General features: G+C 56.0%; 3 protein-coding genes across 5 annotated transcripts; 1 reads left to right on the top strand and 2 right to left on the bottom strand.

The window, feature by feature from the left end:
• The first annotated feature begins 33,101 nt into the window (after positions 1 to 33,101).
• KCNAB2 (potassium voltage-gated channel subfamily A regulatory beta subunit 2) lies at positions 33,102 to 71,931 on the top strand. Of its 3 annotated transcripts, XM_016214688.2 has the most exons (15): positions 33,102 to 33,178; positions 34,063 to 34,104; positions 52,101 to 52,144; positions 52,768 to 52,805; positions 54,564 to 54,643; positions 57,176 to 57,220; positions 59,119 to 59,163; positions 59,962 to 60,005; positions 60,879 to 60,965; positions 64,628 to 64,713; positions 66,069 to 66,189; positions 66,327 to 66,421; positions 67,214 to 67,334; positions 68,038 to 68,126; positions 69,220 to 71,931. In XM_016214688.2, exons 1-15 carry the CDS (start codon positions 33,102 to 33,104, stop codon positions 69,307 to 69,309), a joined length of 1,104 nt encoding a protein of 367 aa, XP_016070174.1. In that variant the 3' UTR covers positions 69,310 to 71,931. The 3 variants fall into 3 exon arrangements, with proteins under 3 accessions (XP_016070174.1, XP_016070175.1, XP_016070176.1); XM_016214689.2 differs by lacking the exon at positions 34,063 to 34,104; XM_016214690.2 differs by lacking the exons at positions 33,102 to 33,178; positions 34,063 to 34,104 and adding an exon at positions 41,199 to 42,510.
• A 3,971-nt stretch (positions 71,932 to 75,902) lies between these two features.
• Positions 75,903 to 127,379, bottom strand: CHD5 (chromodomain helicase DNA binding protein 5). The gene is made up of 41 exons (XM_087820796.1): positions 127,301 to 127,379; positions 118,345 to 118,469; positions 112,671 to 112,850; positions 110,151 to 110,269; positions 109,468 to 109,706; positions 107,538 to 107,662; positions 106,107 to 106,230; positions 105,241 to 105,407; positions 104,861 to 105,082; positions 103,629 to 103,835; positions 103,231 to 103,442; positions 101,394 to 101,525; positions 101,200 to 101,308; positions 99,856 to 100,047; positions 99,566 to 99,766; positions 98,498 to 98,635; positions 98,299 to 98,420; positions 97,421 to 97,594; positions 96,858 to 96,999; positions 95,686 to 95,817; positions 93,338 to 93,455; positions 91,977 to 92,101; positions 90,639 to 90,870; positions 90,346 to 90,456; positions 89,864 to 90,036; positions 89,110 to 89,284; positions 88,888 to 88,980; positions 88,590 to 88,678; positions 88,164 to 88,297; positions 87,571 to 87,715; positions 87,007 to 87,166; positions 85,066 to 85,145; positions 84,721 to 84,853; positions 80,471 to 80,560; positions 79,708 to 79,845; positions 79,338 to 79,446; positions 78,611 to 78,743; positions 78,035 to 78,230; positions 77,107 to 77,288; positions 76,753 to 76,787; positions 75,903 to 76,002 (listed from the first exon to the last, which is right to left on the bottom strand). The coding sequence occupies exons 1-41, from the start codon at positions 127,377 to 127,379 to the stop codon at positions 75,903 to 75,905; spliced, it is 5,892 nt and encodes a 1,963-aa protein (XP_087676922.1).
• Positions 127,380 to 130,273: 2,894 nt separating this feature from the next.
• Positions 130,274 to 138,794, bottom strand: RPL22 (ribosomal protein L22). The gene is made up of 4 exons (XM_016214681.2): positions 138,740 to 138,794; positions 136,922 to 137,026; positions 134,698 to 134,822; positions 130,274 to 132,201 (listed from the first exon to the last, which is right to left on the bottom strand). Exons 1-4 carry the CDS (start codon positions 138,749 to 138,751, stop codon positions 132,057 to 132,059), a joined length of 387 nt encoding a protein of 128 aa, XP_016070167.1. The 5' UTR covers positions 138,752 to 138,794; the 3' UTR covers positions 130,274 to 132,056.
• Between the last annotated feature and the right edge of the window lie 696 nt (positions 138,795 to 139,490).

The raw sequence follows: 139,490 nt of genomic DNA, 5'->3' as shown, positions 1-139,490 counted from the left end.
AATTCTCAGAGACTTCTTGGAGGAAATGGGTAGTGCCACAGCGAAAGTGATCTTTTGAAATTGTATGATTAAGCATGTCGATATTTGGAAGAGCTGCATAACTCAGAAGCTGTATTTTCCAAGTGAACAATACATAACGACAGAAACTCCTGCAGGAGGAACAGATCCACCCAACATGCAAGACAGACCAAAGGACTTTAATATAACAGAGAATGAAACATTCAGTGGCAGCTGCCAAACTCAGCCCTGCAATCTGCAAGTGACAGCACTTACAGATGTGGTGGCTGTTAAGGACCTGGGGTGGGCAGATCATCCTGGACTAGCCAGGTGGGCCTCTGTTTACAGTCAGAAGGGTCCTTACAAGAAAGGCCGGAGGGCTCAGAGTAAAGGCCAGGCTACAAGGGAAGCAGGGAGAGATGTGAAGGTGGAGGAAGGGGCCAGGAGCAGAGGAGTGGAGGGGCCTAAGGCAAGGAGACGGATTCTCCCCTAGAGCCTCCAGAAGGAACCAGTCCTGCCCACACCTTCTCTCTAGCCCAGTGAGACAGATTTTAGATTTCTGGCCTCCAGAATCTGTGTTGCTTTAAGCCACCCGCTTTGTGGTAATTTGTTACAGAAGCCACAGGACTCATATAGGTGTCCGCAACCTGTAAGCAGAAGTGGCCTGACCGATACCTGGTGGGAGAGCCACCTGCCCAGGAGGGCTCTGGGAGGCTCCAGGGTCCAGCTCCTAAGCCCACATGGTCCCTGTGGTTCCCCTGGTCACTGTACTTGCCACCTGCCCTGTACTCATCTGCTCACCGGCCAACTGCTTACAGAGGGAGCCTACATGCCTGTGTCCTTGGTACCCGACTCCCCATCAGAACTCAATAAATATTCACAAAAGCAAATGGAAGTTTCCATAAAGTTGACTCCCAAGCATTTTTTTTCTCCACAGAAATGTCTTCCTGTTGTCTTTTCCTATAAAATTGGGACGTTTATTCATACAAAGCAAGTGCCCTAATGAACTGATTTTTTTTTTTTTTTAATATCTTTGATTTCAGAGAGAGGAAAGGAGAGGAAGAGAGACAGAAACATCAATGATGAGAGAGTCATTGATCGAGCCCGCAACCTGGGCATGTGCCCTGACCGAGAATCGAACCCCAATTGCCTGGATCCCAGGTCACCTGGATCCCAGGCCAACATTCAACTGCTGAGCCACGCCTGGCCGGGCCTGACGGGGTTTTGTACAGAGTAAGTCCTTCCTGCCTTAGAGCACTGGCAGAGCACCATGAGAACCCTCTGGAAGGAGTTGTGTACACCTGCCCCACGGTTCCTCAGCTCCAGGACTGTGCCTCCTTTATTGGTGGCTCCAGACTTTGCTCACCTGCCCAATTCCTGACCCAGTAACTCCTTCCCCTTCCAATGCCACACTGGGCCAGTAGGTGTTGCTGGAGTACACTCATATCCTAGTCCACCCTCACAGGGGGAGCATGGCGTGGCCCCTGGCTGTACCAGTAGGACACACACTGGGAAGAAGGCACTCATTCTGAAAGGAACAGCCACTCAAAATCAAAACACTGAGTTGGGCAGGTAGAGGTGGGCAGCAACAGTCTGCGTGGGCAACAGAGGGAGAGATGACACCTGAGACACAGGCTCCTGGGGATGGGAGCCCAGGCAGCCGCAGGGGCTGTGACACCCAAACTCTTTCTTTCCTCCTGATCCCAAAGAACAACTGCCACCTGGCCCTCCCTCCTCTCCACCTCCACTCTGCCCTTGTTTCAGTTCCTCGTGGACATCATGCCCTCTCGACAGACAGACACAAACACAGACACACGCACCTGGGAATTCCTATTTGTCCTTTAGGAGTCAGAGCAAATGCCACCTCCTCAGGGTGAGCACCCCATCCCCCATCAGGGCTGCCCACATGGGATCCCCACAGGAGTCTCCACACGGTGCAATTACTGCTGTCCTGCAAGACTGAGCTCTGTGAGGTCAGGACTAGGTCCTTAGTGAGAATCTTGTTAATGATTAAGCAAATCCTCACGTTATGCGGTGGAGGAATTAGGAATGCTGTGGAGGAAGGGCAGCAGGGCCTTTGGAGCTAGATGAACAACTTCAAGAATCTAAAGATCCAGTAGGAGAGAAAGACAAGGGGCGAGTGAGCAGCACAGAGACGATGAGCCTAATCCAGCCTCCTTTCTGGGGGGCTAAAACTGGGGAGGGGGGAGTGAATCTAGGAACTGAAGAGGTAAGCTGGGTGGAAGTCCAGGGAAAGGAGGGACAGGAGCTGTGAGGTGCTGTCCAGGCCCAGGGAAGCTTCCTTCTCAGAAGTTAACAAGATCTTGAATAACTGAGACCCAAAAGCCTTGGAGAGCTTTTTTGGGGAGTGAAGTGGAGATCTAATTAAGCACCACCTGGAATTCTCTCATTCAAGAAATATTCTTTGAGTACCCACTACGTGCCAGGCCCTGGAGAAACCCTGCTGACCACACAGACAAGCTCCCTGCCTTCACGACATATATCTGGAGGGAGGAAGACACGATACAACTTAGCAGGAACAGAGACAAGGTTGTGACCTATGGAAACAACAGAAAGGAGTGGAGGGTGCCCAGAGCTGGGACGGAGACCTGCATCCACATCATCTTCAGTCCTCCTTTTCTAACTATGCAAGTTGAGGGTGGACTTCCTGCACATACCTCATGCAAAATGAGACGTTGCAACACAGAAAGGAGTGGGCCTGAGAACTCGAGAGTCTGTGGAGACGGGCATTAAAGAGATGTGCATAGGTGGGGCCTTTGAGACTGAAGCAGGAGCAGGCAAGAAAGCGAGCATTCAGGCCACAGAAAGGGGCCTGATGGTGAGCTCGGAGACAGTCAGGTCAGCTGGCTGGACAGCAGAGGGTGAAGGCAAGCTGCTGTTCCAGGGGCACAGGACACAGGCAGCAGGGTGGCCTTCTGCGAGGGCCAGGGAGTCTGGAGATCTCCTTGGGAGGCGGTATCCACAGGGGACAGACACCCACAGGGGTTGGGCACCCACAGGGGACCTATACCCAGCCCCGGCCGGGCACCCAGCAGGGGACAGGCGCCCAACAGTGGTCCCCCACAGTGCTCTGGTAGGGGAAGACCAACGCTGGGGTCTCGGCAAAGCCCAGGCTGTCCGTATCGCGCTCGCCTTAAGCTTGGGGGGGGGCTGCAGAGGGAGTCAGGGTCAAGGGGCAGAGAGGAGGTTGAGCCCTAAGGAACGCTGGAGGCCCAAGGAACTAGCAGCCCGGGCCGAACCAAGTGCCAATGCGGGGGTTGGCATGCAACTGAAGCGGGACAGCCCTGCACCCCGCCAGGCCGCTGCGCCCGACAGCACCGGGTCCGCGCGGAGAGGTGTAAGGAGCAGCCCCAACCCAAGCCCGGGAACGTGGCCCGCTCAGCGGCCCCAGCGTCTCGAGGCTGTCTCCAGCCTCACCCGCAGCGAGAGCCAACATGGTTCCGCCCGCAGCGGGCCGCGTTACCTAGGAGACCTGCCCGCGGCGCCCGCGCCCACCCTGGAGCGACGAGGCCCACGCTGTCGAGGAAGAGATCCACGACAGACCCAGAGCCCCAGCGGAGGGCCGGCGCCCACTGGAGCCGCAAGCCTCGCGGATGGAGGACGGGCCAAAGGACGCCCTGGCTACTGCCACCGCGAGAAAAACCTCGCAAGGCGGCGCGCCCCGCGCTCGGGCAGAGAACCCACCCGCGTCACCATCGCCGGCCAATCAGAGCCCGAGTCGATCCGCTCCTCTCTTTGCCAGCACCAGCCAATCAGCGCGGGGGCTGACCCGTCCTGATTTGCATGCCTGGCAATTCCTCAGCCAATGGAAATGTGACTGGCGTGAATTCCAACCAATGATAAGCTGTCGGAGGCGTGGCCCCGGGTGTCCCACGAGGTGGAGATGCTGCGAGCGGAACCTGGCGGAGAGAGCGGGATTCGGGGGCGCTCAAGTCGCAAGGGCAGGGCGGGAAGGAAGACCCGGAGCGGGGCAAAGGATCCGGAGCTGGAGCCCCCAGGTGAGTGCAGGGGGAGACCCCGGGGGGCCGCGCTGTCCACTGCCGGCAGGGCACGGGGAGAGCGGCGGCGGACACCCGCGAGGCCCGCGGTGATTCTCCATCTCCCCTTTCCCCGCGCGTCCTGCGCCCGCCTCCATCCTCACCCCCTCTCCAGCCGGCTGGCTCACCTCCTTCTCCATCATCTCTCTTCCCCATCATCTCCCTTCCCCCATCTATTCCTTCCTTGCCTGCCCCATTTGCCATGCCGCCCGACCTTTCAGCTCCCGTCCCCGACCCCTGCCCCAAACTTCAAACGTCCCCTCGTTCTGGTGCCGCTGAGCCCTGTCTCAGTCCCCTCCGCTTCCCGCAGCTTCCCTTCCCCGCCCCCCCGCCCCCCCATCCCATCTCTCGGCCTCTGCGCAGCCCCATCGGAGCGCGCCTGGTGCCAGTCCTCCCGATCCCTCCAACCTTTTTGCTCCTGAAAGCTCACCCTGCCGTTCCCTCCTGGTCCCTGTCCCCATCCTCCCACCCATTCTGCTCCCAGTCTCTCCCGTGGGCGCTCTCTCCAGCTTGCCCCACTCCCCAGGACCTTGGCACTTCCTTCCTGCACCCTCCACCTCATCCCAGTGCCCCTACGGCATCTTCAGGTTCCCTTCTCTTCCCATCTCCCTACCTGCTGCTGCCTCGGAAGGACGCAGAGACCCCGCTACTGCACCGCAGGCTGCGTACTGCAGTAGCAGCAGCTGTGTACCTGTCCACCTTTCCACCCTCCCACCCAGGCTCACCCCAGCTCTGCTCCTGGCATCTGTCCTGGAGGCTCCTGTGGGGGCTACACTTTGCCTGGAGCATCCCTGGGGGAGGTGTCTCTAGGTGGGAAGTCCCTTCGCACCCTTTCCTGCCTTCCTCCCTGGCCACCATCTCCCTCCCCACCCCCACTTTCCAGCTCAGCCTCACTTTGTGATTCAGCATTTTTAGGGTTGGTAACTTTCTTTGCTTCCTGGCATGATAGAGACCAGGCTATGGGGCTGAAGGCAGGGGGTCTTGATCCTGCAGTTAGCAGGGCCGCCTTAGGAAACAGACCTGTCTTGCCTGGGTGGAGAGCAAGGACCTGCTAGTGGGGGCTGGCTCTTCCTCTCTTTCATTTGTTGCCCTGTGTTGAACCACATCCTGGGGGAGATGACATAAGTAATAGCTCTTGGGGAAATGGGCTGTTAGCATTTATGGAAATTAATACATCAACATCTGATCAGGAACACCAAGTTCAGATCACAACTGTCCTGCTGTCTGTTGTTTCAGGATTTCTTCTTTCTCTGCAACTTCTCCTCCCCCTCACAAAACGCCAGCCCCCTTCCAGTGCCAAGAGCAAGCTCCAGCTCTGCTAGGGAAGCCGCATTGAGGCCCTATGTTTTTGGGTTTGGGAACCTGCATGTGGAGAGTCCCATCTGCTCTCCTGATTGTTGCCTGGCACATGCATCCATCTGCAGAGCCCAAGCTCATGGAAGTTCCTGGGCTCCTGTTCTTGTGCCCTGGCTGTAGGGGGCATTGACACAGAGGGCATTGGCTCCATAGAGACTATGGACAGTCCAAGTCCACATCCACATCAATGCCACTGATGGTGGATGGACTAGAGCACAATCCTGCTTCAAAAGCAGCTGCTGGAGGCTTCCTATAGGAAACCAAGGTCCAGTTCCTTGTGTCTCTCTCTGCTCTGACAGTCTACAGACACTGTGGGCACTGCTCAGCGCCTGAGGACTGGGCCAGACCTGGAGAGGGTTGGGGCATGAAAAGTGTGGAACCTGGTCTCATGCTCAAAACCCTTTTGAGTTTGGATGTGGAGCCTGGATGGGAAGTAGTTGGCATAAAAGTGATTGAACACTGGAGGGGTGGCAAGATGGAATCCATTTCTTGCCTGGTGGTTACAGTTGTGGTGCTGAGGGTCAGAGGGCAGTGAGCTCTGGGCAGGGCAGCTAGAGAAGCTTCATACCATGGGGCTTTCTCTCTTTCCTTTCCTTTTTCAAGGATCTTCTAAACCCCAAATGGTTCAGGAGGAAGTGAGAGGCATGAGTCTTGATTTGGCATTTCCAGGAGGGACTGGGAGGGAGGGGCCTCCTCTAGACTTGCCTGTTTGTTGGTGCTGCGCCCCTGGCAACTGGGCAGGAGTTGGGTGGTGAAGGAAGGCCTCCCCTGCTGTTAGAGCCCCAGGGGAGGGGTTTGTTTGTGGGTACTCTGACAGGAAGCAGCATGTCTACTGCTTGACTAAATTCTCAGTGACCTTCACATCACCAAACGTCCCGGAGCTAGAGCAGTTTTCTGGGGTCCCTGAATAATGCAGGAGACAGGGTCAGCTGCAGTCATATTCGGGAAAGTGGGCTATTAGCATTTATGGAAATTAATACATCAACATCTGATCAGGAACACCAAGTTCAGATCATAACTGTGGCTCAGAGGACCATCTCTGAAGGTGTCTAGGGACAGAGACCCCACACCTCTCTCCATCCTTCTCAGCAGTTGGGGCTATTGCTTCATAGAACTGCAAGGGTCTTGGCCACCTGCCCCCTCAGGGGAGTCAGCAGAAACCCAGAGGCAGTGACTTCTTCAAGGTCATTCAGAGGCAGGGATGGGGCCAGGTAGACCCTTCCCTTCCTGCCAGTTGCAGCCCAGGTCACTTCTTTGGCTCTTCCTGCCTTTTTCATGAATGGGAACCCCAGCACGCTCAGTCTCCCAGCCCCCGTTGTCGTGCAGACCTTGGCCACCCTTTGGGAAGGCCACTTTGGAGGTGTTGCTGACATGTGTGGAGGAAACCAGCGCCCTGGCGTGTGTCTGAGTCACTGGGGGCTTTTGGGAGCAGGAGGTGCTGCCAACCACAGAGAATTCTGGTGACGCCACCTTGCCTGGCCTGGCAGGCCCCCAGAGCGAGGACAGTGTGGTTCTAAGATGTTAAAAATATGGCAGGGGCCCAGCCACTGGGCGGGATGAAGGGGAAAAGGGACTCTACCCATGTTGGATGCGCGTTTCTGACCTTGCTTCACAGTGGGCCTTATAAATAACCCTGTGAGATAGGCTAATAAGCCAGGATAGGAAAACTGAGGCACTAGAGGCCTTGAGACTGACCTGGCCTCCCGGCTCGTGAAGAAGCCTTGATTCTGTTCCTGCTGTACCCAGACTCTGAGGTAGGCACCCCCTCATCATAAATCTTTAGTACCCCATGGATGTCAGAGTTCAATCCCATCTCCTGAGGATGTGGAAACTTGCCTTTTTCATGAATGGGAACCCCAGCACGCTCAGTCCCCCACTCACTGTGTACTCCCCTTTCTTTGGGGTGACTGAGGAGGTATATTCCTTGACTCAGCCAGTTCAGGGGAGAAGAAGGGAGCAGGGGCTCCCTGAGAGAGAGCAGACCTGGGCCAGGTGGGAATGTCACCCACCTACTCATTCCGTCACTGCGAGGGTAGCTCAAAGCTTTCCATTAGGTCTGGCCGTGGCAGGTACCAGAGTCTCCCTGCCAGGTGGACATGCTCAGGGCTGCATCTTCTTACCCTTTGCCACATCCAGTGGGGCTCAGAGGGCCTGCCTTCCTCTCCGTGAATATCATGGGATGCTCTCGGCCTGAGGATGCCCTGCGCCGCACGCTTAGCTTTTGAACTCATAGCCCTGTGGGATGGGATATCAGGAGGTCCATGCCCTGCTCTGCCCAATGGCCACATGGTTAACCCCAGAGACAGGGACTGTGTGGGCTTGTGTATGTCCCTCATCACAGAGCTAAACCCCCTCCCCCAATACCTGGCACCTGCCTTCCCTGAGCTTCCTTCTTGCAGGCAGCACATCTCTCTCACTCCAGCACTCGGGCACTTGCAGAACTGTCTCAATGCCGTGCAGGATACAGATAAAATAGGACTGAGAAAAGAGGAAAAGCAGAGAGGAGGCGGGATCCTCTCACTCAGCTTCATGTCTGTGTTGCAGACCCTGTTAGAGCATTTTCTCCACCATGATCTTGAGCCCTGGCTGCTGAGCAGTTGAGACCCATCATCCAATTCAAGGCAGAAAGCCAGGCACCAGGTTCAAAGACAAAGCAGCAGACCGTTCATGATTGGACTGCTTTCCCCAGTAAGCAAGTGACATCGTGGGTCCCATAGACACTGGATCTTGTTCTCAGGGCCCGCTGTCACTGTCTTGCCCCCTGGTCCCTGGTGGGGAGTTAGCTCTCTGAGGGTCTGGCTCTCTCCCCTCTCAGCCACTTGGCTCCATTCTTACATCTTCTTTTTTCTGGATTGGTGAAATGAGATGACTTGAGTGGAAGCATAGGGACAGTCCCTGGCACATACAGACACTCAGTAAATGCCCCTTAGTCTGTGACTTATAGTCATAGACTGAACCCAAACCATTGCCCTACGTGGTAGCTCCTGGGACAGCTCGAACAGAGTGACTTGGGTCCCCTTCTGAGTCATTTAATGATCCTACTCCAAGCTCCTCAGAAGGGGAACAGCCTGGGAGAGCCCTGCGACTGTTTTCCCGGAGGGAGGGAGGGGCCCTGCTGCCATTGGTCTGTAGAGAAGAGCCTCCCTGTGAGTGAAGGGACAGACCCTGCCCTGTCCTCCCTTATCTCAGGTCTCCTGGAGGGCCAGGAGAGGTCTGGACGCTGGCCCTACCCCAACCCCCGGGCACTGAGGGGCTGTGGAGCCCCGCTCTGAGCACGACCCCCCCCTTCACCAATAAGTGTTTTCCTGTTCCATCCCTCGGCAGCTCTCTGACCTTTCAGAACAGACTCCAGCCCTGATGTCCACAAGCTGTCCAATGCAGCCCAGGGCAGAGGGATGTAGAATTCCCCTGGGGAGTCTTGCCATCCTGAGCACTCTGTGGTGGCAGGGCCTATGTGGGAACAGTGCCCTTCCTGGCCCTTCTAGGTAGAGGACAGTCAGAAATAACTAAAGGCTGTAGACAAGGAGACTCTGATGAATCCACGCATTAAAAAATAAATTAGGAAGCCCCTTCTGAGAGAGAAGGAGAGAGAGGGTGTCACATTTGACCTGGTGTGACAGTTGACCGGGACCTGGCAAGTAGGCAGGGCTGTGATGGCAGAGCTGGGTAGACCATCTGGGAGGGGACCCTGCATGGGCAGGACCCAGAACGGAGGACCAAGCGGGTTGGACAGTGGCCAAGGTCCAGGGGGAGCACAGTGGGATGTGGATATGACAGTTGTTGGGGGTAGACAGGAATGGGGGCCTGTGAGACCAGATGTTGAACCTCTGGGGGCTTTGGAGCAAGGTAGTGAGGTGTCCATGCAGGGACGGAGAAAGTGGAATATGTCCTTAGCGAGAAACAAGAACTGGCGGGTGATGGAGGAGACCTGGTGCGTGTCCTGAAAGCAGGACCATTGTCCGTTTCACCTGCTGCTGTAGGCCCAGCGTCTCACGTGGAGCGGGGCCCCATGAAAAAAGTCTCGAACGGTGATTGGAAAGGAGGGCATCAGGGCGAAGCCTCTGTGGAGCTGGGCAGCGACAGGATGTGGGGGTGAGAGGAGAGTCCAGGACCCCCAGCCTTTGTGGCTGCTGTACAGAGGCTGCTTGCCCGTGCTGGGCCGCCCTCACTGGGTCCAAGGTCCATGCCCCGGCCAGCCGTGCATGCAGGCGTTGAGAGGGTAGGCCTGGGGTTCAGATGGGAGGTGATTGCCAGCCACCCACTGGTGACAGCCCTGACAACAGACAAGGTCACTGGGATCTGGGGGCCAAGAGTGAAGGGGACAGAAGACAGAGCCAGAGCGGTTGTGAGTGCAGGATTTGAGAGGGAAGGTGAAGGTAAAAACAGGCAGGAGAAAGCCTGGATTACCCCAGAGCCCAAGAGGAGAGGAGATAGAGGATGGGGCAGGTGTCCACTGGACCAGGCGGCCCTGCTGCTAGGGGAGGTAGTCTCTGCTGAGCTGGAAGGGGAAGCAGCCTCCCAGAAACAGGCCCACCTCCCAGGAACAGGCGCATCTACTCTCTCCCCCTCCCAGTAACAGGTGCTCCTGCCCTCTCCCCCTTCCAGTAACATGGGCATGTAGCTGCAATTTTTTTTGTTCCCATTTTACTGGTGCAGAAACAGGCTTTGGAAGGTGAGGTGACTGCCCTAAGGTCACAGAGAACGTACGAGCAGGAGCCAGGATCTTGAACCCAGGCCGTTTGGCACCAAAGCCCCCTCCCTTAGCCTTTGCACTCTGCTGTCTCGATGGCTCTTGGGAAATCCGACAGTGAGAAAGAAAGGAAGCTGAGAGGATTGCTGTGCTCTCAAGGGGTTAGCAGGTCAATGGGAAGAAAAGTCACTTTTCTGGTAAACTGGGTCCATTGGCAGTATCTGCTCAGTCTGTCCTTTTGTAGACATTTTCCACGGAGTGTGATTCTGTTTCCTGCCCTCATAGGGCCTTTCGGGGGCACCTGTGAAGTGTGGGGTCAGGGCTCATCCTTCCAGCTTCACTGATGGCTTGGGATGTGGTGTGACTTCAGAGAGTGTAAGAACAGGGAACACGTCGGGGACGCACGGAGTGGTGCCTGAAAACAGTCCCTAAGGGTCTGGGTGCAGCTCAGCCAGCCCCTTCCTTCACCAGCCACTGCGTGAGGGGTTCCGAGGCCACATTTTGAGAAACACTTCCCAGCTCTTTGAGTTTACGGGGGACCGTTCTTGCTTCCTCTCCTTAAAGTGGAACACACTTAAAGGAAACACACTTGAGCGGTGACAGCCCTGGTGAGGAGGCTGCACTGCCATTCTTCAGTTCTCTGGGACTTGGAAGCCTGCGTTCTACTGGGATGACCTGCTACGCTTTTGTCAGCTTTGAATTCCAAATCACACTTTCCTCCTGGTGTGTGTGGTGAGATGCTATTGTTAGCAGTGCCAGTCCTCTTGGAAGCCTTTTTGGTTGGGGTGCTGACAGCCTGAGCCTTGTCCTGTGTGGTGTGGGGGAAGCAGAGCTCCAGGCCCTGTGGCATCTCCCCCTCCCTCTCGGGGAGCCCCTCCCCCTTCAGCTCTGTGGCCCTCCTGCCCCCCCCAGGAGGTATTGCCTTTCCCTCTCAATGAGGAGAAGGTATTTTTAGTCACCCAGGCCAGGAGGTGTTCAGGTGTCAGGGACAGGAGGCCTGGAGCCATCTCTGTCCCTTTGCTCCTGCAAAGGACACACAGTGCCCAAAATAGGAATTACAAATCCTAACGAACCATTGCCACCTCTCCCAAAGGGACACGGGGCGGGTGTGCTTTGATACCAAGGAGCAGCAGACACCCCCCTGTTTACACTCTCCGGTTGAAAAAACGCACACACAGGCAGCGCGCACACACACACACACACACACACACACACACACACGCACGGGGAGCTGCCTCCAGCTCCAGAGGCGACTTTCTTTTCATCTTGAGACAGGTTTGGGAAAGGCCTCCAGGGCAGCCCCTGTGGCACTTGGACCCACTGTCCTAACAAAAGGACCTGTTTAGATGGGATGAGCCAGTAGCCCTGGGCCTAATATTGCCAGTAGGAAGCATGTGCTCCTGACTCTGCTTTGTGCAGGTGGGGCCTGGGCTTGGGACTCGCTCATTCCTTCACTCACCAAGAAGCGGGGCGTAGGGGAGGCCTCTGCCCGCAGGGCCCCCAGTCAGCGGGGGAGGAGACGTGGTGTCCAGTGCATGAAGGTGCCACTTGGGCCACAACTGAAGAGACTGCAGGAATGAGGGGCAGGACAGGGCGGTGTGTGTCCTTCATGGTCAGAAAAGGAGGAGGCAAGGCTGGAGCCAGGCCTGAAACCCGGTGGGACTGTGCTAGGTGACAGGGAGAAAGGACAGGGTGGCCTTCTGGGTAGGGAGGGCTGCATGCACAAGGTGCAGACACAGTGTGGGGTATTAGGGGAGAGGGTTGCTGGGCTGGGCGAGGAACAGGGGTGGGGCTATCCATCTATAGATTCCTCCTGCCTCCTCTGTGGAGCTGAGCTGGGTCTTCCGTCCCTGTGGGAGGAGAGAAGCTAACCAGGTCCTAAGAGGCCCCAGCCCTGCAATGAGCCGTGGTTCCTTCAGGGACTCCTGAGCTGCTCTAGCTGCCATGGTTGCCACCACCCACTCAAACACGCGCACACACAGAGCCTGTGTGCCCAGCTGGGCCCTCGATCCCTGCTTCACCAGAGCCGGAAGGTATGGCAAAGCCCACTGGGGTATTGCTGGGAGGGATGCAGAAGAAAGAGTTGTTCCCCACCTTCCTGCAGCCTGGTAACCATGGTAACCATGGGGAACTGCTGGAGGTGCCCAGTCACTTGCTGGGCTGTATGGGTGCTGAAGGCCTGGTTGGGCCCCACTGTCTGCCCAGTAGGTCCCTGGGTAGCAGCCTGTGTGGGCAACAGGTGCAGCCCTGGGCACCCACCCAGCAGTCTGCAAGCAAAGGCATCAAAGGCCTGGGGACCTTTCCTGCACGCCCTCAAGGGACAAGAGAGCACCTGTGGGAGACTCAGGCAGAATCCCTGCTCTCTAAAGTAGCCCGGGAGCAGTCGTTGAACCATATGGGGCTTTATTTCATCCGTCATTTCAGGGCTGGGGTCCGTGGCTCCTCCAGCCCTCGGACCTTGGGTAAGTCTCCTCACTCTTTGATGCCATATAGGGTATGTAGTCCAGCCTCCTTGTTTTAGAGAGAGGGAGACTGAGGTTCAGGGAGGAATCCTACTTGTTGGCAGAGCTGGGGTCCTAGTGCAGCCCTGTGTGGTCCTGCTGACTACCAGCACATGGTCACTCCTAGCTTCCTTACCAGTGTCCTGTAGGTCTCTCTGAGCTCGGTCCATGGTGGTCATTGTAGCTGCTGTCCAGTCCCTCCTCAACCATGTGTCCCATGAACAGGGGGCGTGTCTGTCCCATCACCTCTGTACCACAGCTCAGCCCTTGGGCAGGCACACGGCAGGAGTAGGCTCTCAGCAATTGTGAGGAACCTGGACTCTCCCAGAAGGTGGAGCCACATGGGAAATGACACATGTAGGGCTGGTCCAGCCTGGTAGACCAGCCCTACATGTGTCATTTCCCATGTGGCTCTACCCTCTGCAGTGCTAGGAAGGGGTGTGGTACCCCAACCCAGACGGGGTGGCTGCCACCTACCTGGGGACCATCAGACAACAGAACCTCCTGGCGGAAAGCAAACTTTATACCAAATCCTCCCTAGGATCCTGCTCCATGCATCAGACCCTCCTCTGGAGAGGCCCACCACACACTGGGTGCTCCCATGCCCCCCAACTCAGGCCTCCCCCTTCTTAAGTCAGACAGCCTGTGCCCAGTCCGTCAGGAAGATGCTCATTTCCCTGTATGTGTTGGAAAATTTGGTGGGTGCAAGGAGCAGAACCCCCACGAAATGTGAAAGGCATCACCCCTCCTTGGGCTGGAGGTGGGTGCACTCACCTGACCCAGGCTGACCCACAGACTCCAAAGTGTCCATGGTCCTTGAGGCCAGCACACTGCTAGCTTTGGATGGCTAACCTCACCCCTAGCTCTTCTGGGGTATTGATGTCCAGGGCTCAGAGCTGTGGACAGAAGTAAATGCCTCAGTGCTGATTCTCCATGGGGTGTGATATGGGGAATGAGGTCCCACCACTGGTCCTGGCACCACCCTCAGCCAGGACTGCTTTCCCACCTCCCCTTGTGTCTGCTCGTTAGGCCCAGGAACCTTCAGAGGCCCCGCTTGCAAGAGCTGACCTGCAATGCACCTGCCACCTCGTGAGCAGTGGTCCTGAGGCCGAAGCCATGGGAATAAGCCGGGGCTCCTTGGGGGCGGGTAACAGTTGTCCCCATCACGGGCTCCTTGATTGCATCTTCCCCAGGTTGGCTACTCTCCCCCCCATAGGGCATACTCCTGCCACGCCCTGAACAGCAGGCAATGCTCCAGGGAGGGCAGAGCAGCCTCGGCCTCTGGGGCCTGGCACCCAGCCAGAAAGAGCAGCAGGCGGGACACTCCCTGGAGCTGAGACAAAGCCAGATGCGCAGAGGCTGTGCTGAGGCAGCTGCGGTCCTGAGGCTGGCATCGTGGGCTCTTAGCCACAGGCACCCAGCCACCTGGCATCTGGGTGCACGCGCTCTGTCCTGCTGCCCCACAGCCTCAGCGAATAGGCCGCGCACTCGTTATTTTTACAACTGAGCCACTTAATTATTCAAAGATAGTTCCTCCTAACTGCGGAATCTGTCCCAGGGCGTCCAGATTGAGTGGTCCCAGGTGGCAGCCAGAGAAGGCCATGGTTTCATGAGCAGGTTTCCAGGGGAGTGGGGGGAGGGTGGGGCGGCAGGGGAAAGACTAGACAGCTAAACGCCTTTGCCCCCTGCGGGAAGGAACGGGCATTTCATCTGAGGCTGGAAGATGAGGGGGATGATGGGGATGATGATGGTGGGGATGATGGTGTTGGCGGTGATGGTGGAAATGATGGGGATGATGATGGGGATGGTGGGGATGATGGTGATGCTGATGGTGGGGATGATGGTGGGGATGATGGGGATGATGATGGTGGGGATGATGGTGTTGGCAGTGATGGCGAAAATGATGGGGATGATGACGGGGATGATGGCGGGGATGATGGCGGGGATGATGGTGATGCTGATGGTGGGGATGATGGTGGGGATGATGGTGTTGGCGGTGATGGTGAAAATGATGGGTATGATGATGGGGATGGTGGGGATGATGGTGATGCTGATATGATTATGATGGTGATGGTGGGAATCATGGTGATGGTGATGGTGGAAATGATGGGGATGATGGTGGTGGTGGTGATGGTGGGAATCATGGTGATGGTGATGGTGGAAATGATGGGGATGATGGTGGTGACGGTGATGGTGGGAATCATGGTGATGGTGATGGTGGAAATGATGGGGATGATGGTGGTGATGGTGATGGTGGGAATCATGGTGATGGTGGAAATGATGGGGATGATTGTGGTGATGGCGATGGTGGGAATCATGGTGATGGTGGGAATGATGGGGATGATAATGGTGATGGTGGGATGATAGGGATGATGATGGTTATGGTGGGGTTGATGGTAGTGATGATGGGGATGATGATGGTGATGGTGGGGATGATAGGGATGGTGATGGTGATGGTGGGGATGATGGAGATGATAGTAATGGGGATGGGGATGATGATTTGGGTGACGGTAATGGTAATGATAATAACAGCAACAACTATCATTTGTATCAGCAGCTGCCACCTGTCACAGATCTGCTCTTTGTCAGGCCTCTTGCAAACATTTACTCTTAACCCCCAGCCACCCAGGAGCAGGCACTGTGATGGTCTGTGTCTCACGGATGAGAACAGGTGCTATGTCTCACCTTGGGTCACACAGTTGCCAGAGCGTCCAGAGCTAGAATATGACCCCCAGGGACTCTTGACCCTGTGCCCTAGACCACTCATTAACAGAGCAGATGCCCACCCTTGTCCTCAATCCTGGGCTAGCGTCACCAGGGTGCCTAGGAAGGGGAAACCACGTGAGTCAAATTCCGGCCCCGAGCTGGCCGCCCTGCCCCAGCTCCCTGCTGCAGAGCCTCCCGTGGGACTCCCCTGCTACCACAGGGGTCTTCCTTTCCCTGTCCACACTCTCAGGCCTCCCCCCTGAGTCTGAGGCAGGAATCATGTGGTTCAGAGCAGGGACCTCTCCCCACTCACCTGTGTGCCTTCCCTTTCTACCAGGACATGGGTGCTGTCCCCTTTCTCTGCTCGACATTACAGCACAGGCACTTTCCTAAACAGGGAGATGGTCACCGTGACCGACCGAATTATATCCTCTTGCTTTTCCATAATTCATTTAAACAGTGTCTCCTGCCTGACTGGTGTGGCTTAGCTGGGTGAGTGTCATCCCATGCACCAAGAGGTCGCTGGTTCAATTCCTGGTCAGGGCACATGCCCAGGTTTCGGGCTCGATCCCCAGTGGGTGGTGTGCAGGAGGCAGCCAATTGATGTTTCTCTCTCATCAATGTTTCTATCTCTCTCTTCCTTCCTCTCTAAAATAATAAAAAGAAAAAAATTCTTTAAGCAGTGTCTCCTTAGGGGTTTAGCATCTTTTCACTCTTCGCAGTAGGGCTGTAGTGAACATCTGTGTGTGCCCAAGTTCATTTCCTCTCTCACACGGTCACATAAGTAGGATTTCTGAACCCCAGCCTAGGGGCCTTTCTTACCTGAAGGATTGTACCACATGCCCCAGAAGCAGCAAGGTCTCATGGAGTAGCTTCACTGCAGCCTCACCAGCAAGGAGTATTTTCATTCAAAATCCTATTTTTCTGTTCCTTATATGACTGCAAAGGCTCAGTGCCTTGTGGTTTCCTTTTGCATGGTTTTTAATTCAGCAGGGCCTTTAGTGGCTGTGGAGTAAAGCTGGTTTTCAGACCACTAGGGTGGTGCTGCCTGGGCAAGGGATGAATCTTTCATGACTGTCACGTGGTGCTGGACGCAGTCCTCTTTGAAAGCATTTGTTATTTATTCTTACAGTCCAGTCCCCTGGAGATCAGGGGAGCCCCAGGAGCCTGGTCACAGATGCTAATGCAGAGATCTACAGACATTTCCCTGCAGGCTCTCCAGCCCCCCTCCGACCCTTCCCCCAAGATGTGGAACTGAGGCAGGGCTGGGGACACCAGCCCAGGCCCCCAGCAGAGGGTCACTTCCCCTTCGAGAAGGCTGCTTCTCTGCTTTCTTTACAAACTGCTGTGGTTGGAGGGTTTCAAAGGTTAGGTGGGTATTTTAGTCTCCTAGGCTGCCGCCAGAACAAATTACCACGAAAGGGGGGGGTGGGGAGCAAAACAGCCATATCTATTCTCTCACGGGTCTGGAGGCCAGAAGTCCAAAATCAAGGTGTGGGCAGGTCGGTTCCTTCTGGAGGCTGTGAGGGGGGCATTCCTTGCCTTATAGATACTTCACTCCCATCTCTGCCTCCGTAGTCACTTTGCCTTTTTTCAGTGTCTGTGTCCTCACTTCTTCTAAGGATGCGTGTCGTTGGATTTAGGGCCCACCCTAACCCAGGATGACCTTACTGCAGGACCCTCACCTTAGTCACATCAGCAAAGATTCGGTGCCTAAGGTCGTATTCACTGGGATTAGGACTTTGACACATCTCTCGGGGGGGGGGGGGGGGGAGGATACCTCGCCGCCGCAGTGGGTTCCTGCCACTGATGCCTGACGCCCTCCCCAGTGCCAGCGCCCCCGCAGGGCCTTCTGCGGCCTCTCGCTCTTTTCCCCTTGGGGAATGGCACACCAGGTGTTTCTGGTCAAGGGGTGAAGCGTGGACGTGGATTCCAGCTGGCTGTGTTGGGTCACCTCGCCAGAAAGCCAGCAGTCACACCCAGAGCCACAGCTTTGCGCTCACTGTAGAGGAGTGGGAATGGGTAGGGAGGGGGTCTTCTCTGGCCACCCCTGGAGGCAGAGCCCCCTCCTGGCTCAGTGGTGGGCTCAGCAGCCGTGGGAGGCTGCAGTTTGCCACCTCGTACTGGAGCTCGCCTGAGGGCGACAAGGCTAGCAGGTCCCACTGGGGTAGGTGGGAGGCCAAGGTCAACCCCCTTTTCAGGACTCCAGCCTGTGCCACTCCCCCCAGGACTTTAGGGAGCCCCATCAGACATGCTCCCTGGCGAGCACCCTCCTCAGGCTTCTGATTCCTCTGTGCAAGTGGAACCAGGTCTGTCCAGCTTCCTCCAGGGGTCCTAGTGAAGTGCAGGATAAGAGCACTGTCCAGGGCTTCATCACCCATCTTGTCTGGAATCTGTGGGGTCTGGATCAGCCAGGGACAGCCAGCCTTATGTTGTGCCAGGCACTGTGCTAAGCACAGGGGACAGGCCCTGCTGGACAGGGTGGCCAGAGTGTCCCCCTGTGGGGCTGGCCAGGAGTAGATGGCTCCAGTTCCTCTGATGTTTACCCAGAAACTCAGCAAGGCAAATGGGAACACCCATGACTCCCCACCAGGCTGCACCTCCTGGTCACTGCAGACACTCCCACCCCCCACCCCTGGGGTGGATTCATCCAGGGCTCTGGAGAGGGAGAGACTCCAGTCACACCTAAGGGAGGGCTGAGTGTCCAGGGGACATGGAGAGACTGCCTCTGAAATGGCCTGTCTAGAAAACACCAGAATGCTGGCCTCCCTCCTTCCCTCATTCTCTGGTGTAAGCAGTAAAAACCCACCCCTTTGCCCAGGAAGCAAGGGAAGCAGCTTGGAGCCTGCCTGTCTGTCCATCTGTTCATCCATCCATCCACCCACCAAGAGCTGGGGCGGCCTCTGCTTCCCCTGGTGTCAGCTGCTCCTAACTGCTGAGTCAGGCTTTGAAACTCAGCAATCATGGTAATCACAGTAATCGCTGGGCAAGGTTGTTTGCTTTCTTCCCGCCCCTGAACTGTTTTTTTCTGTCTTGGTTCTGTTAAAAAGCTCTCCATCTGGCTGTGAGGCGAGGCAGCATCTTATCCCCTCCTCCTGTGGGTACCTCCAAAGGAGTGGGGTGAGCCGGGCCCTCCCCACAGAAACTGCATCGCTGTCGCTGATAGCCTTGCAAGGAGGGGGGTCGGAGTGTGTCCCCGGACCTCCCCGCTCCCTCTGTCCCTCAGCTGATTGGTTATCCCGCTCAGAGATGGATGTGGAGGTTCAGTTTCTGACCCTCTAGCCAGGTATTCAAGTCCCTGCAGCTGCAGCCTTGGCCTGGGTGGGGCTAGAAATGCAGCAGCCGTGGTAATGGTGGTGGTGGCAGAGGTGGCCGCTGAAGGTGCCCTGGGCTCAGTGTGACCTGCAGATGCTGCCTGGAGTCCTCTGGGATTGCAGGACCGCCCCCCAGGGAGCTAGTGAGTGTGAGCGGCCAGAAGCCACTGCCTCACCGGGATCCCCTCACTGGCACCCGTGGGGAGGGAATCCTGGAGGTGAGCCAAGACCTGCAGGCTGTCTTCTACTTGGTGTGAAGGGCAGGGCTTGGGTTTTACAGGGGAAATGCCCTCCAAGCAGACAATGAGCTTAGCCCCTGTCCTGCAGCAGGAAGCCCCCAGTCCCTTGATGGTGGCCTGTCCGCTCCTGAGGGCCAGCACCAGGGACAGATCACCCTTGTTCCTCTGTTCCTTGTCTTTAAGAGCCTCTCTGAAGGACAAGATCTGTCAGCTGGTTCTGATACCAGAGTGGGAGAGAGATGCTCTTGGTGTCCAAAGACCAACAACAGATTGCAAAAAGAAAGCTGGAGGGGGGAGTGTGTGAGGCCCCACGCACAGCTGCCCGAGAGCTCTGCCACGCGTGCATACACACACACACACATACACTCAGGCGTGCGTGCCTCTGTGATCTCCCACTGTGTGTAACCCTCATCTTCCCCTGAGCCCCCAAGGAGAGGGTGCCCCTTGAAGACTCAGGTCTTGGGCTACCTGGTGGGTAGATGCCTGTTACCCTGATGGTGATCTGGGTCCCCAGAGGGAGGCACCAGGGCAGCCCTGACTGTTCCTCTGGAAGTGGCTGCAGTAAGAGCTGTTGAGGCAGGAAATCTGGCAACACCAGGCCCCAGAGGAAAGCAAAGGTGCCCCTGGGTGCCCTTCATCCTCAGGGACGTGGAAACGGGTCCAACCCCCTTCTCCTTCCTGCCAGAGGTGTGAGACATGCTCTTGGAATCTGTGTTTGAAATGTACCCTGGCTGGACGATCATTTCTGGACACAAGTCCCAGGGCACCTTCAGTGGCCACCTCTGCCACCATCACCATTACCATGGCTGCTGCATTTCTAGCCTCACCCAGGCCAGGGACACAATGCCAGATGGCATTGCACAGTTCTTAAAGTCCTTCTGGCCACCCCACACCCTCTGTGAGGATCCTGGACCCTTGGTCTTCACCTGTCCTGTCAAGCATCTGCTTTTCAGAGCAGCAGGAGGCCTGGGGGACAGTGGTGAGGTTATGGTTCCTTCCCCACACAGGAATGCTGCCTGGCCTGGTCCAGGGTGGAACATCAGCCTGTGTGAGGGGAGGCCCTTCCCTGGCATCAATCTGGGCACATTACTGGGCTGCAGACTGCTTGGCTGATGGGTGGAGGGGGCCTGTGTGTGTGCCCATGCATGCACACACACCTTTAGAAACACAAACCCACGTAGATGCCCCCATCAGAGCTTCTGGCCAGGGCAGGCCCCGAATGCACTGGCCTAGGGGTTTGGTCTCTCCCTAGATTCTCTTGGTAAACTTCCTGCAAGAGAAGGAACTGACACACTCACCAAAGGGGATGTAAATCAGTTTTACAGAAAAGAAAGAACCGCATGCTGACCTGGAATTCACTTTGCCCTGGGATTCTGCAGTGGAGTCTCTGAGGCGCCTTCTCCATGGATTTCTGGGGGTGACATTAGAGGACTTCAGGTTATGCGTGCTCCCCCATCCCCAGGCTCTGACAGGTTTCTCACACTTCAGGGACTGGCCTTTCATCCCAGGACTAGGGTGGGACGTGCACACTACCAGTCCTGCTTCCGAGTTTGCATTTTTCTTTTAGCCAGTTAACTTTTTTCTTAAATAAGCTTCCTTTGAAATGAAACTCAGTGTCCCTGCACTAAAGACAAATCCAGAATTACTTGTCACAGTTCAAATGTAACTGGAAAATAAGCAGGTAGATGTTTGATTCAGGTGTGACCGGGGCGCCCAGTCCTTGAAAGTCCCTGCTTAGCGGATCCTGGATGAGCCCTCAGCTTGCTTCTGGGCATCGGGGAGTGTGTCGCCTGTCACCCCCACCCCCAGGTCACAGGTGGAATGCCTCCTGGGGGGTAATGCGCATGACCAAGGGTGAGCTGAGGAGTCCCTCCTGGACCCGCTCAGGTGAATGTAAGAGATGGGGAAGCCCGAGGGGGGTCGGCGTCAGCCCATCTATCCCCCAGTTGGATTTAGGCCGGGGCTGTGTTATTGGCCATGAGGGTGCTCGGGGTGGACTGGCACTCGACTGTTGATTTAAACCAGAAAGCTGTAGGGAGCGTTCTGCAGAAACCAGCATGGAGTCTGGGACAAATGGATGGGAGTGACATGCCTCCATGCATTCGGCAGAGGGCCTGTCCTGGGCACGAGGGGTCCCAGCCACCGCCCCCTGGGGTGCACCGTCTGGCTGGGAGACAGCCAGGTGAGCAGTGGCCCCAGGCTGAGGTGCATGTGCTGACCTGCTGAACACGACACTTTGGAGAGAGCTCTCCAGGACAGCCTTTCTGGAGAGGTGACATTTGATCAGTGACGAGGAAGAGTGTCCCAGGTAGAGGACCCACACGTGCAGGAGTGGGGAAACTGCCCCAGCCAGGGACTGAGAGGAGCCCGAAGAGGACACCTCAGGCCAGACGCAGCCGCCGCCTGCCTCCAGACTCCCCCAGCCTGCCGCACCAGCCATCCCCTCGTGTCAGGAACTGGCAGCCCCTCTCCAGAAACCTGGGGGTCGCCCTGCACCTGTCTTCCTCTAATACCCCACGTCCACCCGCCAGACGACTCTTTGGTCTCAACCTCCTGCCTCTACCAGCAACCGGTCACCTCCACCCTGGCCCAGGCCACCCCGGCTGCCCCCTGGGCAGTCAGATGGCCTCCTGCTGAGACCCTCCCCATTCCCGCTCCCCGCTCTTGCCTTTGTCCCCCGCCCCATCCTTCCCGGCCACCCAGAGATCTAGAAAAGCGTAGATGAGGTGCCTCGTAGGAGGAGGCTTGGTGGCTCCTTCTCTGCTGGTGGCAGCAGAGGGCTGCGGTTCAGAGGCTGGACTCCTAGGACTGCCACTTACCGGGTGACGTGGGCAGGCCAGCTTAACCACTCTGGGCCTCAGTTTCCTCAGCTGTCACCAGTGGTTACCAATAAATAGTACCACCCTCCCAGGGCCGGGGGCGAGGGTTAAGTGAATGAATGCAACTGGAAACCCTCATCCCAGTGCCTCCCGCAGAGCGCTCAGCTCCCAGCACCTGGACTGGTCCCCACCGAGTGACTGCCCAGGGCTGCTGCTCAGGCGGGCGCCTTGCACCCCCTCCATCCACCGCACTAGGAGGACGCTCTGATGTCCCTGGACCTCCAACCATTCAAACCCAACCTTTTCCCTGGGACTGGATCGTCACCATGTGCAGGACACTGAGATGCAGCATCCCTGAACTGTGTTCCCAGCAGAGGCTGAGAGCCGGACAGAGAGGGCAGGTGGCTCATCTGCCCTGATCATGAGGCGACACATGCAGGGTTTAAAAATACTACCCTTATTTCATCTCATTGCAGGAGCGAAAATGAGAACATACAGTCTGTATGAGCAACTCAAATCAAAATAAATGAGGCAAAAACAGTCACCAAAAATAATCCTGCATCAGAAGCAGCAGCCCCATCCCTCGGCCAGCTGTCCCCTGCAAGCCGCGTCGTAGAGAGCAGCCGGGAGAAGGGCTTTATGTGTTTGCTCCAGAACAGATTAATCAGGCCTGTGATCTGATGGCAAATCAGAGCTACTGGCAGGGTAATGAGGATTCAGAGCACGCTCTGCTCCTTCCCTCCTCCCCTGACACCCCCGAGGAGCAGTGAGGCCAGGGCCTTGGCCAGCAGGCACATGGAGTCATCTTTGATCTGAGGGGTTCCCTTCCTGACTCAGAGTGTCCCCACAAGAGGACAGAGCTCCAGCTCCCTGCACAGCAGAGCTTTGAGCGCTGTGGACATCATGAGGACCGTCACTTCTGTCTTAATTTCATATCTGTGAATGCCACTTTTTTTAATGTTATAGATCAGAGGTCTGCAAACTATGGCCCATCAGCCAAATTCGGTCCCCACCTGTTTTTGTAAATAAAGTTTTATTGACACAGCCACGCCCTTCCTTTCACATATCTCTGCTGCTTTCACACAGGGGAGTTGAAGAGTTGTGACAGAGGCCCCCCTGGCCCATGAGACCTGAAAGATTGACTCTGTGGCCCTTTCCTGCACAAGTTTGCTGTCTCAAGCCATCAATGTTTTTGTCACATGCTCAAGCATCTTGGGAAGGACCCCATTCACCTGAAGATAGCTACTAAGGATGGGGTCTTTTGTTGGGCTCTGTTTTCCTGGGCTGTTGATGACTTGGGGTTTTAGAGATATTGTTTAAAAAAAAAAAGTCTGCAATAATAAGGTTTCTCTTCTGTAGGGGCATCTTTGGACAGGGGCAGTGAGTCATATGATTGGCCTCCCAAAAAAGGAGACATGCGCTTGCACCCTCCTGCCACCTGTGGACAGCTGCAGCCGTCAGAATAAAGGGAGCCTCCCACTGACTCCCTGGAGGGGGATGCCCAGGCCCACATGCTGGCCACTCCCAGCTCTGCTCCCCCAGACAGCTGAGGGGGAGGAGCAGGTGGGACCCCACAGAGCAGGGCAGGGAAGGGAGAGACCTCCCTCTTGGGAGTCCCTTTCCCTGTGATGTCTGAGCTCTCCTTCCTGGCCTCTCTGAGTCATAGTGGAGCCATTTCAAACCTCAGGGTTGTGGCAATGCATCCACCCCGAGATGCCACAGGGCCTTGTGGGGAGGGGATCCTTTTGTGTCTGTTTTTTAAATCCTCACCCGAGGATATTTTTTCCATTGCTTTTCAGAGAGTGGAAGGGAGGGAGAGAGAGAGAGAGAAACATTGATTGATTGCCTCCCTCACACACCTAGACCCGGGGCTGGGGATCGAGCCTGCAACCGAAGTACATGCCCTTGGCCAGAATTGAACCCTTCAGTTCACAGTCCAACCACCGAGCCAAACCAGCTAGGGCAGGGCATCCTTTCAGTATTCCACACAGCCAAGTCCTGAATTCGATTAGGTGTTTTTATGTGGCCTTTTTTGAACTCTTGGAAAATTTGCAGAACATGTCACTGGAGAGGTGTCTCACAGAAAAAAAAAAAAAAATGCAGGGAGCTTTTTAACCACAAAGGTTTGCATTTGTGTGAAGGCTCTGGGAGACCTCACACATGATGATGCTACTGGGGTGGGGACCATAGGTGGTGGCAGTGCTGAGCGCACACCAAAAATACCAGTGGACGATGGTACCTGGCCCCTCCTTCATTTACACCCCTTTCCCCCTGAGTGAGGTTTTGAACAGGGGTGCAGATCACAGCCATCGAGACGGGTCTGCTTTCTGGTGTCAGGTATTAAGGAGGATTAGTGTGTCCAATCCTGGAGAGCAGGCTGTGATCTCAGGAGATGAAAACAGAATCCCAGGGTTGGCTTGAAAATCATTAAACCACCCAACATCTACTGAACGAAAGATAAAAATCCCAGGGACCATCCTGGACGCCCCACCCACCAGGACTCTGCTGATGGCTGTACCCAGGCCACACTGGCTGGAAGATAATTCAGAAGAGGGCTCGTGGGTGACAGCTGGGCCAGTCAGCGACTCTCAGCCACATTTGTTGATCCAGCTGAAACCCACGGCCCAGATGCATCTGATGCAGGAGGTGAGCTGCTTGTTGACCAAGGAGGTATTTCCAACGTTGTCAACCAGCATTTAACAGTTGCCTGCCCTCCTGGTCCAAGGTAACTTTACAAAAGAGTTGGCGGATTGCTGAAGAAACACGATCTATGTTTAGGGGCCAGGAATGGAGCTGCGACTTGAGGGCTGGTTCGCCTGGCTGCAGCTGCAGGCCGCTGGCGAGGTCGCAGGCCTTGGTCTGAAGTGCCTGTTACCTGCTGCTTGGAGATCTGTGATAGCAGGGGTTCAGTCTGCGTTTGGGGACACACAGAGCCATGGCAACGTCCTGTGCTGGTGAGTGGAAGAGAGTACCTGTCCTGAGTCTGCCAAGGTCGCTGTGCAGGTGGAGGGAGAAGCCCCCGTCTGGAGCCAGACCCAGGGGTTCCTTCGGCTCTGCCGCCGATGGGCTGCGTGGCGTGGGGAGTGCTGAGTATTGGTGGGTCTTGATATGCTGTCTGCAGAAGTGCTCTTGCCAGTGAGGGTTAGAGGTAGAGAGGGTGGGGTGAGGCCCAGAGGGGGCCCCCCACTCCCTCGGGGTGTCCCTCTCCCACTTTCCTGTTTGCTCTCCTTCCTCCCCTCCCTTCTCTTTTGTCCCTTCCATGCTCCTCTTGACGCCTCTGCTGTCTTCAGTCAGTTATGATTATTTACTGAGCACCCCGAACTGTTCACATCTCCCTTCTCTTTCCTCTTTCTTCCCTCATGGCTCCTTTGGGGACCCCCAACAGCACCCCCATTGGACTGAGCCTGATTGATGTGCAGGAGCTGAGCTGGCTGACTCCCTGCTGAGGCTTCAGGTGGGGGAGTGGAATGTTCTATCTGAGCCTCTCTTTGCCTTGCTCTCCTCCAGGCAGCCCCTCCCCAGAAAGGAAGGGCAGAGTGGGAGAGGCTACAGATCCACGGAGAGGGGTTCCCCTCACCTGTCCTGCCAGCCACCCCCACCCCCACATCATCTGGTGCACCTGCTGTGTCCTGGCACAGTGTTGGGCCCAGGGACAGGATGTGGGTGAGGCAGAGCCCTACCCAGCTCACTTGGCCTCTGAGCAGTGCCCAACTCAGAGCACAGCTTTGGAGTCAGCCAGTCCCAGGTTCGAATCCCAGCCTGATCTCTGACTCACTGTTGCCATCTGTAGAGTGGGGGGGAGCAGTAGTACTGCTTCCAGGGCTGTGGGCACGGCTCTGGCACAAAGCCAGTACCAGTAATCAGGAGCTTTAATATCACCAGGACTAGCTAGCAGCTGGCCTGTCCCCCTCCCTCCCTGAGGAAGGGGCCTCAGCCTGCCTGGAGGGTCTGCCTCCTGCCCCTTGAGGTTGTTGCAGTGCCGGGAAGGTTGGGTGTGGGCCCTCCTCCAATGTGACACGCTTGGGGCTGAGGCCACACCCCTGTTCCCTGGGGCCCGGGCTTGCCAGGCACCCTCCACTCTGTGGCACCTCCGGCCGCTGACTTCCTGGTTGTCCCCGGGTCCCACGGCCGTTCATCTTCCACCTAAATGGCTTTGTCTCTAGCTCTTCTGATCTAGGAGCAGGTACCAGGGGTGTTTCGGGGACCCTGTTTCCCAAGATGGGTTTTGTGTTTGTGCTGAGTGGGGCTTGAGTGCTCCCCTACCATCCAGGGTAAGTCGGGCCAACAGCCCCCTAGACTCCGCACCCCCAGAGGACTGGCTGCAGCCAGGGTGGGAGTTGCCCCTGTAGATGCCCTGCTGGGCCAAGCAGAGCCTGCGTGGCTGCCTGTCAGCAGAGCTGTGGCCATCCGCCCCATGTGGGGGCACAGCAGGCCCCCCATGACTGCTGCTCAGGCGGGCAGAGTGCAGCAGCCCAGCAGCCGGCGAGGTGTCTGACTATGACATAGTTCTGCCACCGGAGCTGCTGGCTTCTGCTTTCATCCCTGGGCAGCGAGGTGCCTGGAGATCAAGAGCACTGCAGGGCCACTTCTGTCCCCACCGTGGGGTGGGAGGTGGTGCCAGCTGCGAAGCAGTCCCTGCAAGTTCCCAGAGAGATTCCTGCTGTCTCCTGGGAACCCCTGGCCTGGGATTTCCCATCTCTGGGTGGAAAGCAGCTCACAGGCCAGGAAGTGAGGATCCCTGCCTTAAAAACAAAACAAATGGACCCCCCCCCCCCCCCCGCAGGGTTGAGCGCAGGGCAAGGGGAAGGGCAGCTGGAGGACCCTTGAAGCCCTTCCTCACCCTGCAGCTCTGTCCTGGGAGGGTGGCCTGAAGCCCCAGCACCACAGCACAGAGACCCCATAGTCACCATTCTGAGAAGGAGGGCAGGGCTGGGCAGGCAGCTCTCTGGTGCCTAAGGGGCTTCCTTCCTGCTCATAAACGCCAGGTGCTTCTGGAAAGGGCCTCCTCCCTCCCCCTACCTGGCTCCTCACTCCTGGGCCCAGCAGGAGGTCGGTGCAGGGTGTGGTCATGGTGGGAGGCTCGGAGCTCTGACTGCTGAATGAATGACTGAAGTGGGGCCTGTGGTCTGGGCACCGGGATTGGTTATGGGGATGCAGACTGTTTCCCGAGTCTTCCCCTGACTCCCTGCAGCTCACCGAGGTTGGAAAACACTGAAGTGCCCTTTGCCTGGCACCAGGTGAAGGCCCTGCTGGGCACCTTTCCACCTGCATCAGGGTGGAGCTGGGGGAGCCACAGCCTGGAGATGAGGCTCCACCTCGTGGTCCGAGCCTTCGCTCCCTCCCCCAGAGGGAGTGAGAATGTTCTCAAGACTGGGGGCCTCGGCACCGACCCGGCAGACCCCAGCCTGTGCAGGGCCCTGGTGTAGCCAGAGCCCCAGTGAAGCTCCTGCTTCTGTCGGGAGGCGCAGCTCACAGGTGCATGAGAAGGGGGTGGGTCTGGGTGGGCTGTGTAAGGGGATTTCACGTTGGAATTTGGGAAAGTTGGAATTTCTTGGCCTTGACTTTTATCTTCAATTGTGGCATTAATTAGATGTGAACAGGCTCTCCCCTCACAATGGTCTAGACCTGGGCTCTGTGCTGGGTCAAATTGTTTGTAATCAGGGGGCAGGTGTTTGAATGTTGCTCTGAAAAGATTGAAATTTTTAGTCTGTGACCTTTTTAAGAAATTCTTGATGGAGCTCCATGGTTTGCCTACTCCTGCTTTTGTCTGACCACATGAGGCCCATGCTGTTTAGTGGCAGGTTGGTGGGTCACCACGCTCTTCGGCTCCCCTGGCTCAGGCCTCAGGAGCTTGGAGGAGAGACAGGTCTCTTTGTAGCAAAGAGCAGGGCACCTGGCTATGAGCCCCACCCCTAGTAACATTTGCAGTCCCCCCCAACCTGAATCTGAGCAAGATCTGATGATGCCATTTGGGAACTGGGTTGTAACCTCCAGACCCCTCCCAGCAACTGGGCCTCCTGGCTTACTCCCCAAGATGACCCCACGGGCAGAACCGATACCCCACGTGCACTCAGATTCAGCAACCACCTTTGTCAGCAGCTTTCAGTCTTTGCCCCAGCCTCGCTCAGAGGAGAGGCGGCTCCTGAGTCAGGCGCCTGGATCCTGGGGTGAGAGGTTAGGGTGTGTTATGCAAGCGCCTTTCCGGATCTGTGTGGTTTTGAACAGTTACACCTCTTCCTGTCTCTTCGAGGCTCAGTCACTGCTGCGGCTCCTGCTGGCTGTGGCCCCCAAAGGCGGTGGTTTTGTGCTGTGGAATAGTCACAGCCGTACTTCGGGGCTGTGGCAGGAAGGATCCCCAGGGTTCGAGAAGCAACATGAAGAGTAATAGCAGTTTAAGAAGAGGGAGCTGGAGGCCCAGCCCTGAGCCCTGAGGCTTCTAGAAAGATCAGTGATGGCTGGCACGCCTGGGCAGCATGAGCCTGTCCTTTCTCCCTCCCCTCACTCAGTGTTCACTGAGCATCTTCCATGTGGCCGGTGCCTCTTGGGCCCTGGGATACATCTGTGAACAAAAGGAAGGAAGCCCCAGCCCAGTTGGAGCCCACATCCCAGTGGTCTCAGGGCATGTGGGGAAGGAGTAGTTGTGGGAGACAGTCCCCCACTGGTGTCACAGTAGTGACCTCCAGGATAGCCTGGTTCTTACACCCTCCCTCCATGGTCTTTGTAACCACTGAAACGAACTTCTGAGTCTCAGTCATGAAAGACACTGCAGCTTCTCTGTCTCTCGATTCTTTGCTCTGGGGGAGGATCCAGGTGCCTTGGAGTGAGAGATCAGGTGTCGGGAACTGAGGCCCCCTGCCCACAGCCATGTGCGTGAGACGTGTAAGAAGTGGAGCCCCTGGCCCCAGGCCAGCCTTCAGATGAGGCTGCTGCCCCTGCTGACATCTTGACTCAAACTCAGGATAGACCCTGAGCCAGAACCACCAGCCCCGTCAATCCCCGATTCCTGACTCTCCAAAACTGAAAAAAGCTTGTTGTTTTAAGCTGCTAACCCTTGTCATGTGGCAGTATAACTCATGTAACGTTATCATTCTTATGACCTCAGCTATTGAAGGGTAAGCCTTTTGGAAACTTTGAGCTTCCAGAATGATCTAGACTTTGAATGTAGCCACAGAGGGCCTAAGAGGCACAAGTTCCCTTCAAGACATCAAGTCATACCTGCATGTGACAGTCACATCTATGAGAGATTACCCTTTTTCGGGGAAAGTGGGAAAGACAAGCACCTTATGAGAGCAAAGGAGAGAGGCAGCAAGGGAAAATCAAATGGTGTGGCAAGTCTGAGGACCCTAAAAAGTGATTTTCTGGAAGGTAAGAGGACACCTCAGGGACACATCTGTGCAGGAGGGACTTCACATGGTGCAAATATTCGAGAGGTAGCTGTGATCAGTGACTTGGCAAGACGCACCCCCAGGCCTTGGGCCCTCATCTTCCCTCCACTGGGGTCACCCAGCACCACCTGTGGCCCTCACTGTGCCCCCCACACACCTGTTAGCACATCAGATCCTCCCAGACTCCTGTTATCATTTCACAGATGAAGAAACTGACACTTGGGAAGCCTGCAAGGATTGCCCAAGGTCGCATCTAATAGAGCCAGTTAGAACTCGAACCTGGGGCCAGATCTGAACCCCAACTGGGCCTTACCATCCTCCTGACACCTGAATGGGTCTCCTCGGGTTACCCAGAGGATGGAACTGTCATCAGTCCAGCCTGAGAAGAAGACAGAAACATGTGTGGTGAGCTCTGGCAAGATTTCGATTTAGGAACAGTTACCTCCAGCACTCAGTGTGCTAAGAACTTCTTTTCCCATCAAATCTCACTAAATGAAGGTTCTGACCACCCAGTTTTCTTGTGCTCCAGTGTCTACAGTGGAGAGAAACATGGCCCTTTTTTCCAGTAACTGGAAGTAGCTCCCACCATGCACTGGAGTTATAATTTAACGTAATAAGGATGATGCTGAATGTCAGAGCCCCGGTACTCGCTCCCAGGAGTGCCAAAGTTAAAGCTCTGCTCACCTGCAGAGTCTTGGTGGCAGGCGACAGTGAGTGCTCATTTGTCATGCACTCATGGGTCCAGGTGGCTCCATGTCCCAGTCTAGACCAGGTGGCACGTGCGGACTTTGGACCAATGGGGTGGTCTGGGGCATGTTCACCCATGGCAATGGCAGAGGCTCCAGGGCTAGTGTCCAATGGCTGAGGCTGGAGCTGGTGCAATGTGAGTGTGTGTGAACGTGTGTGTGTGTGTGTGCGTGCATGCGAGTATGTCTGTCTGTGTGTTGGGGGGAGGCAGCAAAGTCACACAGCAAAGGACATGGATAGCAGGAGAAGCGAGGAATGGGGCTGACAATTCAATCTATACCCTCCTGCCCTCCTGCCCTGCAAATCAGATGCCAGCCCAGGCAACCAGAGCCTCTGGATGAGCCAGACGGTCCTCAGCCAGGCCCAGTCAGAAAGTGCCTTTGATTACTTTGTGTCTCCATCCTGGACTCTCAGGCTTGGGTCTAACCTTTCTTTGCAGTTTCTTGGTTTAAGCCGAATGTTAATTTTCTTCTCTCTCCTGGAGGCCCTAAGTTCTTTCCATCTTGTGCAGGTGGCTCAGGGAGAGGGCAAGAGGGAGGAAGAGAAGGGAGACAGGAAATACGTGCAAACGAGGCACAAGGCAGACCTTTGGTCACCAGGATGACGACTGTCAGGGCTTGTCGCTGTTCTGGTCTTTTACAACTTTTCTGATGTGTGAAAGTTTGCGAAATGGTATGTTGGGAAGAAAGACTTACCCGCAGATGGAGCCTTCTGACGTTTTCGGTCCCTTGTCTTCACCGTCCGCGCACCCTACAAAAGCTGCAAGCTGGGATTTACTCAGTAGCTTTCCTCTTGGGCTCAGCATTTTCATGTCTGACTTCTCTTTGCCCGTGAGAAAGTAGGGGCAGGCTTCGTGAGCGCTCCCTGCTTGTTTCTCCCTGTATAAATCGGGTATTGCTCAAGGTCACACTCAGACCAGCTGCAAGTGCAGGAGACAGAGGTACCCAGGCTTTGGACCCCAAGCCAGTTGTCTCTCTTAGGCCTGGTGCGCTCTCAAATGGCTTGTGAAGCTTCTCTCCCTGACCAGAGAGGGGGGTCCCCAGCTCTGCCTGCTTCCCCCCCGAGGAGTAGCCCACTAGGACTTCCACTCCCCCAGGATTGGCCGCTAGGAGGATGCAGTTGCTCCGGACTGGACGGTGGCAGCTGCAGAGCCAGGGGGCGGGCTCTGGGCAGGAGCTGGCCACCGGCTCAGGGGGTCCAGGCAGGGTAGGGGGAGGAGTGGGAAAGGTGGCCTCCCTGGGATGCCTTCCTAATAGCCACAGGTGGCGCTGGTTGTCCCTGCACCCGTAGCTGCCCTGAGCACCTCCTCTGGGCAGCGTGGGCATTGCGCCCTCCAGAGAAGACTGCCCTTTCCCTCAAGCCCGCAGCATCCCCTGGTCCTGGGCCACCATGGGTGTTCTGCTTAAGGTTAACACAGACCACCCAGCCGCTCCCCCTGTGCTTTCACCGGGTGAGCCTTCAGCAGGCTGAGCCGCAGAGTCATTCATTCATTCACTCATTCATCCATTCAACAAACAATTTGAGTGTCTACTGTGTGCCAAGCACAGCTGTGAACACAACAGACAAAGAGCTGGCAACTTCGTGGGAGGGAGACAGTTCATAAATGAGATAGTAGGTGAAGTACGAGGTATATTAGAAGGTAATAAGTGCCAGGGAAGAAAATGATGCCAGGAAGGGACTAGGGGTGTGGGGGAGACGGGGTTTGCCATTTAAGATAAGGTGTCCAGAAAAGACTCCATGAGAAGGTGACCTTTGCATAAAAGAGAAAAAGGTCAGGAGGCAGAGGGCCTTCAGGTGGATCTCGGGTCAGAGAGCTCAGGTGAAAAGAAGACCAGGTGCAAGAGCCCTGAGGTTGGAGTGTCTGAAGGCTTGTGGGACCTCAAGAAGCCAGTGTGCTGGGGTGGGGTGAGCAAGGGGGACAGTGGGGGAAGATGTCCAACAGGTCATGGTCACATGGGGCTCACAAGGCCACTGTTGAGATTTGGGCTTTCACTCTGGCTAAAATGAGAAACCATTGGAAGGTTTTGAGCAAAGTAATGACATCATCTGATTTATGGTCTAGAAGGTTCACTCTGGCTCCTGTAAGGTAGACCATAGGGGTAAAGGTGGAAGCCAAGAGACCCGTTAGAAAGCTGTTGTAGGGACCAATGAGAGAGAAGGTGGTAGCCAGGACCAAGGAGGAGTTGGTGGGGATCACCACAAGAAGTGTGGGGCTCTGGATGCTTCTGAAGATGATGGATGATGGGTCTTTACTGAGCTGGGAACAGCTATGGAAGATCAGGGCTGTGGTGCCATCAGTAGCTCAGCATGACCTGTTGCTGCCCCAAATAGTACCACAAACTTTTCTCTCAGTTTCTGTGGGCCAGGAATTGGGACACAGCTTACCTGGGTCCTCTGCTTCAGGGCCTCAAAAGGCAGCAATCAAGGTGTTGGTTGGGCTGGGCTCATATCCAAAGACTTGACTGGCGAGGGACCCCCTCCAAGCTCCCATGGTGATTTGAAGGATTCTGTCTTGTGGGCTGTTGGTCAGAAGCCGCCCTCAGTTCCTTGCCAAGTGGGTCTCTCCAAATGGCAACTTGCCTCATCAGAGCCAGCAACTCAGAAGAGAGAATCCACTAGCAAGACAGAAGGCACGATCTATGTCACCTAGTCGCAGAAGTGATGTCCCATCACCTGTGCCACATTTTGTTGTTAGGAGCAAGTCACTAGGTCTGGCACTCATCTGAGGGGAGGGAATTACACAGGGCATCAGTGCGAGGAGCTGGGGGGGTCATGAGGCATCTGACAGGCTGCTTCCTTAATGCTGAGCTGTCGCACCAGTGGCCTGCAGTGGGCTGGAGTAGGGGTCAGGGGAGGCGAGGCAGCAGGGATGATCCTGGGGGACAGTAGTCCTGGGATGGGGAAGACAGTCCAGAGTTCTGAGTCCACAGAGTCCCCTGGTACTGTTGATTCTGCATTTGGGGCAACAGAAATGTATTCTCAGAGCCTCAGAAAAGGAGCCAGAGAGGGGCAAAGCACCCCCGGGAGTGCTGGGCTGAGAGAATGGAGAGATGGGGTGGAAATCCTTCACAGTCACTGAACCCGATCATCAGCCTCATCCGAGCCTCTGTGGGTCTGTCTGTCTGATAAAGGACATGCAGATGACCCCTGAATTGGGCCTTCACCCTTGCAGAGCCTCTTAGCCAAATCCAACTGATCTTTCCTAACCCTCTGCCTTCCTCTTTTGCTTTTCTTCCAGAATCTTCCCTTGTGAAGAAGAGAGCAGGCTGGGACAAGTGAGGCCGGCTCCATGTATCCAGAATCAACCACGGGCTCCCCGGCTCGGCTCTCCCTGCGGCAGACAGGCTCCCCTGGCATGATCTACAGGTGACTCCTGCCCCCAGACCTCGCCAGGGTCAGTCCTGCCTCTAGGAGGGGTTTCCGAGGCCACTATCCTCCCCTTGACCCAGAGGGAAGGACCCAGTGAGGCCCATAGGGCTGTGAGGTGCAGTGGGCAGGCGTGGTTCCTCCAGTGCGGCCCATGCTCGGGGCAGGACTCAAACGCCAGGAGGGTGGAGGTGGGGAAAAGGCCAGGTGCTCACCAGGCACCTTTGAGAAGCCACGTCCAAAGCCAGCTCTGGATCTTTCTGTTTGGATATATCCCGAGCTGAACCACAGGGAGAGGGCAGAAAGCATTGGGCCCAAGCACCACAGAAACCTGAGGCCTAGGTGGAATCCTGGGGCCCATCAGTCCTTGAGCGACTGGACGTTTCTAGATAATTATCAGGGCCTGAGCCACCGCGAGCATCCATGGAAACCACAGGGAAAAGGGGTGTCCCTCCATCAAGATCCTAAAAAGAACCCACGGTCGTATTGCAGACTTGCTGGCAAGGCGGGCGACAGGCAGTTCTTGGTCTGAGGGTTTCCTACTGCTGCTCTAAAGCATAGTTCGTTAAAACCCAAACAGACTGTCCCCAAGGGTTTACCTCCCGTCTTCATTTCCTCTGCTCTGCGTGGGAGCGAGGCCGGCACAGAAGGACCCCAGTGTCCCAACAGAACGGGCTTGTGCCCTCGTGCGCCACTGGGTGGCGCTGCCGCCGAGCGCTTGGTCCCGGGCGCGCGTCCTCCCGCCAGCCCCGAGCACAGCGGAGCCGGGTGGGGCCGGGCCTGCGGGTGTCGCGAAAGCTCCCGGGCTGGCATCTCCCTGTGGTTAATGCCAACTGTGGACTCTCTCTTCTCTCCCTCCTTCTCTCCCCCATTGCTGTCCGCAGTACTCGGTATGGGAGCCCCAAAAGACAGCTCCAGTTTTACAGGTAACGAGCCCTCCGTTCCCCCAAATCCGCAAGCTGAGCGCAGGGGCGCGGGAGGGAGGGTCGGGCGCGCTCGTGGTTTCTCGGAGACAGAAATCCCCCGACGAGGCGGGGCTCTGTTGTCCCTCGGTGCTCAGTCCCGTGCCGTCTGCTCCATGTCCTGGTGGGAAATGTGAAGTCCGGTTCACTGAGCTGATCTTCTGGAATCCGCTTTGATTTGAGCAAAGGGACTTGTGATAGCTGCTTAGCTCTCGCCGGCTCTGCCTTAACGCCTCCCCCTCAGGCGCCTTCAGGCCCGGAGGAGGCGCCTTCCGGACGCGGTTTGTGCCTCTTGGGTTCTCCGAGCCAAGGACGCTGTGGCGAGCCCAGCCCAGGTCCCCTTTCCCTTCGATGGGCGCTGATTTGCCGCCCCAGGGTAATGAATGGGCAGCGCCCAGTCCCGGGTGCCCCCGACGTGGCCTGGATCAGGGAGAGGCGGGCTCGCTGACGTCTTTCTCGTGCGTTTCCCTGTTGGTGAATCAGCGCACAGCGTTCGCAGGGCAGAGGCTCTGTGCCCAAGGCACGTGGTGCCAAGGAGACCGCAGGTCAGTCAGCAGGGTCCTCTCGCTGGCCTTCCTCCCTCTGGGCCACCTCTTCTTAACCTGTACAGTAGGGAGGGTGCCCCAGCAGGACACATGCTTCCTGCAAAGTCTCTAACTCCAGGTATTTACTTTGATATTTTTCTCCTGTGGGGAAGATGTCAGCATGCAGATCCGCAGGTCAGCTCCGCCAGCCTTGGGACTGTGTGGGGACTTGGTGCTGCTCTTGGGGGGTCAGGGCCCTAGTGTCCCTGGTGGGTTTTGGCATTCAGGCCTGGGAGGCCTCTGGGTCCAGAACCAGCTTCCCAGTGTCGTGCTCGCCGACCTGTGACTGGACCATGGGGCGGTTCCTGTGATGCACCAGGAATCAGGCGGTGGGTGCAGGGTCGTCGGCGCTGGGTTCCCCATATAGCTCTTCCCTTCTGCAGCCCTGGCGCCTCTGACCGTGACCATGGGCCCGGGTCCTCGGGCTAATTTTGCCGCTGCTTCAGTGCCTCCCATGCAGTCTCCCTCCTTACAGAGAGCTTTAAAGAGATGAGCAAGCCTTTGATTCTACTCAGATTTCTACTAGATATGATTTTGCCTGAAATAGTCAGTCTGAATATGGGCTTGCACGTGCGTTTATTGGAGGAAATGTTCATCATGGTGTCTGTATGCAATGGCCCAACCTGTCAGAGCGAATGTGTGACACTCGTCTGGGCAGGTTCTGACCAGTGAATCCAAACGTGCACTTGAACTGCATCCTCAGACATCCAGGGCTGCCTCACTCCCGGAAGGAAAGGAGTGACATGGGACAGACAGGCAGAAAAGTCCCGGGGTCAGACCCACCAGCTGAGAGGGCCTGGCCCGTGGGAGGGGCCCAGGAAGTTGTTGAGTTGAAGTGAGGGAGTGCTCCTTGCCCCTTGGAATACATGGATCCAAGGTCTTTCCACCCCTGTGGGGATCCTCTGGATGAGCAAGCCCTGTTGGAGAACTGAATCCCCACATCCCTGTCCACCTCTCCACTCCATGTCTGATGCCACCAGCTCTGGCCATCCTGCCTTTGAAGATTTCTAGTGTGGTTTCTTCACACAGACACTTGGGTGTCTCTTGTGGGGCCTCTGATGATGACCTCTCAGGGGTGGGATCTTTGCTCAACATACTGGGCGCCTGCCACTCCCAGTGGGGCATCCTTGTCACCCAGGCACTGACATGGCTCTCGATGGTTATTTAAGTCAGTCAGCACTGTGGAGCCACTCCTGGAACAGGACAGAGGTGTTCAGTAAATGCTCTGCCCTCAACCCCGTATCGGTCAGCTGTTACACAGAATGCTGGGTAACGCACAACCCCAAAACTCACTGCTGTACAAGAGGCATTCATTTCTTGCTTATGTGTTGGTGGGTTGAGTATAGTTCAGTCCATCTAGGCTGGACTCAGCTCTGAGCTGCAGGGTGGGTCCAGGTGCCCATCCTCTTGTCCTTCCTAACTAGGGGCTGTCCCAGGCCCATTCTTCTCATGGCAGAAATGCCAGAGGAAAAGCAGAAACCTGTAATGTCTCTGAAGGCCAAGGTTAGAACCCACGCACTGTCACTTCTCATTCTTTTGGCCAAAGTGAGTCTCATGACCCAGCCCAGTCAGAGGGTAGGAAGGAGAGTTACCCCCCCCCCCCCAGCGTGGGAGGAATCAGTCCCGTGATACAGAGAGGGACAGAGGATCGGCAACAGTAATGCGACCTACTCCAGAGCCCAAATACTCCAATAGTATCCATGAGGTGAAACATCTGGGAGAAGTTTAAAAAGCTGCTGGGGTCCAAGGAGGAAAGAGCCACAGCCCACTGAGAGTCAGGGAGGCTTCATGGAGAAGGCAGCACGGGGGCCTTGAGCTGGGCCTTGAGGTCTGGACAGGATTCAACACAGAGACCAGGAATAACGTTCCAGTAGATGTGACAGCCTGAGCCACAACCTGGAGAGACACACAGAGAAGAGGAAATGGTGGTTTCACAGACAGGCCATCAGGGATGGGACAAAGTGTGACGAGAGGCCAGACTGTAGAGGTAAATGGGAGTCTGACGAGGGAGGGCCTTGAATGCCAAGCTAAGCAGCTTGGGCTGCATTCATGGGGCACTGGGGCGCCATCGGTGGTGTCTGAGCAGGGCAGGGATCTGGGCTGTGCTGTAGGAGGGAGGCCTGGTAGCAGGGAGTAAGAGGGGGGACAAGAGTCTGGATGTGGGAGACAGGAGAGATGGAGAAGGGCTGAACTGAAGGAACCACAGGAAGAGGAACGAAGGGGGGCAGGGCATAGGAACAGGGTGTCTGGAGCCATGTCATGGGCTTGTCAACCAACAACATTGTGTTGACAGAAAGGAGCAGTGGCCCAGAGGAGGGAGATGGTCCTCATTCAAAGCATGTCAGGCTGATGACCACCAATCAGCAGTGAGGCCCAGGGCCACCTCCAGCCAAGGGGGACATGTGACGGAGTAGTGGGCTTGGGCCTTTGAGAAAAAAAAACATCTCATTTCCACAACCAAGGCTTTTGCAGACATTAACACTGCCAGTCACCTCCCTTGTGTCCTCTCAGCCATGCATTTGCATTTCATGTACTTTCTACTCAGGGCCTGGGGCTGTGATTTCCCCTCCAACCTGGAGGCTGGTGGCAGCCATGCTGTTTGCAGGTTTTTCATGGGGTAAAGAGCTTAGCCTCTGTCCAAAATCCCACATGCACTGGCCATTTTTTTCTCTGGAAGGTAATGTCATGCTGAGATTTTTTGGCATCCTGGGATGACCCAAAGTGCCTCTGGAACAGGGGCTCAGCATAGCCTCACCCCAGAGCTCAGCCTCAAAGCATTTCCCAAACCCCAGAGCAGGATGTGTGCTGTGAGGAAGGGTCCCTGTGGGGTCCCTGTGGGGACCACCTGGGGGAGTGGCAGAGTGGTGTCCAATAGCAGGCTTCTGGAACCTTCTGGCCATTTATAGATACTCGTTACCAATCTGGGGCACATCCCAGTGGAAGGGAGGAGGGGCATTCATCCGATTGTGCTGAGGGGAGGTCTCCTCAGACCTCAACCCCTTCAGTGTGGGTGGTAGTCACATGCCACGGGGACTCCAGCTCCCCTACTGCACACAGTTAGGAATGCGGTGGGGACTGAGCTGCACGTCTGGGTCCTGTCCTCAATAACAAAAAGCCTGGCCTGTCCCTTTCCACCTGTGGTTCCCAGAGTTCCTGTTCCTGGCCCTTGGAAGCAGTGGGCCCAGGAGAATGGCAGGACCCTAGCTGGTGCCCCCCCAGCCCCAATGCTGGAGTCGGCCTGGCCAGCAGCACCACAGATCTGCACGTCCTGGGCTTTTAGGGGCAGAGGCGCTCCTGAATAATTCAGCCTGTTTCACTGAGATGAAAATGCCCTAATAGGACTAATGGACTTGCTGCCTCCAAGCCCGACCCCTGGGGGACTCTTCTCATTCACTAACTGCCTCTGACGTTCTGCAGTGACACTCCCTAATGAAAAAGCTGCTGCACCAGATCCTTAGAGCATCTGGTGAACCCTAATAAACTAGACTGTCCTTTTTAACGAGCAGACGCCAGAAGGCAGGTGAGTGGCCCTTCGGCTCCTGGGGTCAGTGGCAGAGCCTTTTTGGGGAGAGTGCTGCTTGGGGACAAGTGTCCTGGGGACAGAATAACGGAGGGGTGGTATTCAGGGTGCATTAGGCTGATCGGAAATTAGATTCTCTATATTTTTTCAAAGAGGAAAACCTCCCAAAAAACCAGCCGTGGGTAACCGTGAGATGAGCTCTGGGGGAGGCAGGTTGGGGGCTCTGCCTCTGGCACCTGCTTGCTCCCAGACCTGTGAGTGCAACGGTCTGTCTTCCTATCCAGGGAGACCTGGGTGTCCAGCTCTCACCTTGTTGGGCTCACCACTGAGATTCAGCATTTTCAGTTTTCCCGGGAATGACAGAAGGACATTTGGTGGCTGCCTGGAAACACGCGGGCCTGAGCAGGCTGGGCTGCTTGGCTGGGCCTTGGCTTGCTGACTGTTCTGGAGCAAAAGTAATTTTGTTTCTGCCTGGACTCCATGCTGCTTCCCTCTGCATTCCTGCTTTCAGGAACTTTGCCTGGTTTCTCCGATGTGGAGACGACTGTCGCTCTTTAAAGAGACGGTCGGGATTCCTTCCAAACCTCATGCTTCGGTGGCTTTCGGTAAACAGACCACAGTTCAGAAATTCCATGTGAAGGCTCTTCAGGGCAATCATGATTCCCACTGACTTAATGAGGCTAACGTCTTCCTTTCTCTCCTCTTTCCATGTCACGGGGCTCATTTACGTGAATTCCTCCGGGTTCCCCTGGCCCTCCACAGGAATAGATTTGCAAACGGCAAAAGGCAGGCCCCAGCTCAGGAAGAACCTGTAGGCACTGTAATTAGCAACGGCTCTTGAGTAGGGGGCTGCTTTTCCTTGAGATGGGGTGCAGGTTGTGAGGGAGAAGGGGAAGTCAGCGCTTTTAAGCTCTGAGAATCAAGGGGGCTGGCAGGAGCCCCAAGGATGTCTTCCTGGGTCCACTTTGTCCAAGGACCTAACCGTGCTCCAGTTGCCTTCAGAGGAAGCGGAGGAAGCCCCAGTGTGAGGAAGTGCAGGGAGCCAGGCTCTGTCTTCTCCAAGTCCGCAGCACCGGGGACCAGCAGGATTCCTTCATGGGGTCATGCCTCCTCGAGGACCTTAGAAGGGGGAATGTTTCCAAGCCCCCCCTTCTCCTGCTCTGCATGGTCCTCTGGCCGCAGACCCCCTCATAGGTGCCATGTCCTCACCCCCCCACCTTTGCCCAGGGGCTGCCATGTTCACCCACACCCCACCTCTCCCAGCGAGTTGGCCAGGCACAAGGGGACACTCACAGGAGGAGGCTCTGGGCTCCCTCTGTGCAGGCAGGTCCTAGAGCTGCTATAAGGAAGGATCACGAGCAGGGGAGATCCTCTAACTCCTGGCCACACCCTGCCCTGCACCCATCTCATTAAGAGCATATGTTCTCTGCAAAATGGGGTGATTATTAATGTCTGAATTTTGTCCAGGCAAACATTTTCTAGTGATATTTGGTACCTGCATGGATCTCTCGTGTCATTCAAGCCCATGCTCACGTGTGCTCTCTCGAGGGGCCTGCCCTGTCTGCCAGCCCCTGTACCCTACACCCTGTTTTGTGTATTTTTGTCCCCACACCACTTATCATAGCCTCATATCCCATGTTGCTAGCAGCCGCCTCTCTATACAGGGCACATTCCCACTGCAACACCAGCTCCTGCCCAGCTGCCCGGGCTGGTCCCATGCAGCCCGAGGCAGCCCGTGCAAGAGGCCCTGCTCGTCCTACTTCACTGACATGGAGACTGAGGCTTGGGGCGGTCAGGTGCCTGCCTGGGTCGCACAGAGTGGGTGACAGACAAGGCTGCCCTGTCCAGACCTGGGCATGTAGCCACATGTCATCCCAGCTTTGGGATCTTGGCTAGATTTCTGGAGCCAAACCATACCGGGTGCTTTTTTGTGGGTAATGTCTTGAAAGCTAATGGCTATTGATCTCAGCCCGACTGGGCCCAAGCACCTGACATGGGGCCTGTTTTTTGGAAAGTGCCCCTGCAGCTGCAGCCAGCCTGCTGGGAACATGGGCCCCAGGGAAGCCAGGACTAGCCTGCTCTCGCCCCACACAGGGCTGGCAACAGGCCACACAGCCACCTCTGAAGCAGCTGCCTGATGTTGTCCTGAGTGCACTTGGAGGTGGGGAGGAAGGGATGGAGCTGGTGCTGCTGCTTTTTCTAAGACACCCCACCTGGAACCCCAGGCCCCTCTTCTGGCCCCAGAGTGATTCTTTTGGAAGGTGGGACTTTTCATACCAGGGGCATCCCTGCCTGCTTTAGCATCCGTCAGTGACTTCAGTCCAAGCACTTGGGGGAAATCAGAGGTCATGGGCCCTGCAGGCTCCCCTCCCTATGGATCTGAGCCCCCTCCCAGCCCCCAGGAGCAGGCAGCCTGCAGAGAGCCTGGGCCTGAGTCAGGGAGTCAGCCCAGCCCTGCCAGGTTCTGTGGGGCACTGCCAGGGAAATGCCCAGTCACTGCTGGGACACCGAGCATGCAATGGTGAAAGCAGGCAACAGAGCCCTTGCCCTGCTTACCTTTAGGTGAGCAAATGCAGCAAACAAGATGATTGGAGAAGACTAGCACATTAGATGATGACAGGTGCCCTGGGGAAAAATTGCAGCAGGAAAAGGGTGGGGTGGAGAGCTCACCCAAGGAAGGGGCTGACCAGGCGCTCCACTGACATCTCTGCCCTCAGGGACCAAGCCGCAGCCTCTGAAGCTGCCTCTGCTCTGGGGACAGCCCTTGCAGCTCTTCCCAGGGAAAATCATTTTTTCCCTTGGGGACAACAGAGGTGGGGACAATACCGGTTCCTCCAACTCTCAGGGCTGGGCTCCAGGTTTCCGCTCTGCAGCTGACTCATCTTCTCTCCTTGGTGATGGTGACACTGCTGAGGCCACGGTGCTGGCATGTGGGCTGGGCAGAGGTCTGCGGTCAGGTGTAGGGGGCACTCCTGGATTGTAGACCCTACCCCCTGTGAACATGTCCTTGTTATTACTGGTCAGAGATGCTGCAGGACATGGAGGCAGAGCCATGATGGGCCCTGCACCGATTCACTCACTTTGTCCACGAATTCACACAAAGGGTCACATTCTACACACACGCTTCCCCCTTTGCCCTTAGCCGCCATCTCTTAGGACTCATTGCATGTCCATCACGTAGAGACGCCTCGCCCTTGAAGGCTGCACGAGTTCCCATGTGACAGGTGGACTCTCACGTACCCAGCTTCCCTGCTGATGGACATTTGTGTTGTTCTTAGTTTCTGAGGGCAGCGTCGTCTTCTTTTAGGATGACCATGTAGCAATGGTTCTTAACATTTAAGCTTTGAAATTTCCCTGCTAAACCTATCCCCCATCGCTCTCCCTTACATGCATCCTGCTCGGTCTTCCTATTGCAAGAATCCGTGGGCTGTGACATATTTAGTGGTCACAAGCATGGAGCCTGGAGAATGCTGCTGGTGCAATGGCTCGTTCCACAAGCCCAGAGTGTGTGTGCGGATGGCTTTCCCTTTACAAGGCTTGTGATGGGGCGAGGTGTGCCTGGCATAATCACACCGGAGTTTACCTCAGCGACAGGTGTGCTTCTGCTGCTTCTGAGGCATGTCCCTTTACCTGGTCCTACCTGGCAATCCCTCCTGGGAGCACCGTGCCAGTGTCTTCGGCTTTGGGGCTCGGGCTGGCTGCATGCTCTCCGTGCCCCGTTTTCACCGGAGCACCTTGAGTTCTTCCGCCTGGAATGCAGCGTCACCTGGGCTCGATTCATGGTGCAGGGGGGCGTGCCGGGGGTGTCCCTGGCCACGCAGCCTTGAGGACATGCAATCGAACGCCAAGAGATGTTTCATCCAGGGGCCAGGCCCCATCCCCGGGCACCAGCACCCCTTGGTGGCCGCTCTCGTTGGAGGATGTGTCTCTGCAGCCGCCCTGCCCCAGGGCCAGCGTCCAGCTTGGGCAGTGGGGACAGCGGCATGCCCTCTGACCCGTCGCCACTCGGCCTTTCCCGTCTGGACAGTGGCGGCTCCCAGGCGGTACCATGTTGTCCATGACGTACAGCGAGAGCCTGAGGAGCGTGAGCAGCAGGTGTCACTCTGACTGGGCCCTGCACCCCGTCCGCCAGACCGACACCCTGGAGCTGCAGCGGCTGCGGGAGGTGCGGGCGGCCGCCCAGGCCAGGAACATGGAGAGCTTCCTCCGCATGCACGGCCTCTCCCTGGACGGCTGCACCGCCCGGCGCACGGGCATGAAGTACCGGTAAGGGCACCCGGCAGGGGGCAGGACACCCGGACAACGACTTCATTGTACTTTGGGGTAAACATCTTGTGTTTAAAAATTCAAACCACATAGAAACATACGAAAGAGGAAAACGGAAGTCTGAATAGTCCTGGCCTCCAGAGAAAAGCACTGGTTAACTTTGGTACATTCTGTGTGAAAAGAGAATGTGGTTTCTAGAAAAAACTTTGCAGAAGGGGGTGGAAGTGCTCTTTCACTTGTCTTCTTGCAGCGTCACTGGGACAAAGTAATTGTTAGGGAGTGATGGCACACAGGTTAGTGAAAAAGCTTCATTTACCATCTCGAATGACAAATCCATCTCTGTAGTGGAAATCCAGGGTGGGCCCTTGAGTTGGGCTGACCTCATGGGAAGTGGTCTTCAACAGGTGGCCTCTGGCTTGGTTGCTACAACCACACCTGTATCGTAGCAAAGATGTGGTTTAAATGTTCCTTTGGGTGACAGGCATGTAGGGCTGGCTCTTCAGAGCCTCAGAAGGACATTCCGTTGAGCGCGTTCGGCTTTGAAATCAGCACCTGGGACAGCGCCCGGCCCCCCTGCTCCCTCTTCTGACAGCCTCAGAAAGCGGAGCTGGCGGTTTCGTTTCTCAATTGCATTAGTGCAGCTTTATTCCTGCGCCTCCCACGGACAAGCCCTCGCCCGAGCCAGTCAGCCAGAGGGGAGCCTCCCTGCCTGGTCTGTGTAGCGTTGCCAGGTTTAGCAAATAAAAATACAGGATGCCCAGTTACACTTGAATTTCAAATAAACAACACATTATTATTATTATTATTTTAGTGTAAATATGTCCCATCAGATATTTGGAACATACTTATACTAAAAAGTTATTCGTTGTTCATGTGACTCTCAGATTTCACTGGGTGTCTTATACTTGACCTCTGGTTCCCACCTAACACAGGCCCAGGGGTTACCTGGCTGTTCTCTGGAGAGCAGAGCAGAGACCAGCCCTGGTGCTTTAACATTTTCTCCTATGGACAATGTGTTTGGGCCTTCGGCTCATTGTTTGAACATGTGGTCGTGGTTTAAAGAAACAAAACATCCCATTAGATGGCAGAATTCTGAAGGCTTTGTATTCTGAATCCAGCTGTAAGGGAAGGACAGAGGGTCAACTAGCTAGGCCTCAAGGAGCTCCTAATTCTGATGGAAATTTCTCAAGAGGGAGATGAGACTACATTTTTTTCTATTTTTGGCTAGTCATTGAAACTTTTCGTTAATTCAGCAAATGTTTATTGAGGGTCTACTTGGCTCCACGTAACCAGTCAGTGCCACATGAACATCCTGGTGGGGGGAGGCAGAGGAAAAGCAGGTAACACCTAAGCAGTGAGGGAGGCCAGGGACAGCTGAGACCCGCACCATCTGAACATCTGGAGATGTGGGGAAGAACCTTCCAGGCCAAGGGACAGGGGCACGACCAAAGAGAGGAGAGAAGGCCCAGGACTGGGCTGCAGTGAGGAAGGCGAGAGCAATAGGGACCAGGAAGGGAGGACAGAGCTTGTCCTTCACTCCCTGGGAAGACCTCAGCTCCCTCCCTTGTGCATACTAGCTGCGATCAAGGAGACACTGGAGTGAATTGTGTCCCCCAAAATTACATGTCTACCCAGAACCTCAGAAAGTGATCTTATTTGGGAATAGGGTCATTACAAATGTAATTAGTTAAGACGAGGTCATACTGGAGAAAGGTGGGTTCTAAATCCCAATGATTGGCGTCCTTATAAGAAGGCCATGTGGGGACACACAGGGAAGAAGTCATGTGACAGTGGAGGCAGAGACTGGAGTGATATGGTCCTTATTAAAAGCCAAGGAGCACCTCGGCTTTGAGAAGCTGGAAGAGGCGGGATGGAGCCTTTGTGATCTGCACTGGACCCTGAGAACACTGAGGCAGGGAGAGGAAGTCGCTGCCACAGGCTACCCAGCCCATGAGCAGGGAGCCCAGGACCAAACAAGGTTTTATCCTTAACTTCTGTGTGAAAAGGCAGGGCCAGGGCTGAGAGCAAGTTCAGCCACCATGGTTGCAAACATCTCTGGGTGGGTTCTTCTCTGGGTCCTGTCAGAGCAGAGGGTGGACAGCCAGCAGGTGTGAAAGGCCCCTGCAGGCCTGAGGTGGGAGGGACAGAGTGGCTCCTCAGACCACCCCCCTCACTTTGTCAATGGGAGCCGAGTCCCAGAGAGGGCAGGACACCCACCTGTGATCACACAGTGAATTAGCAGCAGAGCCTGGGCTGGACCCCTGACCACCTGCCTCCTGTCCAGTGCTCTTTCTCAGCCCCTCCCAAAGGGCAAGAAAGGACCCAAAAGTCAGCTTTGACAAGGGCCTATCCTGCAGGACCAAGAGTGTCACTCTGGGGGTCAGAGGGCAAAGCCGTTCTTGCCAATGGGGACATCTCTCTGAGTTTCAGGAAACCCCGTGAGCCATGAGTGTGGAAAAGGACTGAATGGGGAGGGTCTTCATTCATTCATTCACATATTCATTCACTCATTCATTCCAGAAGTATTTATTGAGCGCCTGCTGTGACCTAAGTACTGTGTAAGTGCTAGAACTTCTCCAGTCTCTGGTCTCTGACCCCTGGGTTTCTTTCCTCGGGTCATATGTGTCATTATCATCTAGACAGAGTGGTCTTTTCTCCTCCGGTGGAGGCCCCACTTTCCTGGGCAAGGACCACGAGCAGATAGTGCCAGCCAGAGCCGCTGCCTGCGAGCTCAGCCGTCCACTGGCTGCACAGCCTGTCTCTCCCCATCCTGGCTGAGCAGCCATCAGCCTGGAGCAGCCAGTGCCGCCACCGGGGACCGGCCAGGGCAGAGGCTTGTGCAAACTGCCTCATAAATAATGAATCACCGGATGCCTCCTGAGCCTCTCACCGGTCACCTAATTGACTTGGTGGGAGTCCCAACAGCCCTCCGTGTGCAGCCCCAGGAGCTAGATGCCAAGATCCCTGTGAGAGGCTCAGGAAAGCCTGGAGAAGCAGCTGCTCCCCGAACCCCCAGGAGGCCACCCCAGGAGAGCTCAGCCCCCAGGCCCCTGCCCGCTGCCCCACAGAGGGGCCCCCCCTTCTCCTTCTCCCGTCAGAGGCCACGATGTCGCTCATTGGTCAGGAGTAACTGGCAGCCCAGCCCTGCTGGACACTGCTGGGGGCCGGGCAGCCCGAGCCAGACCAGGGTGATGGCGGAGGAGGGACCCCCAGACACGAGGGAGAGGTGAGAGGGGACAGAAGGTGACGCCCTCGCTGGATTGCCGAGTCCCCTCTGAGGTCTTCTCCAGCACGGTTCTGGAAATTTGACTCTCTTGCCCGGAAGGCTGCACAGGCGTTTTCTCCACCGTCGTCTTCGGAAATCGCTGCTGACGGAAGGCCCCGCAGCTCCTCCGCCTTCTGGGATAAAGTCTTGTCTGGCGGAGAAGGGGCAGATGACTGCGGAGCCCCGAAGGAGGGGGGACGAGCCCCTGAGCTGAGTGCCGGCATCCCTCAGCATGCAGGTGTCCTTCGTGTGCTCGGAGCATGGCCTCAAGGGCAGGGGCCCCGACGAGCGGCTGGGCCGGCCGGCCACCAGCAGCCCCAGCCTGGGCACCCGCGGCCGCTTCCGCGCTGTGGCCATGGTGGCCCGGAGCCTGGGACAGCTGTCAGTACAGAGCCTCCCAAGCGCCAGTGACACCAGCGTGAAACAGCCGGGGATGAAATATAGGTAGGAGGCTTAGATGGCTTTGCGGGGTGGGGGCTGCCTTCCCCCACCTCATCTGGGAGAGCCGGTAAATTCTGCAGATCCCATCAGACTTGGGTGGTTTTTGAGCTGAGAGGCCAGAAGGGGACTTTTCTAGCCTTGGCAGGCAAGGTGAGAAATAAAATCAAGGCTTGGGGTCACCCCCAAGTTTTTTCACGACCGCAGGGAGAGAGAAGGTGCATGGTGGCTTCTCTTCCTCCTGCCCGTCTGTTTCTGTTCGGTGTGGGGAGAGGTTACAATAGCCAAGCCCCTAGCATCGGACTCTGTGGTCTTCCTGTTCCCGGGAACCCCAGGCACTGGTCACAGGCCCCCTGCCCTCCCCCTGGGCACACGGGGCCTCAGAAGCTGCCCCGTGGGTGGTCTGATGTCTTTGCAGCTTGGCCACAATGACAAGCGTTGGTTTGATAGTCAGCAACTACTGGGTGAGCCATAGGATGGAAATAATCTTCCCTCCCTGGCCTGAGCCAGACCCCAGGCCCAGGTTCCTCTACAGGCAGGACAGTGGCTTTGCAGGCCTCGGAGCCACATCTGGAATCTTCTGCTGGTGCTTAGCCACACATGATGATGGCACAGGCTGTCAAGTGTCCCTCTGCTTTGGGCTCAGGCCCCAGGGGCTCCAGGCTCTCCCATCCAGGCCCCTGCCCAGATGCTCAGTGGATTTGCCAGGTGGAAATGGGGGGTCCAGCTTTGTACAAAGGGCCCCTGCGGGGGGTCTGGCCTTTCTTATTCTCCACGAGTCTCTCTGTGCCCAGAGCCCTTATTGCTTCGAGAACAGTGTTCCTGGGAAAGGGGAGTCCTTACAACAAACCACCTGCATAAACTGGAAAAACCAGGTTAGCTCTCTGGCTCCCAGGTGTCGCAGGATAAGTGTTTCCAACTCTTCTTTCTGTGACTCAAACAGACACATAGCCTCAGAAAAACTACAGATGAATCTAGGTGTATTTCAAGAGAATGTCTGGGTTGTTAGCTGGCGTTGGTGGCAACTGTAAAGTGAGAGAATTGATCCTAACAACTGAGATGCCTTCCAAACCACTGCCCCAAGGGTGGACTTCATGTGAAGGAACCAGGTTGCAAGTCCTTCATCTCCTCGAGATGGGTTCTGGAATAACTGGGCCCTTCTGCGTCAGTGTCCTTGCCCCTTCCCTCCCTGGGAGCTCGGGGGAGGCTTGACATTCTGCAGTGGACCTCTGGGGTAAAAGGCCTTTTGTTCCATCCTCTGACCTCAATGAGGAGCATCCAGAATGGAATTCTCGATTCTAGAAGTTCTGGGGGCTCATATCTTGTTAAGTGGGGATGAAAAGCTAGGAGTAAACAATATATATATTTTTTACTTTGATACCTGTTACCTGCTGTGATCTTTAAGTCAATCCTAGTATCCTCAAAGGAGTTCATATAAATGAGACCATTTCTAAAAATATAAAATGCTATGTAAATGAAAAAAGTGACTGTTAACGGGATTTCCCTCCTGAGATCCTAAGATCCACTGAGGAGTAGATCTCAAAGAGACTGAGTGCTGAGGATGACTGTGTGTGCACATGTGTATGCATGTGTTGTGCATCCGTGGGCGTGGGCGCATATGCGTGTGTGACACATGCGGGAGGCAGGAGGGCGAGGCAGGAAAGGGAGATAGATGCTCATTGGGCTGGGGATTTACAGTATGAGGACCTGGATTCAAATCCCAGCTATACTACTTCCTAACTGCAGGACCCCATCTGTCCTTACATGTGGCCGGGGTGGGCGAGCTTCACTTGAGGTGCGGGAGGGGGAGGTGGGTTCATCCCCTGTGGGGTGTTTCATAGCAGCTGAAATGGAAGTCAGAATTCGAACCATGGGGCACCCTGCTGAGCATGGAGGTCCTGTCTCATGGGGAACCTACCCCACAAGGTTCCTGCCTTATGGGTACTTGCCTCAGGGGTACCTGCCTCAAGGGTGTGTACCTGCCCCCAAAAGTTCCTGCCTCACCATCACCTGCCCCATGGGGTTGCTCCCTAATGATTGTCTGAGGGCCACAGCCAGGGTGCAGGTGGGGCTGCAGGGTGCTTCATTCCAATCTGCCCCCACCCTGACCATCTCCTTAGGAAGCTGGCCCTTCCCAATGGCATGATCCAGGGCCAGGCCTCAGCCACACCTGTCGGTGTTAAGAGAACTAAAGGTGTGTGGCCAGCACCAGAGTGCCACTTTCTTGCCAGACGGCCCAAGAGGTGCTCAGTGCAAAGGGAATGGGAACAGGAAGTGAAACCCATGAGAAAGGGGAGGACCCAGTGTTAGGTCCTGAGGTCTGCCCCAGGGCCTGTAATTCTCACTCCCTAGTTCCGCCCTTGGGACCCTGCCCCTGCCAGCTGCAATCTGAAGAAGACCCAGAAACCCAGGCCCAGCCTTAGGGAGCCTGGAATCTGAGAGCAGGTAGACGTGTTAACAGGTAGCCACCCCACATTGACCAGAAAGCACCCTGGTCCCTTCGTCATCAAACCAGCTCATCAAAGTCATGTTGCTTTCCATCACTTGATCGAATTCTGGTCCTCTGCCCAGAGCACTGAAGGGAAAGGCCCTGAACTATTTTTAAAGAATCTGTAATTGCCCAGAGTCTGAGGTGCAGTGTTTAGGGGTGCAGGGCGTCCGGTGGCTACATGACAGGCCTCGGCGCTTTTCTTGGCAAAGGTTAAATCGGTGAGTCCTCATTAGCGGTTTTCTAGACCATAGCAGAGACATGAGCCAAATTAATGAAGACTAACATTGTTTGGGTTTAGGGGTTTAGTGACCTATTTTATCATTGTGTCAGGTTTTAATCAGTAGGAAATGACTTTTGCATCTTAGAAGTTTCAAGTGGTAGCATGTTACCAGCTGTGGTTCAGACGAGGCTGTGATGTGTTGAGAGCCCCACCCCCACTGAGCAGCGGATTTATAAAGCTTTTAGCCGGGAGACACCCTGTCCTTTCTCATTTCTTCTCCCAAGGCCTGGCGGCGGAGGGCAGACCTAATACCATCATTTTCATGGGGAAACAACTTGAGCGGGGCAATCGTGGCATCACGCAGTGTCCTACTTTGGCTCAATTATTCCTGCGGGCAGTGGGTGGAGAAGCAGTTGGGGAGCCTCACACCCCGGCGCTGCCCTGGTGCAGGGGGAAACTCACTCCATCTAGTGGGCCGGAGGCCACCTGGTCTTCAGCCACTGACACAGGTGAGCTCAGCCCAGTGTTCTGTGTCCTCACCTGTCTGTTGCCAAAACCCCTCATCCTCTGATACTGGTACTTGGTCCCACTCCAGCACCTGGATTTATCTAGACCAGGTGCCCAGGCCCTGTGAACATCTGGGCATCTCAAAACAAGGCTCTGAGGGTTTCCATGTACGTGCACGTGTCCAGGGAATGGCTTTCTCAAAACTGTGCCCCCAAAACTGTTAAGAACTGCAGTTCTTTTTGCTTCATTAGCAGACTGCTTATGAGCAAGATTCTAATTTCTCATCACGGGTACTTTCTAGCTGGCGGGGAAGTTACCTCCGCCGCTGGACACACTTGGCCTGACGAGCGCATAGGTGATAAGGTGGAGCCTTGCAGGTTGCTCTAGATCGGAACATACAAACAATGCTGAGGCACCGTTAGGTTATTTCACTGATTTATAGGAAAAGACAAGGGAAAACTTCCATTCCCTTTTTACACTCAATATTTAAAGCCTATTTGATTAGTCTGTTGTTTTCTGTGTAAGGGGAAGCTGCCGTCCCGTGTTCTGTGCTGTCTCTGTTGGAAATGACACATGCAGCGTCAGTGTCCTGTGCTCCTGTGCCCAGGCACATGTGTCATCCTCGTGGCAACCCTGTGAGAGGGGTGGTGTTGGGAGCCCATCCTGCAGATGAGACAGGGAGGCTTCAGGCGGTTACATGACATACCCAGGGGCACTCAGCCAGGAAGGTCAGACCAGGATTTGAGTTCTGGCTTCAGGGCCTCTGCCAAATCTGCTTGCCTCCCAAAAGAGAAACCAGCTGCTAATGCATCCCCATTTAGGGAAAATCCCCGGCACTCCTGTAGGAAAGGTGGGCTGGCAGCCGGGCTGGTTTTAATGGGAAATTTGACAAGAAAGCTGGGCAATTTCCAATTACCTTAAATTTGGTGGCATGTTAAACTGATTTCAAAGTGCTGGCAAGTTTATGGTATCCACTCCCCCAGCACCCACAACGACTGCTTGTGATATGGGTGAGGCCCAGGTCTTGTAACCAGAGAAACAGAGGCTGCGGCCTGGCCAGCGTGGCTCAGTGATTGAGCGCTGACCTAGGATCCAGGAGATCATGGTTCGATTCCCGGTCAGGGCACATGCCCAGGTTGCGTGATTGATCCCCAGCGGGGGGGATGCAGAAGGCAGCCGATCAATGACTCTCTCATCATTGATGTTTCTATCTCTTTCTCTCCCGCTCTTCCTTCCACTCTCTAAAATCAATAAAAACATATGAAAAAAGAAACTGAGGCTGTGGAGGGTCAGCGTGGGCCTGAGTCAGAGAGGAGCAGGTCAGGCTCAGGCCTGGATGGAGAAACTGAGGACACAGCATCCACTGAAGTTAAAAATGGGATAGCCCAGGGAAGCAGCAGGGGGCCTTAGAGAAGGAGGCTGGGGGTCACTGTCCATATCTCACATTTCTCTGATTTCCCAATGCCTAGAAGGGTGTCCCACCCTGAGCTGGTCCCAGGACTAGGGTGCTAGCATCGAGATCTCACCCGGGAAGTGGAGTTCAACACCAGAAGGGTCAGGGCCCAGCTGTGGTTGGGACACCCACCATTGCCACTTATCAACTTCACCATCTGGGCAGATCACATTCTGTGTCCCCTGTAAATGAGGGTGGGGCATGGCTCTGTGGCGGGAGCCTATTCTGGAGCTGGCTGCCTGGGTGGAATACAGCTCCTCCACTGCTGGGCAGGTCCCATGTGCTCTTCCATAAAATGGGAATCGTCGTATCAGGAAAAGGAAGGTGCCTGCCCACAGAGCTGTGGGGGCATCAGTGACAAGATACTTGAGGACCACCTGGCCTGCCGCTGCCCCCCAGGCTCCCAGGCAGCCTGTGTCAGGACAGATAGGCATCCCAGTCCTCAGCAGGGCATTGCCACCCTCCATGACCCTCTCAACCCATTCATGTGAGTCCTGAGAGGTGCCTCATCCAGCGGGCACCTTGGAGGACCCATGATGGAACCCGGGCAGCTCGTACAGCTGTGGTCATGGGGCCTGACCAGGATGTGTGCTGTCAGGGTGTCTGGACCTTGCCCTCCCCAGGGCCCTGGCTGGGGGGGGTGGGGTGACACAGAGGCTGGGGCTCAGCTCAGCACAGGAACTGGAACGCACAATGGAGCCCCCTGCCCTGACTCCCACTGCAGAGGGACAGGTCCCCAGGCCACATGGCCCATGACGCAGGACTAATTTCTGCTCTGCTGCTCAGAGAGCAGGAGAAAAGATACACAAAATTGCAAATGTGACACTAAAGTGGAAGGGGAAATTCCAGCGACACCTGGGGCTGGCACCACAGGCCTGAATCAAGCTCATTTCAGCCAGGAAACAAGATGTATCAGTTCCATTTTCTCTCTGATGTGGTCCTGCCTGATCACCAGCGTGGTCACCAGCATGGCCTGTCCCAGCACCGTGGCTGAGCCCTAGAGTGCGTGTGTGGGGTGGGGGGACAGTTGGCCCTTTACCCCCAGGGGCAGGCCAGCAGCCTGCCTCTCTCTGAAAGTCTCCCTTGCCTTCAGAGCCTCAAAACAGCATTGGCTGGGGTGGGGGCCCAGGGAGCTGGCATTGGGAGCAGGGGGCTCGAGCCTGGCCAGCAGGTCCTGCCCTGGCCGCTGAGGACTCACACGGCGCTTGTTTTTCAGGAACCTGGGCAAGTCAGGCCTGCGGGTCTCCTGCCTGGGGCTGGGTGAGTATGGGGGCCCGTTGGTCCAGAGCCACCCAGGGAAGCAGGGGCTGGGTGAGGGCTGAAGGGGGCCACCCCTGGGGGTGAGGAGGGAGCTGCGCCCAGAGCCAGGATGAGTGTGTGTCTGTTACCATGGTAACAAGGAAGGGGGGCTGCCTAGGAGAGGAAGGGGGATAGAGACATAGCCTTTTCCTCTTTCCCAAGATGTGAGCTCCGTTCTCGGGCCACGCTGTCCTTTCACCTCCACAGTGCTCACACTGAGCCCTCAGCACACGCGCATACACTGTCCAGCAGGAGTGGGGACCTGCCTGTTTTTAGGGAGAAGGCCCTTGCCTGCTCCCTGCAGCCTGTCCCTGGAACAGGAGCCACTTTAGCTTGAGCCCCAGTGAATGTCTCAAAGCCCTACGGCCAGCTGCCCGCTCTGGGCACTTACTGTCCCCTCAGTTTGGTGGCCTTAAGAGAGGGTGTTCACACATGCCGAGGACACACTCATCACAGAGCAGAGTGGCCTGGTGGCCTGTGGCCGTCCCCCTGGGCCCTGCCGTCTGAGTCCCAGCACCCCGGGGAGGGGAGAATTGGGCTCCCTGGGGAAGTTCTCTGACTTGAGCCTGTGCGTCTCCTTCCAGGAACATGGGTAACCTTCGGAGGCCAGATCACCGACGAGGTAAGATGGGCTCCCTCGTTCTGCCTGGCCCCAGCGAGGGCCGCTCCCTCAAGGCGTGTGGTAAAGCCTGTTAAATGCCTAGTGAGCCGGTGCTCCCAGTAGCTGCCACAGCCTCCCTGTTTCTCCAGGGTGCCCTGGCCTGGTGCCACCGGGAAGCCTGGGCTGCAACAGTGGCACCACACTTAGTGGTGGGTCCCTCAGGGCTTCAGCAGGCCTGGTAAAGTCCCAGAAACTTAGGTTCCTCATCTGCAGTGCGCCAAGAGATTTCAGGGGGTGCAGGTTTTCCAAACTATAAAGCCTGATACAATTCTAAGCTGCTCTTACAGAGTGTGTCCGGGTGAATTGGAAACTTCAGTGCATACCTGCTGAGGTCACTGAGAATGCAGATTCCGCTAATTTTGCTGCAAGATGAAGACCCAGCAGGTTTGCTCCACCTGGCTCCTACTCGCAGTTCCCATAGCTGTCGCCATAGCATGTGCCCTGCCCCAGAAGTACTTGCTGGGATGGGTGTGCACTGCCAGCGTCTCTGGTCCGTCCTGCCGGGGCCTGTGTGTTCCCAGGCTGCTGGGCACTTCGGGGCAGTGAGTGGATGTCTGGGAAACAAGAACAGTGGCCTTTGCTCAGAGAGCTCTGGCTCACTCCTCAGGAAGCCATCTTCCCATTTGCCCTACTTACTGTGGGAAAGGTTGAGTTTAAAAATTAATATGTGATTTCATTTGAGGCCTTGTTAGCTGTGATTGCTGGAGTAGTTGTCATAGGAAAAGTTGTGCTTCCATCAAAATCTAGATGCATTTAATTTGTGTTTTTGTTCCTTTTTCTTGCTACGACAGCAGCGGGTTCGAGAACTCTTTGCCGTTGCTCTGAGGGTCTGGGTCTGGGTGGTCTCAGGGTGAAGGGGGGAGTTTTGAAGGCACAGGGAACTGTGTTCTCTGGCCACTAATTTGGTTCTGATCACTTAGACTAGAAGCTAGAGCCCCGGAGGCCATGTGGTTCATGGGAATAAGCCGTGCCTGCCTCGCCTGTTTCCCTTTCCGCGTGGTTCCTAAAGTTGTAGATGTGACTTCATTTCCACATGGCATTAGCTGCACTGCCTGTGATGTCCCTGTGGGAAAGATAAAAGTGGCAGATGGTGACCATCCAACTAGGTGACTTTTTCACCAACAAATCATCTCACCCAAAGAGTACTGATTAATGACCCGATGGCAGCCTCGGCTGCCCCTGCCATGTCTCCATCAGGGACATAGTGACATGTATGAAGATGCTGGAAGTCATTTCCAGATGACGCAAAGCTGGGAGGACAGTGGATACAACAGATGACTGATTCAGGACTCCAAAAGGTCCTGGCAGGTGAAAATGATTGAGCTCAGGAGCAAGCAGCGTTTTCGTGTTAAATCTTACAGTTAGTGTCCAAAAAAATCAATATGTCAAGTATGAGGGGCCCAGCTCGCCCTGTTCAGATGAAGAATGCCTGGGCTTTAGTCGTCAGCTGGCTGCCTGCTGGGTCTGAGCCAGCGGGGTTGGCGCCGCAAGGAAGCAAGGACCCTGGTGGGCTGCAGAGGAGCACGGCCCACCCGGCTTTCCTGACGGATAGCCCCATCTGGAACTTCGTGTTCCTTGCTAAGCCCATGTCGGAAGGAAGGCAATGTACAGGAATCCAGAGGCAGAGCCTTGTTAGCCAGCGTGGGGCCTGGGCCTCTGGGCACCCCCCACCGGGCGACAGGATAGTGCCGCCAGCCAGCTGCTCCTTTCTCCTTTCAGATGGCAGAACAGCTAATGACCTTGGCCTACGACAACGGCATCAACCTCTTCGATACCGCCGAAGTCTACGCAGCTGGCAAGTACGTGCCTTTTCTCGTGGGAAAAAGTGGTGCAGCCACGGCTCCCCTGGGAAGAGCCCGAGCTCTTTTCCCTGTGGCTCTCATCCCACCCTGCCCGCTTTTCTAAACTCTAAATGGCTGGAGGACGTGTTGTTTTCATGGGGCCGGACTCGCAGAACACTTAGACACTCGGTCACTTACTAAACTCCCCATGTGTCCACACACCAAGATGACCTCAGTCCCTTTGGTGCCAAAGATGCTGTGCTGGGCGAGGAGGGCTGAGATTAAGCTGTCAGCCGGGGCTCTCCTGCCGTGCCCATCGTGACCTGCCGCCAGCCCCACACACCTGACATTTTCATGTCTTAATAGTGCAATTAGGGCTGCAGGGAATCGGGGCGTCTGGAGCTGGGGAGAGCAGGATCTGTCGAGCTGAGCACTGTAGGAAGCCTTTCCCTTCTTGGCAGTGAACTTTCCTACTTAATTATGTAAAAGCCCTCCTTAGCCAAGGCTGCTGGCTTCAGTTTTAAGGACTGGCTGTAATCAAATCATCCACTCTCCAGCATCGGGGTTCCAAAAGTCAACTTTTGTTTGTGAAGTCATTTGTTGGCTCTTTCGCCCTCCCTCTGTCCCCTCCTGCCTGGGGAGAGCCACATTCCCATGGGCAGAGCTGGCTGTACTGTGGCCTCGGGGCCAGCACCTGCCTCACAGGGCTCTGGGTTATCGCCTGCAGCCTGTAATGGGGTCCAAAGCAGCTGGGCCTCTACTCGAGCCCTGACTCAAGGTCTGGGGATCTGACAGCTCTGGGGGCCTCCACTGGGACCCTCAAATTTCCCGCAAACCTCATCAGCAGCTCACTGCCCCTCCTGACACCACAGCCGCTCTCAACTCCTCCAAACTGGCAGCCGTTTCCCATCAAAGTGAAATGATTTCCAGACAGATGCGCTACAGTGAAGGGTCAGAGGTGGGGAGGCCCAATGCAGAAGCCATGCCCACAGCCCCTGCCCCATTCCGAGCACCCTAGCCTGATTCCTGCCTTGTACCTGTGGTTTTGCTGCCACGAGGGTATGCGGGGACAGCTCTGTGCAGCCTCCTGCAGCTGCCGATGGCCCAGCTCCTGTGCACACATTTCCCAGCAACCACACTCTGTGTCACTGTTTCCACTTCCCCCAGGGTGGGCATGCTCGGGACAAGCATACTGGATCCTGGGCAGCCGCAGGGCCTCTCGGAAGCCCCTTGGCAGAAGCTGAGGACTCGGGGAGCAGCTTCCTGTGGGTTATTGGTGCCCCTACAGCCCACTGCCCTCAACCTGCCCTTCACTCCGCCGGCCTCTGAACCTGCCCGCTCACCCCCCATCCACCCACACCAGGAAGCTGGGCACTGTGCCAAGGGACAGGCGAGGAGAAGCTGCTCGGGGCAAGCTGCCAGGCAGCTCCAGGGGTGGTAGGCCAGCGCTGTCCCTCCCGCTAACCAGAGTGCCAGTCGCATAGCTTCCTGAGTCCCCCTGCTTCTCATGCTGACGCTAATTTGGGCACTTTCCAGAGAGCTGCAGGACTTCTGTGCTCTCACCAAATCCACGGCCATAAGCAACAGGCTTTGTTTAACTCTGTCTACAGTTCCTATAACCCCAGGACCACAGCTTGCTTCTCTCTCCCTCCTTTCCTGGTCCTTTGTCCCACAAATGAGGTACCAAGGACTAAAGGAAGAGGCCCAGGCTGAGTGGCTTTCTGCATCCTGACCACAGACGAAAGCTTTCAGCGTGTCTGCCAAGCAGCTTGCAAAGGAGAGCCCATTATTTCTGAGTGGATGACTCAGCTTTTATAGCTGGAAGGGAGCACTGGGTATGGATCAGCCTCTCCCAGTTGCTTTTACTCAGAAACATTTTGCTACAAGCAAAAAGTTCTTAAAAGTTAAAAATTAAAAAGTCAAATCCATCACTGCAGTGCCAAGCGGGGCTGGAACAGTGCCCATGATGCCAGCTGGCCCAAGTTTGGTGCAGGGCTCCCAGGGACACCAAACAGAGCGGACAGTGGTCAGCAGGGCATCTGTCTGTCCTATTCAAAAGCAAGAAACCAGAGGACACACCCACACACATACACGCACACCCGCAAGCACTCTGCCTGAAACCCAGCCCCTGCCCTGAGTACATGTCGGCTGTCTCTGAAAACAGATGAATAATTTACCTTTTTAAAACATGCTTGTCTGGAAACTTTGCCCATGTAACGTTGCCAGCACTTTCCCAGGAGAATTTCCAGTGGCCCCGGGGAACAGGATGCTATTGGCCTTACCTAGCGGGACTTTGGCTCCTTCCGGCCCTGCAAGAGCCAGAGCCACCGTGGCTCAGTCAAGGCGCGCAGGGACACGTGCCACAGCCACCTTCTGGGCGAATAACAGCCACTCCGCTCTCTGAGCTGCCCAAGCCAAGGCAGGCCTGGCTTTCTAGTCCTAATGACATTTCCCCCCGCAAGGGGACTAGATGGCCAGTTGTCATGTGGGGCAGGGTTTGATATTTTTGCTTCGCTGTAGTGAAATCTCCATGTCTGGTCTTTTTTGCAGGGCTGAAGTGGTTTTGGGGAACATCATTAAGAAGAAGGGATGGAGGTAATGCCTGCTCTCTATGGTCGGTGTCCAGGGCGCACACACAGGGAAGAGCCTGGAGGAGCCAGTGGGAGGGAAGGGGGCTCCTTGAGAGGCAGCCACACTCCGGGGTCCAGGATTGGGTAGTCAGGCCACCCAGGTGAGCGTTGACTTGGGTCCCCTTGCTCTCCTGTCCTTTTTACCAGGGGAGTGCCCAGGGTTGTGCAGCCAGCCCATCTCTCTAAGACCTGGAAGTCCCAGAACTTTTCTCACTGGGAAGGCAAGGATGTCCCAGAATGTCCCACAATGAGGCAGCCCCGAGCTTCCTCCAAAGGGATGGAGGTTCACACTGGGGGCGGCCACCCCCAAGGAGCCAGGGGCTGTGGTGAGGAGTAGCCAAGTGAGGTGCCAGATTCAGTTCTCTAAGACAGGAAGAGTCTCCGCTTGAGAGGGAAGTCAGGTGGAGGCCCTCACACCCCAACTCTGCCCCTTCCACCTCTGACCCAGCTTGTCCACAGGGATTCAGAGGGCCAGGGTCCTGGATTGCAAAGTGGACTTGGGTTAGGCCAAAAAAGAGCTGGCCATGAGAACGTCCTGATGGCCCTGGGTGCAGCAGGGGTGTTGCCAAAAGGAGAGGGGTGCAGAGTCCCCACCTTGTAAAGGGACCACTGTCCCGTCTCCCTGGTAGGGCTGTCCAGAAGCTCAACCAGCCCTAGTCTGTAAAACACCACTCATCCCAGGGCCAGACAAGTCACACCTGGGAAGTAGCTGCTCTTAAGGCTGATCTTCACCTCCGGACCCACCATGTCCCCCTGAGCTGGCCCCCAGGAAGCAGGTCAGGAGCCTGATGTCCCATCAGGCAGAGTTCCCACTCTCCTGGGACAGGCTAGGCTGAGCAATTGCCTGCCCTTTGCCCCCACCCCCCACCCCCGAGGTCGGCTTTATCTGCAGTGACAGACATACCCTGTGGCCTGGGACTCTTTATTTTCAGGAATGTCAGAAACTGTTACAAAGCTGGGCCTCCCCCTCCCAGCGCCTACATGGGTGACTGGCACTCCTCTTGCCCCAACAAATTGTTTCTTTGTGGCTCTAATTGATCCCAAAATAAATTCCTCCTGGCTCCCTAATGAAAGGAAATGGCGCGTATTAGCAAGTCCCCTGATTATGTCTTAGGTGAATGCACAGGAGAAGCATTAGGTCCTGGTTCTGCCTGGAGGTGAAGCCGGGGCCTATGCCTGTGCATTGTGGGGCTATTTCCTGAGCAGCCCTGGGGGGAGGGCACAGCCACAGGGGTCATTCTCACCCCCTCCCTTGGGAAGACCCGTCACTGTCCCCCACCTGTCCCTCTCAGCCACCCCAATTCAGCATCCTCGAGCCGCCCTCACATCCCCGGTCCTGCGGCCCCAACCTCTCCCTCCCCTGCCGGTGTCCCACACAGATTCTCCGGTACACTGTCAATGGGATGCTTGGCCCCTTGTGTCCTCCCATCCTTGGCTCGCGCTACCCACCTGAGCCTCTCCATGGCCCCAGTCCTACACTTGACCCCCTTAAGCCTGCCCCTGCCCCTCCCTCAGCCTGTTTCCTAGTCCCTGAGCCACGTACCCCATCATTCCCCTGAATGTGCCTCCTCTGGGGCCATCTCCCTCGGGCTGCATACCCGACTTACAGTTCCACGGTTGGGGAGTCGCATCCACGCGGTTGGTTAGTTGTAGCCAGAGGTTGTCTCCTGACGCCATGGGGAGTCCCAGGACCCAGGCTCAACACAAGAACATTGAATGACAGAGAGGTTCCCCATTTCACGCCAGTGCTCCCAGATCAGAAGCGTATGAGGACCCCTGTGTGAGAGCTGAAGATGGTTGGGGTGGGAGGTCTCCCCCAAGAGGCCACGTCTAGTAACACCCTTCCTTCTCCTCTGTCCACAGACGATCCAGCCTGGTCATCACCACCAAGATATTCTGGGGAGGAAAGTAGGTGTAGCCACAGGCTATGCTCCTGGTGGGGGTCAGGTCCAGTGGCCGCAGCCCTGAGCCCAGCCGACACCCCTGATTGAGGAGGCTTCGGGGTGGGGAGAGGGCAGTCGTCATCCTGAACAGGCTGGAGGACAGGAGCCAGGCCCTTGCCGTTTCCTGTCCCCGGGTGCCAGGCGCGGGTGGGCTGGCATTGGTGCAGTCGTCTGCCCTGGCTGGCGCCTGTCCCTAGGAAGGGACATCAAATTCCAGAAAAGCAGCTTCGGCTGAGTTTGTCTTTTATTCAAACCTTGTTTAATTTTTATTTTTACTTTCATGGATTTGTTATTTTTTTCTGATTACAAAGGTAACATTCTAAAATCCTGGAAAACAGAGATGACTCGTGAACTGTCCAAACCACCCTACGTCCCCTGGGCCACAGAACACCCACCCTTCTCAGCCTCCAGGTGTCTAGTCCCATATTCTCTCTGGCGCTGAACAAAATCAGTTTCGTGGGAATTAGAAATACAGTTCATTCTTAATCTTTAAAAAAAAATCCAGGCAAGCAGAAGAGCAAATTGATAAACAGAAGCCTCCCTCCATCCCCACTGCCACCCCTCCTCCCCAGGACAGCTGGGGAGCAGCCCAGGCCTCCCACCTGTGTGACTACACCCCTGTAGCCTCCTGGTTTCATCCCCAAAGTGGACTCAGAGCGCACGTGGCACGGGCTGACCTGCTTTTCTCACCTAACATTTGCATCATAAACATTTTCCCCCAAACCGCTTGCAACATTGCGCACGCTGTCGGCCTGTTTTTCAGAGCGGAGACCGAGAGGGGCCTTTCCAGGAAGCACATAATAGAAGGTGAGGGGCTCGGGCTCCACGGGGGCCTAAACCCACAGGGTCCTCCCTGGATGCAAAAATGGGGATATACACCCCCACCCCCTTCCCATGATAGGCACAGGGCCCCAGGCCTGGGGACACCCAGAGCTCTTGTACCACCCCCTCCTCTGTGTCATGAGGGAGGCGGCAGGGCTGTGGGCAGGGTGGAGCCGGTGTCATCCTGGGATGGACAGTGTTGCCTCCAGGGAGGACACGGCCAAGCCTGGGTTTCCATTCAGTGCTGACCGTGCGTGAGGGACATCACTGCCCAGGGCCTCTGACTCAGCACAGTGAGAGCGCCCGCCTGTGGTCACTGGGGGCAGGGTGCACCCGGGTGAGGGGGGATGTCAGACACACCCCGAGGGGCTCGGCCTGCGGGAGCACAGCGAGAGGCCGGCCCGCACGTCTCTCATGCTGTGTTTTTACTGTCTTCCAACTTCTATCCACGCTCATTTTCCTCCACAATCAGATGACCGGGAGGCCCTGCCGCGGGCCCTGCCCCTGCCCGTCCCCAGCCCAACGCCCCACCCTGCAGCTCTGTCCTGACCCATTGCCAGGCGCTGGTTCAGGGCATGCATTTCAGATGCCATCGGCCTCGGGTGCGGGAGACGCCACATGTCCCTCCCACTCCGTGTTGGATAACCTAGCCCTCCCAGTTACCCCACCGGCCACCAGGAAACCGAGGAGGGTCCCCCTTCATTCTGTCACAGGACATCTGGCTTTCCACGACCCCGGGTGGCAATGGCCCACACGTGTCCCCGGACCACCTCGCCCACCTCGTTCCTTTCGTCTCTGGCTCGGGGAGGGCCCAGGCTAGTCTGTGATGTTGACCATCCCTCCCGACTCCTCCCCCAGGTCTGAAGGCCTCCCTGGAGCGGCTGCAGCTCGAGTATGTGGACGTGGTGTTTGCCAACCGCCCGGACCCCAACACACCCATGGAAGGTAGGTGCTCTGCCCGCTGGCCAGAGGTCTGAACCCGAGGCCCTGAGGGCCGCCCGCGCAGGCCCCGCTGGGCACCCAGGCCGATGGTCAGGAGGCCAGGCCAGGGAGGGGTCGGGGGGGGGGGGAGCCGGCAGGGAGGGCCTGAGCTCCGCCGCAGACCCCGCCTCCCCAGCGCACCCCGGCACACCTGGGTCCCCGCCTGATCCAACCCCATTCCCTGCCCTTCTGGGCTGAGAACTGTATGGAATGTTCTCTCCTCTCAGCTGTTAATATTTTGTAGCTAAATGAAGTCACAATATGATGACTTGTTTCCTTCTTTTCAATTACCTTCTCCGGGAGGCTTCGGGCTCTTTTGCTCTGTCACTTAGAGGAGAAAAAGCTCACAGGGCTTTGCGAAGCGGTTTTGGTTTCTTAGGCGCTTATTTATTCTTTTGATTCCCACGATCTCCGCCCCTCCCGTAACCTCCTGCTTCGGGCCTCTTCTCATTTGTGCTTTCCTGCTTCAGGGACTTGGGAAATTCAGTTGTGTTCAGTTATTTTTTTCTTCATTTGTTGAGATATATATATATATATATTTTATGTGTATATATATATAATATATATATATACCATGCACGCGTGCGTGTGTGTATAGATATGTGCTTGGGTTTTTTATTTTTTAACAAAACGAGTATTTTGCGCAAGTGATTTGTGCCTCCCCCGTGCCCTTTGTCATCCCGCGCCTCCCCATGTTCCCACAGCTATAAACTCTGGTCTCTTTAAATCTTTCTTTTATCACCAGGGGACCCATTTAGTTCCTCCAAGTCCAGGACATTCATCATAGAAGGTACCCAGTACCCTCAGCCCGACTATTGACTTTCGTGTCCAAGCTGCATTTTATGAGACAGTGATTTTATTTACACGACTCTTTCCCCCTGATGACAAACTTCTCCATAAAATGCATAGGGGAAAATAAAGTGCCCTCTGAGAACATCTTGCAAGTGAGGGAAAAGCCCCGCCCAGGCCCCGTCCTGTGCATGCCCCCGCCCCGCCTGACGTTGCTGCGATCCTGGATCCTCGGGGCTGGCTGCCAGGCCTCCTCCTGATTTGGGGATGCTGTGATCAGTGCCTGAAACCCTGACCCTGGATGGGCGGGGGAGGACGGGGGGCAGGTCCCCACTGGAGCAGACACGCCGGAGACCCCAGAATATGTGGCCCCCACAGGTCTTATCTTCGCCATAGTTCATGTCTGCTAAGCTCCTGCCTCAGCCAGCCCGAGCCGCCCCGCACACAGCACGCAGGCTCCTCCGCGAGCATCCCGGCTGGTGCGGCACTCATGTCCCTGGGAGGGCTGGGCCACTTGCCATCCTCACCCCTTGCTGTGTGGCCTGACCTCCCCACTGGAGTGCAGCATTGTCCCCCTTGAAGAATACCTGTGTGAGCCGGGAAACTCGAGCCCTGGAGCAGCCTCTAGCCCTGGGTGGCCTCTTCCCACCCCTAAGCTAAGGGCCCCCAGGACCCCACACCACGGGCAGGCGTGGGTCTCCCTGGGGACTGGGCTGTGTTCCATGATGGCAGGGCTCCTGCCTGCCAACTGGCACTGCCACCTGACCCCTCCCATGTATTATTTGTGACATGGCAGGAGTTGCCAGGGGTCTTGGCAGCAGCTGCATGGACTTGGTCCTGCTTCTGTCAAACGGCATTAAATATTGAGGCGAAGGGCAGTTGTTCCTAATTGTCCCTGTTTCTGAGGCCACCAACATCACCGTTGGGCAGAAGCGCAGGGCGCCATGCCCCTTTGTGTGGGCTTCACGCCCAGCCTGCCACTGCCTGGGACCCTGGGGAACCCAGGAGCCTTTGCCCAGGACCCCTGCCCTCCAGGGCCAGCTGCAGGCTCTTGCAGGCTGCCAGTGTGGCCTTTACTCCCAGGCGCCAGGGGACTCCCCTCTGCATGGAAGGGCACTGCACTGTGCCGTCCCCGTTAGGAGGGAGCTGTGCCCGGGAGACAGGCTGGGAACAGGGGTGTCCTCAGCTTCCCTCTCTCCAGCATGTGGTCTTAAGCCTTGGCTGAAAAGAATTGGGCACTTATGCTGCATGGTTGCAGGTACCCCAAGAGTGTTTCTAAAGAACCCGCAGGCAGTCAGGCCAGGCACCGGGACTTGGGGTTTGGATGTGGGCAGGTATCTTCCTGGGACCCTCAAGCCTCTCCAGCCGACACTATTGGCCTTCACGTCCACCTGTGTCAGCAAAGTGGTGACCCATTGGTGGTCCAAGTGGGGTCCAGACTCCCCTGCCAGCCAGCCCTCCTCCCTGGGATGGGCAAAGAGGAGCCCAGTCCCTGACCTTGGAAGGAAGGGAGGACGGGGCTTGGCCTGCAGGCGTGGAGGCCCGGGTGTGAATTTTTAGGGGTCTTGGGCACACGCCCACTGAGGCCACCACCCCAGAAGCCCCAGCTACCTTAGCCTTCTGCTTAAAAAGGGGACCTTGGCCAGGGGTCAGTGTCATGCTTTGTTTTAGAAACACTTGTTCGTCAACTCTACTTCCCACACTGCCTCGGGCAGTCGGACTTGCAAGCACTGTATGGGGCCTGGGAGAAATCTGGGGAGCAGGTCTCACCCTGCAAGGCTGAGACATTGGAAACTTAAAAATTTGAGGCCAAGTTCTGTTTTAAAAGCTCCAACATCCCCATGAGCTGAAACAGCCTAGGAAGGAACGAAACCTGGCAGGTTTTTATTTCTCAGAACCTTTCTTGAGTCTTAGGAAGAATCCACTGTGCAGGCGGGGGAGGCTCCCTTCTCTCATTTAAAAGGAAGGCCTGGGGTCTCAGTGACTTTGCGATTCTCCGCTGTCCAGTCTTCAGTTCGTTTCCAGAGTATGTAGAGACTGTGACCGTTCTGCTGTAGGCCTTGGGCCTTCACAGGAGGGTCACCCAGATCCCCATCTTGCTAGGAGCAGAAGCCACCGCTGTCCTGTGCTGGGGGACACACTCCCGCCTGGGATGGGGCTGACTTGAGAAGCAGGGGCCTGGCCCACATGGGGCTGTCCATGTCTCTAGCTCTCCTGGACACGAAGGGAGCTCCAGCCTTAGGGCCATCCAGGGCCCCACGCCATGTCCTTTGTCCCTACAGATGCCATCTACACTTCTCCCTTCAATTCTCCAGATCCCACTGAGGATGGGAATAGCCCAAAGTAGCAGACCAGAAACAGGCAAACACTGCGTTTGCTTCCTGTTGTCTTCCCCCAATCTGTCTGTGATCCTGACCTGTTACCTGGTTCTGCTTGAGGATCAGGCTCCCTGGTTCTTCCCTGGACTAGAGAACTCCCCACTTCTAGACTCTGGAACCACATTCTTTGGTCTCATCTGCCCTCATCCCTCTAATCTGCCACAGAAACATCCCAGTCCATCCAGAACGCATTTTTCAAGGATTCTATATGACTTGTAACTATTAGGGGAAGTCATTTTCAAGACCAGGTTTTTGGAATGAGGTTCACTTTTTTCTGTCGCCCTGAAGATCCCCTGCCACACCTGACCTCGGAGCCAGGAAGTACACTGCTTGCAAGACGTCTTTGCAGCACCCTGTCCCTGCTCCCAGCGCCTCGCCTGTATTTGCAGAATGTTCCCAAGCTGGGCCCTGGGCCCCTGGCCATCCCCCAACCTGTGGTTTCCCCTTCTCTCATGACAGAGACCGTGCGTGCCATGACCCACGTCATCAACCAGGGGATGGCCATGTACTGGGGCACGTCGCGCTGGAGCTCCATGGAGATCATGGTAAGGTGACCTCGGGTGTGTGGGGGTCCACAGGCATGGGCTCCTGCCCCGCTCTGTGGATGGAGATCCCGGGGCTCCGGCAGATTCAGGGCTATTGGTCCCAGAGGCACAGATAACTGTGAAGTGTGGCAGTCCTGGCTGCAGGCCTTATAGACAGAGGTCTTGGCTTCAGCACTGGGTGGCATTTATCTGTATTAAGACAGGAGCTTAACCTCTCTAAGCCTTACTTTCTCCACCTGTAGAACAGGACTGCGAGCATGACCTCCCCTTCATGAGGCTGTGCTGAGGATTATCAGAGCAAGTGTGAAGCTCTTAGCAGAGGTCCTGGAGCTCAAGTGACAAGTCTCAGGCCCTGGCACTGAGCTGTCTTGATCTTCCAGGTGCCGTTAGATTTAAGGGCTTTGTGCCCTGGCTGGTGTGGCTCAGTTGGTTGGAGCGTTATCCTGTGCACCAAAAAGGTGGCGGGTTCAATTCCTGGTCAAGGCACATACCTGGGTTGCTGATTCCATCCCAAGTCAGGGCAAATTTGGCAGGCAGCCAATCCATGTTTCTTGCTCACATTGATGTTTCTCTCTCTCTCTCTTTCCCTTCCTCTCCCTAAGATCAATTAAAAAAAAAAAAATTAAGCAGGATTTTCATTTCTAGTGAAACACAACCCTAGCAGCCCCTCGCATCATCAGCTTTGGCTGTGGCATTAATGAGCATTTGGCATACTTCTGAAGCATCTTCTCCCCATTTCACTGAGTCTCTACCTGGAGGGGAAAGGGCCTCCCAGGCTGGCAGACAGGGCTTCCCCAGGGGCCTGTCTGCAGACATCGGCCCTGGCTCTTTGACAATCTGATCTGCGGAATTAAGGCCTTAAGCTCCAAGTTCCAGAAGTGGGCTGATGCCAGCCACTCTCCCTCCTCACTGACCATTTTCTGCCAGTGGCATCATCCCAGGTCCAGGGCCCTGGAGTGACAACCATGACAAAAACAGTAACCATGCAGCAAGCATGCACTGAGTGCTCCCTGCTCGTGCCAGGCACTGTCTTGAGGGCTGCAAACACCACTGGCTCATTTGGCCTTTACAACAGAAGGGGAAGCTGAGGCCCAGAGGGGTGAGGCCCTTGCCCAAGGCTACCTGGCCAGTAATGCCAGAACCCAAGTCTCACTACTGGATTGTACTTACCCCTCAATTCCTTCAGCCACCCCTTTTCCCACCTCATGGTGGGAACCTAACAGGCTCCCTGGAAAGCTGAGAAGTGGGGAGGGGTAGGTGGGCCAGTCCTTCCCTGGGATGCCTTTGTATCTCTTCCCTGCTGCCTGGGCAGCCCCCACACCACAGGGACCACCTCGCCCCCTTTGCATCCTCAGGAAGCCTACTCGGTAGCCCGGCAGTTCAACCTGATCCCGCCCATCTGCGAGCAGGCCGAGTACCACATGTTCCAGCGAGAGAAGGTGGAGGTGCAGCTGCCTGAGCTCTTCCACAAGATTGGTGGGCACCCTGTCCCCCATTACCCCACCCCCTGCACAGCCCTCTCCCCCACCCCCCACCCCCCCGGTCCTGGCCTGTCTCCTGCACCCCCACTCCAGGGGCCCAGGGCGTCACCTGGCCTGGCTTTCCTCTCCCAGGAGTGGGTGCCATGACCTGGTCCCCTCTGGCCTGCGGCATCGTTTCTGGAAAGTATGACAGCGGCATCCCGCCCTACTCCAGGGCCTCCTTGAAGGTAAAGGAGGGATTGGGCTGGGGAGGGGACAGGCAAGGGATGGGCGTTTTGTAGAGGCGATGCCTTTGGGCAGATAACCTTGGTGCTGGGCGCCCTTCCCTGGGCCTCTGCCTGCAAGGGGGTTCAGGTTATGGGAATTTGGAGCCCTGGCTAGAACAGTTACCCACCTTCAGTTCAACATTCACAGCCTGGGCTGGGGCCACATGTGCTTTGGGATGCTCCTCCCTCCATACACACCCATACACACCACACGCACACACGCCTGCTCTGGGCTGCAGAGCTTGTTCAGTTGTCACTCAGAGGTAGCTCTCTAGGACAGCTCCCCCCCCCACAGACGTCTAGAGAGGGGACTCAAGGAGTCTCCAGAATGCAGGGTCTGGGGGCCAAGGATCAGGCAGATCCAGCCCTGGAGCCCCAGGCCCCAGGTTCAAGGGCAGGTGGCCTGGAGCCCTCACGCCTCCCCAGCCCACTGCAAGGTCAGGGAGCCACTGTGAGGCACTGCAACTCCGAGAATGGGGGTAGGGAGACTGCACCCCCTCAGTGCTGGACCAAAGACAGCAGTATCTCTCCTAGGGACACCCCCCCCTCCTGGGAGAAGGTGAGGGAAGGGAAGGTCAACTCCTTGCCCTGGTTCAGCGGCCTCCCCACAGACACAGGGCTTCAGAGTGCAGGTCCCACCCTTCCAACCTCTGGGGGCAGGGCCGGGTACTGCCCTGGCTTCAAGTCATCAGCCATCTGCACCGGGGGTCCCGCCCTCACCTGTGGGCTGTGTTCTTCCCCACCCCCAACCAGGGCTACCAGTGGCTAAAGGACAAGATCCTGAGCGAGGAGGGCCGGCGCCAACAGGCCAAGCTGAAGGAGCTGCAGGCCATTGCCGAGCGCCTGGGCTGCACCCTCCCGCAGCTGGCCATAGGTAACAGGGCTGGGGGGAGGCGCTGGCCATAGGTAACAGGGCTGGGGGGAGGCGCTGGCCATAGGTAACAGGGCTGGGGGGAGGCGCTGGCCATAGGTAACAGGGCTGGGGGGAGGCGCTGGCCACAGGTAACAGGGCTGGGGGGAGGCGCTGGCCATAGGTAACAGGGCTGGGGGGAGGCGCTGGCCATAGGTAACAGGGCTGGGGGGAGGCGCTGGCCATAGGTAACAGGGCTGGGGGGAGGCGCTGGCCATAGGTAACAGGGCTGGGGGGAGGCGCTGGCCATAGGTAACAGAGCTGGGGGGCAGGCGCTGGCCACAGGTAACAGGGCCGGGGGGAGGCACTGGCCACAGGTAACAGGGCTAGGGAACGGGGTAGGGCTGGGAGCTGTCAGGAGCCCTTGATGCCTGGGCCACCCCTTCCCAGCCAGCCACGGGTGATAGGGGTCCCACATTCCTGGGAAGAGGGTGGAGGTTTCTGAGCACTTGGGCCACCTCTCCACATGGGGGAAGCCTGTGCCAGGTCTCCCCCAGCACCCCTCCCCCAGCACTGCTGAGCGCTGGACTAGCCGGGCCCCTCCAAGGCACCCTCAGCCCCAGATCCAGAGGCTGGGTGTCTGTGGCCCACTGAGGGGCAAGGCAGAATCAGAGAGGGCACCTGCAGGGGGGGGTGTCTCCTTCACCTCTGGTCTTGCTGCCCCCAGCATGGTGCCTAAGGAATGAGGGAGTCAGCTCCGTGCTCCTGGGCGCTTCCAGTGCAGACCAGCTGATGGAGAACATTGGAGCAATACAGGTGAGCTGGGTTCCTGCTGGGCCCTTGGGCAGAGCTCAGGGTCCCATCTGTTATCTGTCCAGCAGATATTTGTTGAGCACCTACTATGTGCCAGGCACTGTGCTAGGCACAGGGGCTCCATTAGGAGGCCACCAAAGAGCCTTGCTCTGGAAGAGCTGGTATTCTAGCCGAACAGACAGTAAACACTGACATGGAGAATTAACGGAATTAGAGCGGGTGTCAGATAAGCACTATGGGGAAAAAAAGCTAGAGCAAGAGCAGGGTGTCTGGGAAGGCAGAGCCATGGGCCCAGGGTGAAGGGGCTGTCAGGGTGGGCTTGGAGAGAAAGTGACATGTGAGCAAAGGTTTGGAGGGTGAGGAGTGCGCCGTGCAAATATTTGGGGGAAGAACCGTTGAGGCAGCAGGGACAGCCAATGGAAGGCCCAAGGTGGGCTTGGGCCTGAGCCAAGCATGGGGGCGGGGCAGGAATGAGCCGACCCCTGGGATACTCTGAAGACTTTGGTGATAATTATGGGTGAGGTGGGAGCCCTGCAATTTGGAGCAGAGTAAGGGCCTGGTTTGACTGAGGTCTTAAAAGCGTCCCCCCTTCTCTCTGGCTGCTGAGTGGAGGGAAGACCAAGGAGCAGGGAGATGCGCTGGGAAGTGACAACAGGGGATGGAGGTGACAACAGTGTCAGAGAAGGGAGAGGTGGGTGGACCCAGAATGTTTAGAAGGTGGGCCTGCAGAACTGACAGGTAAACTGGATGAGAGGGGGAGCGAGTCAGTCACCCCTGGGTTATGTCACATGGAAGGGCGAGGTAGGAAAGGCTGAGAAAGCACTTTGGGGTGTGGAATCAGGGGTCTGGCCCAAGAGTCTGCATTTTATGCCTTCCAGAAGGTTCTAGAGCACTCTGGAGTTTGAGAGGCAAAGTATAAGCCAGGGTAGACTTTCTCCCTGCCCGAACCTTCTGGAATAAAAAAGCAGCATGGCGCCCACCTTCTTCAGCTGGAGCTTGATGCCGGGCCTGGGCCAGCGGGGCGGAAGCTCATCACCCACCTCCTCCGCAGGCCGGTCTTGGTGGGATTCTGATTTGCTCTTGTCTTGGCACACAGGTCCTTCCCAAACTGTCATCTTCCATTATCCACGAGATCGATAGTATTTTGGGCAATAAACCCTACAGCAAAAAGGACTACAGGTCCTAAGAAGCCCCCCGCTGGCCCGGACACTTTCCGTTCCCCTCCTAGTCTCTGTTCACCGCCACTCGCTTAAGCTGTTTTGAAGCCAAGTCAAGACTGTGGTTTGCATCAAAAAGAGAACAAGGCGCCCAGAGGCCATGGGGAAAACAGGTCAGAAGTCTCTGCAACACCACCCACTGCTTCGCTGGGCCCACATCTGCTGGGGAGACGGTTCTGATTATTAGGACTGTCGAGTGGTCCCACCCACGCCTGCAGCCTCTGCTCATCCTCGAAGAAACCAGCGCGCTTTCCCCCTCCGGCCCGGCCCTTCTTGGAGACTCTCAAGTCCGGTCCAGGCTGGACCAGTCCGGGCCCGGGATCCGGGGCCCGGGGCAGGCAGGGCTGGACTCTCCACTGAGAACCCCCACCTGGTGTTGGGGGAAGGGAAGAGGAAACCGGGTCTAGTCTTCCCGCGCCCCCTGAAGGGCCCTGGGTGTTGGGCTGGGCCTCCCCACGGGGTCTCCCTCTGACCAAGGGCTCTATGCTCTTTTCCATGGGCCTGACTTCAGATGCGTTTCCCACCCTTCTCCACCATCACCTGCCCCGGGGGGTCTCTGAGGGGCCTCCCGTACTCTCCCTTGACCCCTACCTCCTCCCTGGCTGGCAGGGGTAGGGATCCAGGGAGATTGCCTCTGCAGTTTGGGACCCACAAAAAGTTTGGGGGTCTGATTTCAAGTTCATCACCCCACCATCTTGCTCCCTGCGCAGCCAATGAGCCCCAGGCCAGGGCTGCCAGAGCACTTGGCAGGGGGCCTGTGGAGTGGGCTCCAGCCCAGGTCCCTCCAGGGCTCCACCTGCCCTCCCTGCCAGGTACCTAGTCCGCTGCCCTCTGTCCTTGCCCAGAAGGCCCTGAGGTCGTGCATGCTTAGCTGGACTGTGGCTGCTGACCACTCACAGGAGAGGGTGCCTCTGCTCTGCTGGGGTGGTGGCCTTGGAGTCTGCAGAGAGAACAGACTTAGATCCCTTCAGGGAGGGTCCTTGGGTCTTCTGTGCTATGCCCAGGGCTGTGCACACAGCAGCAGCCCCCACAACATGGGGGCTTCTTTCCAGGAACCTCTCCCTGGAAAGGCGCCCCTGCGAGGCCTCAAATCAGGCAGGGTGGAGGTGTTCTGTCGTGGGATGATAAGTGTGTCTGTGCTCAGAGCTTGTGACCTGGGCAGATGGGCAGCAGTGCCACCCCTGGAATCCCCCACACCCTGTGAAAAGCGAGGATGTCACTTTCATACCACTCCCCAGCCTGGAGCAGATTGGGGACAGGGAGGAAGGGCAGGATGGACGGACCGTCAGCCCCTTTGCAGCCCCAGCTTGGGGCTGGAAGGGACGGGGGAGAAGAGGAGGCCTGCAGCCTGGAGCCCCAGCCCCCATGGTCCTGAGAAGTACCCCAGCCTTTGCCAGCTATGTGGGGGGCACCAGCCAGGCTTTACATATGTGCCAGCCCACTCTATGTGGGCCCTGTGTGCCCCCTTCCCTGGACAGGGAGCATTAACCAGACCCCCGGGACCCCCATGCCCTCACACTCACCCCGGGAGGCAGGCACAGCCTGTTCTGCCTCAGAGAAGCTGCTGTCCCTAGAGGCTCCTCCCTGCCATTCGCAGAGGGCCTACCTTCAGCCCTGGCTGGGCTGAGGCCTGGGCAACAGGGCTTTGAGAAAAGCCCCAAAGGCAAAGGGGGTGGGGAGGGGCAGCTTTCTCCACTCCTGACCTTTATGCTGACCCTGGAGTCTAACACCTTCCCCACCTCGTAGACCAGGCCTTTGGGGGTCTTCCCCATAGTCTACAAGCTTCACTGTGGATGGAGTAGGCAACGCCTGTCCCAGCCGAGGTACCCAGCCTGCGGCCACCCCATCACCCAGTGTGCCGATTGCCCACCCCTCACTAACAGGGACCAGACTTGCAGCAGGCCCTTGGTGGGGACAGCTGCCCCCATGAGCCACACCTGGGGAGGCCGAGCTCCTATTGGCCACACGTTGGTAAAACAGAGGGAGCCCAGGGTTGAGCTCAGCAGAGGCTGAAATAGCCAGGACCCAGCAGCCTCAGTCCGGGCCCCACTGCCCTCCACCTGGTTTTTAGGTGCCCTATGCTTCTGCACTCACTGCAGGGGGGACAGGGCTCTGCTTCCTGGGGGACAGACCCCCAACTTAGGAAGGAGCTAGAGTGGGGGAGAAGTTGGGCAGAACCTAAGGGCAGTCAGAGTCTGGAAAGGGAAGAGCTGGGCAAGGGTGGCCCCAAAGGGGTGGCCTGGGCCCCTGCCAGCCCCTCCCCCTCCCCTGAAGCAGAGTTGGCCCCTCTGGAGTGCGGACACGGGAACTAGGCCCAGGGACAGGGCTGGGGTCATTCTTCCTTGTTGATGCCACACAGAGCCCCCCGCCGTCTGCCCCCCATCTGTGGTCAGCGCGAGGCCCGGAGCGGCAGAGGGGGGCTCGCTCATCTTGTAAATTACGCGTTTCTCTCCCGTTTTTTTTACGACGGTTCCCCAGCTAATGCGCTCCCTCCACAGGCGAGACTGCCACGCGCCTCGCGCTTCCCAACACTCAGCCGGGACACGGCACCGTATTTATGGAATGACGAAATAAAACCCAAGCCCATGGGGTCTGCGGCTTTCTGCTCGCCTCATTTCCAGGCTCAGGCGCTGGGGTCAGGGCTGGGCAGTCGGCGGGGGTGGGAGAGCTGCCACCATTCAGCAGATGGGGGCCCCTGAAGCCAGGGCAAAGGGTGGATTGGGAGAAATGGGCCTGGGGAAGAGACAGAGACTGCGAACCAAGACCCCCCATCTCTCCCAAGTGATTCAGGAATGGAGGTGCCCCAGCCACCCCAACACACTCTGTCTGGTTGCTGGGAGGCCGCTGTGCAGAGGTTGGGGTCAGAGGGGGGTCAGTGTTTCTCTGATGCGGGGGGGGGGGGGGGGTGTTTGGGAGTACAGGTGGGAGGGGCAGGCACCACGCATGCACACCCCTTTTGGGGGTGCCCCTCCTTCCCAGCAAGCCCCTCAGCCCTGTCAGGTTGGATCTTCTCAGGTGGGATGTGGCTTCAGGCAGTATCCCCTTTCCCTACCTCTCTCCCCCGCCCCAGCCCTCACCCCCTTCTTAGATCAGTGAGATTCCTGGGAAAATACTTTGATTCAGTCCTTTCCCAAAGGATTTATTAAAACACAGAAAATGGAGACATACACACAGAGTACAAAGTGAAGGGGATCATGTCGGTGACAGTCTTAAGTATCCCACATGTCCTCCCAAGGGTGGGGCAGGTCACCATTACAGGGGCTCAGCTTCCAAAGCTCCAGCCCCCACCCCCAGCTGGGACCCTCCCTGCTGGGACCCTCCAACTCATCCAAAGTGTCCCCAGCCCCTTGGCTGGCCTGGGGCTGTCTCGGGGCAAGGGACCTGGCCCCTCAGCTGGGCTAGATACCGCCTGGGTGGGAGTCCCTTCCCTCATCTCCAGGCTTGGGGGCTCAGGCTCCCACCTCCATGTCAGGGGTTCAGGACACACACACACACACACCTGACGGGCCTTTTCTGGGTTATCGCACCTAAAAAAATACTTTGTTTAAAAAAAAATCTGAAAACTAAGAAAAAAATCCAAAACAGAACACCAATGACTTTGGGCTGATATACCACAACCTGTAAACTTCCAGAATATAAAATGGGGCTGGAGTCAACTCCCTCAATGGAGACAGTGGTGGGCACGGGACAGCCACAGGTACATGGGGAGACCCTAGGCCATGGCCAAGCCAAAACCTCAGCCCTTGCATCCTGCCCAAGTCCCTTCCCCTGCCACTTAGCTCCATGGGCTGCCTGCTCCCAGGTCCCCAAACCCACCCTCTACATGAGCCCCACCAGGCCTACAAGAGCCCTGGTACCTGAAAATCTGGGAACAAGGGCACCAGATGTCACCAGGGCAAGATTTAGCCAGCCTTCACCCTGGGCAGGGGAGCCCCCAGAGGACTCTGAAAAGGGATCCCTGGTGACAGTGGCACCTGTACCAGCTGTGGGTATCAGCAGGACCTTGGTCCCAATTTGCAGAAAACAAAGGAGCTTCTGAAGGTGGCTGGCAGGGCGGGTCTCCTGACACAGAGTCTCGGGATGTGCTTCCGTGGCAGGCATGTGCTAGTGGGGGGCCCTCTAGACACGGTCAGCCCAACCCAAACTCCACTCGTCACCTGGGAGCCCAGCAGGTGATGCTTTTGGAGACTGTGGCCCAAAGGTGGTTCAAGAGAAAGCCTACTCGGCACTGGCTTAAATAATAAGGTGGCTGGAAACAAAACCGCAGGCTGGCACTTTGGGGTTCTGCTTGTCCACAACGACCCTCATTCTGCCAGAAGCAAAAACCAAACCCAGCCTGAAGATGCCAACGACATTGGACACCCCCCCGCCCCCCCACCCCACTGCTTCGGGCAGGAGATAACTGATAAACCAAGAAGAAAACATCCTTAAGATCCTTTTTCTCTCCCAAAGCAGTTAACAGAAACTCACTCCCACTGTCCACAGCCCCCTCCTGGGCCTCCGGGGTGCCAGTCATGGAGAGCAGCGCCTCTCCTGGGACTAGCAGTGCCAGGGGCCATGCCATCTATGGGTGCCTGGCTCTGGCCTGGTGAGAAGGGCCCAGGGGACACTGGCAAGGCCTAGGAAGGGCATGAAGACAGAGGGGACAGAGGGAGGTTCCCTGGGGAGGAAGGGCTGGAAGGGAGGGACCATGGGGCCTTGGGCTGGAGTGATGGATGCAGACCCCTCTCCCGCCGCCATGTGCCTTCCAGCCTGACACTCGGGACTGTCCACGTGGCCAGGGAAGGTTGGCACTGTTCCTAACTAGGCCGACCACAGGAAGGGGAACATCTCAGGGCCCTGGGTGGAGGGGGAGTCATGGCAGTCACCTCGTATGTGGCCCGAGCCAGGAGCCTTTGCAGGGAGGCACTGACGGGGGGACACACATGCAGGTGAACCACAGTAAACGGGAATGACCTCACCATTCCCGGGAGGCGGGTCAGCCGCTGCTGCATGTGTGTCCTGGAAACCTGCAGGCCACTTCCAGGACCCTCCCCACTCTGCCCACCTGTGATGCCAGGGCTGGGTCTGCCTTGGAGGTTTGATTAGGATGAAGTATGGGGCTGCCAAGATGGAAGGAGCCTTGGGGGTCCAGCCCTCCAGGGTTCAGAGAGAGCCATTTATAGATAAGGAGTCTGGGGCTCTGTGTGGGCCAGCTAATCACCCAATTGTCCCCAAGGTAAGCCACCAAATCCTGGCCCCAGACCTGGCCCAGGGAGCTAAACCCAAGCCCCTCAGGGCACCCCACCCCCAAGTGCAGACTGCCTGTCGCCCAAACAGGATTCTTACCCAGGGTATCGCCCCAGGAAATCCCTTCCAGGCTGAGCATCAGATATAGAGAGGCCTGGGCTTGGCCCACCCTCAGCTACTACCTGGGACCATTACAGGGTACCATCAGCCAGGTGGAGGAGGGCCAGGACTTGGGTTCCTGGCAGGACACAAGGCCAGAAGCCTGGGATGCTCTGGCAGGAGAGCTGGAGAGGCCATCAGGTCCAGTTCGCCTCCTGCAAGCTGAGCTCTCCCAGGCTGTCTGAGAACACGTCTAGGGCATCTAGGGTTCTGCCCTGGGTGACAAGTGCCTGGACCGAGGCCTCTCCATGGACAAAAACAGGGACAAGTCCATGCTCCGAGGGGTGGCCTGGTTTCTCCTTTTCTGCAGACCAGGAGACTGCACGGGGAGTGTGTACCTAGAGGTGGTGTGACGGCCTCCCAGGGCACAAGGCAGGGCCAAGGGCTCCTGGGCCACCTTCAGTGCTGCTGTGACCTCTGCTAAAATGCTAACAACCACCTACCCATAACCACACCTGGCAGATGGCAGAGATGAAGGCTCCACAGCTGCATAGACCTCCCCCCGCACCCAGTACCACACACTGGGCCTGCCCTGCGAGGTAGCGGCCAAGGCCCTCCACAGATGCTAACAGAGTCCAGGGACAAACACCTACTGACAGCCCCCTCCCCCAAGGACACCGCACATACCTGGTGGTCTCCAGCCCTGGCAGGAAGTGGGTAGAATAAAAGCCCTGTCCTAACCCGGGGCATCAGCCAGGTCTCTAGCATCAGGCCAGGCAGCTGCCCCCCAATCCTGACCCGCCTGGCACTGGGGAGCCCCACGTGGGCAGGGGGCAGAGCAGAGGGCATTCAGGCAGTGCAGACGTGACAGGTGGGTGGGGCACAATGAGAGCTCCGGGGCAGATGCTGCTGGGCCGCGTCCAGGGCAGTGGCAGGGCTTCCTGCAGCTTCCGTCCGGTCTGGAGCCCGTTGATAGACAAGAGACGTGTGCTGGTTAGACTCCTCCCTACGCCACTCAACTTTTATCAAGACAAACTTGTTCAAGTCTTCAATAGGAAAGTGCAAAAGATGTACAAATAAATGAAATCTCCTCTAAGAAGTCGTTCTGACAAAGGTGGCCCAGGGGCATATCCCGTGTGGTGTGGGTGTAACACTGGAACACTTGGGTTATGATGAGGTGGCACTTCTGGGCTCTGGCCCAGCTGGGCTGGGCCCTGTCCTCCACGTGATGGCATTACTCGCGTTCCCTTTCTGTCCCACGGTGGCAACGGCTCCTATAAAGGCAGTAGCTTTTCTCTCCTGTGGGGATCGGGCAGGTGGCCCAGCAGGCGTGGCTGCAAGAGGCAGATCTCGGGTCACACAGGTGGGTGGTCACGTCTCCACTGGGGGGACCACTCCACACCCTGTTGCCATCCCACCCATTGCCTGTCACGGGCAAGTGCAATCAGAGGGAGCTCCCTGGCCAAGGCCTCCCAGAGTGCCAGAGAGAGCCTTAGGAATCGCAGCCCACTGGGGCAGCCAGCCTGGAAACCCCCTCCCCCCTGTACCTCCACCTGGAAGCAAAGTTTTTACAGGACAGACAGGCCTTGGTGGGGGCCAAGGTGAACTGGAATAAGCTCCCCTCTCCTGGCCCCACCCCAACCCTGAGCCACCCTCCTAGTCCTGGGCAAGGAATGGGGGTGAGACAGGAAGTGATGGCCTGGGGTGCCCACTACTCAGCAGGGCAGTGGAGACAGGAGAGTGGAGGCAGGGTTCGGACTGGGGACGATGGTCCCTGATCACTGCCATGGACACACATGTACACACAGGAGCACGCCCCTTTGTGTCCTGCCTTCCCAGCCTCCCAGGGAAGTGTCTGGAAGCCTGTACAGACACACTGGCTGAGATGGTCCCCAGGACAGAAGGGGCTGGGGCAGGGGTCTCTAGGCACATGGGCAAGGCCCTTGGAGCCCCAGAAGGCAGTGAGGACCCTATGGCTCAGAGGCGTGAATCAAGCACATGGACCAGGGCTGATTCCGGCCAGGCCTGACCTGTGAGGCTGGGGAGGGGAGGGGGGACACTGGAGCATCCAGGAGTAGCCTTACCTCAGCTGGGAATGAGCATTGCAAGAGAGGGAAGTCTCGGGGACGGTTAGATATCTGTTAGAAAGAGAGAAAACCTCGGCTTGTCTGGGGCGGTGGTGGGCAGGTGGGGCCCCATGGGTGCCCCTGTGCATGCTGCCCGGAAGCAGACGGGCACCTACCGGTCACATAGGGCCCCAGGGGCATCTGGTTGTAGTTGACAATCCCTCCCGGTCCAGGGCCCCGAAAGTTGGGCCCAAAGTTGTTGTTGTACATCTGGGAGGAGCCGAAAGCGCCCTGGAGGCAAGGACTCAGGTTTAAAGATCATAGTCCATCACCACGAACCCAAGCCCCACGTGGGGCACTTAGGACATGCACTAGGCTCAGGGCACTGACCTGCTGAATGGTGGGGTCGCCTGCTCGGTTGGTCAGGCGACTCAGGATGCTGCGCTCTGACATCTGGAGGCGGGCGGCCACTGGGGGGATGCGAGACAGCATGGAGGGTAGGCGTGTCACATCTGCCTTCATGTCACTCAGCAGCTCCTCCAGCTGGTTCAAGACTGCAGGAGGGTGGAGAGAAGGAGCTAGATGCAGACACCCAGGCTGGTACTTATTTACAAGGGCATGTCACTGCACTCCAGGGGCTGTGGACACCAGGGGTGCTCCTTGCCCGGCCCTCCCAGGCCCGCAAAGCAGAGACATGTCACCAGGGAGAAAGGGGTTCCCCAAAAAGCATCTCCCAGAGGCCCTGGGGTTGTAGAGAGGAGGTCCAGAAACTCTGAGCCAACCAACACTGGGCTTCCCTCCCGGGCCTCAGCCAGCCTCCTGGCTCCCAGGAAGGCCTGCAGCCCCCACCCACGCTGGGGACAGGGCGGAGGCCCATAGGCAGAGCGGCCACAGGAAATATCTCCCTGACAGAGCAGGGGCCAGTGAGGCCAGGGAGTCCCTCCCACTGAGCAGCCTGGAGTTTCCTGAGAAGTTGGAAGACGACAGTCAAAGGTCCAAATCCAGGAACTCTTGGGCAATGACTTCACCTCCCTGAGTGTCAATGTCCCCATCTTTAAAATGGGGTAATAAACCTCACCACTTAAGGATATTACGAGGATTACAGAGATAATGTATTTAAAGTATATCATCAGGGCTTGAGGGACTAGACGATGGACTGTCCCATCCTGGCCAGGACGCTCCGCTCTCGGGGCTGACGTTCTGTCCCCAGCCCCAGGCCCCCATCAGCGCCCTCATCATGACCAACGATCCACTGGGCAGGAGGGGGGGGACACAGCCTTCAGGGAGCTGGCTCACTCACCCTTGTGCAGGACAGCATTGGCAGGCTTATTCCCGGCGAGGGACTCCTTGGACAGGTGCTGGTGGCTCTCAGCAAGGCACTCCACCTCGGCCAGGCGGGCGTTTAGGGCCATGGCTGGGTGGTTGGGGTCCTGGGTCATGTTGAGGTACGCGGCCCTCCGGAGCTGCTCCTCGATGACCAGTGCCTGCTCCAGCAGCTGGAGGGTGGGAAGTAGGGGGCGGGGGGCGCCTGAGCGTTGGCCTGGCCCCTTCTCCACCAGCGCCACCCCAGACCAAGGTTCTGGGCAGAAAGGAGGGACGAAGGACACACTGCCACCCAACAGGCCATCCTCATCTGATCCTCATCACCCCTTGGAGCCCTCACCAAGACGGGTTCTCTGCACCCATCACCCAGGTCAGGGACACTCACCCAAGGGGCCTGGCCCAAGGCAAGGACCCAGCACCCTCTTAGCTAACTGACTAAATGACTCCCTTCTGTGGACAGCCTGGTGCACACCCAGATATATGGGGAAGGGGTTGCCGCTCCCTAACTCCTTAACCTGCCCCTCCTGCAGCCCCCTCCCCCATAGCCTCTGACCTTGAACCTGCGGGCCAGGAACTTGTTCTTCATCTCCAGGTAGTTGCCCTTGTGGATCTCGGACTTGAAGGGTTCGTTGAGGATCATGTATCTCGGGTCATTCTGGATGTCCTGCCAGCGGGCGTAGCCGTGCCTGGGTGGGCACCGTTAAGGACAAGCCAAGCCACGGAGCGGGGGGGTGGGGGGGCGGCCAGCGCGGATTCAGAGTCCTGACTGTGTGGGCTCAGGCAAGTCGTTAATCTTGGCTGCAGGATGAGCATGTTGATGACGATGATGTGACAATCAGCAGACACTGACGGGTACCCGCGGGGGCACAGACACGGCACTGAGCTTTGCAGGGCTAACTCCTGCATCCCCGACAACCCGAGAAGGGGGAAGGGTGAGACGCGTTCAAGTTCTAACCTCAGTACCTGTGACTGGCCTCGCTTGGAAATAGGGTCTTTGCCGATGTACTCAAGTCAAGAAGGGGTGATACTGAGTTTCCTTCACGTTTCCTCCTCTGTATAGTGGGGGATCATGTAGCTCCCCCTTGAGGAAAGTTGCTCTGAGGGTAAAGGGAGGAGCTGTTGCTATGGTCACCATCATCATCATCATCACCAGGAAAGGGGCCTTGGACTTGGTCAGGAACACAGGCTCCTGGTTCCCCACCCCACATGCCTTGCGTCCCTCCCTGAGCTCCACAGAGGAACAGGCCAGAGTCGGGCCCAGCCCGGCTTGGAAAGGATACGTCACGATGCCTGCCAGCAGCCAGTAGTCGTGGCGCCGGTGCCAGATGTCGTAGATTTTCCCCGAGGACACGGCGGCTCGTTCTTCATTCTGCCACAGTGTGTGCAGCTCTAGGAAGCCAGTCAAGGGGAATAGCATGATGTTCCCTCTGTCCCTCACAGAGGTGGGCCTGGGAAAGCCTCTCCTCGCTCTACCATTTCCCACCCCTAGAGGCTCAGTGTTACTCGAAGATGTTATATACAATGGACTCTTGTCAACCACTCACACTTTAGTGTAAAATGGCCATCTTCCCAGGTTCCTGGGACCCACACAGCCAGGAAGGCCGTGTCACCAGCCACCCCAGCCCTCTGCCCACCGTCACACCCCAATACCTGTGAAACCGCCATCTGCAATGTTGAACATGAATCTGCACTTCCCGTTCCTGTCTTCCTTCCTCCCCACTTCATCTTCCTCTTTGTCACCATTTTGCTGTGTTTCAATGGGCTCCTTCTCATCAACTTTGGTGTCATCTACAGGAGGACAGACCCCCATTCATTCATCCACCCAAAAGGCACCACCCAAAGGCCTCTTTCCGCCAAGTGCTGGGGACCGAAGAGCAAGTGGGAAACATAGCTCATGTCCTCCAGGGGCTCACTGCAGAGGGATTTTAAACCACAAACCAGCAGCCCCATCGCTCTGTCTAAGCAGGCAGGGCTGGCTCCCGGCCCAGATGCCCCTTCCCCACCAAGTCAGGGCCGCCTAGGAACAGGGGGAGGGCACTGGGAGAAGTGCAGCTTATGTTCAAGAAGAGCAGCACCGACTTAGAGGTCTGATCAGAGGACAACTGTTCTAGAACATTCCAGTACCTAAAGGTACACAAGGCTTCCACTTGAGCCCCAAATGCTCCAGGCCAACCTCTATGGCCAGTGTTCCTTCCTCCTGGTGGTGGCTGGGGCCACAGGAGGGATCAGGAAAGAGCAGGGGGGATTCGTCCCCTGCAGAGCTGGTGAGTCCAGTTTCCCACCCACCAGCTCCAGTCAGGGCCTAAAACCCGGGGGGCAGTGCCCAGGAGACAGCAGAAGTCCCAATAGGGTCGAGACGGTGCCCTCAAAAAACCACGGGACACAGGACAGAGCACACACAAGAGCCCCAAACCTGGCCTGTAATCACTGTTATCCCCTCTGCTGTGAATCAAGCTTAGCTCCAGCTTGTCCAGAATTTTCTCCTTCTCAGGAAGCATTTCTTCTGCAAGACAAAGGGTGTTCATGGGGTGGGGAGGGATCCAGGAAGGGAAGAGGGGACTCTGGCTTGGTGGCTTTCCAACTCTGCTTTAGCCATGCACAGAACACTCTCCATCATTTTACTCAAGAGTCTACAGGTGCCATCAAGGAGAACTCCTCTAGGGAGGCAGAGCAGGGGGCACGCCCCCCCCCATCATCAGCAAACCTCTTCCCTCTCACCCCCATCCCAGCAGCACCCACCCCCTCCCTGAACTCCTCAAGACACAGTCTCAAAATCCTCCCTACTGCAACTATAACCACAGCACGCAAAGCTTTGACAACATGGCAGACCTTCAATAACACAAAACCCTTCTTACAAACACCTGGAAACGTCAGGCAAACTCTAACACGCTAAAGAAGCACACACGTCCACTCCAAAGAAGAAAATGAAACTATCAGGTATCATAAATGAAAGGAAACCACAAGCTAAGAAGCATAAGCTGGATACCAGGAGGAGGCCTGGAGACCTCAGGCTGTCTCACCACCCAGACAGAAGAACAAGGCCTCAGTCCTCCAACCTCGAGGAGCTGAAATCAGCCAACAACAAGAATGGGCTTGGAAGTGGCTTTTCCCTGAGCTTCCAGACGAGAACTTGATTTCAGTCTTGCAAGACACTTAGCAGAGAACCCAGCCACACCATGCCAGACTTCTGACCCACAAAACTATGAACTAATAAATGGGTGTTCTTTTACACCCCTAAATTTGTAATAATTTGTTTCACAGCATTGTGTTTAAAAAGTAGAAACTGAAGCTAGATTTCAGGATGACTCAAAAAGTCTTGCAGAGAGATAGGGAGAGATAGGAAACAAACAAAAAAGGAAAAGACACATAAGACACATCAGCCTGTCTTTTGCTAACTTTGTACCTGCTTTCCTTTCTTTATTGTATTTGGAGTCTGTTCTTAAAAAAAAGACATTTTCTGTATATTGCTGATTGCCTGTCCCTCCACTATAACACAAATTCCATGTGAAGGCTTTGCTCTTTTGGTTAATTTTGTGACCTCACTACCTAGGATAGCACCCAACACACAGCAAGCCTTCAATATACAGGGGTGGGCAAAAGTAGGTTTACAGTTGCTCGTATGAAAAAAAACACGCAGGTTATGCTTATTACAACAGCTTTATTAACTCTGTATTTCACATACTCACAACCTACTTTTGGCACCTCTGTACACTTGTTGAATGAGTGAATGAATCAATGAGCAATAGGAATGCCAGGAAAAAATAAACATAATGGGGACAAAGAGAGAATGACTGGAATTTACCTATAATCAATGAAAAATATAATATTCAGCTTTAAGAATCACAGTTATCGAAAGCAAGGTAAATAAAAATTTCATTGTAGTGAAAGTGCACATCACCAAAGACAAACAATATCTTAAAAGTGGTCTTTTGACGTTAGAAAAGATACAAAAGGCAGATTTCCTATGAAAGCAACAATTACCCTAAGAACAGTCTTTCTCAGATGCACAATGGAAGCCAGAATACAAAAGGAATAATATTTTCAAAGTGGTGAGAGAAAACCCCTATCCCACCTTCAATTTTGCTATTATTCAAGAGTAAAGGAGAAAAAAACACAGAATAACAAAATCTGCCATTCACAGAAACTTGCAGAAAGCACCATTAAAGTGTATACTTTAGGAGGAAGGACATCGAATGAAGCGACAGTGAACAAATAAGCAAACACAAAACTGCTAAGAATGTGGGAAGACCTAAGCAAGGATTAAAGATTTAGAAATAAGCATAATAACAAATTTTGGGAATTAAAACAAGTTGAAATTAAAACACTTGGCAATAGTACATGGAAGATAGAAAGAGAGTGGGTTAGAGCTAAAGCTATCTACAGTCCTCATAGTATTCAGGAGGGGTACATATAAAAAATTTAGAAGTACAAAACAGAATTGCCTATAGGCTTTCCAAAGGAATTGAGGGGCAGGGAGGTAAATAAAAAAGAAAAACTGATCAATCAAAGAGATGTCAGAGGAGGAAAAAGAAGAAAATGCAATGGTAATATAAAACACAAAATAACAGTAGAAATCCAAATATCTAGCTATTACAATAAATGTAAATAAATTAAACTTGCCAGCTAAAAGGTAGAGATTCTATTATTAGATTTAAAATAACAAATCCTGCTATATACTGTTTATAAGAGATATACCTAAAACATTATTACATAGATAGGTTAAAAGTACAGGAATGGAAGAAAATACTTGTAAATTATATCTCTGATAAGGTACATGTATCTATAAAGAACTCTTACAACTCAATAATAAAAAGACAGATAGTCCAACTTTAAAATGGGCAAAGGATCTGAAAATACATTTTTCCAACAAAGATATACAAAGGCCAATAAGCATATGAAAAGATACTCAACATCTTCATGCATACAGGAAGTACAAATCAAAACCACTTGAGATACCACTTCTCACCCACTAGGATGGCTATAATCAAAAGGGCAGATAATAACAAATATTGGCAAGGATGTGAAGGTTGCACCCTCACACATTGTTGGTGGGAACGTAAAACAGTACAGCTGCTATCAAAAACAATCTGACAGTTCTTCAAAACGTTAAACAGAATTGCCACACACTCCAACAATTCCACTCCTAGGTATATATCCACAAGAACTGAAACCTATGTCCACACAAAGATATATATGCAAATGTTCACAGTAGTATTATTCACAAAAGCTAAAAATTAGAAACAACCCAAATGTCCATCAACTGACGAATGGATAAACAAAATGTGGTATATCCACGTAACAGAATGTGATTCTGCCATAAAAAGAAATGAAGTACTGATACATGCTACAACATGGATGAACCCTGATAACATTATGCTAAGTGAAAGGAGCCAGATACAAAAGGGCATATATTTTATGATTCCATTTACATGAAATGTCCAGAATAGGCAAATCCATAGAGACAGAAACTAGATTAGTGGTTGCCAGAGGCTGGGGGAGGAAGAAATGGAGAGTAACAGCTAATAAGTGTGAGGTTTCTTTTTGGAGTGATGAAAATGTTCTAAAATTGATTGTGCTGCCCAGCCAGGCATGGCTCAGCAGTTGAGCATCGACCTAGGATCCAGGAGATCACAGTTTGGTTCCCGGTCAGGGCACATGCCCGGGTTGTGAGCACGATCCCCAGTCCAAGACATGCAGGAGGCAGCTGATCATGACTCTCTCATCATTGATGTTTCAATCTCTCTCTCTCCCTCTCCCTTCCTCTTGCTGAAATCAATAAAGATACTTTTTTAAAAAAAAATTTTGATTGTGCTGATGGCTGCAAAACTCTGTGAATATACTAAAAAGAATGGTATATTTTAAATGGGTGAACTGTATGGTATGTGAATTATATCACAGTAAAGCTGTTATTTACATATTTTTTAACTAAAGGGGTAGAAACCTGTACACTGATTATATACCAAACAAAAGATTAATCTAAATCAGTCTAAATAAACCTTAAAGCAAAAAGTATCAGGAGGGATAAGAAGGTCATTACATAAGAATTAGAGGCACAGTTCATCAGAAAAATATAAAAAACTAGAACCAATGTGCACCTAACCACCTAATCTCAAACAATATGAAGCCAAGTCTGGCCTTGCAAGGAGAAGGACTAACCTACAGTCATAGAGATTTTAACACAAGTCTCTCAGACTTGACTGATCAAAGCAAACCAAAAATGAGTAAAGATATAGAAAATTCAAACAGCATAACAAGCATTGTTGAACTAGAACCTCACACCCACTAATTGTAGAAGAGATGATTTTTCAAGCACATGCGAACATTTACAAAATCTGACCATATTAAGCCAGAAAGCAGGTTTCAACAATATCATACAGAAACAATAAAACAGAGACTCATGTTTTTAGACCACAATGCAAACTGAGTTAGAAATCACTAATGAAAAGAAAACCCGTGAACCCCCAAACTCTGAAAAGTGAAACCCTGAGGAGAGACCCGAGTCCTGCCTCTCCCCTGGGGTCTAATGCACTAGGATGGAGCAAGCACAGTCCCCCTCATGGCCAGGGACAGATGGAATGAAGCACAGCACAGCCGCCCTTCTCTAACCTGGAGCTGATGAGGCCAGAGACTGCGCTGGGGTGGGTGACTGAGGGAGGCCCGCACCTTTCGGCAGCTGCTCCGGGGAGGCCTGGGCCTTCTCCACCTCCTCCAGTCGTTCCTCTCGGGCCCTCTCCTTGCCATCTGAGTTCTCATGCTTGTCCTCACCCTCCACTCTGTCCAGGGTAGTTGGCAGGGCCTAGGGAGGACAGGCTAGGGCCTCAACAGCAGTAGAGGGCAAGGAACAGGTACTGGGCTTGGAACGCACTGTCCTGGCTCCCAACCTGCTCCTCCAAACCCAGAGGCCCAAACTTGGAGCCAGGAGAAGTTCTGGGCAAGGCCTGAGAAGGCCCTCAGACCCAACACCCACCTCACATCTACCAGGGGCCCAGACACCAACATCGTCCATACCTGGATTTCTGGAGGCTTCTTTGGCTTCTGCACCACCAGCTCCTTCTCATCCATGTAGCCCAGAGGGGCTTCCATTTTGTCTGAAAGATCAAGGGAAAGAGGTGAGACAGGTGGGTTTGGGCAGGGAGCAGGGATGCCAGAGAAAAGAGGCAGGATCTGGCTGTTAGGAGGCTCCGCCTGGACCAGGTACCTCCAGGAGGACAGGACACCCAGGTGACCCAGAGGGCCCAAGCCATGCCTGTGATGCAGGGATCCTTAGAGGACCTTGGGCCCAGTAAGGCCAAAGCCAGGGGCTGACAGGCAGGGCTGCACTCCAAGGGGGCCTCTCACTTGGAAGCAGGGGAGTAAAGTGGGTGGAGGCCTGGCCTGAGAACCAGCATCTGAGGTGGGTCCGACTTTCTAGCTGGCCCACTGGCGATGTGCCTCCTCCATGCCAAGTCAGTTCCCAAGACACTGTTGAGTGACAGTGACTCATACGCTCTAAGTAGACCTGGGAAGTGGGTACTGTCCCATCCCATATCGTAGATGAGAAAATGGGCTCACAGGGTAAGTGATTTGCCTAAGGTCACACAGGGTCGGGAAGCAAACCCAGGAGTGTCCACCTCCAAGGGGCACACTGTGCCCTGAAGCAGGATGTCCTCAGAGGTGCCAAACTTCTTAAGGCCTCACCTGTCACCTGGGGAGATACCTGAGGTCTGCCCCAGGCCTGAGAGGTCCAAGGGAGAGAAGATGTTTTGCCCAAATAAATACACAGATCACCAAAAAAACACTTGGAAAGAAATGACCCATTTAAAGGTGGGCAAAGGATCTGAGAAGATCTTTCTCCAAAGAAGCTGCACAAATGGCCCATAAGCACATAAGATGCTGTTTTCTCCTTCAGGGAAATGCAAATCCAAACTACAGTGAGAACCACTCCCACCCACTAGGATGGCCTTAAGCAAAACATCAGATAACAAATTCTGGCATGGATGTGGAGAAACTGGAGCCCTCAAACACTGCTGGCAAGACAGCAGAATGGTGGGGTCGCTGGAAACAGCGTGGCAGTTCCTCAAAGCGTTATGCCCTAGGACCCAGAGATTCCAGTCTTAGCTATGCACTCAAGAGAAATGGAGACAAACATCCACATACAATCTGGAACACAAACGTTCACAGATGAATGAATAAACAGAATGTGGTCTAGCCACACAATGGGACGTTATTCAGCCATAAAAAGGAATTCAGTCCTGCTCGGCTGGTGTGGCTCAGTGGTTGAGCATTAACCTAGGATCCAGGAGATGGTGGTTCGATTCCTGGTCAGGGCACATGCCCGGGTTGCCGGCTCGATGCCCAGCAGGGGGTGAGCAGGAGGCAGCTGATCAATGACTCATCATTGGTGTTCCTATCTCTCTCTCTCCCTCTCCCCTCCTCTCTCTGAAATCAATAAAAATTTTTTTTTTTAAAAAGGAATTCAGTACGACACATGCCACAAGAAGGATGGACCTTGAAAACATTATGCTGAGTAAAGAAAGTGAAGCATAAAGGCCACATACTGTATGATTTCATTTACAAGAAATGTCTAGAACAGCCAAATCCACAGGCACAGAAAGTAAATTAGTGGTTGCCAGGCGCTGTGGATATTGGGGAGAAATGCTAATGGATATGTTTGTTTTGAGGGTGATAAAACGTTCTGGAATTAGATAGAGGTGATGGCGCACATCCTTGAGAATATACTAGAAATTACCAAATAGTACACTTTTAAAGAATGAATGTTGTGATATGTGAATTACACCTCAAAGCTGTCATTAAAAAGAGAAACCCTCAGGAGACCAACAATTCTACAGGCAGAAGCTTTGGAGGGAAAGGAGGCCATTCTTTTGTGGGGTGTGCAGAAGACTCCGGGTCTCCTGGGGCCTTGCCACCTCCCATGACCCAGAGGCCTCCCCCGCTTGTCCAAGCTCAAACCTGGCAGGCCCAGAGGGGTGGGCAGGAGGTGAGCAGGGCTGGCGGGCACTGGCGTGTTGGGATCTGAGGAGATGACCTCGCCTGGCTTCTTGCCCTCGGACCCCTCAGGGATCAAGTCCGGGGTGCTGTACTTCCCATTGACGTGCTCAAACTCCTGAACCTGGGGCCGGTGGGAGGGTAGGAGGAAGGAAGTTGGTCACAGTTTAGATGTAAGGGCCTCGGAGCTGCCAGTGAGACTGGGGTGTGTCCCAGGCTTAGAGTAGATGCCACCTCTGCCTAAGGTTGGCCAAGCAAGATGCACTCCTGACTGCAAACTCCCATGCCAAGCCCCACCCCAACCCGACTCCCTGTGTCCTCTGCCCTGTGACCTGTCATCCTGGCTTCCAGCACCCCCAAACCACCTCCCAGAGAGGCATTCTGGGCCAGTCCCTCTGGCCTGGCTCAGACCCTGGGCAGGTGCGTGACCCTGAGCCAGGCATATGCTTTCTGTCCACTGTCCCCCCAGAAGCATGCCAGGGCCATGGGCAGCCACCAGGAACGGCCACTAAAGGCCAACTCACCCACCTTCTTCCTAACTAGCGACATGACGCCGATGCGCGTGAGCACGTGCTGCCTCGAGAGGCCCTCCCGGGGCACGCCGTCCGCGAAGGTCTCCGCGCCGTCAGCCCCCGGCTCACACAGGTGCCGCATGAAGAGGGACACATAGGCTCTGGGGTGGGGGGGACTGGGGCTCAGGGAGTGGGGGGCCGGCAAGGACCCTCTGCGAAGGCTGGCAGGACCCCGGGGAGACCTGCTGGCTGGAATCATCCATCACCTGCCTCCCATCCAGGCCTCCTGGCTCCGGCCCCCAGGGGAAGGGCAGAGGGGCCTCCCCTGGCAGGGGAACCTCTTAGGACAGCCCTCACCCTGGATAACCCAGATCCTTCTCGCTGCTGTTAACACAGCTGCTCTGGAGAGGTGGCTGGTCAGCATTTTCTGCAAATCAGCCCTGCCCAGGCCTGGACCCCAGCCATCCAAAGACCAGATGGCAGTGAATTCTCCAGGCGCCCTGAGCCTGGTGGGAGCAGAAACGCTGCCCGATGTGCTGGCTTGCCCAGCTGGAGCATGACCACTGCGGGGTGGACAGCTACAGCCTGGGCCCCCCTCAGCCCCTTTACCTAAACTCCTTCTCGCTTTTTCCTCGAAGGTCCCGCACGAGCCAGTGGGAGTTGAAGGCATCCTGGGGGGGCATGCCCCAGCGCATAATGGCGTTCAGAAAGGCCTTCCTCTGTCGGGCATTGAAGCCCAGCACCTGGGAGGGGACACGAGGGCGTGGGGAGCAGAGAACTCAGGGGTAGGGAGGAAAGGCAAGGGGGGGAGGCCGGGAGAGGTCAGAGAGAGGCAGGAGCCTCCAGCTAGGGCAGGACACAGAGGGTGGAACCCAGACCCAGGGTCTGTCCCCGCCCACCTCTCCTTGCGGTAGCCCTGAGCAGACCCCCAGCCCTCCCACCTCCCACTTGCCCTCCATACCCGATGTTCTGAGAGGGGGTAAGAAAAATCCGGGGAAGGGGAGCTGGGAATGTGGAGGTGCAGTCGGGCCCCACCTCAATGTTGCCTCCAACACGGGCGAGAAGAGGTGGCAGGGGCTTGTCCCTGTCACTCTTCAGCTGCCTCCTGGATTGTCGCCGACCACCTGGGGAGCAGTCCCACCACAACCTTGCAACAGGGCCCAGAGCATCCTGACTCCATTCTATCCGCCAGCTCGCCCAGGACTGGGGCCCTTCAGGACGACCTCCAAAGCTGCCCTCGAGCTTGTCCTGATGTCCCCAGAGTAGCCCAGGCTGCCCATCAGCTCCCGACACGCAGCCTCGGCCCCAGCCCGGGTCACCAGCACTGACTCACTCTGCCCTTCCGGCCTTTCCTCAAAGTCTTCATCTTCATCCTCGGAGCCGATGGAATACTCAGACTGGTTGTCTGAGAGCTCGTCCTGCCACTCTGGGGGGCCCAGCAGAGGGGCACAGCGTGAGCCGGGGGAGCAGCAGCCCGCAGAGGCCCTCAGCCCCTGGGGCACACAGCGTGCTCCCGAGCCCAAGCCTGAGCCCAAGCCCGAGCCCGGACACGCACCCTGGTCCTCCTGGGATGTGTCATTGTAGTTGACCTGCTTGCGGATGCGCTTGCCCTTGCCCAGGTTGCGGGCCAGGTCCTCCTGCTGCTGCTCATAGTGGTGCCGGAGCAGCTTCTCCCAGTAGTCAGGGTCCACGTTCTCCTCTTGCTTGATGATCTCCCGCTCCACCTCCTCCTGCAGGACAGGCGGGGAGCCAGCTGGTGGCCCCTCTGCCCCAGGGGGCCTCACGTGCCTCTGCCACATCTCACGCTTAGGGGCTCAAGGAGGAATTAAAAAGCCCGCCTACTCCAGGAAGCCTTCCCTGATCCATCCAGCTCCCTGGCCCCATCACAGTCACCATCATTCATTCATTCATTCATTCATTCATTCATTCATTCATTCCCTCCCCAAGCATTTCCTGGCTTTGTGCAGAGTGGAACAAGCCCCAACCCTGTCCTCAGGGGGCTCTCGGTGTCAAAAGGAAAACTGGCATGTGGAAGGGCAATCAGTATCCACAGTCTGTGTGGGGGGTGCTGGGAACTGAGGAGGAAGGGCCCAGGAGTTGGCCTTTGGGGATAACAGGGGTTTGCTGGGTGGGTAGGTGTGTGGGTGCGTCCTGGGAGAGGGAGCGGTCCATGGAGGCCTGATACTGGCCCTGAGGCACAGAATGGGAGAGGCACGGGGCAGGGCCCCAACTCCCCCCCCAGGACTGTATGATGTGGGAGGATTGCAGGCCGCAGCTGGGGCGGGGCTGCGGAGGGGTCTCAGACTTACCACGCCGTCCTCCTCGCGCACCACGTACTGCGCCACCTTGAAGGAGCTCAGGTACTCGTTCATGTTCTGCAGCTCCGTGTCGTCCGTGGCATCCTGGTTGCGGTCCAGCAGCTTGGAGATGGCCGCGTCGTCATAGTGGATCACACTGCTGTCCTCCACATCCTTGTTGTCACCTGGGGGCAGACAGGGGGCAGAGTCAGAGTACAGATGGGGGTGCCGAGGTCCAGCTGCAGGTCTCCCTGAGTCCTGACCGTGGTTCTTCGCAGTCCCCACAGAGGCTGCAGCAGGGAAGCAGGGGAACCAGGGAGCAAGCCCACACTGCAACAGCCCCACTGCCGCCCCTGGCAGCCCGAGGGCGTGTATGGGGGGCAGGGAAACACGGCAAAATGCCAAAGAGGTGAAGCATGGTTGGGGAGCCCCTTCTCCTCCAGGAGCAGCCACCCACGGCACAGGAGTTGGGGGCTGGGTGGGCTGGCCCCTACCTGGTGGAGTGCTGCCATGCTTTTTCTTGGCGCTGGCAGCCAGGGCACCCCCTCTGGAGGACTGGACATCAGGTATGGGAGTGATGGGCCTCTGGCCCTGGGACATCATGCCTGCAGGGCAGAAGCAGAGGGGCTGCAGGCCTGGGGGATGATACCCAGGGATACTGCCCTGGCCCCGCCCACCCTGGTCAGGAGACAGGGACTGGGGGAGCTGAGGAGAGAGAGGCGGGGGCGGGGAGGCCCATGGGGGGGGATCCCCAAGCGGCCCCACCCCCATCGCCCGGGACCCCCACCTTCCACGTCGTCCTTGAAGAGCTCCTCTGTGCCGAACTTGAGGATGTCATCCAGCTCCTGCTTGGTCATGGAGCCCGACTTGGATCCCAGGCCGGGCCGCACCACCAGGTGCGTGAGCATCATCTTGCGCTTGGCCACCTGCGTGATGCGCTCCTCCACCGAGGCCCGCGTCACGAAGCGGTAGATCATCACTTTCTTATTCTGCCCAATGCGGTGGGCGCGGCTGAAGGCCTGGGGGCGACCTGAAGCTCAACACCCGGGGCTCAACCGAGGGCTGGGGGCACGTGGGCACCACGTGGGGCGGGGGCGCCTGCAAGGGTGCTCATGAGCATGTTCTGCGTGGGAAGGGATGGGGGAATTTGCGTGGAGACGCACGTGCACTAGGGTTGCCAGCCTTACTTCCTGTGTGTAGTAGCCTCATGTGGGCCCGGGGCCTGTGCAGGTGGAACCAAGCGTGACTGCAGGTGTGCAGAGGTGTGTGTGAGGGGCAGTGTGGCCAGTATACTGGACGTAAAGAAGCCACATGGGGCTCTGATGGCAGTCACCGGGAGATGGGGGCTGCACCTCCCTGGGAGTGAGCCAATAACGGGACTGCTGGAGACCCATGACCACCCTGTGAGGGCAGCAAGGCCTGGAAGCTGCCCAGTGTGATATGAGCTGAGGCTCTGCATCGGGTCCCTGCATGATGTGACCTAGTGTAATTACATCTTTGTGGGTGACGGTGCACAGGTGCACACACCTGTGCATGAGATACAAGTTTGTGTGTGTGTGCCTCTAAGAGCATAGTGTTCAGTGAGTGTGTGTGTGTGTCCCCAAGTGGGGTAGTCAGGGGACATTAGGGTGTGTCTCTGCTCCCACAGCCCCTAACCTCTCAACCTTCCCATCCTTCCTCACAAGTTTCATTTCCCCTCCTCCAGCTCTTCCTCCCCCAGCCTCCAGCAGGCCTTGTCCCTCCACTCTGTTCCCCTGTCCCATCCCAAACTGGCCCCCTTTGGGTCCCAGGACTGACTCCCTCATCCTGCCTCCTCTATGGCCTTGGCCCTGAGGGTGTTGGGACAGATCAGGGGTAGCAGCCATACGGATTGCTGTGTGTCCTTGGACACATCCCCTGCCATCTCTGGGCCTGTTTCTTCCTTTGCACAATGAGGAGCTGGAGGGGTGGGCAAAGCCTCCACTCACCTCCCAAGGCCCCTTTTGGGGCTGAGATAGCACAAGGCTTGCCCAGCAGGAAGTGACGCCCTGAGACATTGAGGTGGGGGGAGAGGAAGGAAGGCTCACAAAACTACAGCAGTGAGGGGCCCAGAAGGGTTCAGCAGTTCAGCGTCAGGGGCACAGACCTGGATGTCATTGTGCGGATTCCAGTCCGAGTCGTAGATGATGACTGTGTCTGCTGTGGCCAGGTTGATGCCCAGGCCGCCTGCCCGGGTGGAGAGGAGAAAGCAGAACTGCTGGGCCCCAGGGGCTAAAGAAGAGAGGTGGGTGTCAGACAGGTGAGTGAGGGGGTGGGGACAGGTAGAGGACAGACAGGAGGGAGACAGAGGGAAACGGGTGGGAACTGTGACTCCATCACAGACAATAAGAACCTCACTCAGTGAAGGCAGAGGAGGCCTGGGCGCAGGGTGGGGACAGAGCAGCCCACCTGAGCCCCACTGAGCCCCAGCTGCGCTCTGAGCCCCGACCCAACAGGAGGAGCCAGAATGAGGAGGAAGTCGGTTTTCTAAGCCCAGATGAGCAAAGACCAAACTGTAAACAGCCAGCAAATACAGGCAGAGCCCCTGACCAGGCCCTGTAGAGCTCAGTCCTTCATGTCCTCCTGGCTCCCCCCACCCATGATGCCATGAGGGCACCAGAACCACTCAAGGTCGCAGCTCCAGGGTCCAGGCTATCCTAGCAGGTTCTCAGGCCTATTGGGGCCCTTTGTTAAGTGACCTGGGACTGACCACAGCACCCACAAGAGCTGCAAACAGGTCCCTGATCTGCCCAATGCCTCAGCCACCCTCACTTCCAGATGTGGCTGGGGCTGCGTCTAGATTTTCTGTGTTCGCTCTCTGTCTGATATAAGTGGGCAACAGGAATGGCTGCTTGGGATGTTTGCACAGCGAGGCCCCAGCCCTGTTCTGAGCATGGACGCTGGGAAACCACCACGGACCCCAGAGAAACAGAGCCTGTGGCTACTTGCTATAGACCTGCCACTAAAGATGCCCTGGTTCAGCTGGCCATGTCCCCATTCCACGTTCCCTTCACTCCGAGCTTGCTCCTGGCCGCCCCACCCTCACCTCTCCTCCCCAGGGGAGGAAGAGAGCAGATTGACAAGTGTGGGCATGTGGCCCTGCCCTGTCCTCTCCATCCTCTAGGAAGTAGCCCATAGGGAACACGCGCATGGCTCTGTCCTGCACTGCTTGTAACTGGCGGGCTACCTAGTGTCAGTGTTAAAGCCCACAGGTGCCAGCCAGCCCCTCAGCACCAGCTCCATTTAGTAACAAAGGTGGTACTTTCCTTCCCCTCTGCCTTTCCCCTTGTCTGTTTCTCAGTTCTGAACAGGTGTTATTTACTGGGTCCCTTAACACCTAGCAGGCCCCCAGAAGGTTCCATGGAATGAATTCCACTTAGCATAAAACTAAGGGCCAGCTGTAAGGACTTAAGGAATGGTCTACTTTCTTGGGGTCCCAATCAAGAACACTGGGTGAGGTGGGGGTACCGTTGAATCTGTCGATCGCCTCTTGCCGGAGGCCCCCAGTGATGCCGCCATCAATCCGCTCATACTTATAACCCTCATACTCCAGGAAGTCCTCCAGGAGGTCCAGCATCTTGGTCATCTGCAGGGAATATGGTTTGCCTGAGGGGCTGCAGCAGAGCAAGGACCCCCATGGGGCTGTGGGTAGGGACCCCACAAGAGTTTGAGGATAGAATAGCCTGCTGTGTGGGGAAGCAGGCAGACCTGACACGGGCTCTCTGGGGATGAATACAGCCTCCAACCTGGACCCCCCCGGAGCCACTCACTCCACCAGCCCCACATCCATCTACTTAAAACTCAACTCTGAGCATAAGCCTCCCTGCTCTCACCTTCATAGAATAAAGCCCCAGCTCCTTACCCTGGCATTCCAGGGCAGAACTTGGTGCCCCATCCATCTAGGCTTCATTTCCCAGTGCTTCCTCCATACCCCTTAGACATCCCAAATGACCTGGACTCTCTGCCTAGAATGTCCACTCCCTTACTGCCTAGAGAGCTCAAACACACCTCCTCTGTGATATCTTCCCTGATTTCACTCCTCCCTATAAAAATAGAAAGTCAGTCCCTTCTGAGCTCAGCTCCCATAACCCTGTGTATTTCCCTTCATTCTTGAGAGATAGTTTAGCTGGATATAAAATTATCATAGCCATTTTCCCAGCAGCGTGTTGAACATTTTGGAATTATCTCCTGCCACCTACTGATGATAAAAAGGATGAGGACAATGGCTGTCACTCCTTTCTCGGGACTAGGTCTGATGTGCTGCAGTTTCCCTGAGATTTGTCTGGAGTTTATTTATATTTCTCTTGCTCAGTACTCCAGAGTGCACTTCAGATCTGAGTGCTCACATCTTTCCCAGGTCTGCAAATTCTCACTAAATCCAGCTTCACCATTTTCTCTCTTTCTTTTGCAACGCCTATGAGATGACTGCTGGAGCCTCTCCAGGCATCCTCCATGCTCCTTCTCATTTTCATCTTTGTCTCTTTAAGCTCCACTCAGGGAATTCCTCAGTGCCAGGTTCCCATTTATCTGTGTTCTCTTCAATGGTGTTGCGAGCTTATCCATTCTTTTGAAATGTTTCCTTTCAGGTCCATGCAGGTCATTTTACCAAACAATCATTCTTGTTTCACTTCTTCCTGCTTTTGCTTAATGGATTTATTCTTGATTTATGGGAATAATTCTGTTATTTTGAGGATCCTAAGCATGTTTATATAAAGTCTTTTCCAAGCTTTTCTATCATTCTTTTCATTTGCATTCTACTTACTGTTTTGTAGGATGTCTTAGCATTTGGTTTTGCCATGAGTTTTGGAATTGGGTTTGTGGGCTCATTTTGGATGGGAGGGTTCTGTCTGTGACTTTGCCTCTGCACACTCCTAGGGGCTGTGCCATCCTTCTACTTGGTCCTTCCAGGCCTCAGCCCAGAATCATGTCTCATGTCAGCAGAGGGGTTGGGGAGTTGGAGATCCCATGTCCAGGCCAGCCCATAGTCATAGCCTTGGTCAGCTTTCCCCAGATTCCTTGGCCTGCAGCCGCCAGCACCAACTGTTTCCAGTTGACTTTAGTGCACAGAAGAACCACCTCCTAGTCTTCAGCTTTGAGCAACGGCTTGGTCCCACCATAAGGGAACATTGCTGGCACCAGGACCCTAAAAGACCATCACTGTGGCCTCCATCACAGAGCTGACCACGGTATTGGATAACTGCCTTTCTACCTCTAACTCCCATAAAGACTATGAGTGTCTTGAGGATGGGGCCTGCTCCCTGCCCCATGCCAAGCACAGAGCCTGACATGACAGATGCAATAAAGGAAGGGAAGAAGGAACACTGAGTGCAGAGATGCACAAACCTGAGAGGTTGGACAGCCCTGCCTCTGTCTGCCCAAGATGCACTGCTGCAGGTATAACTTTAGGATGGAGCTGGAGGGAAGGGCCCAGAGCTGCACCACCTGGGGGCTCCTCCCGAACCAACCCCCCTTCTTGTTCATAAGAAGCCAGGCTGCAGGGATGAGGGGTGGGGGCTATTATACCAGCCTGGACATGGAGGCAGGCTCCACACTGTTTCAGGAGCACACCAGAAGGGATAGGAGATCTTTACAGCCATCATGCCCTGAGCACCTTGAGCTTGGCACCCAGCCAGCTTTCCTTGGCTGCATCATGCCAGGGCACAGAGGAATGACCCGAAATGCAACCCACATGGGAACAGCATCAGCCCTAATGGGCTGCCAGCAGGATGTGCCCTCAGCTAACAAAGGCATAAGGCCCTTTGTAGGATGGGGGTGGGAGGGTGAGGATGCCAGGCAGCCACCTGGGGGTGGCTCACCTGGGAGAAGATGAGGACACGGTGCCCTTCATCCCGCAGTTTCTTGAGCATCTTCTGTAGCAGCATGAGCTTCCCTGAAGACTTGACCAGGGAGCTGCCATCATAGGAGCCATTGGGCAAGACAGGGGCCTCCTGTAGATACAGCAGAAGGTAGGGCATTGGGGGGGGGGCACCCTCTCTTCTCTGGCTTTGCACCAAAGAGCCCAGCAATGGGCTGAGTACTAAGCCCAAGCCCAGCTCAGGTCAGGTTCAGCAGGAACAGACATGCCTGGGTCACATGTGCCCAGCACCATGGCTCAGACTTGCTGACCCTGCCCTCCATCTCCCTGCTGCTAACACACCACCAAGACCAGAGACATTAACAAATGACAAATGACACAGAGTATTCAAATGAGCCGGCCTTCCCAGCGGAAATGTGGCCTGGTCTCCATAGTCCCTGTAGGCCTCATCCTGGCATGGCCAACCCCTGTGCCCCAGCTAGGCAGAACATCAATCAGAAGGCCTCTGCCTCACCAGAATCCTGGGAGCAGTCTGGGGTCACCCACAGCACAGCCTCCCACTCCTAACTCTGCACCGGCCTTTCTGTTGGGGGGTGGGGTAAACTGTGGAGGGTTTAAATTAGAACCAGAATAGCAGCAGCAACAGCGATGACAATGGCTAACGTTTCTGAGGACTGACGTGCGGGCTCTCAGTGAGTGCACTTTATGTGCACTGTCTTGTCTGGTCCTCACCCTTCCAGGTAGATGCTCTTATTATCCCATTTTATAGAGGAAAAACTAAGGCTCAGAGAGGACCATTAACTTTGCTAAGACCACCAGGCTGAAGCTGGGTGTGTGACCCAGGGTCCAGTCTCTCCCCCAGGGCCACATATCAGAATTAGCTGGGGTCCCCCAGCCTTCCCGACTCCCTTGGCCTGGGGGGGACCTTGGGGTGATCCAATGCTCCCCCCATTACTTTATGGGTCACGGGAGGGGCCAAAGGAAGGAGAGGCCTGCCCAAGCAGCAGATGAAGGCAGGTTTTCAGAAATTTCTGGCACAATAGGGACCTGCATCACCTCCAGGTCCTGAAAGCTGAGAAGCACCATGGATGCCTCGGGGGATACTCCACACAGCCATAAGCACCTCCCACAGCAGCCACAGGGCTCCTCCCACAGCAGCCAAAGGGCACCTACCACAGCAGCCACGGGGAAGAGGTAGGGATGGTTGCAACACTTCTTCAGGTCCATCATGATGTTGAGCAGCGACACCTGGTTCCCGCCCCCCTTGGAGTTCAGTGCCTCGAAGTTTCGCGTGAGTATGAACTTGTAGTACTTCCTACAGCAGGGCACCCAAGAGAGGAGGGCTGGACACACCCAGCCACACCAGCCTCTAAGAGGGCTCTCTGCAGGGGGACTAGGGGTGGGGGGCCAAGCACCCATTTACATAAAGACAAGGGGAGCCCTGAGAGGTGAAGCCACAGGCCTGGAGTCAGCCAGCAAGCTGCTGAGGGACACTGTGAAAACTTAAGCAGCCCCAGGCCCTGGTCATTGAAATCGAGAAGAGGCCTCGAGAAGGAAGCCTGTGGGAAAGGTGAGTCAAGGCCTCAGGGAAGCTTAAGAGCCTCCCATCTACCCAAGGAGTGGCCCGGGAGGGCTAGGTGGGGCCCTTTGGGAAAGGGTGGCTGAAGAGACAAGTGCAGGGAAAATGGGCCAGGCTGCCCTGGGGCAGGCCCCCCACAGGCCAAGCCCCCACTCACTTCTGCATCTGACTCAGCTCCACGCGGACGATCAGCTCGGTCTTGGCCGGCATGTTCTTGAATACATCAGCCTTGAGCCGCCTCAGCATGTGCGGTCCCAGCAGGTCATGCAACTTCTTAATCTGGTCTTCTTTGGAGATGTCAGCAAACTCCTCCAGGAAGCCTTCCAGGTTGCTGCAAAATAAAGAGCTGAGATGAGAGCCAGAAGGTGGGGACCAGAGCAGGCCAAACACCCTCTGCGGAGGGAGTCAGGATTGGGGTGAGGGAGTGGGCCAGCCAGCCCCCTGCCACCTGCCAGAGGGTCACAGGGCAGGCTGCTGGATGGTGGGCCAGGTGAACCAGAGAGTGCTGGCCCTGCCTGAGATGTCCTTTCAGTACCCATCTATACCTGTGTCATCCCACACATCACAGTTCTCAGCCACATAGGATACCTTCATCCACCCTGAACTCCCGTTTTGAGCAGAAAAATGGGGGGTAGGTGAAGACAAGGAAGCCGGGAAAGGAGATTCCACTGACCAGCACTGTCTTTGTTCCCCTCTCCATCAACACCCCCATGGGGTTCTCCCTCCCATCACTGTCACCCATGTGGTCACTTTTGGTCTTTCTGGAGGGAACGAAAGGAGCCTGAGCTATGGAAGCAAGGACAGGACCCCAGGAGGACCCTGGGGGTCATCTGGGGAAAAGCTGAGGAAAAGTCAAGATTTTTCCCAAGCACTCTGCCAGTGGCCCCTCCACACAGGTCATCTGAGGTGGGCACCACTAGCACTCCGATTTTACTGAGAAACCTAGGCCCAGGGAGCTCCCCAGATCAGAACACTGACACTTCCTCCTGACGCCCCTCCCCACCATGGGCCTCCCTGGCCAGACCCACAGCTCACTTGAATCGCTCTGGAGTCAGGAAGTTGAGCAGATGGAACAGCTCCTCCAGGTTGTTCTGAAGGGGGGTCCCTGTCAGCAGCAGCTTGTAATCAATCTTGTAGCTGTTCAGGACCCTGAAGAACTGAGGGAGGAAAGGGGCTGTCAGGGGCACAGTGGCCAGCCCCACCAGAGCAGCTCGGGCGAGGTCACGCTGCCTACCTTGGACTGGTTGTTCTTGAGCCGGTGGGCCTCGTCCACCACGAGGCAGGCCCACTCGATGGAGCCCAGGATGGCCTGGTCGATGGTGATGAGCTCGTAGGAGGTAAGCAGGACGTGGAATTTGATCTGCACTTCTTTCTGGAGGGAAGAGGAGCATTTGGGGGCAGGACTGGGAGGCAAGCGTGTCAAGGTCTCCAGAGACAGAGGCGAGGAGAAGGAACTGAGATCCCAGGGAGGCCCTGGGACTGAGCAGAAGACACCGGCCACCAGGCACAGGGTTTGACCAAGGCCCAGAGCACTAACCACACCCAAGACGGGTAGTGCAATGTCTGCATCACCTGGGACTTGGTCAGAAATGCAGCCTCAGGCCCCACCCCAGAGCTGCTGGACCAGAACCTGCCCTTCAGCAAGACCCCTGGTGACCCCTGCCCGGGGCGTACTCACTCAGCCCTCCACTGCTCTGTGCAGGGGGACTGTTACCTCCAGTTCACTGAGAAGACTCCCAGGCACAGAGTAACTTGCCTAAGGTCACACAGCTGGTGTATGGGGTTGAGTCATATCACCCCAAAATTCACATCTACCCAGAACCTCAGAATGGGACCTTTTTTGGAGCTAGGGCCTTTGCAGGTGTAATTAGTTCAGATGAGGTGACGCTAGAGTAGGATCAGCCCTAAAGCCAATGAATGGTATCTTTATGAGGCACAGACAAAAAGTGGCGATAGCTATGTGACAGCCAAGGCAGAGACTGGAGTGATGTGTCTGCAAGCCAAAGAATGCCTGCAGCCGCCAGAAGCTGGAAGAAGAGAGCACGTCCAGGCTGACACACTGACTTCAGGCTTCTGGCCTCAGAACTGGGAGAGAGTAAGTTTCTGCTCTTTTACGCCCCCCAGTTTGTGGTGCTTTGTTACAGAGCCCCCAGGACACGGACACAGCCGGGAACTCTACCTCGACAGAAGCCTTTTGTCAGCTGCTCGCCTCCATGGTCACTAGTCTAGAGGCCCCAAGGGGAGGGGCCCCTTATGGCCAGTGTCCCCCCAGGGACAGGGACAAGGGACAAGGGGCACTCACCTTCATGCGGAATACCTTCTTCCCGCTCCGAACAGCGTTGTCCTCAAAGGAGAACTCATTCTCCCGGATCACGGAGCGGCTCTCCTTGTCCCCCGTGTAGGTGACCACGTAGAAGTCGGGTGCCCACATCTCAAACTCACGTTCCCAGTTGATGATGGTGGACAGGGGCGCACTGACCAGGTACGGCCCCTTGGAATGCCCCTGGGGAGAGAGAGAGATGGATATGGTGAGGCTGCCCACCCACAGCCAGTGCTGCCCCAGCCCGCCACTGCCACCCACCCAGCCCGCACCTCCTTGTACAGCGAGTAGAGGAAGACGATGGTCTGCACCGTCTTGCCCAGACCCATCTCGTCAGCCAGGATGGTGTCGGTGCCCTGGGCCCAGGAGAAGCGCAGCCAGTTGAGGCCTTCCAGCTGGTATGGGTGCAGAGTGCCACCCGTGGAGTCAATGTACCATGGCTGCTTGTCAAACTTGACCGTGGGCTGCAGGGGAGGCAGAGGTTCAGAGATACCCTGAATCCTGGGTCGCAAGAGCCCACCCTCCCCCAATTGCACACAGTCCCCACTCCTCTCATTTCTGCTAATTTAATCATCCCTCAGGTCTCAACTGACTGCCTCTTCCTCCAGGAAGCCCTCTCTCACTCCTACCCTGGCTTAGATGTTTCCATTCTGTCCTACTGTGGCAGCCCTGTACTTCTCCTGACAGCTTCCTAGTTACTAGATTCTCTGACATTGAGCACAGGTTGTGGTCACTACACTGGTCTTGCTCAATACTGCTTCCTCTGAGTCCCATACAGTGCCTGGGGCATGGTGGGCATTCAGTCAACATTTGTTTGCTACATGCCTAGAGTGCTTCATCTGTTTGATCCAGACATCACCCTCCTTGCTTCTTTCATCCTGCAGCTCAAGGCCACCTCCCCCATGAAGTCCTCCTGATGTACCAGACCCATTCGCCTTCCCTGGCACCCACAGCCTCAGGCTGAGCCCCCATATCCTGTGTGTTCCCACCATGGGACCCTGGGAGTTAGGCAGTTCTTGAAACGGGGCTAGGATTCTTTTACCCCAGGGCTAGGCGCCGGTAGATACCCCAGAGAGCTTTGCTAAATGAATACAAGTCAGCCACCCACTTTCTGATGAATGCAAAGCTCACAGGGGGAAACTGGGGGTATCCTCCCCGTGAACCAGTAACAATGGTGTGTGGTATTCCTGAAGTTAGAGACACTTTTTGATTTAAATGCTTGGAATTAGCTCATCTAAAGTGATGAAAGTTCATGAGCTGAGTAGAGACCATTTGCCCCTCAGCTTGTGCACAGGTAACGTTTCAACTTGCACAGGAAGCCAAGGCCTTAGTCACCACCCCCCATAGCTGCTCTTCTGCAGGAGGCAGGGGCCCTAGACCCCAGGTTGTGAGCTGTCCTGCAGGAAGGGGCTGGGTGTTGTCATCCCTGTCCCTTAGGGTGCCTGGAGTGAGTGGTCTGAACTGCAGGGCCCCGGCTTACCCCCTATTGCATGGGTCAGGCCCGTGTGCACAGGCCGTGAGGACCCAAGGTAGAGTCCCCTGGAGAACGTGTCCTCCAAGACCAAGCCTGGCATGGGGGCCCTGGTGACCCCACCCTGATGCCCAACCCCTCTCACATCCACAATGGGTGTGTCCGGCGGCTTCTCCTGTTTCTCATCCTTCAGTTTTTTGCCCTTCTTGACCAGCCTCTTGGGTAGCCTGGCATCCTCTCCCAGCATCAGCTCCCTGGGAAAGGGGATGCCATGCAGGTGAGCAAAGCTCGGGCCAGCAGGAGGCGAAAGCCCTGGGAGGGCCCAGCCCAGCGGCCCACCTGTGGCCCCAGTAGGCTTGTTTCAAGTTGTCGTAGTAGGGGATGTCGATGTCATCTATCTCCCAGGTGCACTGGTCATAGGACAGGTCTTTCCACTTGATCAGGTAGTGCACGTCCCCCTTTTTGTCGAAGCTGCAACACAGTAGACCGGTGGTAGAGGAGGGCGGGTCACTGGCAGCTGCAGTGAGAGTCCAGGAAGCGCACCTTGCAGGATGCAAGCCCCCTCCTTCCCCAGGCCACAAGGCTAGTAAGAGGGAGGGAGGGAGGGAGGGAGGGAGGGAGGGAGGGAGGGAGGGAGGGAGGGAGGGAGGGAGGGAGGGAGGGGCAGAGAGGCCATCATAACAGAGAAGCAAAGAACCAGCATCCTTTCCATCCTTTGTTGCAGCCATGAATAGCATCAGTCATGGGGTCTGGACACAGAAATCTAAAGCTCTGAGTTGGACAGTTCTCTCCCCTGACCAGAGGCATTTCTTTTCTAATTTAAAAGTCAAAGATCTAGAGCGGTGCCCACGAGGATGCGATTCCTGCAGGTGGAGTGCCCTCTTCTGGAGGCCCCTGGGGACTCGGGCCTGAGGACCAAGCCAGCAGCACAGAGAAGCACAGGGCACTCGAGCTTGATTCTGGCCCCTGGGCCAGGGCCTCCGAGCCTCCCACCCAACCTGAGTTGATGGGCGAACTAAGTTCCCCGGGAGCAGGGAGCTGTGGCTCTGCTAAATGGCAGTGGCAGCCTGGGGACCATTAAGAGAAAGACCAATCCCCACTCACCATAGAAATGGATGGGTTTTCTCAATAAATAATTGGCTGTTCTCCAGACCTTGTTCGGGTAAAAATTGGGGGGAAATTCACCTGCCCTGCTTTGCAGGCAGTGAGAAAAGCTGCCATTTATGTTTTTAACATGCAGTTTAATAAGGGTAAAAAATTGTGGGTCAGTCCAGTGAGAGGTTTGGGTTCCCATAGGAACCGACTCCCTTTCTAAGGGTCATTTTAAGTGAGGGCTGGGAATGGTAAAGAGGGCGTGATTCATAGTCAAGTGGGAAGCTTTTGCAAATTCTTCTGCCCTCTCTGCCCAGCTCCCTTGGCCCTCACAACTGCCCTGCAGGGGTTGGGGGGTTGTTCTCATAATCCCATTTTACATGACACAGAGGCTCAGAGCCCAGAAAATGGGGAGCCAGATTGAAATCTGAGCAGCGCAACTGGCTTAGGTTCTTAACCTCTGCTCTACCCAGCTGCTGTGTCTCAGGATGCCTGTGGTCTGCTGGATCCTAAGTCCCTCCAAGGCACAGCCCGTGTGTCAAGATGGGAGTGGCAAGTACCAGGCTCTGAGCCTGCAACCATGCAGCAGGCTCCCAGGGCCCCACCGTGCACCTACCTGTTCGCCACTGCCAGTTCTCCAGCACCTGAGCTCCCACTACCCATCAAACCAAAGTGGTGTCAGCTGTCGCTATAAACGAGGGCCACTGTGTACATGCCCCCACACATCAGGCTCACCTTGGTCCCCAGGACCCTCCAACAGGTATCAAGTGCTAAGTTAGGCAGGAGCCCAAGAGCACAAGCATGCCGAAACCCTGAGCATCCCACTCTGTGCAAGTTTCACGGGCTGTTTGTTAAATGTTAAGTTGTCCCTTTATATTTATAACTTTGGAACTGTTCTCCCACCGCAAGTGTGACGTGTGTGCCCATGTGCACGTGACAACCCCTCCGGCTGGCCAGTCAGATCACCGATGACGGGGGCCCAGCCTCTTCCTCCTGCCCCCACCACACACACCCGGGCCTGTGCGTCCTGCCCTGTGAGCGCCGCCTCCGGCGCGGCTCAGGGCTGCGCCCCGCCGGCACACACCTGTGGTTCAGGATGCGGTGGATCATCATCCACTCGGGCTTAATGCCATAGCGGTAGAAGCGCTCCTCCATCTTGGCGTAGAGAGGGTCCTTGCTCTTCCTCTTCTCGCTCTTGCTGTCTTCATCGCCAGAGCCATAGTCGAAGGGCGGTGGCTCGTCCATGTCATTCTTTCTTTGGTAGTTGCGATACATCACTGTGTGGTACAGCTCCAGCTGCTCCCGGAGGGGGCAGAGGTTACCAGAGGGAGATGGGCTGTGGCCCCTTTGTCCCTCTGGCCCAGCTCCTCATCCCCCAGCCAGTGTCCCAGGCGGGACAAGCCTCCCCTTCAGCCTCCCCCTCCCCAACACTCAGGGAGCTAGCTGAACCTTAGCCCAGCAACACTTGCCCAGGCACCTCACCTGTAGCTCCTTCACCCAAGAACAGTGCCAGTAGGAGAGTCCAGCCCACTTGACAAAAAACTCTCTCTCTGGGATGCCCTCCAAAGGCTTGGGTGGAGGGACACTGGGCTCCACGTCGGGCCCCGACAGCCCCACCATGAAGGGGGCGGGGGGCTCTGTCCACCTCCAGTGTAAGATCCGCTGGACTTTGCCCTTCAGTGGGGGACACTGTGGACAGAGGAGGGTACCCAAGTTTAGGGCTTAGCTGCAGAGACCCACCCTAAGGCTCTTGTAACAGCAGGCAGGGGAGCTGCACTGCTCCCCAAGTCAGAAAGTACCACCATGACTCCACAACACGGACTTGTCCTCAGGAGCCCACATTGTGCTGTGTACACAGGAAATGGGCAATGTGGGTCTGTATGCATGCCACACACACACACACACACACACACACACAACAGAAGCCCAGATGCACACAGGAGGGCTGGTCACAGCACAGTCCAGGGGTGGGCCTGGGGGACAACTCAGAGCATGGGGGCTTTTGGTGACTGGGAGGTGTCCGTGGGGGGCATCTTTCTCTCTGCAGAAACAGGCTCCATCCTCAGGGACCTCCTACCCTTTCACCACCCCCAACCCTGCAGCAGGAGCCAGGTCCTGAGTGAGCCTGAGTGGACAGTTCTGTGCCTGTGTGACCTAGGGCAAGTCACTTTACCTCCTTGAGCCCAGTTTTCTCATCTAAAAATGGGAATTACAAAGTAAATAACTGAAAACTCAGTAAGCCTTAAAGAGATGCCCAATAAACAGTAGCTATCGTGAGTGGTTAGGATTATCGCCACCACCTGTGTCTTCATAACAGCTGTTTTCAGGTTTCAGGCGAGAAAACTGCATGAGCCTTAAAGGGATTGAGGAGCAGAGGGGATCTGGTGAGGCGGTGGGCGTGACTGGGCCAGCGGAGACCTGCGGGGGGCCAGGCTGCGGCTTAAGTTAGAGGACGGCGGGGGGGCGTGGCTTTGGTGGGTGTGGCTTGGAGCGCGGTGGGTGGGGCTTTTTGTCAGGCGGAGTGGTACGGGTGGGGCGTGGCCTAGACTGTTTGTGGGCGGGGCTTTGTGGGGCGTGGCCTGAGCCGGCCGCTAGGCTCAGGGACTTGCCCGGGAGGGAAAGGCCTGGCCGTGGTGGGCGGGGGCCTGGCCGTGGTGGGCGGGGCCTGGCCAGCGGGGCGGGGCGTTCCGCGCGGGGCGGGCGTTAACACTCACAGTACAGCGCGGGCAGAGCCATTCACCGTTTGGGATCTCGGGCAGCGGCGGGTTGAGGCAGTGCAAGTGGTAGGAGGAGGGGCAGGCGTCGCAGCAGAGCAGCTCGCCGCCGTCCTTGCACACTCGGCAGAACTCCATGTGGTCGTCCTCCTCCTCCTCGCAGCCGCCCTCCTCCTCCTCCTCCTCCTCCTCCTTCGGCTCCCACTGGATCCCCTCCTTCTCCTGGAGGGAGGAGTGCAGGTGGAGGCACCCGGGGCCGAGACACGCTCCGCCTACGTGGGGCTCCCTTCCTCCCACCAGCACCTCCCCACCTCCCACCTTCTGCCCCAAGATGCCCAGTACAGGCTGCACCCGGCCCGGGGTCTCCGCCGAGGGCTTACACAGTGGGGACAGCTCCACTTGCCCTCGGGAGCCTTCTCCAGCTCTGGGTCGAGGCAGACCAGGTGGTAGGCCCTCGGACAGGTGTCGCACAGGATGATCTCCCCGCCCTGCTGGCACACCTCGCAGTAGTCCTGGTGGTCTGTCTCGTAGCCGTCACCGTCGTCAACTGGGAAGGGGGCAGAGGCAGCCATGCAGGCTTCGTCCCCATTCCCAGTGCCCAACCAGCCTCCACCCGGGGCCGCACTGGCACACAGTAGGTGCTTACTAGATGTTGGATGAATGCATGGTGGGTAGACAGACAGGGTGAATGAATGTTGGTTGAGAAAGTAAAGGGGCAAAGAGGTGGATAGAAGACGGATAAAAGGAGAGAAGGAAGAGTGGGAGGGATGGAAGAAGGAAGGAAAGTTGATATAAAAATGGGTGGATAAAAGGAAGGGAGGGAGGGAAGGAGGGACGAGGCAGGTAGGATAAGTAGGGGTATGGCAATGAGGGGATAGATGGGTAGAGGAGTGGGTGACTGAATGGGTGGATGGTGGATGGAGTTAAAACGCACTTCCTTCTCCAGTGCCCCTCTGCCAGTGCAAATGCCCCGGGGTGGCTCACACCATAAGTTCAGTGCCCCCCTCTGCAAGTGCAAATGCCCTGGGGTGGCTCACACCATAAGCCCTGAATTTAGCCTCACTGGAACAGGACCCCCCTCTCCTGACTGTAGACACCAGAGTGGTTGAGGAAGCACAGAGGAACTGCCTAGCAAAGGCCAGAAGAGGCCAAGGCATGAGGACACCTCCCCTGCTTCCCGAGGGGGCCTCCGCACCCCCTACATCCACATGGCAGCCATGGGAACCCTGCAGACAGAAAATCCTACTCCTCTTCTTCTTGCGCCGCCTCTTGCTCTTCTTCCCCAGGGCCGCGGAGCACTCAGAGCGCATGGAGGAGCTGTGGATGCTGGCGCTGTCGAAGTCTGACTCCTCTCGCTCATCCTCCTCGCTCTGCAGAGGCAGGGGAGGGCCCTGTGAGCCCAGAACCCGCCCTGGGGGCTCGTCCCTGAGGGCTTCATTGGCCTGGGGAGGGGGCAGGGCACCATGGAGGCTCTGGAGGCACAGGGCTCTCTACGGTTCATCTAGTCTCTGCATCCAGCTAGAAACCCAGCCTAATGGTCCCACCACCCCCCTAGCCCTGCTCTCTAGTCCCCACATTTTCCACCTCAACACCTCTCCCCATGCCATGCCCTCCACCTTGCCAAACTCTTACACATCCCTCAAGGACAGCTCCCCCAAGGAGCCTTCCCAGATCTCTCCTTAACAGAACCTGTTGCACAGCCTGTATACCAGATCTGGCCTATCCCATCTGCCTGTCACTGGCTCTCTCCCAGTGTACATGCCCAAACCCCTTCCAGACTGTGAGCCTCTGGAGCAAGGCCCACCATGGCTAAGCAGAGACTAGCACATTAGTATGTGCTCAACAAATATTTGCTGAGCTGAGCTGAACTGCTCCACCTGCTCCGGGCTGGGCCACACCTGCTGCTCATGCTCTCCTCCGGAGCAGCTAAACTCAAGATTTGTCATTTGCTTATACCAAGGGACAGAGAAATGGCTTCCATTTCTGCCCCTCTATAGGATAAGGTGAGGGAAACAAATGCTCTGTATGGGAAGGGGGTGTGAATATCCCCCCGAGGGAGAAGGGAGAAGGGAGGGCCCCGGGCATCCCCTACAGAGAAGTGATACAAAGTGCTCCTGAGGTGGGTTCCCTTAGGGTCAGCCAGACTATGCCACCTCCCAGCAGACCTGGGCATCCAGGCCCCATCAGGATTTTTAAAAAAGGGCCAGCTGACCCTCCCACCTGCTGCCCAGATGGTGTAGCAACTGATGGCAGCGGGAGCCGGGACTGAGCCCCCAGCTCAGCAGGGTGGGCTCCATGCCCACAATCCAAGCTGCAAGGGCCCTGGGAAAGATCTAGTCTGAAGCCCTCAGTCAGGTTGGAAAACTGAGGCCCAGCGGGCCTGCCTATAGAATGGGAAGAGAAAGTGGGGGAGAGAGGAGGACCTGCCCCCAGGCCACTTCAGGAGAATGAACTGACAGCCCTGCTTTCCAGTCACTCCAACCTTTGCACACACACGCAAAACACACCTCGGGGCTGCTCACATACGCACACCCACAGACACTCCCAAGTACATGCATGTGGGCTTGCTGCCTCTCACCCACACTGACACCCACCTTCCAGCCCCCCTCTCACACACGTGCTCACACACCCTCACGCTCGCATGTGCTCACACGCACGCGCTCACACACACGCTCACCGAGGAGCCTTTCTTCCTCTTGCTGCCGATCCCTCCGAAGCGGAACTTGAGCCCGGCCACCTTTTTCCCTTTGCCCTTTTTCTTGGCATCTTTGGAGCCTCTGATCTTCTTCCTCACGCCAGGCCCTGAAAAGTCAGAGAGATGAACAAGCAGCATGGTTCATTCAGCCCTCACAGTAACATGACAAGGAAAGGGTCATTTTTGTCATGGCCCTGTTCAGATGAGAAGTCTTGAGGCTCAGGGAGGTGGTGCCCTGCTTACAGTTACACAGCATGATGAGAGGGGAGCCAAGGAAGAACCTCGACCCAGGCTCTGCCCCGGACACCATGATGCCCCTCTTCCATGAACAACAGAAACACTGGCCATCTCAGGAACAGCCCTGTCCTGTCCCCTCTCCCCAGAAAGGAGCTGTCCCCAATGCAGCCACGGCCAGCAGGACCACCGAGAGGGCCCACCTACTTATGGGCCACACCTGGGCCCTGGAGGGATATTCTGGGGTAGGAAGCTTCCAGCCTCTGGATTATCCCCACACCCAGACAACACTGGCACCACTCGAGACCGCCCTCACCTTTGCCAAACCCCTGCAAATGCTGGTTCCTGGGTGGCCAGCAGGGTGGAGGCTGTTTTTATGAAGTCGGCCACAGAACAATTAGCCACCTGGGGAGTAATGACTCCTTAGTGGCCCTTCCCACTGGGCTGAATAGGGAAGATGGGGGCCTGGAGGCCCCTTGGAGGCAGGTTGCCCCAGGCCCTCCTCCAGCCACATCACTTGCAGGGAGATGGGGCTGGGGTCCCAGCTGTAACCTGAGCACCGCCATGGAAAATCCATTTCAATTTTTCAGGCTCTGAATAGGCAGCCCAGGGAATCAATAGTTCAGTGATTGGGGCTGGAGAGGAAACGAGAAAGCGGGGCGGGAACTGGACCTGAGGCCAGCAAGGGGGCAAGCAGGAGTGGGCTCTAACCCATGTCACTCTGCCCACCAGGCCCTGCAGAGACTTGGTAAAGGGGCACACTGTCCCAGAAAGCAGAGCTCCTTGGGGCTGAAACAAGAAGTGTTGGGGCCCTCTCAGCCTCCCATCAGAATCCAGTTAGGGTACCCAGAAAGGCTGAGCTGCCAGTGACTCCACCATTGAGAGCCCTGGGAAGGTCAATGTGCCTACCTGCAATGGGACCAGACACCTTCTACCCCGGGGATGTCAAGTCTCAGCCTCTGCTGTCCCCATTATCCTGCCCAAACACCCCACAGAGTCCAACTTGTATCTGGGCCTCCTTCCAGGACTTCCCAGAAGCCGGCCCTGACCATATCCGTGCATGTCGGTTACCCCAAGGGCCTGGTGCTCGGGCAAGAAGGGTCACGGGCTAACCTTGAACCCCTTCTTTTTTTAATATATATTGATTTCAGAGAGAGGAAAGGAGGGAAATAGAAACATCAATGATGAGAGTCACTGATCCGCTGTTTCTTGCACTCCCCCCACTGGGGATAAAGCCTGCAACCTGGGCAAGTGCCCTGACCAGGAATCGAACCTTGATCTCCTGGATCATAGGTCAATACTCAACTGCTGAGCCACACTGGCCGGGCAACCCCTTCTCCCTGGGAATGGCACAGCCTCAAACTCAAAAGATCCTTACTATCAGCAGCCTGTGCCTCCCCTTTCCTTACTCATGCTCAAGTCAGAGCATGCCAGGGTGAAACCCCCAAAACTCCAAGCACTATCTCCCGCTTCTTCCCCAGACCTTTAAAGGGAGGCAGGGCAGAAGCTTCAATGCCACTGCAATACAGCTGAGAAAGGTCATGTGGGGGGTCAAGGTCAACTAAGGCACTACTGGGTCCTTGATAGAGACCGCCCCAGCTGCCCCAGCTGTAGGAGGCCACAGGGTCTGGAAGGGCTCCTGCCAGCAGCCTAGGTGCCCACCCACTCACAGCCTTACCCTTGCCCTCTTTGGTCTTGGCCTTGCGGATGGGCACAGGCTGGGGTGCCTGCTGGGGGCTGACAGCCAGCGGAGGGGCGATGGTGACCGTCTCCACAGCTGCGGCCACTGCCGCTGCCGCCGCCGCCGCCGAGCTGCCCTTGAAGGGGTTGTTGGCACTGAACTCCCGCCACTTGGCACCCAGCACGGTCATCATTTTGGACATGGGGATCTTCGGGTTCTTCTTGGCAATGAGCGGCCTAAGTGGGGGCAGAGGCAGGAGGGTGAGGGCAATGCCGGGAGGGGATGAGACCCTCCACATGACCCCGACAGGGCCCACCCCTTCTCCAGGCTGGCAAAACTGGGCAGAAAGAGAAGACAAAGCCTGGGACAGCATTCCACCTCCAAAATGCTCAAGTCCCTGTTTATATGGTTGGCAATCTTCTAATTGAGTTTCTAGAACCTGCGAGACCTGAGGGGCCAGAGAGAGGGGCCTGTTATCTTCCAGAACTGAGAGGAGCATGAAGGCAGGAGGCCCCCTGGGATTGACTGGGACCACCATCCCCAGGTGCAGGGCAAGCAAGGGAAGCAGGCCCGTCTGTCAAAATGAAAGGGGTCCCGCCAGCCACATATCCCCGGGAGCCAGGGTCTGCCCCTATGACCACCAATGGACGCCCAGCCATGGCTGCAGGCCCCCAGCCCACCTGAGGAACTGGCTGAAGGCCTTGTAGTTGGTCAGCGTGTGGTAGTCGGCCTCTGAGAACAGATAGTCCACGTCGTCCAGGCCCCACTCAGCCATGAGCTGCCCCGAGGACTTGGGCTCCTACGGACACATGGTCCAGAGGTAGAATCAGAGGCAGGTCCTTCTAACCTGCACCCCCATCCTCAGGGCCCCCACCCAGGAGGCCTCAGAACAGGGGGAAGGGGAGGAATTGTGCCTGCAACTTAACAGCAGTTCTCCGTCACCACTGAAAACATCCTAAAACATCCATCCCCCAACTCCTTGGTTGGGGGACTGGCTCAGACACCAGTTTATGAGGGGGTGCAGGGCAAAGTGCCTGGGGGGTTAATGTGGGAGCTTGGGGGAGACCATGTATGTACCCAGGGCAGGAATAACAGGATTCACTCTCTGGGAGGAATATATTCAGGGAGTCTTGGCTCTGGGACAAAACAGCGGCCTGCAGATGGGTTTTAGGAGGCAGATACTCTGGGGAGGCAGCAAGCTGAAGGGCTGCCTAAGGCATGTTGGGGAGAAATGAGGCTGCTCCAGGATGTCCCCTGGTATAGTCATGCATGAATCCCATAAAAGGACAGGCCGTTGCTGAGTTCCAGAGCCAGCAAGGTGTGCTCTGGCCAGGGTAAGGGCGCAGGACAACCCCAAGAGGGTCTCTCGGTTACTATACTTTTCAGATGAGGCACTGAGGCCTGGGAGGTGTGTGACTTCCCAAGGGCAGTGAGCTCATGAGACAGCCAGTCCAGGTGTCAAACCATCAGGCCACCTAGGCTAGGCTGGGATGGGGTTGGGTGGGTGCTAGCTATGAGCTTGGACTCTGGAGCTAGACAGATGCCAGTTCTAATCCTGGCTCTGCCACATATTGACAGTGAGAGGTGGACACACTACTTCACCTCTGTATACCTCAGTTTCCCCATCTGTAACAGCACATAGAATGGAAGTAGCCGCAGCTTAGGGCTTGTTGGCCACTGACTGCCCCATCTAGCAGGAGGAACAGCAGGCCTCTGTCCTAGATGTCCACACTGGAGACCCAATGTCCCCTTGACTGGACCAGGGACTGTACCTGCCTCACAGGAGGGACCGGAGTCAGCACAGGTGCTTGGAACAGGGCCAGGTTTCGGCCTTGTTCTCTGCAGCCCTGCCCCAGCCCCACCCACTGATCCCCTCAGACAATCAGCACATGCCACTCCCAGGCTGCAGTCCCTGGTCCAGTTAAGGGGACACTGGATCTCCAGTACGGACATCTAGGACACAGGCCTGCTGGATGGGGCAGTGAGTGGCCAAGAAGCCCTAAACTGCGGCTACTTCTATGTGCCCAGAGCTGCCCGGCCCCCTGTTCTCTGTGACGCTTCAGAGTGGAACCCCCTCCCACACCCGACCTGCCCCCACCCCACATAGCCCTTCCCGGAAGCACACAGGCCTTGGCTCCCACCAGGACACAGCAGTATGTGAGTGAGTGGATGACACTGTTACAGGGTAACCCCAACTGCTCCCATAAGTTCATCATTCAAAGTTGTCAGCCCCTCAGCTATTATCAGTCACAGATGACTCACAACACACCTGCCTACGAGTGCAGTCCCTCTAGGGGCTGGGATATCACTGGGATTTCCTAACGTCAGGCGCTGACAGTCATTTCTGCTTCATCCAACAGCCACAGTACTGTAAGGAGCACTCATTTTTAAATCCAGGCTAGCCCAAACTGAGTCTGGCAGCCTGGTGCTGGGTGGTCCTGGGTGACTCAAGGTCCTCTGCCCCTTGCCCAAGAGCTGGGCCCAGAGCTGACCACGAGCCTTACCCTTGGTCCCCTCTCCTCCTGAGGAGCCCCCATGCTGTGGCCTTGGAGGCTCATATACATCACTCCCCAGAGTACAGGGAAGATGCTTTCCCCAGGGGGCTCCAGGGCCTTCACACAGCTTCCCTGACTGGCTCACTCTTGCAGGCCGACATGGGCAGGACTTCAGACCTATGATCAGTAACAAGTTCCCCTTCCACTCTAAGTGGAGCTGTCCACCCGCTTCCTGCTGGCAAAGACTCCATTTACTGATTAATTTTCCCAAATCACTCCAAGCAAGAGGTTCCTGACACGAAATTTGAGCTCAGACCATCACTCTCTTCAGAAAGAGCTGCATGCTCCATGGGGCAGGATCGCAGACGAGACATCAAAGAGCTGAAGGACTCCCTCCCCGGACTCCTAAACCCTGTCCATTGTTATTTCAAATGTTTGTCTGAGACTTGTGGCCACAGCATTTCTCACAAACACGTATCCAGCCTCCACATGAGTGCGCATACACACACATACATACGTATCCACACACACAGGCACACTCACACCCACAGATCCGTCCGCCCCAGTTGCCACCCATGGGAACCGATGCTCCGGCCCTGGCCCTGGGGCTCCCGGGCAGGAAGGCAGGACAGCGGCAGCAGGAGGCTCTGCCCACCAGCAGGTGTGCCCAGCGAGCCGAGTCCCTCCAGCCGGCCCAGGGCTTACCTTCAGGCACCCGTCGTCATTGGCATCTTCGTCGTCACCCTTCCTTTTCCGCTTGGCTTTTTTCTCCCTCTTGTCCTTGAGTTTCTTCTTCTTCTTCTTGTTAGGGGAGTAGTCGCTGCCCTCGCTCTCCGACTTCCCTTCCAGATCCTCTTCATTTTCCGACAGCTCATCATGGCTCCCCTGCAAGACAAGGGGGACAGTGAGGGCAACAGGGGCCCAAAGGAGAGCAGGAGTCTTGGGCAGCAGGCCCACCCTGAGAGCAGCCTCCTGGCATAGTCAGTGGGCCATGCTTTCCAGATCATTCAGGCTCCAGCTGCTCACAGCTCGGCACCAAAGCCCAGCCGGGAGGGCTGCCCCGAGCCAGCATGGTCAAGGGTCTCCCTGCCGGCCTGGCCACAGCAGTGGAGTGTGCCCGTCAGGCTTCCCCACTGGGCCATCTCAGTGCAGCCTCAGGGGAGGCCCAAACTTAGCTCCCATCAGAATCAGGCTTCTATGGGTTTTCAAGGATATTTTTTCCATTGCTTTTCAGAGAGCGTGGAAGGGGGAGAGAGAGAGGCACCAATGTGACAGAGACACATTGACTGGTTCTCACATGCACCCTGACCAGGGCCGGGGATCGAGCCTGCAACTGAGTTACGTGCCCTTGGCTGGAATCAAACCCAAGGCCCGTTAGTCCCCAGGCTGATGCTCTAACCACTGAGCTAAACCAGCCACGGCTGGGCTTTGGGATTTTAATGAGTCTTGTATGCTTGTGCTTGGACCCAGGGACTCAAAGCAGAGGATGTGATGCTGGGAGCCAGAAAGCAAAGTGTACCAGAAAAGCCGCAGGAGCCGCTGGCTCCACCCAGGCTCCCAGCATGTCCCTGTCTGCCGTGCGTGCATCCCATGGAATTGCGTGTGTCAAGTGCAGCCTGTGACTAATGTAGAGCACACAGCCCAGCTCTGCCTGCCTGGGGGCTCTCCAGAAGCTGCTGTGCACAAGCCCACCTTCCCCGCACCCACACCCTGGCCGCTGCTTCACAATATGAGACGAGGTAATTTAGGCCCCCTAGGCTTGCTTCCTTGATTTAGTTTCCCCTGCTATACAGGCATAAAATGGCCCATTTATATGGAGATAAGGGCATTTACAGCCAGAGCGTCCCCACTAGAAGGCACTGCCCCTTGGAGAAAGCTGTTTACTCTCAGCCTTTCCAGATAGAAGCAAGTGGACTGGCAAAGCCCTTCCCAGCTCCTCCTGGCTGGGTCTGCAGGGAGAAAGGCTGGGCGCTGATGCTCTGGTTACCAGTACAGGCTTGTCATCTTCCTGCTGGCTGGCTGGTTTTCAAGGTGAGCAAAAAGAGGCATGAAAGAGATGGAGAAGACCCAGAGAGAGGGGAAATGAGCTCGGGAAATGAGCTCGTAAACACCAATGGGGGAGAAGCATAAGAGGAGATGGGGAGGGAGGGGCGAGGAAGGGAGCAGGGGGAGGAAGAGGGGAGGAAGAAGAAACAGAGGCAGGAGAGGAAATGGAGCAGGTGGGAGAAGGGTTGAGGAGAGCACTGAGGGGAGTGGGGTCTTCTGGAGAATCCTGGGAGGCCCCCAGATGGGCTTCTGGAAGGAGTTGAGAGTCTTCCCTGGAGGGAGGCTCTCCCTGAGATACAGCTGGGAAAGGACCCACCCACAGGCTCCCCACACTCCCCGGACTCTCCTGGACACTCAGCTCACCGTCTCCCAGCTCCACCCTCCCTGCTCCCAAATCTTTGGTGCCCATTCAGAACTGAGTCAGTGTGCTGGCTGGTGACGGGCTGGCCTCTACACCTTTCCTGAATCCTGGTGTATTCCGAACACGGATTGGCCATGCTGGGCCCCAGGGGCCATGCAGGTCCTGGCTGCTACCACAGCCTGCCTGGAGCAGGACAGCCACGTGGGTGGCTTCTGCTTCCAGGGCTAGTGGCCACAATTGCCAGCTGGGCCTCAGTCCTTTGGGGAAGTGGGGGTCAGACAGGGATACATTTCCCTTGAGGGTGCAGAGTTCAGCCAGCTTAAAGAGATCACGCTTTGAGAGACCTGAGAGACAGGCTCTACTCCAGACTTCACCCCAGCAAAGGTAAGGATGGGAGGAGAGTGCCACAAACTTCAGCACCATGGACAGAGTCTCGGGACCTGCAGAGGTTGGGATGCAGGGCTGGCCGGCAGCTGCCCTGGGACAGACCAAGGATAAGACAGGATGACCCATGGTGAGTCCTGGGCCTCCCTGGGGAGGCTGCACAACAGGGAATGCCTCGAATCTCTGACCCTTGCTGGCCTAGGAATTGGGCAAGTCACTGCAGCGCCCTGACCTCAGCTTCCTCATCTGTGAAATGGGGATGCCACCAAGGGTGGTAAGAGGAACAAAGGAGATCATGTAAGAGAGGGCCTTAAACGTGTTTAAATGGGAGCGTCCCAACTCCCCGAGGCTACAACCTCAACTCTGCTTGGAAGCCAAAGATGCTGCCAGGATGGACAAACTGGAGGACACAACCAGCCTCATGTCCCTTATTTCTGCAAACCAGGGTGGTGCTTGCAGCTGAGTGACAACTACATTGCAGATGGCATGATGCTGACAGAAGGGAAGTGGACCTGAGCATCAGAAGCAGCACTGCCACATCCCAAGTCAGGAGAGGCAAGGAGTGGCCAGCACAGCTCAGAACGCAGAGCCCAGAGGGAGCTGGAGGGAGAGAAGGAGGGAGGGAGGGAGGGAGGGAGGGAGGGAGGGAGGGAGGGAGGGAGGGAGGGAGGGAGGGAGGGAGGGAGGGAGGGAGGGAGGGAGGGAGGGAGAAGTAGGCCTGGCAGAAGGCCCCAAGCCAGGCACTGCCAGGAGGGCTGGCCCAGCATTCACTCCAGGGCTACCTGGGAGAGCAGGAGGGCAAAGACCTCCTGAAATAATGAGCTGGAGCTTTGGCAGGGCCCGACTTCAGGGAAGGAGAAGACAACTCCCTCCACTTTCACCATACTGGGGAAAGCCCAGTCAAAGAGAAGACTGGTTCCCCAGTTCCCCCAACTCCTGCCTGATCCTCTCTATGCCCTGCCTTCTCCCTCAACCTAATGAAGCTCACACCTCCTGGCCCCCCCAACCTGTACCAGATCTCATCCAAGCCCTCCTGCCACACCCGGGGCTGGCGGAGGTTGAGGGTACAGAACAAGTCTTTGGAGATTGGTTTCCCACTGGTGCAGTGTCCGTGTCCACAGCACATCTCTGCATCCAAATGTATGGACACTCTAGACCTCAGCCTCCTTTCTTCTTTCCAAAATCTTTCCTTGCAGAGCAGTGGGGAGGGGAAGGGCAGTGACCCATCAGCGGGACCTGGTGGGATGCAGCCTCGGCCAGTGGCGAGAAGGGAAGGAATGACGGAGAACCAGGGCTAGTTCTGTATCTTGAAACTGATGAGGGGGTGGCTGCAGGCCAAGCCACGTTCAGGGGAGAAGCAGCAGGCACGGAACAATAATGCCCTGACCAACGTCAGCCCTGAGCTACACCGTGGGCTCTGAAAGTCAGGACAACAGTTGGGGCTTTGACCTTGACTCTATCCTTTGGGCAGCCTTGGGCGTGACTATGGAGAATGCATTTGGTATAGAAAAATCTCAGTGGACGTGGAGTCCCCAACAGAATCCATCCGCAAAGCTGCCTTAATCACTACGCCCAGGTTGTGCGTGCCAGCTGGGGGCAGGCAGGAGGGGTCTCTGCCCTGAGCCCCAGGCCCAGAGAGGACAGAGCATGCCGCCCAAGCAGGCCCGGGGCGCCCCGAGTGAGCAGTCCCTTCCTCCTCCCCAGCTCTGCAGATGTTTCTGGATCCAGGCCTCCCATCTCCTCCCTCTCCCTTCCCTCCATGCCCAGCGCTCAGCACACACATCATCTCAAAAAAAAGAGGCATTTAAATTCAAAAGGAAGGACTCGGAGAGTTGGTCATTTTCGATTTGGGGCCCTTCAAGATCGAGAGGGGAAACGAATCAAGTATGAGCCTTCCCATTCACGACTGTTATAAACAGTTATAATTTAGCACTGAATAATTGGTTGCTATGGTAACCGCTGCAGTACAGGTTGAAATCATTTCTCCCTCCTGCGCTGGGTTTGACAAGGAGCTTCATCTACATATGCTCAGGTTCTGGCCCTAGTCCGGTTATTTTATGTAAATCAGAATCCGAGACTTGCTGCCTGTCTCCTTCCCTGCCACACACACAAACACAAGCCGATGCTCAGGCCTATTGTGCCACCCTCTGCTGCCTCCACCCACCGCCTGTCGTGGGGCCGCCGGGTTGGAGACACAGAGGGGCATAGGTGGTGATTCCCTTCCCCACGTCCTGAGGACCCAGGTTTGTGGGTGGGAGGTGGGGGCGTGGGGAGTGGAGGTGGGCACAGGGCCACGGGGATCCTGCCCTCTGACCACAGTGTGCTCCAGACCCTCTGAGATCAGCCAGCTGGCCAAGGCAGGCTCTCAGGATTGCGGGGGAGGGGACAGCAGTGGCCCAACGTTTGCCCCGGGGGCCTGTCTGGCACTGCCTGGTCATCTGCAGACCTCCAGGCCACCCCGCCTACATCCCTTTTGAGAACCTGAACTGCATCTCAGTAGAGAGAGAGAGGAGAGTGTGGTGAAGACAGGGGAGGGAGAGTGGAGAGAATAGGATGGGGGGGGAAGGGGACTGAAATGAGGGGGAAACGGAAAGAAGTGAGAAGAGAGCAAGGGTAACAGGAGAGAGCAAGAGCTGGATACACAGAGGCCCGGCTGAGGCTGACTGAAGACACAGACAGACAAACCAGAGCCAGAGAGACAGGCACAGAGACAGACACATGTTCAGGGGGGTCCAGAAGAAAGGAGGGAGGCCTGAGAGATCAGGACACTGGGTATGGGGGAGGCAAGCACCAGCTCTCCCAAGCCTTGGAGGCCACCAGCCCCCCTTCCCACTGCGACATCCCTCCACCAGCCGCCAGTCTACCACTGTCCAGACACTGCCCACCTCCAGCCTCCTTCCTGGCCAGGGCAGTGGGGAGGGTCCTGCTGAACCCTGTGCCCTGCCTGAGGCAGGGAGAGGAGGAAGGGAGCACCCACAGACCTACGGCACCTCACTTGCATTTGGGAACTGGGGGGACCCAGCCTGAAGGCCTGAGACCAAGGACCAGATGGCATCCTCCGTCCTGACCTAGCTTCTGCCCAGAACCATAAAAGCTGCTGGAGAGAAACCGCTCGGGAGGAGCCGGGAGAGGGGAGGGACAGACAACAAGACCAAGTGACAGCTCCTATCTCACCACGTGCTAGCTGCCCACCTCTTTCGGGGCGTCCTCCCTGGTCCTGCAGGCGGCCCTGTTGGGAAGTGGTAGTGTGCACCCTGCTTTACAGAAAGGAAGTGGGGTGCAGAGACTCAGAGATGAACCTGCCCAGGGTCACAGTGACAGCTGAGACCCGGCCCCAGGGTTGTCAGCTCTGTTCAGCCCCATCCCCTGGCCTGGTTCTCCCCCAGGACAGCCACCCTGGCAGGACGATAAGTGACCCCTGAACATCCTGCTGAAGATAGGGCTCTTCCGATGCGTCCCCGAGAGGCGTCTGTTCACACAGCTCAGCACCGCCCCGCGTGCAGCCCCGGGAAGGCCGGGAGCCCAGGTCTTGCTCGGCAGGCCCCGGGCAGCACCGAGGCCTCCGCACCCGGTCCCGGCCCCACGCACCTCCTCCTTCCGCTTCCCTTTGGACCTGCTCTCCTTGGGCTTCTTGGATTTCTTCTTCTTGGGAAGGCTCACGGGCTCCTCGGGGAAAAAGTCGTCGAAGCCTTCAAGGCCGCCGTCGTCTTCTTCTGGGGAAAGAAGAAGGGGAGGGTTACTCGGCCACTTCCCTCAGGGAGACCCCCAGACACAGCAGGAGGCGGGCCCACTGGGACAGCCAGCTCCTTTGCCACCAACCCCGCCAGGCCTCCCCAGCCACACCCTCACCTTCCCTGCCCCACTTACCCCCGGATGGTCCCCCCACCCAGGTCCCTCCCCACCCCTCACAGGCCCCGCAGACCCAGTGGTGGGCTGTCTCAGCACCTCACCTCAGGGCCTCTCCCCTCATCAGGAAAATGGGGTGTTATCGCCACCACTCCCCCGCCCCCACCCCGAAGGATGGTGCTCAGGAAACCACGTGCTGGGCCAAAGTGAGCTACTTTGAGAAGCCTTGTTGGCATGGCTCCCCAGGGAGAAAGCAGCCCCATGGGACCACAGAGCCATCCCCAGCTGGCCCGGGGAGGGTTCAAGCCCATCTCTGCCCTCCAGAGGCCTACAGTGTGGTGAGCGGTGTGGCCGGCAGAAGACACGGGAATGCACCATGACAGGAACACACTGGTCACATCACCCCAGGACCATAGGGCTGAACAGCAAGTACCCGGGGGTTTGGAGGACAGGCCAACAAGGAGGGTACCAGGACCCCCTAAATGGGGAATCGAAGACCACACTGCCTCTCTCCCTTCCACAGACACCCCCCTCCCCAGTCACAGCCACATAGGTACACACCCCCGTCACACCCACACAGGTACACACAACCACACAGGTACACACAACCACACAGGTACACACACCCACACAGGTACACACCCCCGTCACACCCACACAGGTATACACACCCTCACAGATACACACAACCACACAGGTACACCCCCGTCACATGAGCAGTGAACCCTGAGTTTCTGGGGACCAGAGAGGGGCCAGGAGGGGTGGAGAGGGAGGGCTGTCTTGGGGGCAACTGCAGCAAGAAGACACTGCAACAACAATCTACCCAAAGTAGAGATATATCTGTCTGCCCCGGGCAAAGGAAGCTTCCAGAAGGAACGGCAGAACCTCCAAAGGGTCCAGAAAAGGGGCCCATGATCGAGCCAGAGCTCTATGCCAACCCGGGAACCTGGGTACCAAAGCCAGCTTGTCCTACCCTGTCCCCCTCACCGCCCCATATGTGCCCCGGGGGGCAAAGAAGAGAGCCAACCAAGGTGCAGGGGGCACAACAGGGAGTCTCACTCAGCCTGACCTCACTCCTGCCACCCAGGACACCCTGCGGAGGGAGAGAAGTCCCAGGGCCAAAGACTTCACCTGGGAAAGGAGCAGCACACAGGGAGAATCAAGTTTAAAGAGAGAGGCCCCCACCCTCACCCAGGACCTTCTATGCTCCTGGCTGTTGCCATGTCAGGTCCGCACACCACAGATGCTGGCACACAAGTGTGCACACCCAGGACACACCAACATCCAGCCCCCCTGTCCTCCACATGGGTCACTCCCCACCCGTCTGGGACGCCCTTGGCCCCCCCAGTCCCCAAGGCGGAGGGGGAAAGACCCCACCCTGGGTCTCCTGGCTCCCACTGCCGCACTCTGGGAGCAGCTAGAGGGCGCTGGTGCCTCCCGTGGCCCAGTGGGTGCCCCTCCCACACCCAAGGCCCCATGGTGCTGGTTCCCACACATCCCACCCTTACCAGGAAAAGGTGGGACTGCACCGCTGTCTGGGTACCCCTCTGCACTGGGGCGCCCCTCCAGGGTGGCCAGGGACCTGTGGCCTCCCTACCCAGGGCACAAGTGCCCTCCCTGTCTTGTACAGCCCCCCAGGAGCCCCCGTCCCAGCCCCTCCCCATCCTGCTGGGCAAACAGACCTGGAGAGAGGCAGACTCCAGGCAGGACAGGGAGCTGCCCCAGAGAAGGCGGCCTGAGTGCCAGCTGTCCCCGGGGGGCCAGCTCGGCAGTCCTGCCCAGCAGAGAGGGGTACTGCTGAGGACAGGACCACATGGAAGGCACAACTGCTGAGGCCTTGGCCTGGGCTATGGGCACAGGATCGGGCAGTGAGAGGCAGGCCCAAAGCTGGGTTGATGCGGGCCAGCCTTGCTGGAGTAGGGGCAGGCTGAGCCTGGACAGGGACTCTATTCTGTCCCCAAGCCCTGTGTGGGAGGGGCAGAGATTTGGGGGGCCAGTGGAAAGGTGCACAAGGATCCCCAGAGTCATCTTGGAGTGGAGAGGTCTGGGGGACAGTGATGGGGCTGTCTGGAAGCCAGGCTGGGGGTTGGATGCCTGTCCATGGCTGCCCACTCCCCCGGCTGCCCCGCCTCCCCACGCTGCAGGGAGACCGCCTGGGCAGAGCCACCCCCGTGCTCAGGCAATGCCCAGCCCGTTATGTAACAGGCTCGGGCTGATGTAATCGGGAGGGGGCCTCTCCCTCTCCCTCCGCCTCCTGCCACCTCCCCATGTCCCTGTCCCCTCCACAGGGCAGTCCCTCAGACTGGGAAGGCCAGCCCAGCACACGGTCACTGACTGACCAGCAGAACAGACAAGGAGATGCACAGGTGGCTGCAGGAGGTTCTAGAAGGAAGCCCGGGGCACGCTCTAGTCCTAATTCACGCCCAGAACACGCCTCAGAGTATCAGGCCCCAAACCCTCTGTCCAGGGCAGCCTGGTCCTCCGTTCCTGAAGACCTCAGGGCCCAGGACCATCTGCCTGGTTGAGCCGCTCCTCCAAGAACGTTCCAGGGCTGGCACATGAGGCTGGGGACCCTACCTAGCCCGCCCCCATCTCGGACAGACTCTTCTTCTCCCCTCACAGCTTCTGTGGCCCTGAAGACATCCCAGGGCTGACCTTCTGTGACACTATCCCTCTTCCCTCATGATTCACTGCAGCTCCAGGCCCTGCCCCCTCCTCCTGCAGGGATCCAAGCAAACCTTCCCTGAACCCGTCACCCCTCCCAAGTCTTGGCCCTGTGCCCCTCCTCAGGGCGCACAGCCAGTGGTAAAGTGAGATCCCGCTCACCCAGGGTGAGGGTCCAAGGGAGAAGAGGTTTCAGGACTCCTTGTCCTGCCAGCTCCTGGCTGCGCCCAGCCCTCTGGGCCGCCTGGCAGTGCCCTCCCACACCTTAGGCTGCCCTTCCAGCCTAAGGCTCCATTGATCCGAGACAGGCTATAATTAGGACCCATTAGCCTTGTTATCTCTCCAACCTGCTGGGCTCCCAGGTCGGAGCAGGCCTGGAGGGGGGCTGGGGGTGGGGGGGAGACAGGCAGGGGGAGCAGTGCGGACAGAGTCTACCAGTGCAAAGAGAGGTGTTGCTTTTTCCTAAGTCCACCCCCAGCCCCTCACCAACCCTGCACAGGCTCAGGCTCAGCCCTGAGGGCCCCCCTTAGCCCTGCAGGCTGCACCCCAGGCGAGCTGGGCAGGCCCTTCTCAGGGTAACACTTTATATCAGTGAAAGTTCCTACCTACCCCCTGTGCTGGGCAAAGCAGGTAGCTTATGTGAATTTATATCAATTAGATGGCGACCTGGGAGATGGTACTACTATCACTCCCATGTGCTGATGGGGAAACTGAGGCTCACAGGATCTCCTCATTTGCCCACATCTGTTTCACAGCTGGCAAGTAATAGAGCCAGAATGGTTCCTGACCCTGCCTCTCTCTCCAGGCATAGGACCCTCCCAGAGTTCAGACATTCCCCACATTTACTTAAGAAGTATTTAAACTTAAACAGCATGGTCTGTGTGCGAAGTTTGGGGATGCGCCCTGGGGACACTGAGGTGACTCAGGCCACCCCTTGGCCTAGAAGTTCATATGGGGTTCCTCAGGGACATCAGGACTGGTCCACAGCCCCCGTCCTCACCCCACAGGTTGTCTGACCAGCTCCTCCCCTCTCCTCCTGGAGGGGCAGCAACAGAGCCCAACTCAGAGACAAGAGCACATCCCCCCAGGGAGCTTTGCAGACACAAGGTCATCAGAGCAAAAGACAAACAATGATTATAGAGAGAAAAGTTAGGTCATCTGATTTGGTGTAGTCAAGGATTTGGGGTTGCCAATCCAGGAGCCAGGACAAGAGCTCCATCGCCAGGACCCAAAAAGGCCAGCAAGTCTACCAGGGATGGGGACCCAGCTCAAGGTCCACCTCTCCAGGCCTGGGGAGAGGGGCTCCTTCCATTCCCCAGTCCTTGCAGAGATCCCCCCCCCCCAAACATAGGCAGTCTGCTGATAATGGTGGAGGGAGGGGATACTCCTGCCCAAGAAAGGATTACTAATTTATTTATGACATTTAACAAAACCCAGACATCACCTCATTGGTGGCTCATCAAAGAAAGCGTCAGACCTGAGCACTGGGGCGGGCAGGTGGGTGTGGGGAGGGGAACAGGTGAGGCTTTTACCCTAAGGGACTGGGGTGGGGGGAGTGAAGATGGGGGAGAATGGCAGCCCAGAGCAGGCAGAGGGAGGCCCCCACGCAAACCCAGAGCACTGTGGGGAGAAGGAGAGGCAAGGAGGGAGGAGATAGGGTTACACACCAGGAGGGCCAGGGGGAGACAGGGACAAGAGAGGGAAAGCGAAGGCCAGCCCACGACTCCGGGAAGGCAGACGCAGATCTGGAGACGAGGCTAACGTGGGGACAGAGTGAGAGAAAGAGCCAGGGAGAGAGAAATGGGGACAGAGTCAAAGAGATAAGATGGGAAGTCTCAACAGTTTTACCTGCAAAAGCCCCAGAAAGTTAGACACACTGTGTTCAGTGCCTCGCTCAGGGAAGACACTCAGGAAATCTACGCTGGGTAGACGGATGGACAGACGGGTGCAGCGTGGGTGGATTCATGGATGGATGGCGGAGAGTGGGTAGGACGCACAGCTGAGTGGAGGGTGGGTGGGTAAAGAATGGGTGGAATGTCCTGGCCAGTCTGGCTCGGCGGTTAGAGCATCGGCCCTTGGACTGAAGGGTCCCGGGTTCGATTCCAGCCAAGTGAGCGTACCTCAGTGGCAGGCTCAGTCCCGGCCCTGGAGGGCACGCGAGCAGGAGGCAACCAATCGATGTGTCTCTCTCACATCGATGTTTCTACCTATCTCTCTCTCTCCCCGTTCCGCTCTCTCTGAAAAGCAGTGGACTGTTTGGGTGGGAGGGTGAGTACATGGGTGGGTAGATTAATAGATGGATGGGTGATTGAATGACTTGATGAAATGATAGATGAATCTCAGTCTCTCATCAATTTGGAGTGAGGTAAATATCCCATAGGCCCAGTTACTGAACAAATTGTGCTGGTCACTTTGCCTCCCTTCTCCCAGCAAAGAGTATTAAATACCATCAGGCTCCCTGGGACACCCCTCCACACACCCCACATTTCCCCAATGGGACAAGGAAGCAAGCTAAGAAGACATGACCCTGGGAAGCATGGCTGTCCTCACTCCCTCCTGACCTCTTAGCTCAAGGAAGCCTAAGAGGTTCACACGACTGGGGACAGTCCTGTGGGCATGGGGGACATAGGCCATTCAAGTGTCTCTCAGGCCAGAGTGGTCACACTGCCTGGCCAGGGGAGAGGCTGGACTCACCAGCTCTGGGACACGCACCCCACTCTGGCTGAGTGTGGTTGAGGAAAGGCTGGGTCGATCAGGCAGGGAACTTCTGAGGAAAGGCCCAGGTGCGAGTCCCTCCCTCCCTCCAGCCCCACCATGGGTCTCACACTCCCAGCTCTCCCCCAGCCCAGGCTCCCACGGTCCCCAGCTTACTGCATGAGGGTGCAAGTCTCGGAATCATTTCCTTGGGGAAGGCAGATCACCTGCCCCCCTTGGATGGTGCTAATTATAACAGTCACAGTTTATTGGGCACCTATTATGTGCTGGGCACTGTGACCTAAATGTTCCACAGGCACGGTCTCACCAGTCCTCATAATAACCCTCTATGAGGTAGCTAGTCTATATCCCCACTCCACAAGTGGGGACACCGAGGCAGAGGGGCTGGGGAACTTGCCCAGAGTCAGGCATCTAACAAGCAGAGCCAGGATCCATCTGACTCACTTTGCCTGCCCCCTGAACCCCCAGGAGAATTTGTCAGCTGCTGGTCCCTGAGCCAGGGAGGGAGGCACACCCCCCCTCCCCCCAGACCTCCCCTTGGAAGCAGGCTCGCCCACCTGCCTCTATGCCAGAAAGCTGTTTGGGCAAAGCCCTGTGTGGGAAACAAGAATTCTGCTGAGGGGGAGGTGGGAGACAGCCCAGTGAAAAGAAAGTGGATTTGACAAGAAACAAGCCCAACTGTTGCAAATTCAAAATTAGCGTGATAGCTCCCAACTCACTAGCTCCTCCTGCTGCAAACTGAGGTGTCCTGGAACCCACTGGCTCCAGGTCCATGCGGGTCATGGCCACGGGCTCAGGCCGAAGGCTGCAGAGTGTCCGCAACCGAGGGGCCAGCTGGTGTCACCTCAGGAAAGACAGGCCTGAGCTGAGGCTATCATGGTGTCCTGGGGCCAGAGGTGTCCTAGGGACTCCCAGGCCTCAGACATTGAGACTACAACCATCTCTTGAGCATCCATGGTGCCAGGTGCCAGGCATGGCTGGTGACCAAGGGAGTCACACTAAAGGGAGCCCATCGGCACAAAGCAAGCTGACAGTAATATACCAGGGAGTAGACAGTGCAGCCAAGAAAATAAAGCATGAAAATGGGTCTGAGGGCAACAGGGGTGGGGCCACACTTGAGCTGGGAGGTCAGGAGGCCCTCCAGGTGGTGACACTGAGCTAGACCTAGACGACGTGGAGGAGGCAGCGGTGAGCAGAGGAAAGTGCTGGTCAGGCAGAGGTCACAGCCGGTGCTCAAGGGCAGGATAGAATTTGGGGGCTCTAGAAGCTGCAAGGACACCAATGTGGCTACAGAATGTGAACAGGGACAGTGGGGGAAAGGAGGGTAGAACAGAGCAGGGTGGCAAAGCCATCCAAGCTGTGGGGTCTGGGGTCTGATGTGTGTTACAAAGGTAACCCTGGCTGCTGAGCGGAGGGTGGTCAGTGAGGACTTGTTAGGAGGCTCTGGAGTGGACCAGCAGGAGCGGAAAGCGGGTTAAACCAGGGATGTGGAGAGAAGCTGGGAGCTTGGGAAGGCTCAAGACAAGCTCTGGAGGTAGAACGTGTGGTCTTGCTTATGGATGGGGCTGCAGTCCCCAGGCCACAGGGGCTGAAGCAGGACCTCTCCTCTGTAGGGCTTTGGGGGCGTTCCTAGGGCCTCTGGAGACAGCCTCCCCCACCCCTGGAGCAATGGGTGCAAGCAAGGAGGAGGGAGAGGGAGACTAGGTGGTGGGCAGGTGACCCTGACTGAGCCACATCGGCTGTGGCCCAAACAGAGTGACCTGGGTGTCCATGAGTCTGAGGACACTTCTGGGGCTCCTTCCCTGCCTACCTTCGGCACCCTGACACGGCCAGGGAGGGGCAGCGTCTTCAGGAAAAGGGGACAGGGGACCTCACCACGGGGCCGGTGGAGTCCCAGGAATAAGCCTGTTAATATGTGTTCAGCTGTCCACTCTCCCCATCAGTGCCACAAAGGGGCCACGCCCGGAGCACCACCGTGACCGGCTCACCAAGGAGGCAGCCTCCTGAGTAGGAAGCAGCCATATTTCCCCTGCCTGTGCTGGGCCTCCGTGTTCCTTCTGGGAAATGGGCCTGATTCCCTGGATCCGAGACCCCGCCCATGTGGGCCACCTCACCCCGACTCCTCTGGCCCCAGCAGGCGCTTTGCAAACTTGGCCAGACCGTCTGGAAGATGGGGCGAGGCCAGGTTCGGGCAGGGCCCCAGGGACTGTGTCAAACACGCAAACAAGTGGGCAGGGGAGGCCCCCACTGGGCATGGCCACCTGACGGATGGGAATCCCCTCACGCGAGGACGCAGAGCAGCCTGGGCGGCTGCTCCCTGCTGGGCCCCCTCTTCTCACCTCCTGCATGCAGGAGTTGGGGTACCAATGTGTGGAGTATTACCCCCTGGGAAAGGCACTCCAGGGGCCCGACAGCACACTGCTGGGCCAGAGATGCCCTGGGCCTCCCACAGGTCTCTCCGGGGCACCAAGAGGCCGGAGACTTTGGTGCAGGAGGCTAAGGAGTGTCAGTCCCCCAGAAAGGATGAGGGAAGCTGGCTGACAGGGTGAGGCCCTGCCCAGCTGCCAGGAGGGGGACTGTCCCAAACAAATGGTGAGCAGTTAACTAAAGAACGATCATGCCAGGTTAGCCCTGACACACCAGCCATGTTGGTGCTGAATTCTGGGGGGAAGCAAGGGCAGGGCGGTGGCCTGGGCAGCAGGCCCGCGGCCAAAGCAGGGTGGGCTGGGCCGCGGCTGGCAGCGACCCGGGCGCCCGCGGCCCCGGCGCGGCGCTGGGCGCGGTGGTCACAGCTGCGGGCGGCTGGGGAAGGGGAGCGGGAGTTGGAGCCCGCACGCCCCGCCCCGGGGCGCTCGAGGGCCCGGAGGAAGCCGTCCCGGCCAGAGCCCTCGCAGGGTCCCCACGCAGGGCCGCCTGAGCCCCACTCCCGGCCCCACCCAGCCCCCCGGAGCCGAGAGGGGCCAGCCCCCGGGAGGCCCGTGGCGCGCGCGCCCGGGAGAGCGAGGGACCAGCGCCTCCAGGAGCCGAGCCGATTCCCGCCCCTTTCAAGGGCACGCGGGCTGACCCGGCGGCGCCGCGCCCCCTCCCCGCCCGGGCGCCCAGCGCAGCCCCCGCCCCGCGCCCGCCTCCGCCCGCGCCCGTCCGCGGCCGCCCGACTGCACCCACCCCGGCGCCCGCGCAGCCCCGCGCCCTTGGCCGCGCGGCGCCAGCGGGGCGGGAGCGCAGCCCGAAGCCCGGCAGCCCCGCCGCGCCGCCCGCGCCGCCCCCGCGGCCGGCCCGGGCCCCGTCCTCGAGCCCCCCGGCCGCCGGCGCCCCTCACCTGACATCTCGTCCTCGTTTTCCATCTCGTCCGCGAACAGCCGCGGCAGCTCCTCCTCGGTGCCCAGCGGGCCCCGCATGCCCGGCGCGGGGGGGAGGGGAGGTGGGCGCCCCCCCTCCCGCCGGGCGCGGTGCCAGCCTTAACCCGTGCGCTGCCGGACTGGTGAGCGCGGCGGGCGAGGCGGCCTCGGCGAGAAGATGGCGGCCGCCGGCCCCCCCGCCCCCCCAAACCTCCACCCTCCCGTCTCGACCCCCTTTCTCTAGGCCGCCTTCGCTCTGCTCCCGCAACGCCCGGGCCGCTCCGCCCACCGCGCCCCGCAGCCCGAGTCCGCAGCCGGCCGAGGGTGGCGGTGGCAGCGCCCGCACGGCTGCACGGCGGGGGGGCGGCACACATGCCCGGATTGTGACGTCCAGTCTGGTTGCTGTGGCAACCCCATCCCATCGTTCCGGCAGCACGACTAGTTACCAGCAGAGAACAAGTTGGGGACTAGTCCCGAGCCTGCGGGTGCAGGGTGGCGACAGCGCTCCGGGAGGGGGAGCCGTCGAGGTGCCCGCGCCCAGGGACCCGACGGCCTGGCGCGCGGCTGGGCCTCGGCGAGGGGCCCGGGGGAGGCTGGAGACGCCCCGCGCACGGGCCGGGCCGCCGCCCCTCCCGGGAGTGCGCGGGGCAGGGTCCCGGGGCGGCGCGCGTTCGGCTCACGCGCCGGGACCTTCGCCTCCGCACCCGGCTCGGCCCCGACGTGGTTCTAACCCCCTTTGGAGAGGGTGAGAGGGGAAATGTGCCAAGCACGTGGAGACGGGCGTTCCGTTGACGGGGTCTGATTCCTGCAGAAAAACCCGTGCAGGCTGGCTCCTCGCTCACCCCCCCGCCCCCCGCTCCCGCCCCCACGTGCCCGCTTCCAAGAAGCCCCTGCAGGCTGGGCCCGGTCCTCCGGGGGTGTGCGGTTCGGCATTTTCTGTGCCCAAAACTCCCTCAGAAGCGACACGTGTCGCGGAGCGGGAAGGAAGCCACCAGCCCTCGGCTGGGCGGTGAAGACGGCCAAAGCTCTCGGGAGCAAGGCTGGAGTTTTAAATGAGCGCCGCCAAGCCGGGCACAGCTGCCGCAAGTCTCGCTGCTCGGAGAGGGCAGAAGTTCCTGTGGCCCGCAGGGCAGCCAGCTCTCTAATCTAGAGTGGGCAGTAAAAGGAGGGCACTCGCCGCACTGCCTCCGGCCAGAACAGCGTGGGGGAACCCACTGGAGCCCCCTGTCGTTGCCAGGGACCTGCAGGGTCTGCCTGACTTGGGAAGTCAAAAGCAGAGGTCTCCTGGGTAGCACCAACCCGTCTGGTCTTGGCTGAGCACCTGAACCCCATCCAGGCCACACGGACATTGCCAGGAGGGTCTCCTTTGCTGGGGCCTTTGGGGAACCAGGAGAGTTGTGCCAGCCCTGTGCAAGACCTTTTGGGGAGGTGGCCAGAACCCAAGCCACAGTGGGTCTAAGCTGTGACCAGAAGGCAATGGATGGCCTGGAAAGATGTGTAGCCAAGTTTTCCTCCCCCTTCCCATCCAAATTAATTGCCAGCAAGCCCCAAGCAAAAGCTCCTCTTCATTCATTCCTGGGCAAGGGCAGGTCTGTGCAGCCTCCTGGATCTCAGCACAGGGTGCTGGGAATCTCTTCTCCGGGATGGCTTTAAAACCCAACCAGGCCTTTCTTACCTTCCAGAAAGAGAAGGCACCACAGCTGATTACCCCCAAGCAATGGAGGCCATTTACAATTCAGCCAGCACCTCCAGGGGGACCCCACCCAGGTTCTCCCCAAGGTGGCTTCTGACCCCAGCCAGCCTTGTGTTCTGTCCAGGATTCCCAAGGGGAGGTCCCTTGGTTACTGCTAAATCTGTAGTTGTCTCCCAGGGACCCACATCCTAGGTGTGTCCCCTCCTCCCAGGGAGGGGCCAATGGCTAACACCCAGCTATGACTCCAACTGGATAAGCTTGGGGGGGGGGGGGGGGTGTCACAGGAAGGACCACAGCAACAAGAGTAAGGAAATGAAAATGGTTCCCCAAAGCCAGCTTCCAGGCTTTCCTGTTATCAATGACTTGACCAGGGGACCATTATAGCCTCACTGGGGTCCTGCTCACCTTCCAAGAAATGAAGTGTCCCCCCAAAAGGCTGAGATCTAAAAACACCCAGAACATTCTGTAATTTTGGCCAATTGTCTTAAAATGAATTTAATAGGTTCGAACCCTCTGCTCCCCCCCCCCCTCATGTTCCTGACACACAAATGTTTCCAATACCTCCGTGCTAGGCATGACTGGTAAAGTTAGGACTTGGTCTCCCTGAAGGGCTATGAGGACACCACTCAGGAGAGAAAAGCACTTTCACAACTGTAAAAGTCATGGAGAAGGGGCTCACTGAGGTTTTAAAAGGAAAACAAACATTAAACCTCCAAGTAAGAGACGGTGTTGATCAAGCCAAGGCAGACATGCTGGTGGTAACCAGCCAGCTGAGAACAAGGCTGGTCCAACTTCCTATTTTGCTTCTTTTATGATCTTAAATCTCAGCTTGAAGCTCCCCATGACCCAATCTGTTCCTGTGCCTTGAATATTTCAGATCAGGCAGGTGACTCATGAGGCAAGAGAGATACAAAGGAAATTGGTCTAAAGTGTGGTTCAGGCAGAGCTGATGTAATGAGTGTAATGTAATTCAGGTCCACACTGCATCTCCCCCATCAGAAAAAGTCACTTACTTGCAAAGATCTGAAGAAATTCTACACTGGAGAGTTCAGCTCTGGTCATCTGCAAAAGCTCACTGAGTCAGTGGCATGACCAAGGTGAAGAAAATGGGAATAAAGAACATTTTCTTCTCCAGCTTAATGAAGACCAAGGTCATTGTCAATACAGCAATTAGTGAGAACGAAATTTTTGCTTCTAAACAGATTAACATGCCAATCCTTAAAAAAAAATTTAAAAAAAAGCCTTGCACAGTAACAGTAGCCATGTGTTAGCCACTTTAATATAAAATGTGATCAAACCTCAATTACAAGAATTCAAAACGGCATAGAAAAACCAATGTTTCAATTATATTACAAGTTTTAAAATCTGGGAGCAGTTTTTTAAAAACTTATATTCTAATTTCAGCCCAGGGTTAATATTTTACAACCAAACTAAGAATTACTACAGGGGAACATCAATGCAACAAACAAGTAAAATTTGCAAACCCAAGTCACACTTACTAACATAGTTACTAATCATGGTAGGGGGCAGAGCCAAAGAGCAACTGATGCCCAAGTTAAATGTGAAAGAAACCCTGCCTTCTGTGAGGGCAGAGAAACATGCAAACAATTCTGCTTCAGCAAATTTGCATAGAAATAGAAAATGCTAGAGCCTTTACCACAAATGAAATTGCAAAGCCTCAACATGTTAAAGTCAATCCAAAGAGCTCCAAATGTTAAATTGGAGCCAAGGTAGGAACTCCAACATCTAATTTCCAGCTTATGCAACTAGCAGAGCACAAGAATTTCAGGTGTGGAAATTAGCTGTAGGCAAACTCTGTAAAAATATGAATTTTATACACCATAATTTTAAGACAATGCAGACATTTCTGCAGAATTGTTTAGATTTTAGAAGGGCACCATAAGGCATCAGGGTCTCTTTCCAAAGTCACTCGAAAAAACTGCTGGTTTTGTCAACAATTATATCTTTACAGCCTTAGATAAATCTTCCACAGATCTCTAGCCTCTGCACACATGGCCATAAGATCCCAAGATGGGCATCATGTTCATTTTCTACCCCAGTATCAGGCAGGAACAAGACTGTTTGGTCCTGCTTAATGTCAGTTTGTAGAATGACTTTTGATATTAAATCCTCCCATGGCCTAAATGGCATGGAAGTGACTATCCCACAGGTATGAACATTTCTTTCAGCCAGAACCCTATCTCCTAATCAACTTGTCCTTCCTGCCCATCCTCCCTCCCCACCTTCCCCTGTGAAGACTCAGTTCTGGGCAGCAAAGAATTCCCACCCAGGACCTGCACAAATGCTGACATCTGGAAGCCCTACTCTTCCTCATTGCCAGCTCCCCCTGCTGGAAGCCAAAATGACAGTGTTGCAAAGACTTCCAGAAACAAGGGTTATTTACAAATTAATTTTTGTGCACTTTAAAACCTGGGACCTTTAGAGTCAGTCTCCAAACCCTTTCCTGGGGGACAGTAGAGTATGCAGCAATGCCAAAGGACGTTTATTTCTAGAGGAAGAAAACAGATTAACACACATGATAATGATGGGCATCAAGAATAATTTGTAATAAAAATTTAAAAAAGACAAATGCCCCAGAACCCTGCATTTTTATCAACAGTGCCATCTTCCCACAAGGAGAGAACCTCAGATAGAAGTCACTGGTTTTGCTTTCACTGAATAAGGAGTCCCACATTTGTTGTACTCCTGAATCTGAGAAAAGCGCCAGCTAAAACTGTCACTTTTTAAAGTAAAACAGTGACTAATGAGCTTACATCTCCACACCCTTATAGCAGCTCGATGTCAAATCCTTGTCAGTTCCCTTAGGAGACTTACTCTTCTATTCTGGTATGACTACCATGAGAACTGAAATTTTCAAGCAGGAAAAGTCTAATTACAAAGCAGTGAGTGGCATCCCAAGTGAAGCCCTTACTATGGTTTCCAATTTCCTGTTCAATCCACACTGCAGAGACACAAGGAAAGCCACCGAATGGTTCCCAAGTTTTATTCAAAAACTTGTACAAAGTGAGCCGGGCAAGCGGGCATCAATCCTCCTCCTCCTCCTCCTCCTCATCCTGGTTTATCTGGAAGTAACGCAACTCATAGCTCTCTTTGCTGTTGGCAACTACGCGCAACCAGTCACGTAGGTTATTCTTCTTCAAATACTTTTTGGTGAGATATTTCAAATACCTGCAGAGAAAGAACACGTGAGAGCTCCCAAAGACACTCAGCCTTCTTGCATTCTGAAACACTGTCACTTTTATGAAACCCTTGTATTCAAAGTCATTACAATGCAAGGTGTCCTCCCACCTTTCAAAAATGGCAAAGATGAGGCAAATACACCAGGCCAATGGCCCAAAAGAACAAGGAGCTGTATTTCACCTAAACTGGCAATAAAAACGAGAACAGGTAAGATGTAGGAGTTGTCCTTGAAACAATAGCAAGCACCTATAAAATGACTTTTCGTGACCCCTGGAGAAAGATTTCATGGTTAGTTGACAATTAAGCACACAACCTTAGTACCTTTTATGGAGAAAGCCTGGGGTTGCTACTGAGCCCCAAGGACTTCCTATACATCACACCTCATTAAGTCAGACCTCCTTTGGAGGTTTTTCAGGTTATGGGGACTGCTGCTTAGGGCTGGGTTACATGCACTCTCACTTCTGCTCTGTGACACTACCCACCACCGTGGCTCCAGCTCTGCAGCAAGAGCATTCTCCTGTCACCTGTATGCTTATGAGGCCCTGGGGTCTATCTACTCCAGCACCTTCCCACAGTCATAGACAGAAGGGGGAATGGAATGCCAAGCAAACCACTGCTGGGCAAAGTAACCTTTCCAAACCTGCTTCTCCATCTCTAAACAGGACTCATGATACTTGACTTCTCTTCAGACCGTTAGGAGGACTGAATGAGATGCACAGGCAAACCAGCATATTAACAAGGATCCTCATGTTAACGGAACAGTCACATCTCCAAGAAATGAATACAGTTCAGCAGTGCTACTTACACCAAAAAAGCAATCTTCACAAAGATGTGAAGACCTCAGTTTAATTCTATCCACTTTTCCTTACATAGAAATAAACCAATGTGGTCATTTCCTCTAAAAAGTATTTTTTTTTTTTCCTTTATTATCAGTTCTACCACATTGTATTCAGGTGGTTTGAAAATTTTCATTCTAGAATGTTGCAGAGGAGCTAAACGAAGAGCTGCAGAAGTTCAGAGACAAGCAAAAGAAAGTTCTAGATTAGGAGCACCTTGAATGTTCAAAGACGATAAAGCTCCTATCATCAAGATGGGAAAGCTTTATTGGAAGATTAAGGCTCCGTTCTTTCACCACTGGGTAAAGAACAGGCAATGTGCAAAAACTCGAGTAAGTTATGTTGGGAGATATTCTCACACTAGGTTGGTAAACTTGGAAACAGGTCACAGGAAGATTACAGAATCTTCCCCAAGGCTTTTTTTTTTTTTTTTTTAAATATATCGTTATTGATTTCAGACAGAGGAAAGGAGAGGGGGAGAGAGAGAGAGAAACATCAGTGATGAGAGAGTCATTGATAGAGCCTGCAACCCGGGCATGTGCCCTGACCGGGAATCGAACCCTGATTGCCTGGATCCCAGGTCAATGTTCAACCGCTGAGCCAAGCCCGGCTGGGTCCCCCAGGGCTCTTTGAAAGCCCAGCAGGTTAGACATTTAGTACACCCTGAAGTCCCTCCCTACAGTTGCAACGATCACTTTATCCAAGCCATTCTGCACAAATAAAATAACTCAGCCAGATGAAATGAGTCCTTCACTTATGCTTTGAAGTCATCTCTTGACCGATTTTGTTAAAAATAAAAGCTTAACTATACCCAATTTGCCCTAACACCCCTTCGAATTTTGCACTACTTGATAGTTTGATAAAAAGCTCCTAAGAATATGCCAGGCTCTGGACTAGGAGCCACATGTAAACATACCCAATTTTTTATCAGCTTGTGAAGTGTTTAACTTCATCGTCAAAACAATAATCAGATAGCCCTGGCCGGTGTGGCTCAGTTGGCTGGAGCGCCATCCCGTACACCAAAAGGCCGTAGATTCAATTCCCGGTCAGGGCACATACCCAGGCTTTGGGTTCGATCCCCAGTCAGGGTGCCTACAGGAGGCAACAGATTGATGTTCCTCCTTCCTATCAATGTTCCTCTCTCTAAAAATATCAATTAAAAAAAACACATGTCCTCGGATAAGATTAAAATTTATAGCAGGGCAAAAGAATTGCTACCTCTGACTCAGAAAATGGACCCACAGGCATTAAATAGTGGCTTCAGTCTAAACTGAAATTTCTGATTCCTCGTGCAATCATAACACTTACAGATAACAAAACATGGAATTAAAAATGAAAGCTCTTTACTGTGGCCTAGAGGCAGAGAAGCAATGTCTTCATTTTCAAGAATGCAATCTAAGCAAGTCTGACCCTATACTGCTTGAAATACTTTAGCCTGTGAAAAACAAATCTTTTAAAACTACCAAAAGTTGAATACTTTTACTACCATAACAGCATTCATTCATTCATTGCTCCTTGCACTGGGCACTGTTCCAGAAGTTCATAGATGCAACCACAAAACAAATGAGACAGCAACACTGCTGTCCTCGGCGAGGGCAGGAATCTTACTGCTGGGATGCTGGTGAGCGGCACTCATCTCTCCCCATACCTTTTGGAAAAAGGCACCTCAGAAGTTACAGTGATCTTACTCTTGCTTCTTTCAATGGTTACAACCCCTCCACCAAGATTCCCAGCTTTTCCATTCACTTTGATTCTCTCCTGAAGAAACTGCTCCTGTAAAAATCATCAAATTGACCAATTAGTGAAGTGACAAGTTCACCTGTCTCACCAGCAGAGTATTTTTTTATACCACTGACACTAAACAAACATAGTTTTTTAAATGTTCAATCTTTAAAAACTGATAGCAAATCTTTAGCTGTTTATATAAGGTCTAAAATCTAAGAATAGCAATTAAAAAGTGGCACTATTGCCCTTGCCAGTGTGGCTCAGTTGGTTGGAGCATCATCCTGTACACCAAAAGGTGTCAAGTTCGATTCCTGGTCAGGGCGCGTGCAGGAGGCAACCAATTGATGTTTCTCACATCGGTGTTTCTCTCGCTCTCTCTCTCCCTTCCTCTCTCTCAAGTCAATTTTTAAAAAATAAATGGCACTATTCAATTGTTTTTAAAAATTTAATATGAAAACAAAACCCTAGCATTAATATACTTGACTGTTCCACACAAGGGGAGCTGTCTCTCTACATGGAAGGCTTTGGCCCATGGGTCAAAGGTAAAGAGTAGACAGGAAACCCAGGGCCAAACTGCTACAAGCTTGGTACAGGCAATCAAAGTTGCATGCAACTTCTGAACCTAAGGTGTATAAAGCACTGTCCTCAGCACGATCGGTTATTTTCTCTTCAACCTAGTAAAAGGAGCAAAAACATAATGACCAAAACAATCACAGATCTGCTTTGGGCCATGTGCATGGAGCAGGAGGGACAGCAGCCCAGGAGCCCAGAGATGGACTCTCAGCAAAGCCCTGTGGCAGCTGGGGCTGGTCATTCACCTCCATGGACTTCAGGGGTCTTTCTCCAAAAAGGATTCTTTTTGGTTTTCTTTCTTTCTTTTTATTTTTTCTTCTGGGTTTTCTTTCTATTGCAATGATATGAAAAGTCCCTTTCAGCTGCAAATTCCTACGATCCCCTATTTAAAACCTCCAATACACAATACGTTAATTGATGATGGGGTAAAGTGATTAGGTCAGAAATTTTGACTTCTGTACCTTACTCATGAGTGACTCAAGTTTTCTATCCTAAGGAGACTTCTAGAAAGACAATCACATACAGAGATGGGTGTAGGGGAGGGAGAAAATAATGGGCAGGGCCACCACAGACACAAACTGGGAGGAGTCACAAAGGTTAGGAGGGAAAAGAAGCCACAGAGAAAGGTAAGAAGCCACTGGATGGAGAATGAACCAAAGAGCCAAATGAGGAACTTCTTAGAGGACAGGGACACAAAAGGCATGTATACAAGGGCAGTAAACTACAAGAGGATACCGAATTCCTTTCTGTGTAATCAATGGCCACAAGCTGAGCTTTTAAATTATTTTTTCATCTGAAAATTATTCGTGTTGTAATATTATCTTGGCAAGAGTTGACATTCTGGAGATGGCAGAACAACTGTAAATTTAGAAGGCTTCTTCACAATAAGAAGCCCGATTCCTCAAGTGTGGTTACTGGAGAGGAAGAGTAAAACTCCAAAACCAAGCTGCAGAGTCACAGCGTTGATTTTTCTAGATTTAAGTGCTATAGAGAAATATTGGGGAATGGGCCAAATACAGGAGCAAAAAAAAAATCAGTACAGAGCAAGGTCTAAAAAAACCCAAGCTCCTCTTACAAGTTCACCATGCAGGAAAGTTCACCACAAACACGAAGCTCTGATCCTTTGGTGACATGGAAAACTTGAGATGCTGCCATCTGCCCAGTACTCCGCAGCCCCACAGGCAGACCCAGGTCAAGACCCTGGAAGCCCCTTGTCCCTGAGGATCAGGGCCCATTGCTTATGCTCAAACTCACAAGAGGGCAAAGGGGATGTGGACCTGAGGAAGTTTACCTGTTTTCTGGTAACTTTTAAGTAAAATCATTTTTTGGACATTAATGGAGGAAAAGAAGGAGGTAGTTCTCTACCTGAGACGTGCTACAGTCCAATTTGTTTATTCCTTGCAACTGTTACATACATGACAGCCCACAAGACTGAGAAACAAGTATCTAGATGAGAAACAAGTAACTAGACCAGGCTCCAGAGTTCAACACAGAGCCAGAACTGCTCCAGGTTTTCTCAGCACTATCTCAAATGGTTCATTACTGTCCCGGGTGGCATCAAGGGTACAACTTACAAAATTGGCAGCATCCATGATTCCATCTTCTACAGGGTGGGTGCAGTCCAGGGTAAACTTCAGAACCTGCTTCTTTTTTTTGCCCCCCTTCGCCACAAGCTTTTTCTAAGAAAGTATACAAACAGAGATGAAGGCACAACCAGCCCCCATCCACACAAAAAAAATTAAGACAAAAACACCAGAGGTGTAAAAGCCCTGTTCAAATGCAAAGCCCGCGGAGTTGTGTTCCCTTGCAAGGGTGCCAAAAGCCATCCTCTGCCCCAAAACAGAAGAGGGAAAACACCCAAGCTTAGGCCTTTTTAAAGGGGAAATCTTCTAGCATTCTTGACCCATTTAGACTTTCCAGCCTCACCAATCTCTATGACCATGAGGGTCTATTAGCTTACAAACCACAATAAAATGAACTTTTCCTTTTCTGTACCATGGAATTTCTGTAAGTACTTATTTCCTTAACCTAAAAGCAATACTTGTCCTGCCTCTCCAGACCGGGGTCCTGATCCAGTGTAGCTGGTTCTCCCTTAATCCTGTCTCACCTCCCTCCTCAGAGCAGCATCACAACTGTACATCCTACTGGCCCATATATGCAGCCGAGACAAGGGTAAGGCGAACTTAGGTTTTAATTACAACTCTACTGTCCACAATTTCTGGCCTTTTAATCTGTGAATTAGCACTTTCAAACCATCAGTTGGCCTATATCCTACAAGGCTCAAATTCCTTTACTCTCACAAAGCTTACACCAATCTTCTCCCTGTACAAACTCCACCACCATTAAAAAAGCATTTGCACAACCCACTTACCTGTAGTTCCACTCTAAAAACCTTTAGCAGAATCTAAAAAGACCTTTACAAGAACACATCCTAACCGCTCCCCCCCTTGTGCTTCAAAGAACAACATCTAAAACTTGCATTAATTGGGTCAACTTTTCAAACTACTGCAAAAAAATAACTGATTTTTTTTTTTTTTTAAGACATCTCTTCCTAGTTACAATCGCCAAGGGCTGCTTTAAATTCTATCCCCCGTAAATATACAACCGGCAAGTAAAAAAAAAAAAACTTGCCATCATGGTTTTAAACCAAAAGCATACAAATACACAGAAGCATTAAAAGCCCACCTAAGAGTAGATGAACCGAAAATGTTAACAAATGTGCCCCAATATACGGGGAGGGGAGGAATCCAACTTGCTCCAAGCGAGCCCTTCAGAGAGCGATCTGCGGGCAGTGACACGAGGGCGCCGCACCGCCGGGTCCCAGCGCGGCGGCGAGAATGAGGCGCTGACCAAAAAGGGTCCGTACAGCCGCTCCCTGCACTAACTTCCTCTGGGGACACTACAGGGGTCCTCAAACTGGGCCTCTCTCTGAAACCAGACCGCCTTTCGCGGCCGTTTCCACTCGTCCCCGAGTCCTGGCCATAGGCTTCCCGGATGCGCGACTCCCAAGGGTGGCAGGTCCCCTTCTCCTTCCTCCCCTCCGCCCAGGTAACCAGGCCCAGACCCTGGCCGCCTCACGCCAGCCGGGCTCCAAGGGCCGCTGACCGGCCCAAGCCGCGGCCTCGGCACTGCAGCTCCCCACTGGCCCGCGGCTGAGACCCGAGCCGCGGCATCCGAGAGCTGCGGGGCTCCCTCTCGCGCCCCAGGCCGCGGCCTCCGCCGCCCACTGCGTGCTGAGCCCGGCGACGGTCCGGACCCGACCCGGCCGGCGGGCCAGCCCGGCCCCGGGCGGACGCTGTAGAACGCCGTCCCGCGCGAGCCGCGTAGGAGCCGGGCCCGCGAGGCCCACGTGCCAGTCCCGGAGCTGAGGCCTCACGAGGAGCCATACTAACCACGGGAGCCATGGCGGCAGGAGAGGCAGAAAGGGAGTTGAGCGAACTGCGCAGGCGCAAAGAGCCCGCAGCGCGCAGAGCACGTAGGGCTCAGGCCGTACCAATCGCTCCGCACCTTCCCTGGCTCGTCAGCGTTGCACCCTGTTCTGTTCGATCGGCGAGCGATTGTTTTCCCTGCTTGCAAAACCTGTCCCGTCGCAGGTCCGAGGAGGTGGTAGAGGGAAGATGGGAGCCGGGGGACCTCAGTTACCCCGAAGGGTCGGAGTAGGGGAGCCAGAGAAAGGAAGGGGTACGCCCTACATTTCAGAGTCTTGGGGGGAAAAAAGAAATTCACTAGATCGTCAGTTACCAGCTAATAGGATGGGAGTCGAACCCATTAACTTGGGGAGGAGAGTCCAGGCCCTTCTGTCCCAAGACCGAGGGCCCGCTGGCTTCTTCCTACCTAATACTCAGTTTGGGGGCTGGTGCCCAGGGCCTGGCTCTCCCAGCGCTGGCCTTTCCTGCCCCCATCAGGTACACTCTCCTGTGTGACCCCTTCACAATCTCAGATGTAAGCCGCCCACCCACGGGGCGGTCACCTCCTCGTGTGCAGCTCTGCCAGGGCTCAAACTGGCATGTAGACAGCGATCTCCTGGGGACCCGGTTAAAATGCAGGGCCCTAGTCAGTGGGTCTCAGTGCTTGAGACTGTGCATTTCTCTCAAGCTCCCAGGAGATGCTGCTGGCTGCTGGTGTGGTGCATGGACCGCAGTT

The sequence above is a fragment of the Miniopterus natalensis genome, chromosome 9 (genome assembly GCF_054644295.1).
Source record: "Miniopterus natalensis isolate mMinNat1 chromosome 9, mMinNat1.hap1, whole genome shotgun sequence".
NCBI lineage: Eukaryota > Metazoa > Chordata > Mammalia > Chiroptera > Miniopteridae > Miniopterus > Miniopterus natalensis.
Note: the sequence above shows the minus strand (reverse complement) of the source record. Positions and strands in the feature narration are given on the sequence as shown.

Bases quoted from the DNA above. Each gene is read 5' to 3' on its own strand.
- KCNAB2 (XM_016214690.2), top strand. From the start codon at position 42,293: ATGTTGTCCATGACGTACAGCGAGAGCCTGAGGAGCGTGAGCAGCAGG. The intron at 42,511-52,100 runs GTAAGGGCACCC...CTTGTTTTTCAG, and splicing joins CGCACGGGCATGAAGTACCG to GAACCTGGGCAAGTCAGGCC. The intron at 66,190-66,326 runs GTGGGCACCCTG...TTCCTCTCCCAG, and splicing joins TGAGCTCTTCCACAAGATTG to GAGTGGGTGCCATGACCTGG.
- CHD5 (XM_087820796.1), bottom strand. From the start codon at position 127,379: ATGCGGGGCCCGCTGGGCACCGAGGAGGAGCTGCCGCGGCTGTTCGCG. The intron at 118,470-127,300 runs GTGAGGGGCGCC...TTCTTTCCCCAG, and splicing joins AAACGAGGACGAGATGTCAG to AAGAAGACGACGGCGGCCTT. The intron at 88,981-89,109 runs GTGCGTGTCCGG...TGGGCCCCCCAG, and splicing joins CACATCCCAGGAGGACCAGG to AGTGGCAGGACGAGCTCTCA.
- RPL22 (XM_016214681.2), bottom strand. The intron at 134,823-136,921 runs GTAAGTTGTACC...TGATTTTTACAG, and splicing joins TCATGGATGCTGCCAATTTT to GAGCAGTTTCTTCAGGAGAG. The intron at 132,202-134,697 runs GTATGGGGAGAG...CTTTCTCTGCAG, and splicing joins GAGGTGCCTTTTTCCAAAAG to GTATTTGAAATATCTCACCA.